Source organism: Quercus suber, unplaced genomic scaffold, assembly GCF_002906115.3.
Source record: "Quercus suber isolate HL8 unplaced genomic scaffold, Cork oak 2.0 scaffold_292, whole genome shotgun sequence".
NCBI lineage: Eukaryota > Viridiplantae > Streptophyta > Magnoliopsida > Fagales > Fagaceae > Quercus > Quercus suber.
Window position 1 is genome coordinate 640726 of NW_027069748.1, and position 141978 is coordinate 782703.

General features: G+C 32.7%; 8 protein-coding genes and 1 long non-coding RNA gene across 15 annotated transcripts; 6 read left to right on the forward strand and 3 right to left on the reverse strand.

Moving 5' to 3' along the window:
* Positions 1-12358: 12358 nt before the first annotated feature.
* On the reverse strand, positions 12359-14945 carry LOC111995879 (11S globulin seed storage protein 2). Its single transcript, XM_065782163.1, has 3 exons — positions 14750-14945; positions 13666-14392; positions 12359-12512 (listed from the first exon to the last, which is right to left on the reverse strand). The coding sequence occupies exons 1-3, from the start codon at positions 14943-14945 to the stop codon at positions 12359-12361; spliced, it is 1077 nt and encodes a 358-aa protein (XP_065638235.1).
* Positions 14946-23942: 8997 nt separating this feature from the next.
* Positions 23943-25442, forward strand: LOC111995293 (serine/threonine-protein kinase-like protein At3g51990). The gene is made up of 3 exons (XM_024027210.2): positions 23943-24173; positions 24526-24675; positions 25119-25442. The coding sequence occupies exons 1-3, from the start codon at positions 24093-24095 to the stop codon at positions 25176-25178; spliced, it is 291 nt and encodes a 96-aa protein (XP_023882978.2). The 5' UTR covers positions 23943-24092; the 3' UTR covers positions 25179-25442.
* A 2886-nt stretch (positions 25443-28328) lies between these two features.
* Positions 28329-30766, reverse strand: LOC112004557 (glycine-rich RNA-binding protein RZ1A). 2 transcript variants are annotated; one of them, XM_024036798.2, is made up of 4 exons: positions 30619-30766; positions 29483-29601; positions 28634-29178; positions 28329-28551 (listed from the first exon to the last, which is right to left on the reverse strand). In XM_024036798.2, exons 2-3 carry the CDS (start codon positions 29591-29593, stop codon positions 28654-28656), a joined length of 636 nt encoding a protein of 211 aa, XP_023892566.1. In that variant the 5' UTR covers positions 29594-29601; positions 30619-30766; the 3' UTR covers positions 28329-28551; positions 28634-28653. The 2 variants fall into 2 exon arrangements, with proteins under 2 accessions (XP_023892566.1, XP_023892565.1); XM_024036797.2 differs by having other exon boundaries at positions 29483-29604.
* A 5828-nt stretch (positions 30767-36594) lies between these two features.
* LOC111995971 (peroxidase 43) lies at positions 36595-39181 on the forward strand. The gene is made up of 4 exons (XM_024027919.2): positions 36595-36937; positions 37198-37380; positions 37502-37664; positions 38659-39181. Exons 1-4 carry the CDS (start codon positions 36722-36724, stop codon positions 39087-39089), a joined length of 993 nt encoding a protein of 330 aa, XP_023883687.1. The 5' UTR covers positions 36595-36721; the 3' UTR covers positions 39090-39181.
* Positions 39182-43338: 4157 nt separating this feature from the next.
* Positions 43339-49954, forward strand: LOC111995304 (NAC domain-containing protein JA2L-like). The gene is made up of 7 exons (XM_024027222.2): positions 43339-43410; positions 45762-45948; positions 46504-46775; positions 47276-47629; positions 48776-49135; positions 49320-49440; positions 49623-49954. The coding sequence occupies exons 1-7, from the start codon at positions 43339-43341 to the stop codon at positions 49952-49954; spliced, it is 1698 nt and encodes a 565-aa protein (XP_023882990.2).
* Positions 49955-51791: 1837 nt separating this feature from the next.
* Positions 51792-56333, forward strand: LOC111995242 (putative clathrin assembly protein At1g03050). The gene is made up of 4 exons (XM_065782185.1): positions 51792-52046; positions 52516-53150; positions 53480-53632; positions 55041-56333. The coding sequence occupies exons 2-4, from the start codon at positions 52571-52573 to the stop codon at positions 56147-56149; spliced, it is 1842 nt and encodes a 613-aa protein (XP_065638257.1). The 5' UTR covers positions 51792-52046; positions 52516-52570; the 3' UTR covers positions 56150-56333.
* A 30949-nt stretch (positions 56334-87282) lies between these two features.
* On the reverse strand, positions 87283-107592 carry LOC111995706 (phosphatidylserine decarboxylase proenzyme 3). The gene is made up of 20 exons (XM_065782179.1): positions 107481-107592; positions 105932-105956; positions 104970-105029; positions 103577-103645; positions 102812-102904; positions 102679-102729; positions 101188-101271; positions 100685-100776; positions 99856-100011; positions 99584-99668; positions 95257-95368; positions 93666-93766; positions 92391-92438; positions 92090-92236; positions 91194-91289; positions 91015-91089; positions 90826-90918; positions 90277-90363; positions 90094-90144; positions 87283-87604 (listed from the first exon to the last, which is right to left on the reverse strand). The coding sequence occupies exons 1-20, from the start codon at positions 107552-107554 to the stop codon at positions 87455-87457; spliced, it is 1749 nt and encodes a 582-aa protein (XP_065638251.1). The 5' UTR covers positions 107555-107592; the 3' UTR covers positions 87283-87454.
* Positions 107593-115277: 7685 nt separating this feature from the next.
* LOC111995666 (uncharacterized) lies at positions 115278-120420 on the forward strand. Of its 6 annotated transcripts, none has more exons than XM_065782180.1 (4): positions 115307-115571; positions 115911-115974; positions 117803-117915; positions 118898-120420. In XM_065782180.1, exons 3-4 carry the CDS (start codon positions 117893-117895, stop codon positions 120039-120041), a joined length of 1167 nt encoding a protein of 388 aa, XP_065638252.1. In that variant the 5' UTR covers positions 115307-115571; positions 115911-115974; positions 117803-117892; the 3' UTR covers positions 120042-120420. The 6 variants fall into 6 exon arrangements, 5 of the variants coding, with proteins under 5 accessions (XP_065638252.1, XP_023883355.1, XP_023883381.1 ...); XM_024027587.2 differs by having other exon boundaries at positions 115308-115571; positions 118916-120420; XR_010632496.1 differs by lacking the exons at positions 117803-117915; positions 118898-120420 and adding an exon at positions 117649-117796 and having other exon boundaries at positions 115278-115571.
* Positions 120421-129526: 9106 nt separating this feature from the next.
* Positions 129527-132726, forward strand: LOC136071184 (uncharacterized). The gene is made up of 2 exons (XR_010632497.1): positions 129527-129828; positions 131747-132726. It is a non-coding gene; the product is annotated as an uncharacterized LOC136071184 (long non-coding RNA).
* The last annotated feature ends 9252 nt before the right edge of the window (positions 132727-141978 follow it).

The following is a 141978-nucleotide window of genomic DNA, read 5'->3' on the forward strand; positions in this document are numbered from 1 at the left end:
CAACCTCTTTTTTGTTGACAACAATGATTTGTCTCTTTAAATCAAAAAATTGTATACGTAAGAAACCATCAAGGCCTGTCCTTACTCTCGTCTTTCTTGTGAATCCAAGCCTGTCCTTTTCATGGTTTGAATTAAATATATTTATTTCATGGTTTTCCTAAGAATCCTAATTCCTAAGCCTATCCTTTTCATGGTTTGAATCGAATATATTTATTTATTTCATTGTTTGAGTTAAATATGAAAACTTCTAGTGGTTAAAAAAATGTAACAAATTTTTTTATAATATAATTGTTTTAAGTTGTAGTGGACTCATGTATATTATTTTTATTTAATTTTATCTTGACATATGATGGGCTAATAACTTGACTTGTAGTGATATTTTATATAGAAGAACTAAATTTAAAGATATATCCACAATTATGTTATTTAAAATTTTAAATGATATGACATTCTATACACTATAAATCTAAGAAAAAAAAAACATTAACTATTAAATAGATTTTCTCCTAGGGGAGACAATATATACCATATCAAAAGTTATGTTGGTTTGATTAGGGAAATTAAACATTTTGGTTTTGATAATACTGGTTTACCATTTAGGGTTTATCGTTAATTTCATATATTTAAATATATAGATAAATAGTATAAATATTTATTTATTTACTTATATGCTCATTGAGTTAAAATTTTATATAAATTATTAAAAATATATATAAAATCATAAGTTCACATCTCATTTAATATGTTAATGAACTAACTAAAATGTCAAGTTATTATTAATAATAGACAATTGGTGTACTATTATTATAATAATAATAGCACAATAGCACACAATGTATTTATTTTTCCTAAATGTGTCTAAGATTATACCAATGAATAAAATGTTAACGTTTTGTAAAAAAAAAAAAGAAAAATATATATATATATATATAAAAGATGGGTTCAACTATTCAAGTTATACCTGGTGTAACTTTATAAGAGTTAACATTTTATAGACCATTGATTACTGTGGGGGAGTTTTTTGACCCTCTAATGCCATTGGTTCATGCCTTATAAGGTGCTAAGAGGAAAGAAGCCCTTCCAATGTGGAACAAAGAACAAAATTTGCCTAAAGGAGTACTCATAAGTTTTCTTAGAGCAAAAAACTCTCCCACAATTACTATTAGATCTAAAGGTCAAAAAACACCCATAGTAATGTCATTATTACTTCCTAACCAAACTAGTGGTACTCTAATGCCATTGGTTCATGCCTTATAAGGCGCTAAGAGGAAGGAAACCCTTCCAATGTGGGACAAAGAGCAAAATTTGCCTAAAGGAGTACTCATAAGTTTCCTTAGAGCAAAAAACTCCCCCCCAATTACTATTAGATCTAAAGGTCAAAAAACACTCATAGTAATGTCATTATTACTTCCTAGAAATTAGTAATTTAGGCATTAACTCTTATTATTAAAGAAAAAAAAATGTATATAGTTGCTTCCACCATTAATGCAACACCTTTACTATCACTACCACCAACATCATACCATCTTTATTTTTGTCCTCGTCATCACTCCTTTAACATGGTTGCCACCACTACAATCTATGTTGTAACCATGCCTATATAAATATTAATGATTTTTTGTGCATATAAACAATATAAAATGTTTTGGAGATTAATTTAGAGTAGATGTTGATGGAGTGTAAAAAAAATCTATAGTTATTTTTGAGAGAGAGAGAGAGAGAGAGAGGAATGGTCCGAATGGAAGTGGTAAAATAAAATAGAGAGAAAGTTTGGAAAATGATATTATCAAAATTTTAAACTCTTTATTTAAGTTATTAAATTAATACTTAAAAAACTAAAAAGATTTTTTTTAAATAATATAAGTACGTAGTTGATTGTCGAGAAAGAGAAATTCTAATGACAAATTTCTAATTTGAAAAATACTTTAAATTTCCAGTTTAGTTTAATTTTTTTGCCAAGTGAAGAATGAAGATGTCAAAGTTAATTTGAAGCCCAGATATATATCCACCACAAGAGTAGAAGTTACAATAAAACCAAAGAGCAACTGGCTAAAAATCCTTTTTCACGGTTTCTATGTATACGATTAGAGGCACCGATTTCTTCACTGAATTAATATGGCCTAAGTCACAATTGTTTTAAAGAAAGCTATCTTTATTTTGTTTATTAAAACAAAATAAAGATAGCTTGTATTAACAATTTAATCTTGAGCATTTAAACTTGAAAGATAGCTAAAAATTCTTTTTTGTGTTTTTTTTTTTATATATATATATATATATATAAAAGATGGGTTCAACTATTCAAGTTATACCTGGTGTAACTTCATAAAAGTTAACATTTTATAGACCATTGATTACTGTGGGGGAGTTTTTTGCTCTAAGAAAACTTATGAGTACTCCTTTAGGCAAATTTTGCTCTTTGTCCCACATTGGAAGGGTTTCCTTCCTCTTAGCATCTTATAAGGCATGAACCAATGGCATTAGAGGGTCAAAAAACTAGTGGTACTCTAATGCCATTGGTTCATGCCTTATAAGGTGCTAAGAGGAAAGAAGCCCTTCCAATGTGGAACAAAGAACAAAATTTGCCTAAATGAGTACTCATAAGTTTTCTTAGAGCAAAAAACTCTCCCACAATTACTATTAGATCTAAAGGTCAAAAAACACCCATAGTAATGTCATTATTACTTCATAACCAAACTAGTGGTACTCTAATGCCATTGGTTCATGTCTTATAAGGTGCTAAGAGGAAGGAAACCCTTCCAATGTGGGACAAAGAGCAAAATTTGCTTAAAGGAGTACTCATAAGTTTCCTTAGAGCAAAAAACTCCCCCACAATTACTATTAGATCTAAGGGTCAAAAAACACTCATAGTAATGTCATTATTACTTCCTAGAAATTAGTAATTTAGGCATTAACTCTTATTATTAAAGAAAAAAAAATGTATATAGTTGCTTCCACCATTAATGCAACACCTTTACTATCACTACCACCAACATCATACCATCTTTATTTTTGTCCTCGTCATCACTCCTTTAACATGGTTGCCACCACTACAATCTATGTTGTAACCATGCCTATATAAATATTAATGATTTTTTGTGCATATAAACAATATAAAATGTTTTGGAGATTAATTTAGAGTAGATGTTGATGGAGTGTAAAAAAAATCTATAGTTATTTTTGAGAGAGAGAGAGAGAGAGAGAGGAATGGTCCGAATGGAAGTGGTAAAATAAAATAGAGAGAAAGTTTGGAAAATGATATTATCAAAATTTTAAACTCTTTATTTAAGTTATTAAATTAATACTTAAAAAACTAAAAAGATTTTTTTTAAATAATATAAGTACGTAGTTGATTGTCGAGAAAGAGAAATTCTAATGACAAATTTCTAATTTGAAAAATACTTTAAATTTCCAGTTTAGTTTAATTTTTTTGCCAAGTGAAGAATGAAGATGTCAAAGTTAATTTGAAGCCCAGATATATATCCACCACAAGAGTAGAAGTTACAATAAAACCAAAGAGCAACTGGCTAAAAATCCTTTTTCACGGTTTCTATGTATACGATTAGAGGCACCGATTTCTTCACTGAATTAATATGGCCTAAGTCACAATTGTTTTAAAGAAAGCTATCTTTATTTTGTTTATTAAAACAAAATAAAGATAGCTTGTATTAACAATTTAATCTTGAGCATTTAAACTTGAAAGATAGCTAAAAATTCTTTTTTGTGTTTTTTTTTTTCCTTTTAATAATAAGAGTTAATGCCTAAATCACTAATTTCTAGGGAGTAATAATAACATTACTATGGGTGTTTTTTAACCCTTAGATCTAATAGTAATCAATGGTCTATAAAATGTGTAACTCTTGTGAAGTTACACCAAGTGTAATTTAAACCTCTCTCTCTCTCTCTCTCTCTCTCTCTCTCTCTCTCTCTCTCTCTCTCTCTCTCTCTCTCTCTCTCTCTCTCTCTCTCTCTCTCTCTCTCTCTCTCTCTCTCTCTCTCTTGTGTGTGGCAAAGCTGAACATCTAATCTTTACAAAAAATAAAAACTTTTATCATAAAAGAATAAAATGCAAACTGAGACGTGTATACAAGGGCGGCCCAACAAATTTGGAGGCTTAAGGAGATATAATTAAATGGGGCATTTTTGTTATCACTTAAATAATATTTAACTAGTATTTAATATTATAATTTTTTTTATAACAAAAATCTATTCCTTTCATTTTGTAATATGCTTTTTTTGGGGGGGGGGGGGGGGGGGGGGGGGGGAATGCTAAAGCTAACAAATTTTTACTAAAAAAATTTCAAACCATATAGAAATGAATGCAACTAATGACACCTTAAGAAGATAATAAACAAGCATTTGAATGAATTTTAGGGATATTATAAATTTTATAATATGAAGTTTACAAATATGTATCACTAATCACAAAAGATAATTAAAAAATGCATTTAATATGTTATTGATGTCCACATATCATATTAATTGTCACATTAATTTGTAAAGTTTTCAAGTAAAATAATAATACTTCTAACATTTTCTTATCTGAATTATTTATTGTGATTAGTAAAACATATATTTGTAAGGGAAAATATTAGAGATACAAATTCTTTTACAAAAACTTTTACAAACTGATGATGTGGTAAATGATTATAGATAAATAAAAAAGTGATGTTATTGGTGGGTTTAGATGAGAACTAGTAAGAAGTTGACTATAACAACAATTTGTAAAAATGTTGTAAAATAGTTTATAACTAGCAATACTCTATTTGGAAAACTCATGTATTTAAAGTTGTATTATCTCTAGCATTACTCAATTTTTTGAGATCTCTTAAAAGTAGAGGAAAAATATAAAACTAATTGTTTTTTTATATCTCTAATTTTTTTTTTTAATATATCAATTTTTTTCCCAAATTTTGGGACCTTCCTCTAGTAGGCCCCTAGGCGGTGGCCTAAGTCAGCCGTGCGTGTATACCACGTCGTTTATTGACATGGTACTTCGTTTGGTAGTATATGCCACACGTGAATCATGTTTTGTACGTGTTTTTGACATTTTGTTTACAACTATAATTTAGGGTGGCCCTTAAAATTCTGCATCTGTATAAGTAGTTATTGAAGGCCTGTCCTTTCTCTCATCTTCCATTTGAAGGCTATCTAAACTATAGGCCTGTCCTTCACGTCTCTTCCTTCTATTTTATGTCTTTGAGTTTTTACAACTCATGCCGTCTATTCCTTTGCCTCATATTTATCCTCTTAAGTTTTTGCACTTCATGCTGTTGTACACTTTTCTGGTTATAGGGACGGCGTGCTAGCCAAGGAGTTTGGTCTAAGATAGAGAAATCTGATCCTTAGAAAGTGCTAGCCTAGGAGTTAAGTCTAATATAGGAGAAGCTATTTTGCATCAAATTATACCATGGTAGAATATCAAAATTCAATAAGTATGAAACATGTTAGTAAAAAATAATTACTCTATTAACAAATGAAAAACGTGCAAGTTAGCGAGTAGTTATTTTTACACACATACCTTTCATTTATGGATTTTGATATAGATGATATGGTATCATTTGATACAAAATACTTTTTCTATATGATCCTTAAAAAGTCCATGTCACGATTAAGATTTTATTTTCTAAATTTAACTTTATAGAGTATATCACTTTATTCAAATTTTAAATGACAGAACATGCATTTTGATTTTGTAATATTTAGTGTGCCTTTGGTTAGCTCTTATAAACCGATAAAACACATCTTTTTATACTATTTGTGGGTCCCATATGGGTCAATAATGAATATTTATTTTTGCTTTGACGCTTATTGTTCAACTGGTTGTTGATTTATTTATGGAAAACTATCTAATTTTCCAATGTTTTGTAATGACCTCGAAAATGAATTTGAGAAAATTTTCTAGTGTTTGGTATACACAAAATTTTTATAACATTTCTTGTATAATTCAAAACATGCATAAACATGTGTAATATGTAAACCCAACTAATGTAATTAATATAAAAAAATAAATGAAAAATAAAAAACCAAGTATGAATTTGGTTTTCAAACTAATTAAAATTTTTGACAATAAAATTGTCATTCTTATGCTGCAATATTTTTTAAAATTTAAGTCCTTGATAAATTGTATCAATCTTGCTTCTCATAATTTGAAATAATCATAAGCTCCATTTCAATTAGTTCAAAATACCCCATAGGCCTCATAGGCTAAATAGTTTAACCTGCAAAATATTTTAGTACAAATAGGTCAAATTGTCCATATTGAAGCATCCAAATTCTAAGAAAATGCACTTACATAATCTAAATTGGCCAAAGGGGTTATCAAAGAAGTTTTACAGCCATTGTTTATACGGAACTTGCATGTCATTTTTAACATGAATGACCTAGCTTGTTTTTCATCCACATTCAAATGGTCAAATGAAGATGCAAGCATAGTATTCTCAAGCCCATCCATTTGCAAAATTTCTTCGTAACAATTACCAAATTAAATTTAGTTGATTTTCAAAAATCTTTCTTATTGCAAAAGCAACCTTACCAAGTTAATTGTGTAGACAAATCTTGGTAAACATCATCTTCAACCACATTAGCATGACTTCGTTTCTTGTGAGAACTTGTTTGATTTGAGGCCACATGCAAGGGATCAATGTCAACATCAGTTGGTTTTGAGAGTCATCCAATGGAGCATCCAAATTCTAAGAAAATGCACCTACATAATCTAAATTAGCCAAAGGGGTTATCAAAGAAGTTCTACAGCCATTGTCTATACGGAACTTGCATGTCATTTTTAACATGAATGACCTAGATTGTTTTTCATCCACATTCAAATGGTCAAATGAAGACACAAGCATAGTATTCTCAAGCCCATCCATTTGCATAATTTCTTCGTAACGATTACCAAATTAAATTTAGTTGATTTTCAGAAATCTTTTTTATTGCAAAAGCAACCTTACCAAGTTTATTGTGTAGACAAATCTTGGTAAACATCATCTTCAACCACATTAGCATGACTTCGTTTCTTGTGAGAACTTGTTTGATTTGAGGCCACATGCAAGGGATCAATGTCAACATTAGTTGGTTTTGAGAGTCATCTAATGCTTCTACACCTTTATCACGAGCTCCCTTGGAAAAACCGCTATAGCCATGTCCTTGCTCACAACAAGCCGTCTCATCAAACATCTTAATTTTCTTGTTTAGAAATTGTACGTGCATGGCTATGATGTGCCTTTTTCTTTTTTTTTCTTTTTTTTTTGAGGATGTGCCTATGTTAAGAATGGGGGAAAAAAAAAACAATTACCAAAAATAAAAAGATAAAAACTAATATGAACATCAACTTATTTTATTTTTGCTTTTAATTTTTATCTATAGTACTTTTAGCAAAAATCTAGATAAAATATTTCCAAATGAATACTTAATTTGAACTATACAATTGATTCATTTTTAATGGGAAGGATCTTAACACCTAGGGTATGCCCTAAGAAAACTGTTTGATTTCTATTATCTCGTAAAATTTGGATCCATTTGCCCAAGCATGCATGGCCTCCATGATATATATATATATATATATGGGAAAAATGCCCATACACCCCCGAACTTTAAAGTAGTGGTCATTACACCCCTTGAACTTTTATTTTGGCCAATTTACTCCTTCGACTTTACACATTTGCCAAATCACTCCCTCTGTTAGTTTGCTATCAAAATTTTAACAGAAAATACATGTGACGTGATGCTTAAAATACCATAATAAAAAAGATGAGAAGAAGAGAGAGATCAATGGTTAGAACACCATTGTGGCATCCCTACCTCCGAGGTTGGAAGTCTTTGTCCTGCCGTTTATGGTCCCACTACACCGTCCAGCTACAAATATGGATCTCCTGTTCAATAGCCACCATTTTACTGATATTTTCATTCTAAATATTTCCCATGATGCCTTAGTTTCGGGACCCTGTTTTCCTACAATGAAGCGTGGTTTACAAGGATGGAATGTTGGACTTCAATTCTTTTACCCTTCAAGCATTCTCTGGATGAATTCTTTGGGAGCAGTAATCAACAACCCCAATAGCCAAGTCCACCATCTATATTAACAATCTTTACCAACACAATAAAGAAAATTAACCAAAACGGTAAAACCAACATCTAATTCTAAATCGCAACAACATCGAATTCTTCAAAACCTAGAATTTTTATTTTCAATTAAAAACTTAAAAACAAAAAACCTCCAATTGTTTGGGTTTCTAGGAAATCCCTAGGGAGCTTTAGTGGCGCAATCCCTTATATCTAGATCCATTAGAACCTTCTTAAAATTGAAACAAACTTGTTTTAGAGATTTGAGACTTTTTTTTTGGGTGTGTCTGGTGTGGATCCATATTGTGGTTGAACGACAAGATGGTCATTCTGATCGACTGTGTCTCCCTTACTCAAAAAACAGTTTCTCCTTTGTTTCACGTGTGTCTCATGTGCATTTTCTGTTAGAGTTTTGACAGCAAATTAACAGAGGTAGTGATTTGGCAGATGTGTAAAGATGAAGGAGTAAATTGGCCAAAATAAAAGTTTAGGGGGTGTAATGACCACACTTCTAAAGTTCAGGGGGTGTATGGACATTTTTCCTTGTATATATAGAGGCTGAAATGAATATACCTTTACATTTTGATATCCTTTTGCCCAAGCATGCATGCATGGCCTCGACGATATGTATAGGCTGAAATGTACGCATCTCTATATTGCAATACCAAAGTATTGTGTGTGTTTCATTTTTTTTTTCCTTCCCTTGTTTGGGAGTTTTAATGGAGAGGATGGAAAGTTCATTTTCTTGTTTAGGTATTTAAGTGGGAGGGAATTGAATGGGTAGAAGGGAACACTCATTCATTTTTATTCTCTCAAAATCTAAAATTTTCATTCCTCTTAAAATTGGAAGGAATAAGAGGGAATGAAATTAAATTTAATGAATTTTTTACTAAAACTCCCAAAATACCCCTATATATTCAACCCTTTATATTAAAATAGGAGGTCTAATAGTAATATTATTACAAAATGATTTCATTCCATTCCCTCAATGTTACTCCCAAACAAGATTACTTACATTTCATTCATTTTTATTCCTTTCCATTCCTTTAATTTAAAACATCCAATCAAGGTTACTTAATTCTACTCCATTTTATTCTTTTCCATTCCTTTCTCTTACTTAAATACATTCTATTCCATTCATTTTCATTTCTTTATGATCATTCAATTTCATTCCTCTATGAACTCCCAAATGAAGCCTAAAATTCCTAAACTACTCTATAAATTTTAAAATTCTAACCATTCATGGATAAATGAATAATTAGGTTTTTCCACATAATTCATAACATAAACAAATACCAAATTAGTTCTAGTAAATATTTATTTAAATGTTAACGATGTGTCAAAATTAGACTACTCATGAAATAAAACAAAGTAAGAATTTTAAAAATTTTATGATGGAGTTATCCTAAAAACTTTAGAGATGCTAATCCAGCTTCTTGCTATAGATGTTTCATCACTTTATTAGATATGTTGTTTATTATATTCTGATCCTAAAACAGTATCGATGAATTTCTTTGCAATATGAAATTATAGTCGCTTCATTAGTTTTCACGTAGGGGAAAAATGGTTTTTTAATGTTGAAAAATCTAAAACTTGCTTTTCTGGAAATGTACATTGTGACTTATAGTTCGGTCTAGTTTAGATTATAAAACAGATCGATGTTTATCTATACGCAATGTATCTAAAGAGTCCAAAGAATGGGACTACATTTGTTAAACTTTGTTTGTTGAACTTATTGGCTCAACTAAGGCAGGACATGAACAGAGCTATTTGTAAATAATTTGGGCTAAGCTCATTGTTGTTAGGAAAAAATTTACTTTCAAACCAGTTTGGAGGAAAATTTTGTATGTGTACAGTTGATCATATTTGTAGCTCATAGCTGGGTCACCTAGATCACGATACCAACAAGGGCCAATATCAGTAGCTTTGGAAGGACCAGTTTTGCAAGTAAAACTTGCTAGGCATTCTAACAACAGTGGAATTATACGCGTCATTGTTTTGCCAATCCTGTACATATTTGTAGTCTGCAATGAAACATTAAGTTTTGTGGCACTATTGGGTCTGACTACTAGTGTTCATACAGTTTTTAAGACAATAGTGCTCGTTTGGGAGAGTTCATCTTTATAATAATCTTATTTGGCTTAAAAACTAATCAGTGCAAAGCATGTGCAGAAATTAAATAAGCTAAATAAACTAAAAATAATGATGTGGAAGACTCAAAGAGAAAACTATATATAGTGCTTAGAACAGCTTTCTAAGTTTTGGAGAATTAAATGACTACATAATTTTCAAAACATGTAAAAAAGAAGGGTCTGATTAATGATCAGTACTCTTAGACATTAGTTGGTGGACTATTTCATGAAAGTTTTTATACCACTTTCATGAAGAAAATAAAAGTTATTAAAAAATTGATTTTTTTTTTCTTTTCACATAAAAAAAAATTTTAAAATTTTTTTATAAACCAATAACTTCAAAGCATCTATTAACTTTTCCAAAAAAAGAAAAGAAAAAAAGATATGGTATTTCCCACAAAAGCGGATTTTAGGATTGACAAAATAAATGCACCATGACCATGACTAAATAAATGGTGTATACTAGCCTTAATGAGCTTTGACAAGCAAAACCAACTATGGTTTTGCTTGTCCAAACCGTAGAATTCCACTATTTAGGCTTATAAGACAACATGGGCTAGCTCGGTTGGTTCTTTATTGGACACTCTTGTGTCACTAATGCAATGGTAAATGAATTGGATAATGTTTCCCAATAAAAAATGATTAATAGATGTTAACCAAAATTTTAGAGAAATCATATGTACATTTTCATAGAAATAACATGATCCGTTTAATAAAACATTGAGAATATTTCAAAAGAAATTGGGCTAGGAAAAATATTAACACATATTTCAAAAATTTCATATGATCTCTCTAATCAATTAAAGCATTGTTTTAAAGGGAATCTTGTCATGTGTCTCAAAATTTTTAGGAAAAAAAAAGTTTACTTTTATTTTGAGAACATTTTGATGTGTTGTCCAAGGAAATCATAGAAGATTTTTCAATAAAATTCCTACATGTATTCTTAAAAAAAAAAAAATTGCATACATTTTTCACCTAATAAATGGCCAATTGGTTTTTTTTTTTTTTTTTTTTTATTTTTTTATTTTGCAATACCTCACTCGAAAGAAAAGAAAAAAAGATATGGTATTTCCCACAAAAGCGGATTTTAGGATTGACAAAATAAATGCACCATGACCATGACTAAATAAATGGTGTAATACTAGCCTTAATGAGCTTTGACAAGCAAAACCAACTATGGTTTTGCTTGCCCAAACCGTAGAATTCCACTATTTAGGCTTATAAGACAACATGGGCTAGCTCGGTTGGTTCTTTATTGGACACTCTTGTGTCACTAATGCAATGACAAATGAATTGGATAATATTTCCCAATAAAAAATGATTAATAGAAGTTAACCAAAATTTTAGAGAAATCATACGTACATTTTCATAGAAATAACATGATCCGTTTAATAAAACATTGAGAATATTTCAAAAGAAATTGGGCTAGGAAAAATATTAACACATATTTCAAAAATTTCATATGATCTCTCTAATCAAATAAAGCATTGTTTTAAAGGGAATCTTGTCATGTGTCTCAAAATTTTTAGGAAAAAAAAAGTTTACTTTTATTTTGAGAACATTTTGATGTGTTGCCCAAGGAAATCATAGAAGATTTTTCAATAAAATTCCTACATGTATTCTTAAAAAAAAAAAAAATGCATACATTTTTCACCTAATAAATGGCCAATTGGCTATCTTCAATCAAAATTAGGGTTTGACCATAAATATGAGAAATTCATCATTTCGAAGTCTAATCAAGGTCAACAAGCCCAATGAAACCATATTTTGGGGGTCTTTTGGCAGAATAATATTTTTGGTACGTACACCCATGTATTGCAAGAAATATTTTGAGAAAATTAATCGTACGCCAAAATGGGGTGCTGTCACCCACCAATTTGTCACCACCCCCTTATGGAATTCTGTTGAGGCAAACCCAAAAGTTTCTTTCAATATTATGAAATTTACATAACATAAAAAGAAACATTTCATATAATCCATTTGATATACAACAATATGTCTAGATTTTATCTCCGGCATGTGAAATAATATTTATTTGGTACATATACGTTTGTGATTCCATAAATGTATTTTATTTATTTATTAATATATTAGTAGTAACAACAAATATGTTGTTACTTTTATTTTACATAACTACGAAACATTATATTTAAATGACTAGGATCTAATCAATTCTCGGAAGGAATGAGGATTGAGCTCTTGTCAATTTTTGACATGAAAAGTTCCCCCCACTCGATAGAAACATTAAGGGAAGCTTCAATCACTGCAGGAGATAATGCCTCCCATACTGATTCCTTACTAGCTAAATCCTCGAGGATAGGCCTGCAGGGAAAAAATATATATTAACAATTTTTTTTTAATGTTTAAAATATTTCTGATTAATTTAAATATTAAATAAAAAAGTAATACCATTCAAGCTATATTTAAATCATAAGTTTCCTCTAAATCTATTGGGAGAAATCTTTTTCAACAAATTGCATGATGATTCATAAAATCATTCATATTCATTAAATCATATATGATTTATTAAATTATTTTAAAAAGTCTCATGCTTTATTAAATAGGTTATATAATTAAAAATACACATGAATGATCATTTAAGCCGTCACAAATTTCCTCCAAACCAAATTGAGGTAAACTATGTTGATATATATATATATATATATATATATATATAATTTTTTTTTTTTTTTTTTTTTATTTTTTTATTTTGCAATACCTCACTCGATTTAAGGTTGATTTTTTTTTTTTTTTGTGAGAAGAATTTAAGTTTGATTTTTACCAGTGAGTAATTAAATTGTAGGGAATTTCATATTCTTTAATAAAGAATCATTCTTATTCTGGTTAGATGGTAAGAAGTATATTTAAATTTAAGATAGATATGCTCAAAATTGGCTATCTTCAATCAAAATTAGGGTTTGACCATAAATATGAGAAATTCATCATTTCGAAGTCCGATCAAGGTCAACAAGCCCAGTGAAACCATATTTTTGGTCTCTTTTGGTAGAGTAATATTTTTGGTACATCCATGTATTGCATGAAATATTTTTAGAAAATTAATTAGGGGCCATAATGGGTGCTGTCACCCATTAATATGTCACCACCCCCTTATGGAATTTTGTTGAGGCAAACCCGAAAGTTTCTTTCAATATTATGAAATTAACATTACACATGAATGATCATTTAAGCCGTCACAAATTTCCTCCAAACCAAATTGAGGTAAACTATGTTGATATATATATATATATATATATAGTTTAGTTACAAAATTGGTTATTGCCGAATGTTACAATTTATTCAGTTTCTTTTTATTAGATGTGAATTTTGATAAATTCATCATTAAATTACATCTTTTTCTTATATATTCTATACTTGCAAAATTTTCAAAAAATTAAAGATCAATAGTTATATCATCAATAAATTTTATATATATATATATATATAAAGTAAAATAAAACTAATGTTTAGTGCTTACTGCTTAGTCGTAGTTATAGACACACACTCGAGTCCATCTTCGCCTGCAAGTTTGGCTACTACAAAAAACCTTGGCACAACAAGCAAGTGACCAGGCTTTACTTCGGTGTCCAAGACTTGCTTACCATTAATGCCCACAATTTGAATCTGACCGGTCCCTTTCACAACATAGATCAACTGAACAGAAAAATCAGTAGTATACGTAGGTGAACACATTGCTTTAGAATCAAGTTTAACGAGCTTAGCACTCAGCTCAGCTTGACCAAGAAAAGGAAACTCGGCTTCTGTCAATGTAGTGACTAGTCCACCATTCTTGACACTAACATCAGGCAATGCATCATCAATGTTATAGACCAATTGGTTAGCACAGTCTTCATTTGGTTTAGGCATTCTTTTTCCTTCTGGTAGCTTAATTATCATAGCCTCATTTTGGCTTTGTGCAAGCTTATTTGCATCATCTTTGTTCACATTATAAGTTCTACTAAGGAACTCTGGTGAGAAACCTCCCATGATACCTTGAGCCCCACTTAAAAGGAAGAAGGTGAATTCTTTAGAAATATAAGACTTTGTAGTTTCACCCAAGAGTACAAAAGAAAATTCAGAATCTCCATCATTGAACCACCAGGAGACTACTCCTTGTGCTACAGGTATGACATCTCCTTTCTTGAGTCTCAATACCACCTCTTCTGATTTGTCAGGGAATACCATTCCAACTATTCCACCACCTCCTGCACCAGTTAATGACAAGTAAAAAATAAAATTAACATGACTTCTTGTGATTTGTGTATAACAAAATCACAAGGGGAAAGTTATTCATTAAAAAAAATAATCACAAGGGAGAGAATCAATTTTGATACCACTTCTTCGAAAGATAAAATTTTAATTTATTTTTTAATATATATAGACAACACTTAACCCAAAAATTTAAACCATTATCACTCACATTTTTCATTTTTATTCAATATGATCTTCACTATTAATTAATAAACTATACTACTTACTTGTGAATATTCTAAATTTTTTTTTAAGTCAATTGTCCTGCAAGTGATATATAGATTTGTTAAAAATATACATATTGCACTAACCTTCAAGAATATAAGCGATTTTGGAAGAATCTGAATAGTGTGGAAAAGCAAAGCCGCGTGGCCGCAGAACAATCTTATTAGCACCAACCTTGCCCTTGCCAAGAAACGGAAATTCAGAACTTGACCAACTATAGAGTGCTCCACCATCTCCCTTGAAAACATTTTGGGCAAACCTGGGTTTCAAGTCAAATTCCATCTTTTTCTTGCACTTCAACTGAAGAAAAAAAAAAAAACCAAGCATGTTGATTAGTGTAATGTTAGTGACACTGAATATAATTTTTATGACACAGAAGATAATGTTTGCCTTCAATGAATCAATACACAGTCATTCGAAATTTGAACAAAAATAAGGGTATTCCGAGTGGCCAGGTTGGTTCCATAGCTAGATTTGATTCTTTTTGCGTATTGAATGAAAAATGAAATTTTACAAAATAAACTAAAGATTTTCACGCGCACTTATACTAATTAAGTAAAATAAAGAAAATCTGCTGCACTTAAAAAGCAAGAAATGTAAAAAATAAAGATAGCTTGGTGTTTTTTTTTTTTTTTTGGTGCGTGTTTCTTATTTTACATGTATGACTCTTGTATAACTTTAAAGAGTGATGTTATGAATATTATATATTTTATTGCATAAATTTTATAAACAGATGTGTCATAATTTTTTTAAAAGTAATTTTAACATTAATTTATTATATATTTCAAATTTACTAATTACATTTATTGTCACGTTAATTTATAAAAAGCATATTGTAAAATTTGTAGTATCATTAACATTTTCTAACCTTTATATATTGAGTTACTTTGTGTTTTTTTTTTTTTTTTTGGGGGTGACATTTGTGGTTAGTTCAATGAGGCATTTTTCATGAACTTTAACCGAATTTGATAATATATAGCACCACCTACTGGGAAATAAATAACAGGGAAAAAAAAAAAGCATACGTTCTACCTTGGAGCTTATGTTATGTGAATAGACACAAATTCAAATGAAAGATTGAAGAAGAAAATAAGAGAGAAATCTAGAAACGTGAGGGTACGTAGAATGATTTTTTTTTTCTTTGATTCTTTCTTAGTAGATGATGCTAACACTTGTCAAATCATCAAATTTCGTTAAAGTTAACTAAAATGCTTCAGTAGGCTAATATACAAAAAAAGATAAGTGACACAAAATAAAACATAAGATAGTTCTATGTTTTAAAGGTGTACCGCACGGGTTGTTGCTGTTAGAGAAGATAGTTCCATGATTTAACATGCCCAAGTAGGCTAAAAACATATTGTTCACATTATCTTGCTGCTAATCACATGATTAACTACTTATTTGTTTCTGTTGCAGCAAAGTCAAGTACGTGAAGAGATATGTTCTAATCCATGTATTAAAGAGAGCAACAAAATCCAGACGTGTAACAAACATAGTTTTATTCATAAAGAAAAAAAAAATTCAGAAGAGAAAGTGGTGGCATGCAGCGCATAAATTTTTCATACCTGTATTCAGGAGAAAACAACAGTAGCAATTTCCACTATATTGAGAGAAAGAAATTATATGAGAAACAGAACGATTGAGCACTGCATTTATAAGAGAAGTTGTAAGAGTAAAAAGTGGTCTTTGGTTGAGTGAAGTTACTGGCTTGTCGCTTTGAAATTTATTCACATGCAGTGGCAGCTCTAGAAATTTTTTTAGGATTGTTACTAAGATATTTAAATTATACAAAATTTAATACAGTGATAACATGAATATTTGTTATAATTGTGAGTCAAGTCACTAAGAAAAGCAAAATTGTTGAAGATTACAAACCAAAAATAGTATAATTGTCGTCACCATCAAATAGAACTCATAACTACAATATTTTTCTTGGTACTATTTTTTAAGGAAAAATGAAATTAGATATTATTTTTATTGAATAGGTTCATCAAACAAAAAAAATTTACCTTTTGGTTTTATAATAAGCTTTTTGTTGAATATTTTGTTCACTTGTTGTTTTTTGGTCTTGTCGGTTTATGTTTGCTGTTAGTTGGGCTAATATTGGTTGTAGTTATTTAAGCTTTAAAAAAATATGGATTAAGGATTATGTTTGGGGGTAAAATTAATTTTGGAGTAATGCTACGTCTATAATATTTTTACAATAAATCTTATGCAAAAAGCTATTATTGATGGCTAAAAAAATAATATCAGTATTAGGCCAAAATTAGAATTAGTAACAACTTATCACATTGGATTTGTTGTGAATCATGTTTTGTACGTGTTTTTGACATTTTGTTTACAGCTTTTAAATTCAGCATGTGTTTAAGTAAGTAGTTATTGAATTCTCATCTTCCATATGAAGGCTATCTAAAGGCCTGTCGTTTCTCTCATCTTCCATATGAAGACTATCTAAACTGTAGGCCTGTCCTCCACGTCTCTTCCTTCTATTTATCCTCTTGAGTTTTTACAACTCAAGCCATCTCTTCTTTTCCCTCCTATTTATCCTCTTAAGTTGTTGCACCTCATACTGTTGTACACTTATCCGGTTATAGGGACGGCGTGCTAGCCTAGGAGTTTGGTCTAAGATAGAGAAATCTGATCCTTAGAAAGTACTTGTCACGATTAAGATTTTATTTTCTAAACTAAACTTTATAGAGTTTTAGTTAAAGGTCTGTACATTGCATGGTTTTATTATAAATTTATATAATATAATAACAAAATGAATAAATTGTATTGGTGTAACAACCGTCAAATATATATATATATATATATATAAAATAATAACATCTCAATGAAAAATTATCTTCTAACACACCAATTGTGTTATAATGAGACTTGTAGTTACATGCATTGAATTTTTTACATTAGAATTTTGTATCTATTGGATCTGCAATATAAGTACTGAGTTTTGTAAGTAATTTGCAGGTTCGTCAACAATAATATTAATGAAAAGAAAAATGAAAGTTTATGCCAAAAAATCATTAAATATTGGAAGTACTTGAAAATAAATTTATTATAAAATAAATATACACAATTCAAGCAGGTGAGTTTGTAATTTGCTACCAATTCATTATGTAAAATAAATGTATGACCATATTGGTACCTTCAAATGTCCATGGCTTATATATATGGTCTGTTGCAAGATAGTTGATTCTTGAACAGTGATTTTTTTGTCTTTTCTTGGTTGAATCTACAGATCTTGCTTTTTGTAAATTCATAACCAATCTTTATTTTAATCTTGCAACTCTTGTTATTTTAGCATTATTCAATTATTTAACCCAAAAAAAAGGGCAAACGACTATAGTATAGACAACCAAACTAACAGTATGTATATTTGAAGACAAATCAAGTGCATGTAAAAAATACTCGCCTGTAGGTCAGTGGTGGTGATGGTGATGTCTCCCATGTCTTGTATATCTCTAAAATAATCAACAAATGATTTTCTAATACTTGCATGAATAAGGTTATTCTAAAACAATAAGAGAAAAATTAATTAAAATAAAATAAAATAAAATTTTATTTGAAGACATAAAAATTATTTTATTATTTTACTTTAGTGTGACATAACATGCTTTTTGAATTTGTAATATTTAGTGTGCCTTTGGTTAGCTATTATAAACTGGTTAAAACCATATTTTTATACTATGTGTGAGTCCCACGTGGGTCATGCAATAATGAAGAGCTATTTTTGCTTTGATAGCTTATTGTTCAACTGATTTTGGATTTATGTGTGGATCCCATTATTATTTTTTTGGTCAAAAAGCCATGTCCAATTAATTATTTGTGGATCCCACTCTATGATTTTTGCTCAAAATGTAAAGTCTATTTTGCTTGTTACAGGTCTCGCTCTACTTTTTTGCTACAATACTTTAATGCTTTATTTGTTTTAGTATCAACATTTTCTAGAAAATAGACCATTTTCTGAAAAATATTTTATGAAAAACTACCTAATTTTCCAATGTTTATTAATGATCTTGAAAATGAGTCTAAGAACATTTTTAGTGTTTGTTATACACAAAAGTTTTATAATATTTCTTGTATAATTCAAAACATACATAAGCATGTGTGTAATATGTAAACCCAACTAATGTAATCAATATAAAAAAAATAAAAAACCAAGTATGAATTTGGTTTTCAAACTAATTAAAATTTTTGAAAACAAAATTGTCATTCTAATGCTGCAATATTTTGTAAAATTTAAGTCCTTGATAAATTGTATCAATCATACTTCTCATAATTCAAAATAGCCATAAGCTCCATTTCAATTAGTTCAAAATGCCCCATAGGCTAAATAGTTTAATTTGCAAAATATTCCAGTACAAATAGTTTGATAAATACCAAAATGTCAAATTGTCCAAATAGAGACTTCCAAATTCTAACAAAATGCACATACATAATCAAAATTGGCCTAAGGGTTTATTAAAGAAGTTCTGCAGCCATTGTCTATACGGAACTTGCATGTCATTTTTCAACATGAATGACCTAGCTTGTTTTTCATCCACATTCAAACGGTCAAATGAAGATGCAAGCATAGTATTTTCAAGCCCATCCATCTGCATAATTTCTTCATAACGATTACCAAAACTTAGTTGATTTTCAAAAATCTTTTCTATTGCAAAAGCAACCTTACCAAGTTAATTGTGTAGACAAATCTTGGTAAACAACATCTTCAACCACAGTAGCATGACTTCGTTTCTTGTGAGAGCTTATTTGATTTGAGGCCATGTGCAAGGGGTCAATGTCAACATTAGTTGGTTTTGATCCAACAAGTGAAGGTGAGTCATCCCATGCTTCTACACCTTTATCACCAGCTCCCTTGGAAAACCCCTTGTAGCCTTGTCCTTGCCCACAACCAAAATCATCTCATCAAACATCTTAATTTTCTTGTTTAGAAATTGTGCATGGCTAGGATGTGCCTGTGTTAAGCAGGGAAAAGAAACAATTACCCAAAATAAAAAGATAAAAACTAATATGAACATCAACTTATTTTATTTTGCTTTTAATTTTTATTTACAATACTTTTAGCAAAAATATAGATAAAATATTCCCAAATGAATACTTGATTTGAACTATACAATTGATTCATTTTAAATGGGAAGGATCTTAAGACCTAGGGTATGCCCTGAGAAAACTGTCTGATTTCCATTATCTCGTAAAATCTGGATCCTTTTGCCCAAGCATGCATGGCCTCCATGATATATATAGGCTGAAATGAACATATCTTTACATTTTGATATCCTTTTGCCCAAGCATGCATGGCCTGCATGATATGTATAGGCTGAAATGAACGCATCTCTGTATTGCAATACCAAAGTATATATTGTTCTGTGTTTCAATTTTTTTTTTCTTCCCTTCAATTTTACATTGGTTGGGGGTGTGCTTTTATTTGAGTTTATATTGGTATATTAGCCGTGCAATGCATGAGAGAATTTACCAAAATAATTTTTTTAAAAAAATATAATGGGTGATAATTATATCAATTATTAATAGGTATTTATTATGATTGTTGTGGGGCTCGTGGGCCTGATAGCCTCAGCTCATCGTGTAGTAGGCCCAAGGCCGACGCCGAGGAAGACTGACCATCTAAGGCTAAGTTGGGGAAAGCCTCTTTTTTGACCCACGCCGAGGACCTCTTCGTCATCGGCATACTAAGGATAATTTTGGGAAGGGACAAGCCCAGAGCAAGCTGTCACATTCACACTTAATGCATTCACCTAACCCCTCTGGCCGCATTAATGGGGATATAACCCCTTAGCAGGGCAACGTTGATCAGAGTGAACCACTTGAGTACTGATAAGGCCTCTGATGGGACGGACGGCCAGAAGAAAGGCGAATGGATGATCAACAGATAGAAGAAGGAGATAGGAAGATGAAGACTATATAAGAAAAGCAAGTAAAGTAAGAGGGGGGGGGAAAAGAGGAGGAGAAAAGGGGCTCCTCGGCCCGTGGCCGAGGAGCATCCCCCCAGTTGTAAATAAACTCTAAGTATTTTTTAATAAAAGAGAGTTCATGCTTGGTGAACGACGGCCAACGCCTAAACCTTCAACCCACTCTCTACAAATTTATTGTTTGGGCTTGTTGGGCAGAAAACCCATTCATACTCAGGGTCAAATCCAAATTGAGTCCCTACAATTGTATTTATATATAAAATTATTTATTCTATTATTAAAGAAAATATTACAGGAAATTTTTTTAACGGAGCGTGTTAATGTATTAGGATTTTTCAAGAATTTTTATAGCATTTAAACTTATCTAATAATGCAAAAATGTGGAATTTTAAAAGTTTATGCATCAATATTTGAAAAAGCCAACAAAAAGTTAAAATATTTCAACTTTATATATAGGGTAAATTCCATTTACACCCCTTGAGATTTGAGCTAATGCCAACCAGATTCAAGACTTTTCAAAATTAACCAATTCGGTCCCTAAAGCCAATTTAGTCCCTAACACAATTGAGAAAAAATAACTAATTGTTTAGGGACTAAGTTGGCTTTAGGGACCAAACTGACTAGTTTTAAAAAGTCTTGAACCAGGTTGGTATTAGCCAAAATCTCAGGGTATGTTAGTGGAATTTACCCTTATATATATTATAAGTCATTGTGGATATCCCTTGGTATCCTTAGATGTGACATCGATATGAGACCTAACTACTTGGACTTGGACAAGTACCCACATTCATCTATATTTATATAATATCTAAAAGTTGAAGCATAGTATCTATTATTGCTATACTTCGTTGAGCCACATCAATAGTAGCCATTTAGTCAAGTTCGGTTTACTTTAGTCCATTCAATCCACTTTGGTCTAGTTTGGCTCATTCAGTTCATTTGGTCCATTTCGTCCATTTTGGTGATGCTTTGAAAGTTTATGCAGAAAGAAGAGTTATTTCATTAACAATTATGTCACATTCTTAGCATAATGTTAGAAGATTCTTCATAAAATTACATTTTTTTGCTTCCTCTTTAGGTCATTCAAGATGTATAGAAAATGAACCATTTGTAATGAGCACTAGAAATAAATTCCAACCAAACAAATATATCGCCTTATATAATAATTGGATGTAAATGGTATTATATTCACATTTACTCATTCAATTGCCATGTAAGATGAAATGGACTGATCTCATTCCCTTGTTGTGCCTAATAGCCTAATAAATTATCATTTGTCTCAAAAGCTTAAGCCGTTAAGAAATGATGGTTTTAATCATTTAACCATTATTCTAACATATCCTTCCAAGGCTCAAGTTGGGTCTATCTTCTCTTTTATTTATGTATTCTTTTGGTTGGCAGTCACTTCAAGAAATTCAAAGAAGATATAAGGGGACATATAAATTGCAATCTTGCAGTAGTGAAGGGAAAGGATATTGCAGCAATAATGACATCAACAGCTGTGCAGAATGAAATTTTTGAAACCTTCCTCCGGAAGAGGAATCACCTGCACTCCTGTCAGATCCTGAAAGTCCTTGTTGATATCCACTGTCTTGGAGAAGTGGTTTTCCACGAGCTTTTGATCACAGTGAACTAAAAGTGATAACAAATGACTTTGATGATTATAATATTGTTAGGGAAGAGGATGGCATGAAAGTTTATCATGGGTTTTTGCAAGATATACCTGTTTTAGTCAAGTGTTTCTTAAAAACTGATGAGCGGTTTTGGTCAACGCTCAAGATACTTTCCCGGGTACGCCACCGCCATATCAGGAACATTTTTGGGTATTGCTGTGCTGATGATTCTGTGTTCTTGCTCTGTGATTGCTCATGTATGGATACTGTTGAAGTGAATTTGCAATGTAAGTATACCTTCTCTTATTGAAATCTAATATAACTCACTACCCCCAAGAAGACATATTGCTGTCTTCTGATGCTTTGTATTTGCTTAATAGATTGCCTATAAGAACCTTAGTAGTTACACCATAGATGACTGAATTATTAGTCACAATGCAATGCTATACATAACAGAGTATATATAGGAATTCTATCCCTATTCTAATTCTAGTAGGACCAGGAAACTTATCCTGCAAGTATAGGTTTACCATATCATGCTTGTGCTTTAAATTCTATCATGTATAGTCCTGCTCTCCTATTGATCAGAATTCTGGCATCAAGAGTTGTAAAAAAGACTAATTGGCAAAATAAGAAGGTGGGATAATTGGCCTTGTTGGTAGGGGTAATTGTAATTGACCTTGATTGATCATATATTGATTAAAATGTTGTAGTGACAGTTATGTGTTCTTGGTAGAACTGTTTCTCAGTTCAAAGTTCAAACTAGGAGGTGATATCCTTGTCAATTTAAGACCAATATGATTGGAATAGTTTATGAATTAATGAGTAAACCATTTAGCACTTATAATTTTGCACTCTTCAATGATGTGCCCCTTTGGACATATTTTTACTGGGCATGGTAACAAGTCAGTGACTGGATGACCTATATCCTCTCTTTTGGCTGCTTATTTTCCTTCTTGGCTTCATTCTGTCCCCATAAGTTTGTGCTTCCCCACAGTATTATTCTGTTTATTCAATGCTTGTCATTTTGTTTTTCTGAACTCCACTGCTTGGCATGTTACCCTTTTAAGCTTTAGAAGTTTGTAGGTGACGATTTGGCTAAGGTTTTTGGGTGGAATCAAGGTGGTGCGTTGCTCTAGAGATAGGTGGAAGCCTGCGTTACCTTCATGAGGAGTGTATTGATGGACCTATTGTTCACCTCTCTGTCTGTTCTGCTCATGTTGTAAATACTCAAGGTAACTCTGCAATGGTAAGTACGAAGTTTAATCTTCATAAGAAATTTGGATTTTGAGATTCTCATTTGTTATCTATCTGAAGCCTACAATGCTATCAAAGTCTCCACTGAAGTGAAAGTTCTATAAATTTTTCCTACTGTTAATTTTAGGCTTCACAACTTGTTGCAGGAAGTAGAATTTCTTGTACCACAATATTTTTTTATTGTCACAATTTCTTAGATAGAAACTGAACATCTGCCTTTGACATCTATTCTAGCTAGGCAACTTCACAACTGCTAAGTGGCTTTACTGATAAAATGTCCCCAAAAGAAGATTCACCAGCTGAGTAAGAAACCCTACTTAACTTTATCTTGAATCTTGCACTGGTATGTTTTACTTCAAAGTTATTCCTTACCACTCTAAAGAAGCTATTAATAATCATAGCAAAATATAACAACAACAACAACAATAATAATAAAATAAAATAAAATAAATCATATGATGGGCATTCTTAATAAATTTAAGGCCTTAAAGTTTCATGCTTAACAATTTATTTGTGCAAGTGGCATGCTATGTTTGTGACCTATAACTAACTATAGCAGTCTGATGTTTTGAAGATCCCAAAATCTTGAGGAAGATGGGCACCGCTATGTAGATGTTCATGATTATGGGATGTTCCTCCTTGAGCTCATAACCGGAAAGAGTGCTCGTTGTTTCCAAGCCGAAGGCAAGGGTCAGCCATTGGTCAACTGGGTAAGATCTTTAGGCCAACCTACAAGTAATAAATTAACCAAATATTTTAGTAGTTTGGTGTTTATGTAGGTTTTTTCATGGAAAGTGTGAATTTAGGGAAGTCACTTTGGATAAGTTTTCTAAAAATGTATTCCTTGAATAAGAAAATCAGAATAGGCCATTGGTAATCATCCTCTATGCCTGCTAGAATTATAATACGCACTGATCTTTGTTTGCAGAAGCTAAAGATTCTATTAATGTGTCTGAATTCATGCGTGTTAAGGACCTAGCTTTTAAAACTCAAGGGCATCATTTTCTTAAATTATACTAAACACTTGTGCAACTTCATTGATTTTTTCCTCTTGCAAAACAGGCCACTCCACTTCTAAAAAATGGTTCACTTAGCGAACTGATGGATCACAGATTAACGGATACTAGTGATATGGAGGTGGTTAATCATATGGCAAATGCTGCATTGTGCTGCCTGAAGAGTGTTAAGGGTCGCAGGCTTTCTATGAGTGAGGTAAGATATATAATATATGCTTTGAACATAGTTGTTCTCAGAAAGGTCCCCATTTCCATTGGCTGCTATGTTGTTTCATTTATTTAAAAATAAATAAATAAATAATTGGAACATAGGCTTCAATGGTAACATGTTAAAATGTGCGAGATAGAGAAATTGCAATTATCCAGCAAAGAAAAAATAGAAATAGAAACATTTGCCAACATTAAGAATGCCTTGAGTTGAAAAGATAAATGAGGCATGTGTTTTACTTGTTGAAAATTTAACAGCCTTTCCACAAGTTATCGGGTTCTACAAAAGTCATATCTCATTTCACATTTAGGAGCTGTGTAATTGGTTAGTTTGGTGTCTCTATAGAAGCATGAAAACTTTTCCTCCCCTTTTGCTGGTTTTCTATGACTTCTGTCTCTATAATCCAATGCTAATTAGAGTAACTTCTGCAGGTTCTGGCTGTGGTTCGTGGTGATGAGCTTGCATTATCAAAATACGGGTTTTCAGAATAAAATCTGTAGATTGTTCTTGTTACTTGTAATTCTAAAATTATTGGTATAGAGACTTAAAATTGTACTTATTAATAAAAGAGCAGATATAATGGACTTGCTGGTTATTCCTTTGTTGGGTTTTATAATGAATTGCTCATAGGTGCATTATCACAGTTTAGTATTAACAATCTGTATATTCATTTCCAGTGGCAATGTACAACTCAAAATGCAGGTAGAGATCTCATTAAATTCAACCATTTTGAGGGGATGGTCCATTGTTGCCTATGGCTATTTCTTTTTAGAGGAAATACAATTTGTCAAGAGATTTTTTTTTTTATTATTATTTATTTAAAATTTGGTTGCTTCCGTTGCTATCACGTTTGATTGTACAAAGAAATAATTCACTTGCCTCACCTGAAATTGATCTGGAAACAACAAACATTTTTTTTTTCTTTTCGGTATATCTCTCTAACTTTCAACTAGTGTGACAATACAAAAAACGCCCACCAATAGTTTCTCTGAAATTTGCTGCTTCAAGGGATTGCAATTTTGGAGGAACCAGCAGTTGAAGCCTGCTTAAGGATTGTCTCTGTAATTCTGTTTATAACCACCTACAATTCACTTGTTTGCCAAACAGGTTAGTCCACAGACTATTGATTAGGAGGCGATCTATTATCTCAGGCCCACGACTGCAACACAGGATGCTTTTGTAACTTCTTCCAGAAGAGATTATCCTCGATACAAAGAGCAGTTTGACATAGTTATTGGTTTCATTAGTGATTTGTGTCTCATCTACTTTTTTTTAATTCGATTTTGACGTTGAAATTGAAACAATCATCGATCAATATTTATTTTTCTGGTTTAACATGAATTATATATTTATAATACTTTCCAACAAAATACAAGACATTTTCTTACATAAAATGTATATAATGTTTTGGATGCATGCAACATCGCACTAACACAAAAATTCAAAAGATCTTGATCTCTTAGGAAACCCCCCACGTGTTGTAAGTGATGCATCCAAGACACTCGATACCACTCCTACATGGAGAACTTTCTGTTTGGTCTCCTACATAGAGAACTTTTTGTTTGGTGTAGCTCATGTTTTTGAAATTCTTGTTACGCTTGCATACTCTTTATTGCACACACTTTGAATTTGTGTTTTGAAAACACAATTTCTGTCCACATGGTAGTGTTTGGTGAGCGTGTAATAAGGATTAAGGAGAGTAAGATAATCATTACTTTTTGGCTTATTCAATTTACAAACTTATTTTTTCAAGACTAATAATAAATTATTGAAATAATTAAGACACATGTTGATTTACATTTTAAAATTCTTAAAACTTTCTTATTAAAATTTTCTCTAAATCGCTTAATAATGTTGATGAGTGCATTCGGCAAGCCCCACATCCAAGAAACTTTTTTCCCTCCTTTTTTTACAATACTATCAACAAATAAAGCAAAATCAGAAAACACTCATTAAAATGCACGCACAGTACACACGACAAAACTTAAAAGCAGATCCTACAAGGCTACTACATCTATTATTTATGCATAGCTACATAGCAAACATGTACTATATAACCCAAATTTTAACATTAACAAAAGAAATTACAGTGGATAAATACAATATTTTAAAATGAGTAATGTGACTTATTTTGAGAAATTTTTAGTAGAATTGTAAATGACATAGTAGTTTCAAACCTAATAAAACTTTGAAACGAGAAGATAATCACTCAACACAACATTTATCAAACAAAATAAAATAGCGTGGAGCATCAAAGTGAAGACTGTCTTTAGTAGCACAGGTAAGAAGAGGTAAAAGTGCAAACAAAACAAGAGACCACATATGATATATCTCATAACCATCCTAACAGCGCAATCACAGAAAGATGGCAAAAAAGATTTTTTCCATCCATCTTTTTTGAAACCCAGAACACAATTTGATAAAATTAACATCCACATAAGGGGGCATGGGAATGCATAACCAATTTACTGCGTTTGACAATACCCATGCTAAGGAATGATGCAGGATAGATTTTAGTAGATATGGAGACAAATCTATTAATGAGAGAAGATAAAAAGGAACATAAGGCATACAGATATATATACATGCATGACTCAGTATGCTTGCCATAGATCAAAATTTGCAATCCTTATCCAAACAAGGCCATCATTTTATGATTCTATGGGGAAAAAAATGAAAAAATTCCACAGCATTGAAGAATGAAGTTCCTTGCTTAGAGGATTCACAAAGGACTAGGGGCAACGGCAGCATCTTCAATATAAAATTTATAAGCGAACCCACCCTCAAAGTGAAACAGAACCAATACAGGAAACCATAACTGACTTACGAACCACTATCCGTTGTGAAAGAAACAGCCATTTATCTGGATCTCACGAAACAAGAACCAAGAGAAACATAACCATTTATCTGGATCTCAAGAAACAAGAACCAAGAGATGACACGCATCTAGGAAACACAAGGGGATAACAAAAATCTTCCATCACCAAGAAGGGCATTCCAGAAGAAAGAACCATAGGAGAAAAAAAATTATGAGCAAACAGTTGCTGCATTCACCAAGAACTCCAACACAACCTGTCACGTGTTTACAAAAAATGGAACTCTCCATCAGTGCGCCATGCAGAAGATGAGTGTGGCTTATGTTGAATTAAATTGTAGATGGCCTGTTGCGGGCGAAAACACTGACAATTTAAAAACTAAAAACCATACATGTCCAATTAGCAACAAAGTAACCCAATCATGTATCCATAAAGACCATAAATAGCGAAGCACCCTGCCAAAAGGTTAATAACATTAATATAGCACATAGAATAATTTAAGAACTAGCATGCACATGTAATTAAGATAAATATATTACCCGCTTGACTCCTGTTTTTAGTAAGATACTGAAACAGGGTAGCCAAAATGGGCATTTACTTCTAAAACCGCTTCTACTTCCCAAGTGAAAAGAAGCAAACTCCCAATGACATACCCTTGAATCGATCCTCCGAACACACATCCAACCAAACAACCTTCCCATTTTGCAATTGCCTATGAGAAATGATCAATGAGGATTGGGCAGCAATTATGGTGTTTGCAATTCTATGCATGAAAGTCACAAGATATCCAGCAGCAATAATGGCATTCACAGACTACAAGACCAATTTCCAAAGTGCATGTCAAGCAAGCATAATATCCCATCGAACCAAAACATCGAAATGAGCATTTTTGGAACACAAAACAGGTGAATATTCGTGCCAATGTTTGCACTTCAAACTACTGATATACTAGATGAATCCACCAAGACAATTTTCATAAGAATGTATCCAGCAAAAGGAAACTTGGAACGCTTTAAAGACAGTAGCTGCGGCACCACCAGTTCCAAAGCTGCAATAGCAAAATGACATAATTCAGTTACAACCAAAGTAAGCGCAAAATACATGCAAAGTTCAATATATATGGTACATACCAGAATCAGAAGCAGTCACTCTATCCAGAGCGGAAACCTCCTCCGCCACCACGGCGTTCATAAGGACCTCCACGGTCACGGCTGTATCGATCTGCTCCAGAACTTGCACGACTACCAGAATCCCTGCTGCGCCCACTAGACCGATCTCCATTTCGGTCAGGACCATAACGCCCACTCCCACCGCCACCACCACCACCAGACCTATCATCCCTACCACCATACCTGCCCCCGCCTCTAGAGCCTTCACTTGGACACTCCCTAGCAAAATGGCCAGGCTTCCCACACTTAAAGCACTCCCCACCATTAGATCCACGCCCACCTCCATAGTCACGACCTCTGTCACGATCACGACCTCGGTCACGGTTGCGGTCACCATCATAATCTCTACCTGAACCTTGGTGAGGCTGAGCTTTATCAACAGTAATAGTTCGCCCATCTAATTCCATTCCATTCATTTCATCAATAGCTTCTTCCATTGCTTTCTTATCATCAAAAGTGACGAACCCAAATCCACGAGAACGCCCAGAGAACTTGTCAACAACAACCTATTATTAGAGAAAAGGTATCTTATCCATCAGAATCTCAATGATGCCCATCAAACCTCAACAGTAATTCACATATGAAAGTTGAACAGTTCAATAAGTTCTTGTTAAAACAATATAAAATCTATTTTATGATTTTAGACCAACAAACATGTCTTCTGTGGGCAAAGAAAAAAGAAGAAGAAACCATAATCAATTTGAAACATACTCATCAAAAGCAAAAGAGGATAAAACAAAATTTCATACGAGAAAAATGAATTAAAAAATAGAAATAATAAGCACACAAGCATAATAAAGGGTTCGTTACCTTTGCTTCAAGAAGCTTTCCAAACTTGTCAAATGCATCTTTTAGACCTCTATCTGATGTTGACCATGAGAGGCCACCAATAAAGCAGCGGTATTCTATCTCCTCTGACATATTTTTAACTGCTTTTTTTTTTTTTTTTCCATTTCAGATAACAAAAAATAGGCAAGTAAAGCTTAGACTGTTCAATTAGCATTAGTAATTATGCAATCTACATACATACGTAGACTGAAATTGCCTCACACAAATCATAACCAGACAGTACAACCCACTATTTCTACTTAAGCATATCAAAGAAAAAAAAAATAGTCTCTCCCAAGAGTTAAGAACAATAAGCAATAATCAGTAACTAGATTTGTACAAATAAAATAAAACATTCGCAAATCAGTACCATACTCTTCTTTTATATAACAATTCCATATCATCAAGACAAAGATACGGGCCATTCTCCTTCAGCTTCCACGGCTAACTTCAACTCTACCTAATTATAACCATATATGGTAAATGACCAATGGGCAAAACTTAGGTACAGTTCCTTGTATGCTGTACCTTCGATTCCCTGATTGAATTCAACCCCACAAAAGCATTGACCAACGCAACGAAAACAGTATTAACTTTTCCAACAACAATTAAATTCAACCATGTGGTTTATCCATCAATACAATTATATGACTAAATTCAATTGGCAAACCTAAGTTACAACACCAAAGTAACTGTACTTAAATTTTATCCACGACCCATGTCCTTACACTTCAATTTTACACAAGTTAATCAAGTTTTAAGATATTACTATCAAATCTACATCTTTGGAACTTTCAAAAAAGTTAAACAAATACAAAAAAAAAAATATATATATATATATATATTAAAAAGAAGCACCCAAAAACCCTTACAAATATGCCCAATAGAGCATAATTTTAACCTAATTAATTATCCACAAAATACCCAAAGTAATTAGAGGTTTGTGTAAACGAAACCCTAATTATCCACAGCAACAAAAGCTTCAATTTTTATTTGTTCCGAAAATAAATTAAAATCGTAAACATAAATCTCGGAAACACAATTACGAATAATAGATCCGTACCAATTACTTCGCAGACAAGTAACAAAAGAAAAGAGAAAAGGAGGAATCGGCATACCTGTAGAAACGAAGGGTTAGATCTGAAAATTCGGCGGAGAGAAAGAGAGAAAGAGAGAGAGCGGCGAAAAGCGAGTGTGTGTGCGTGTCGAAGTTGAAGTAGCGTTAACTTTGCGAAGTAGAAATATAGAATAGAATTAGGGTGTAGAAGACCTGACCTGGTCTTTTTATATTACAGCTATTACTTCTTTTTCTTTTTCATTTTTCTTTTTTGGGCTTTTGGGCTTTTAGGTGGGGTTGATTGATTACGGGCTTTATTGGGCTGATATGGATTTTGGGGTCATGACTCAAGAGTATACAAATTAAATAAGGAGAATTGGGGAATCAAGTGGGCTAAATGAGAATATAAATGGGTAAGTTCAAAAATCTTTGGGCCGTTTGCTGTTTGGTTTGTAAAATGTATTCCTACGGAAATTCATTATATTATATCCTATGAAATTTTTACCACCTACTTGGTGTGGTTTAGTAGTAAGAAACTCCTATAAGTATAACCCATCATACATGCGAGTTCGGGAAGTTATGGGTTTAAGTTGTGGCATGTCCCATTTTTACTTGGACGATCCCACACCATACAAGAGTAGGGTTTAAGTTGGTGGGGGGACAGTGAACACAAGTGCGATCTCTTTTTATCTTTAATACAAAAAAATATATTCTTTGAAATCTTTCAATTCTTGAAAATATAGAAGTCTTAAGTTTAGTTTGTTGGTGAAATTCCTGGAAGTGTGTAGCTGTAGAATACTAAAAAATTTCTATTTGTGCTTTATTTTGATTTAAATAGTTCTAAGGAGATGCGGGCATGAGAATGTTGCTGCCGTTCACGTTTTAAAAGTTTTCTTGTTTTTGTGATTCTGAGTTCATTTCTTGTGTTGTGTTTGGGAGATATTTGTAAACAGAACTTATACTCATAAAAGAAGATTGTCCAACAAGCTTTCCAATAACACCAAACTCACACGAATTAGATATCATTTAACTTAAAAGGTCAAAATTTCCAACTCTTGTATGGAAAACGAGCTACAAATCATAATATTTCTTTTAGTGTTCGTTTGGAAATAGCTTATTTAGTTGAAATTGAAAACTTTTTACTGAAAATACTGTAGATTAAACTAAAAGCTAGCTAAAATAGTACAGTGAACCCCGTAAATAGTACAAAAAAATGTAATGGGACCCATGAATAGTAGCAAAAATAAGCTAAATAGTAACAAAAATAAACTAAATAGTAAAAAAAAATTGTCTTTTTTTAGCCAATGTCAAACACAACCTTATTTTCACAACTTATTGTCTACGTTATGTTCAATATTCCTAAATGACTACTCATTTTTAGAGAAAAAAAAATATTTATGTTTTAGTCCAACATTCACTTCAATCAGGCAGTTGGATTTTCAGTCAAAATTGATTAACCCCAATCAAACTTAGTCAAATATTGTATTTTGCAATAAATTTTTTAGCCAATTTGCACCTGGAGCATTCTCATTAGGAGAGGAAAAACCTAATTTTTATCCCTTTTCTCTGCCTCTCTCTTGCACATTTTCTCCTCTCTCCACCATTGCAATTGTCTCTACTCTTAGATTGGATATGAGATCCAGTCAAGTAGATTTGGGTTGTTGCGGTGGTCGCAAATTGGTTGTGGTGGGCTAGCATTGTTGTGGTCACAAATTGGGTTGTCATGGTCGGGGTGGGTCATTGGTGGTGTTGGTGGTCATCAACGTGGTTTGGTACTAGGTCAAGGGTGGATTTGGTTTTGGATTTTGGTGGCAGCAATGGCAATAGATTTGGAAATGAGGTGGTAGTGTGTTTTTTGTTTAGTTACTATTATTGGTGCAGGTAGAAAATAGATTATTTTAATGTGATGTAATGCAAAATAAAAATTAAGACATAGAGCTTGTTAAAAGTGGGTATTTAAAATAGATAAGAAAAAAATTGTGTTTTGTTGAGCTAAAATAAAATGTACTTTTTTTGTTCGATTAACAAGTGCCCTTAGGACATTTATTAATAGACCATTTTAAGAAAGTTTTTATGCCACTTTCATGAGAAATATAAAAAGCTTTAAAAAAAATTAGTTACTTTTTTATTTTATCATAAAAATTTCTAAAAAATTTCATAAATAAATGAGAGTTTGTTAACTTTTTACCTTTTTCTTTTATCATTTCCAGATGAGAATCTTATAAAACAAAGCCATTATAGAGCATTAGCATCCAGTTTCTAGAAAATGTCTAGTTTTACTATCTCAAAATTTACTTTATCTATTATACTGTGGGATACAGAAATTTAATAAGGTAATAGCGCCACGTGTCACATCCGAGGCCGAGGAGACCGATGCATTTCCAAGGAGTCGATACCCTTGGACGGCAAGGCCAGGGAAGTAAGCCTTGGCCACGTCAATGGCATATTACCAGAGAAGGTCACATTGTAGAGGAAGAGCTTTCAAAAGGGGATTAGTCCTAACGTGTCTAAAGGGATGGTAGCTGCCACCACATTTATTGAACTCCACCAAACCCTTTGGCTGCATATATGCGGAGAAAACCTCTGAACAATGCTGTCTTGATTGCCGCAACTCACATAAGATTTGGGAAGACGTCTGATAAGACAAACACTCAAATAATGACCTACATGATCAATAAATTGAGGGTCAAGATCAGCTAAAAGAGGCTATGTAATGTAAGAGATCCTCTAGGGAGAAGGAAGAGGTTCATCTGAGAATTTGTAAAAAGAAAAAGATTATAGCACTAAAAACTATTATTATAATCAAGTCTAAGAGAAATATATCCAGGAACTACTCTCCTCGGACTTTGCCGATGAAGGATTTTTTCGCAAAAAACCTATTTTTCCTTTATTTTACTCCAATCTTTAATCCATTGTGAGCGTTGTCCAATTTAGTGAAACCTAATTTTTAGCCCACTCTCTATAAATTCTTTGTATTGGGCTATTTGGGTCTGAATCTTTTTACCTTTTGAGCATAGGATCCAAAAACCGCCTATACATATACCATATTATTTTACAATACACCCAATATCCCCACATTTATTTTACTATAGAACACATTAAAATAATATATCTATATAATAAAATAATAAAACCCAAAACCCAATAAAATATTATTTTAAAATTATACCATCTTGCTACAATAGTTTTTAAATGTATGATACTACTATAGCTCAATTGTAAATTTTTTTACAATTAGCATGCTTGGTAATACTTCCTTTTTGGGGTTTGATGCTAAAATATAGCATTTTAGGAGTTTTACATGTGCGGATGGTGATGCTCTAAATACGTAGTTGACCTTAGCCATTATACATAGTTGACTTGCTAACTTAAATTTGATTTCTCTCTATTTTTGTGCCTAAGCAAAGAAATATTTTATGAATATTGATAAGAAACAAACTATTTTACAAAAAATTTTACAAATTACTGATGTGGTGAGTGATTATTGGTAAATGAAAAAATAATATTAATAGTGAATCTAGATGAAAACTAATAAGAGGTTAGCCAAATTAACATTTTATTAAAATATTATAAAATAATTTGTGACTATAGCATTACTCATATTTTATGAGATGAATAAGGGAGCAATTTGGAACGCATTCGAGAGTAGACAGAAAAGTAGATGGATTGAAAGAGAGTAGAAACAGAAAACCATATCTCTAATTGCAGCTTGTTTGGTTTCTAATTCCCACTACACATGTCAAGGTTAACATTTAGCTGACTATTTTGTTTTTGCTTTGTTTTTTGATATTTTTGTGTGTGTTTGGGAATTCCGTTTTGCGATTCCCAGCGTTCACGTCTGCGTTTTCAACTTTTTTTTCCCCCAGCCGTGATTGTTGACTTTGGGGTGTGAATAGTGCACACACAGTAACTTTTTCAGCAACTTTTTAGTCACGAGACCCACAAACTTCACTTTTAAGCAACTATTTCATTAAAAATGGGTCCCACGGTACTTTTCACACATTTAAAAATTATTTTGCTACAGTGTTTTCAGTTTTTAGTTTTCAGCAGTATCCAAACGGACTCTTAGATAACTAGATTTCAGTTTCGTGATTGGCATCTTCCCTTTTTTACCATAGTATTCACATTGGAGTGTGCGGTGTGCACACGGAATGCACAAAATAAGGTGTGCCAATGCCAGGGACGGAGTTAGGACTTAGAGTTGGGAGGGGGGGGCAAAAGTATAAACAAATTATTTTTTGAAACTCCAAGTAAGCATTTATTTAGAAGAGAAATGCTATATTCACAATATTTTCATTACATTTTCACAATAAATCGTAAGTGATAGGTTATTATTAGTTGTTATGAGTGAGCTAAAAAGTAATTTAAGTTGTGGATTCAAATTAGAACCAATAAAAACTTACTGCATGTGATTTGTTGTAATTAAAAATGTTGTAGACGTAACACTTCTCAATTTAGAAAGTTAAGCTTTTTTTTTTTTTTAATACTTTTTTTTTGGGTGTCTTGTGTGTTGTCAAATGTGTGTGGGTGTTCATTTAGACTAGTTAGAATTGGCTTAAGAATTATTTTATTTTATTTTATTTTTTATTTGTGTCTTGCGTGGGTTTGTTTTGGGGTGTTGTTTGGGCTTAAGTTTGTTATTAATAAATTTTGTTGTTAAGCTTGTTAAATTTATTTCAAATTTTATATCAATAAAATTTATTATAGCCTTTAAAAAGATCAATAATATTGTTGAAAGGGCAATGTGCAAATTTTTTGAAACAAATTGCTAAAATTAATACACACACACACACACACACATATATATACACTAAAAAAATTTGAAAAAATTTAGGGGGGCCCACTGCCCCCCAGTCCAACTATAATTCCGTCACTGGTGCAACTATCATTGTCCAAGCCCAATATATCTAAAACTACGTACCTTAAAATAATATAAGAAATGTCTTTTAGAAGAAAAGAAAATGCGATGAGCGCCTTATTATATACACTTTCATACACCCTTAAATTGTACGTAAATCATGACTTGAAAAATAGGTGAAAATATTTTCAGGAAAGGAAAATATTTTCTAGTATTTGGTTGCATTTTAAAAATTATATTAGAAAACAATTTTCAGTGTTTGGTAATATTCTGAAAATGCTATTTTCCTACAAATTTTTCATACTTTCTCAGCCATTTTCTTAACTTCCAAACAAATTTTTTATCAGAAAATCCACCACCACCCACAGAAAATCCACCACTATCCATACAAAACCCACCACCACACAACACAGAAACCACCAAAACGCCACCACCCACACCACCACAACAACAACAACAACAAAATCAGAGATCAAAGAGATCAAGCAGATCGACGAGAAAGCAGATCGGCGATCAAGCAAATCGGCGACGATCAGACATGGTTCAAAAGGGAGAGGGAGATCAAGAAAGAGAGAGATCGGTGGCGCAAACTGAGAACTCGACAATGGGATGGCTCGACGACGTGATCTCACCACTGCGTCTGGGGTTGGGCCACTGCTCACTCTCCCTACTCTCTCTTCTTTCTCTCTCTCTTTGTTGTTCTGCTGCGTCTGTGAGTCCTTCTTTCTCTTTCTCTTTCTCTCTTTGCGTGTCTGTGAGTTCCGGAAGTGATTTGAAGGTAAAATAAAAACATAAATGTTTTTACAAGGTTAGAGGGCATATTTTATGGTCAACGGAAATGATTTTCTATTTGACCCAATTTTCCTTACACACCCAAACACCCTCAAGTGTGTAAAATGTTTTCTTGATTTTCTTTACTACTGAAACAAACACAGCCTTAATTGCATGAACTAATGTGTGTCAATGTTTGTATAAATATATATATATAACAGGTGCATGAACTAGTTTTTACCCGAAAAGAAATGATACGTGTAGACTGTAAAAAGGAAAAGCTTGATGAGCTGAGAACTTACTTAAAAGTTAAAAGAAACAAAAAAGTAAGCATAGGAAAGAGACAAAGCACATGCATATTAGTTGACACATTGCCATCATGTATCCTCAAAGCTGTCAACATCCTCAAAGCTGTCAACTTATTAAGAACCACTGAGGTTCAGGTTTCGTCTCTCACATAACTCTGAACCCCTATTATTTTTCTTCCTATATATAGCTCTCCTTTACTCGGCCCTCTTCATTTCTTAACTCATCCATGATTTTACAATCATCATTCATGGGGATTCTCTTGGTTATCATAGTAACATTTTTTATTGGGACTTGTGATGGACAACTGGCTTTTCGTTTCTACGCACAAACATGCCCAAATGCTGAGTCTATAGTTCTCTCTGTAGTTCAAGATGCCATTGCCAGAGATCCTACTATGGCTGCTGCCTTGCTTAGGCTCCACTTCCATGACTGCTTTGTTGAGGTTTCTCTCTCATACATACACACATATTCCACGTTTCCCAACAGCTTTTTACTCAAGCTTTTTAGCTTATTTATTATTTATCATTATTTTTCTTACAACAAGTTAAGAGGGAGATTCAAACCTCGGTTCAGTGCTACTGAGATAAAAAAAGTTATCCACAACTTATTTACTATATTTTAACCAATATTTAATAAATAAGATTTTAGCAAAAACTATACATATTGATTGATTGATGGAAATGATTTTGATGGCATGAATAGGGGTGTGATGGTTCGATTTTGGTCGACAATGGACTAACTTCTGAGAAACGAGCATCGCCACACCAAGGCGTTAGAGGGTTTGAAGAGATAGAGAAAGCCAAAGCAAAATTGGAAAGTGTGTGTCCAGGAGTGGTTTCTTGTGCAGACATAGTGGCTTTAGCCGCTCGAGATGCTGTAGCCTTGGTACAATTTTTTGATACAAGAATAGGGATTTCTTTAATTTTGTGAATTTTTTTCATTTTTATTTTATGCTATAGTAATTAATATGGAGTATTTAGTATAGTAATATTTATTTTGTGTGTAGGTAAATGGACCAGGATACCAAGTTTTAACAGGCAGAAGAGATGGCCGGGTTTCCAATATTGAATTGGCAGCTGCTATGCCGGATGTGAATGATTCAATTCAGCAACTTAAGGCCAAGTTTTTTGAGAAGGGACTCACAGAGAAAGACTTGGTGCTTCTTAGTGGTATGTATATATGACAGTATGAAAATTATGCCTCTCTCTCTCTCTCTCTCTCTCTCTCTCATGCAGTTCAAATGACACTATGGTTGGTGAAAACTTAAACTGATATGAACAAAGATTTTTTTTTTTCTTTCTATTTTTCTTTCTTTTCTAACTAATAACACTGAAAAAAGTTGTCTGGTAAAATAAATCTTAGGATTCTTATCCTTAATGACTGTGCTAAGGAGTAAGGACACAAATTTAAGAGTCAGTTGTAGTGCACAATTTCCCAAAAAGGGAACACCTTGTTCGTTGTTACTCTCAACAAAGGGTTGATGTGTGTATTTTTCTTGATATCTATGTTTAATATAACTTTTTGGCCGGTGTCCTAAAATACACGTGTAGGCTAAAGAGCGATAAATACTCATGATATATAATATATATTTTTCAAAAAAAAAAATTTGTCAACAATTCATTGGTTACAGCTACAGGCATAAATTCAATGTTTTTGTGTATTTTTCTTGATGTTGGGGACAAAATGACCCTAATTTTTTATAAATATATTGTATTATAAGAATGTTTTTTGGAGTTATTTATTTTACGGTTGTTAATATAATTTATTATAATTGAAACATCATGTTAACTTATAATCATCATTGATATTATTTTATTATACGATAAATTCTATTTACACTTTCTGAGATTTTAGCTACCTAAAAGTTTTCAAAACTAATCAATTTGTTCTTTAAAGCCTTTTTTTTTTTTTTTTTTTGAGCTACCTAAAGGCAATTTAATCTCTAAAACAGTTAAGAAAAAATAACTAATTGTTTATGAACTAAATTGGCTTTAGAAACCAGATTGGTTAGTTTTAAAAAGTTTTGAACCTGGTTGGTATTAGTCCAAATTTCAGAGTATGTTAGTAGAATTTAACCTTTATTATATACTAATAACAAGAAGTTAACAATCTTATTGTAATGATTATCTTGGTACTGACCCCCTTTTGTATTAAAACTTTCAGCTGCACATACAATTGGAACCACAGCGTGCTTCTTCATGAACAAACGGCTTCACAACTTTTTCCCAAATGTAGAAGGAGTCTCGTCTGATCCATCTATCAACCCTACTTTCCTTCCAGGCTTAGAGGCCAGGTGCCCTAAAGATGGAGATGTTAATGTAAGGTTGGCAATGGATGTTGGGAGTGAACAATTATTTGACATCAATATTTTGCAAAACATTAGGAACGGTTTTGCTGTGCTTGCATCAGATGCTAGGCTCAATGATGATGTGACAACCAAGAGTGTAATAGATTCCTACTTTAGTTTACCCAGTCCATTGTCTGTACAAGCTTTTGAGGTTGATTTTGCTGATTCCATCGTCAAAATGGGTCGGATTGGTGTTAAGACAGGTTTTCAGGGAGAGATTAGGCGGGTGTGTTCATCTTTTAATTGAATACTATATGTCAATCAATAAAGAAAAATGAATGTAATAGAAGGATTTTTATATGTATAAATAGCAACAATAGAAGGAATGTTTTGATTTTATATATGTGAATGTGGTTGATAATTGTTCTTTTTATGTGAGTAGCTGTACATCTTTACTATAGTGGTCCATTTGGGATTTTTTTTTCTCTCTCCAAAATAAAAAGGCTAGAAGGGCAAGGGAATCTAAACAACACTGGTTTTTTTTTTTTTTTTTCACTTATAACAAATGAGGTAAGGGATTCAAACCAATATTTTTCTTACAGTGCAAATTAAAAGTACAAGGAATTTATTCATTTGGCTAAAATTTTAAGGGTTTTTATTTTATATATATATATATATATATTGCATTTTATCTAATAAAAATAATATTTAAATAGAAATGAGAAAGGATAGAGAATAGAGAATAGAGAATTTGATATTGGCCAATGTATAAACAAATGAATTTTTAAAATTAGAAAAATTTCTTTATCTTTCAAAATTTTGCAAAAATATGAGTTTAGGGGTAGATCATTTTTAATAAATTTTTTTCATAACATATTTTATGACCGTGGAAAGTCTAGAATAACAGCAATATTCAACTATATATTTTATAATTCTTAAAGTAACAAATTTAAAAAATAAAATTGTATGAGTATAGGTTCATATGAGAATTAATAATAACTTATTAATTCAATGATAATAAAACTAAAGTTTTGTTCTCAAATTTTTTGAGGTCAGCTATTGTTCTTCAATAATTAATAATAACTTAATATTTCAATCAATATAGTCAAGAATCTTATAGCCACCCTGTAGCTCAACTAGCATATTTTCATGATATTTTCAACGGAAAAGTCTATGATTCAAATCTCATTCCTTAACCATCAAATTTATTTTTTATTTTAAAAAAAATTAACCAATATAAAATATATTGTGAAAATTATTATATATATAATATTACCCTTTTTTATGGATAGCTCATAAAAGTAAAAATTATATGAGTTTAGTTAACTCAACTAATAAAGTATGGTGTAGACATAGATCATAAAATCAAATCACATTTTTTTTATCGTAGAATAAGTCTATAAGAGATCTGGAATTAAATTTAATTTAAACCCCACCTACATTAAAAATTAATTAATAGCTGGACATGACGATAAAGAATGTAACAATTATCATAATGGAGCATTAAATGGTATCATTTCTAAGACAAAAATAAATAAATTAAAACTGCAAAAAAAATAATTAATAATTAAAGTTATGGCCACCCTATTACGTGCAAGTAGGTTTCAATAAATAAAAAGAAAGAAGATTCAGCCAAAAAAAAAAAAAAGACAAAAGGTTAGGTCAATTGGTCTTTGTCAAAGCCAACTTGAGTGGTAGTAGAGGAGATTCTGGATCTGGAATATTGCTGAAGATCGATGCCCTTTCACTACCACATCGTTGAAAAACTTGTGCTACTTTTTCCTTATCGGCTTTATATCCGTGTGGGATCAACATGCCAATATTCTACTATTTTATTTTTATCAATGTAAATGAGATTTTCTTGGATTTTCTAAAAAGTAATTAGTCTTACTTCATAAAATTTGTACTTTGTGTTCTCTTATTATTGTGTTGTGATCATTATACTCCATCACCATGTATATAATGTCAAAGCCAACTTGAGTGGTAGTAGAGGAGATTCTGGATCTGGAATATTGCTGAAGATCGATGCCCTTTCACTACCACATCGTTGAAAAACTTGTGCTACTTTTTCCTTATCGGCTTTATATCCGTGTGGGATCAACATGCCAATATTCTACTATTTTATTTTTATCAATGTAAATGAGATTTTCTTGGATTTTCTAAAAAGTAATTAGTCTTACTTCATAAAATTTGTACTTTGTGTTCTCTTATTATTGTGTTGTGATCATTATACTCCATCACCATGTATATAATATTCGTAATACTACATCAATTGAAATCGTGTTTTAAAAACATTATTTTACTTGAGATTACGAAATTCTGTTTAAAACACAATTTCTCGATTATAAGTAAAATTGTATTTTTAAAATACGATTTTGCAGGTTGTGTTTAACAAAATTGTGTAATGAGGAATAAATAATAAGATTTAACTTTAATTATTGATGATTTGAGGATTTTTTTTTTTTTTTTTTCAATTTAAATCTATTAATGTTTAGGTTACTCCAAACTCTTGTGAGTTTGATCACTAACCATCTAGATAGGTTTACCATCTAACTCTTCAAGTTTGTAAAATCATTTTTCATTAAGACAAATATGATAGGTATACCACACAATGCAAACCATATAATTAAAATCAAATAAAAGACACGTGTCACGCATGTAATTAAAATATTAAAATAAATTGGAAAATTTATATGAGAAGGTATCTTAATCCATTTGGATTAATTACTTCTACAGATATATTGCTAGTTTATATATATGAATATCACTATCTAACTATTTTTCTTGAAGAATACGTGTATATCATACTTATGGGTGAAACTTGTATTCAGTACCTTTTTGCATTTGACACACTATGATCCAGACATGTGTCCAATTTCAAATACATGTCCGCATCATAGTGTATCCAGTGCAAAAAAGCACTGGACCCAAGCTGTATCCCATACTTATAATGTCAGGATTCACAATACCAAGTGTGGGCATGATGAAGATGAATTGCCTTATTAGTCTAGTTCTTATCTACCAATCACTATTTCCAGATAATCTTTCCTTTGTAGTCCGTCATTAAATTTATTGCAAGAAATTTAATACAGAGAAATTTACTTTCCATAATTACATAAGTTTAATTTTGTTTTATCAATCATAGTAATCTCTAAAGAAAAATAAATTTTAATGCTATTTACAAAATGTTCTTAAAACCCTTTTTTCTCTCTTGAAAACTTGAAATTTATCAAAATTCCTTTCCCAAACTTTAAATCTTTCCAATATCTGTTCATTGCCTATATTCTAATCAGTGGTTAGATCAAGCAGAAGTGCGCGGAAAAAAGGTAAATTGCTCACTATAATTTGTTTTTAGAATTCAATTGCTCTTTTAGTTATTTATTTAGAAGTTCAAGAAATGGGTAATGCAGGATCTTCTTTTGCTTCATTTTGCTCAAGTTTATTGGCATAAGTTTTACATTATATGTTTTGATTTTTTATTCTTTTCATTTTTATTTATTTTTTTGGTAATATTCAGTTCCAAATGCAATTTTGACTGTGCTCCTTATAGCTTTTTTTATTTTTCTTTTTTTGAAAAAAAAAAAATCAATACAATTTTTTTTTTTTTTTAATTTATTGAAGTACAAAATACGTACTTAAAGCTTTTATGGTGGCATATTGTTCGAAATCAAGTAAGGGATCTTGGAGTCATCTCATTATAAGTGGATGATAAGATTTCCACAGAGCCCACTTCATATACTTACATGGCCACCCAATGTTCAAATTGATTATAGTTGCTTTTATTATTTTCATGTTTTGTTCGAATTAGATTAATGTGGTTTACCATGAGGGTCAACATGTTTATTATTATATATTGTAAAATATAAAACATAGCTTTAATATCATTTTGAAAATAATAGGACATAGTTATGATATAATGATAAAATATGAGAATTTATGGAGAAGAAAATAAGGGCAAAAATAAAAAGAAAAGAAAAGAACGCATGAAATTTCTGTTGTTTGATCTTAAGGGCCTACCTTCATAGCTAAAAGTTTTTACTGGTTATATTTTTGCTCTTAAGTCTTATGTTTTATAATGAACCCATTGAAGGATATACAGAGTAGCTAGGTTAAATCCTGGACTAATTCAGAGTTATAATGCTAGTACTCCAAGTATAAAAAACTTGGGTTTTGATATCTTTTACATCTCCTTTCAAACTCAAGGTGAAAACTTGGAAATAACTTGAGTTACAAAGAAGGTGAGACCATGAAGAAGCGTAATCGGATTTTATGTGGAGTAAACTAGGCAAGACCAAATTAAATGAAGTGTGGATGATAGGTTGGAACAGAATGACTGTAGCTTGAATTATTATGCGTAACTTTGGAATGTAAAATGTAATTAGGTCAGAACATGTGGGAGAGATTTGGGCATGTGGGTGACAACAGATGCCAGTGGTCATCAACATAGGATGATGATGGCTGATAACGATTGCAAGAAAATACGTTAGCAAATGAAAAGCGTAGTGGGTGGGCAAAAAAAATGATTGAGTTGATGCATCTCCATCATTGTGAGGCGCATGAGTGAGTATGGTCACATGATGAGGCATGAAACTAGTGCATCTTGGCATATGTATGCCTATATGTTGCAGGTAGGTGAAAGCTTGCGAGGGGCTCTATGTTTTTTTGTTTGCAAAGATGGAGATGCAACTATTCCCCATGTTTAGTTGTTATGCGAACAAGTAGTAGTATAGATAAGAAGGGCAACAATACAAATAGATCCATCATAAAAAGGAAGTTTTGGAGCAAGGGATGCAGTTGCTTATAAAGACAAAAGGAAGTTGATGAGGACAAACATGGTGAATGTTCGAGGAGAAAGAAATGGTTTGAAATCGATAGAAGAGCGTTAGGTTCGATGCCACTCTGAAAGCTACAGCAAACAAATCCAAATGGGCAGAATCATGTGAATATGTGATTTTGTGGATAATGATGGATTAAAAAGGAACGTGGATTATTGGTTTAGTTTTAGTGGCGGTGGTTTGCATATTTTTGGGTCAATATGGGTTTAGACGTTTAGTACGTTTGCTCTTGACACCGACTGCCTACTTAGAATTATTGTTGAGGTAGAGGGAAGAAGGTTGTAATATGAGTAGTACTAAAATTTTAAGTTTATTCATTTAGTTTTATTTCCAACATGGTCAAGTTAGAGCTCATTAAAAAATAAAATTATATGTTTAAGTTTGGTTTTTTTTTTTTATTGAACAAATCAAATTTGTTCATAAGCTACTTGTTTAATTTATTCTTTTCTCATATATAATAAAAACTAGACTAAACTTTTTTACCACTTCATAAATCTATGAATTGATTATATATATTATCAATAAACTACAAATTATAATTTGTTATCATATAGATCTATTTACAAAATTATAAAATCCAAACTCAAATCTATATTTATATATATATATATATAGAGAGAGAGAGAGAGAGAGAGAGAGAGAGAGACAAACCAATATAAACAAGTTTTTTTTTTTTTTCAATCCAAGTTCTTATTGTTCATAAACAACTTAGTTCGTTTATAGCCCTACCTATATATATCCATAACGAAAAACTCTTGAACAATTTCATCTTTATTATTATGAACTATGTGTTAGCATGAACTCTAATATAAGATTTATATACTAGTTAATCATAAACTAATCCTAAAGTTGTAGTACTTGTACTATATATTATGATTATTTTGTTTACTTTACAACTATATGGGCTAATCATGCATTATATATAGAAAAATTTGAAACTTCAAAATCATTAAACCATGAAAGTGTGTTCATATTTTCTTTGTTTGTGTATGGGGTCAAAGAAAGGATATGAAACTAGGGTAAAAGCAATAAAGAAAATATTAACGGATGCTCTAAAAACATCGATTTAAGAAGTATTTTTATAAATTTTTATGATAAAAGAAAAAAAGAAGTAATTGATTCTTTGAAATTTTTTTTATTTTTCTCATACTAATATTAACTTTTCTAAAATTATTCATTAATAATTACCCTCAAACAATAAATAAACATAAAAATTCTCTCTAATATGGAATATGAAATTGAATTGAAATACAATTTTATTCATATATTTGAGTGCAATTAATACTGGCCACGTTGCAATAAAGAGTGGCAAGCCATGACGTATGTTTTACAGTGCGTGTTAGACTATTTTAGTCAAAAATGATGTCTATGTTCATTTATTAGTTTTTAGTGCTATAATAAATAGTGGCAATTGTAGGAGAAGTTGTTGTTTTCGGTGCATATTTCTTCTCCCTTAGATGAGGGTGGACCGCACATATAAAGGAGAGGAAACATGCAATGAGAACAGGGTGAAATTTTTCCTCTGTAGGCCATTAGTCATAAATTTTGGGGAAGTAGAGACCTTTTCTTTTCTTAACCAGTTGACTTGTTTCTGTGTATTCCACTGTTAGAAATTCAAGGATGAGTAAATGATTATTCACAGTACCTGTCTTCCCCATATTAATTGAATAATTGTAGCATCTAGAAGGAAATTTTCCATCAAAAAAAAATTGTAGCACCTAGAAGAAGGATAAAATCTAGTATTTTGTTTAGCAACAAAACATTTATAACAAACAAATTTTGCTAATTTTTAACTTTTTTAAAATGTTGTTTTAATTTTAACCATCCAAAGTCCAGACAAACTGTCAGTGTTTTATTTTTTTGAAAAAAGCTCTTAAATTGTGTGGCATGCAGTTGCTAATGTGAAATTCCAAGAAAATTAAGCACTAAAATTTAAGGTGTAGTTTCCAATTTATGCATAATTATGTGTTAATATGTATAGGTCATTGAGCTTTATAAGGTCCACTCACATTGTTTTGCACTAAACACATACTTATATTGCCAGTTAACACGATCATAATTCATTGCAATAAATAATAAACGATTTGATGCTTTGTTTTTTGTTTGGTAGAAAATGATTTGATGCTTTGTTTTTCTTTCCTCAGGGGTGTACCATTCCAGCTGTTTCCAATTCGATGGAAAACACATTTCTTCCACCAGGTTTCCGTTTCCATCCAACAGATGTTGAATTATTAAATTACTATCTTAAGAGAAAAGTCACTGGAGCCCCATCCCATTTCCAAGTGATTTCGGAGTTAGACCTATACAAATATTCTCCTTGGGACCTTCCAGGTATTTGCTTGATATATGTGTGATATGAATGTTAAGAATCTTGTGATTTAGGCATTATTCGATTTTTCTTGTATAAAGAATTTGGGGTTAAATACTCTTTACTTTTGTATTGAAAAAGTAAAAAAAAAAAAATGAAGAAAAAATTTAGTAGATGTAAATAAATCAATACCTTTAATATCTAGGTCAAATGAATTTATATGAAATAAAGGGTCAAATGAATTTTAGGTACAACACTTTGTACCAATTTTTAACTGTCATATTTCATTCATTTTAAATCCAAATTAGATTAAATTTGCATTGGTTTTGAAGTCTACAATGTCTACTTTCCAATGAAATAAGCTTCACTTAAAATTTCTTTATAGTGTTGAATATGTCAATTAAGTTATAAAGCTCTTGGTAGACACAATTATATATAAATCATAATTTGATTCATTAATGAATTGGCTGGTTATCAAAAAAAAATATATAAATCATACATAAACTTAACACATGTTTTAGTTTCATTTAGCTTGGTCATGTGATAACTAATACTAATTACATTTTTATCAACTATAGGAAGAAGTCAATATCAATCTAGTGACAACGAGTGGTACTTCTTTTGTCCCCGAAACAAGAAGCACGCAAATGGTTCAAAGATAAATCGTGCTAATGAATTTGGATACTGGAAAGTTAGTGGAAGAGATAGAACTATTTCTCATGGGGAACAAAATTTGGGACTGAAGAAGATCCTTGTCTTTTACACTGGTCGGCCGCCAAGAGGTGCCCGAACAAGTTGGGTAATGCATGAATATAGACTACTTGATAAGGACCTCGATATCAATATACAGGTACCTTTTTTCCTTTTTGGAGGGTGATTCTTATTTATTTTTGAATAATTATTAAATACTTTCAAAATACAAGTGATATAATACTGTATATTGGTTTCGGTTAATGAGTGCTCTTAGAACTATTTCTTAACGAATCATTTAAAAAAAAATTAATACCACTTTTATAAGATATATTAAAAAAAAGAAACTGTTAGAAAAATCAGTTGCTTTTTTCTTTTTTCATAACAAGTTTCTAAAAATATTTTCTAAATTAATTTTTTTAGCTTTAGAGCATCCTTTGAAAAAAAATCATTCTTATATATTATTTATATTTATTGGTGCGTAGACCACGTCTTTATATTACAGAAGTATTTAATAATTTTTCCTTATTTTATGGTTCTACTTAAATAACTTTTGTACATTAGTTCAGCTTCATAGACAATCGCATTGTTTGCCAATTGTTCTGGCTATTTAGCCACTGTTTTCTGAGAATTTTTTTTGGCGTAAATCATATGATGCAGGATTTGTATGTACTCTGTAGAGTTATCTATAAGAGTGGTGTACAGAGTGGAACACCATTGAACCAGGAAAATTGGGACTCATGTCAAGATGATATGCTAAACAATGCTGCTTTTGAATCACCCCAACTTCCTGACCAGCCCCCTTCACAGCATGTGATGGCCGACGATGATCAAAATATGTCTATGGTGATGAAAAGCATGCCAGTTGACACAAACGTCTTCTCATCTTCGATAGAGGCTTTTCCCATTTTAACAGAGTCAAGTGGAGAATTTACTTTTTCCTTAGAGGGTGACAATAACTTAACAAAGGTTGAAGAAACTACTTGGCCTGTCGACAACAACAATAAAAATGAGGTTGGTATAATATCTCATAATTATAACCGACCCTAAACCGACCCTAACTAATCTATAAGAATCTATAACCAACTCCAATCCAAAATTTTAGGACGAAGGCTAGACTATTGTTGTTGTCTATGTTTGTTATAGAGTCAGTTTCTCTTGGTGTGTTTAGAGGTTTCATTTCAGCATATAAGATGAACAATTCAAAGTTTATATCTCTAAATTCTTTATGGTAAAGATTGCTTAGTGTTTATGCAATATTAAATCCAGACTATTGTTCTCTTTTCCTTGTGTGTGTGTTAAAATACTTAGGTTATGTTTGATAACAATTTTTGTTTTCTATTTTCAAAAACTTGTTTTTAGGAATATAAAGAAAAAACAATTTTTTTTATTATTTATTTTTGAAATCAAAAACATGTTTAGTTAGTTAAAATTAAAAAGATAGTTTTTTTAAAAAAAAAATAGAAAATACTAAAATATGTTGTTACTAGAATTTGAACTCTAATGCTATCTCATTAAATGAGATAGATTCATTAAATTAAATGCATATTTTCATTGACTTTTGAAAATTAGAAAATGAAAAAACAGCATTTTGCATGTTTTCAGTTTCCTTCACAAATTGAGTTTTGAGACCAGTTTTTGCTTTCCATCCATTTTGAGTTGCCAAATAAGTTTTTTAGTCTCAAAAATAAAAAATTGCTTTTGGAAACAGAAAATAAAGAGAAAAAATAGTTACCAAACATACTCTTATTATTCTCAAAAGAAAAAATAGTGGGTTAATTCCACATTAGAAAATGAGTGTGAGTTAAAGAGGTTCAAAGTCTGTACTATGTATTCAAGAATTAAGTCATTTTGGATATAAACTACTATCAATTTCTTATGAGTATTTTTTTTTTTTTTATTGGGTGGGGTGATATAAGTGCACACACATAATTTCCTAATAATATGCTTCGTAATCTAGTACATCCATCAAACAATGAACTGAAATATGCAAATCAAGGTGTTCAATTTGCAACAACAAGAACAATGGGCACTAGATATTGCATTGCTTGATGACTGACTTTCATCTTTGTTCTTATTATCTGTTGTGACTCGGTAACATCAATGATATTGCAAGTTTTACTTAAGCAAATATTTTTCCATGTTTGCCACCAATATCAGGACTTGTTCAATTTCAATCAAAGTGAATATGAAGCTCCACCAAGTTGGGATGGTTGTGATATATTCAAAGATTTGGAGGATCTTGGCTTCCTGGCAGAACTTAACAAGATTAATGGTCACTATATCTGCAATAGTCAGGCAGCAGATTGTGTTACAGATCAAATGTTGCTTGAACAGAATGAGTTCTTGAGAGCAGCAAAAGAGTCTGAAATTAACCCTAATAGGGGATTTGGTGTGCACTATTCAGAAAGATTATATGATCCAATACTTGATATTCCTATGCCTCAATCAATTGATGGGGAACCAGTGATCCTACAGGAACCACATTGGTCACATGAGACTCTTGATATGTCTTCAAAGGTACTAACTAGGTTTATGTTTGTTTGTTTGTTTGTTTATCTTTATGATTTTATGCATTGGCCCCCCTTGGGAATAAAATCTGGCTTCACCCGTGTTATACCCACGAACCATGTTACAATATAGGCTTTGGTTATAATTTTACTTATATTCTGTTGATTATCTGATTACTGCAACTTTTTACCAGCTCATGAACAACAATTTTGAAGTAACAAAAATTAATGAAGATGAAGTATTGTCTTATAACCCAGCTACTGCTCCCTGGGAACTACACAAAGAATATGAAAGCTTTTCTGTTACAGAATCTGGTAAGTGGAACTAGTATTTTCTAGTCTAAGGACACAACTTTCACAAATTCTTTCACAACAATTGAGCAGACATGTTGTGTGGTGGACCAATGTGAAAGTGATAATGCTAATATTAGTATTCTCTTTTATGGCTTTGATATATATTTATCTTTTTAATTCATAATTGTAACATGTGTTTACAGGAACACAAAGTGCCATTTATTCAAGTCTCCAATCCTTATTAGAGTCCATCCCTGCAAGCCATGCCTCAGCTGTAGAAAATCCAGTTCATAATAGTGGATGGTCCTTGGGGGTGCAATCCTTAGATAAACTATTACAAATTAATGGCTCAAGCAAGCATCCTTCACCTACTCATAATTACCAAATGCTCAATCAACCTTGGAAGAGAGCTTCACCTGGAAAGGGATATAAGTTTGTGGCTGGCCTAGTCGTGCTCTCAGGGACATCATGGTTTGTTCTTGTCTTAGTGGTTGCCAAGATTGCTCGGCTTCTATGGAAGATGATCTTTTCTTAATTGTGTCGAATTTATCGAATATCTTTCTCAAGTGCTACCATTGCTTTAAAACACAGCTAGCTAGGCACACACATTTTTTTTAATAACTATTGACATGGACATCATGGTTTGTTCTTGTCTTAGTGGTTGCCAAGATTGCCCGGCTTCTATGGAAGATGATCTTTTCTTAATTGTGTCGAATTTATCTAATATCTTTATCAGGTGCTACCATTGCTTTAAAACACAGCTAGCTAGGCACACATTTTTTTTCGTGACTATTGACATGGCAAGTTATAATTAAAGTGGTAAAAAATCATCTTCTTATTCCTCCTCCCCACACATATTGTAAACATTAAGACTTACATTTTTTATCCCTAAAAAATATATGCTAATTATTAATAAATAATTAAAATATTATAGTTGAAATTATATTATTATAATCAATTAGATAGAATGATTTCTTTTTATGATTATAAAAATTAAATTCATGAACCTTATGTTGTTTAACATTATATATAAGTTTACTATAAAATGGACTATTTAATATTTTTAATTAATTGCAAATAATCATTTGATATCTTATAAACTTGTTTACAAATTTATATAATCTAATCTCAAGTAAATATAAATATATTTTAACATTTATACAATCTACATAAAAACATATATTATTATATATATTTTAACCAAGCCTCATCCTCTCAAGCTTGTTTATAAGTACATTTTTATGTTCGAGCTCAGTTTGTTTAAATATCAAGCATAAATTTAAGCTTGAGTTGGCTGTTTTGCTAAATGAAGAAAAATAAACATGTTTTTTTTTTCCCAAATCGAGCCCAAACTATTTATAAATAACTTGGTTTTTATATTTTTTATTGTTATAAATTAAGTTTGGGTAAATTTTAAATATTTATCCTAAACTATCACTTGATTTGCAAGATCCATGAGACTTTTTGTTTTTGTTTTTCATATTTCACTTTGAGGGGCATAGGGGTGCTTGTGCAAAGCCTCATATGTGTTCATAAATAAATAAATAAATAAAATGAACTCCATATGTTTCTACGTTCTACCTCAGTTCTTTATTCTTCTCTCTTCCTCCTTCTTTTTGGATAAATTGTTTCTTTTCTTCCTCTTAAATTTTTTTTACTAAATATCTTTTTGCATGATTCTTCAGATTCACTCAAGTTTGTCACTTGAAAGTTCAAAAGGCCAACCCTACGTATATGATGTAAATTTGTTTTCCATGGAAAGTTGTACATTTACATTATAGTATTAATGAATACAAATCTTCTTTGACAAGTTTTGATTGGTAGAGTATAAAGCGGAACACATAAAATGAAATTGAGGATTTATATTCTAGCTGTAACTATTACAAATTTTTTGTGGTCACAACGAGGTTGAAAGGGTCAAAGGGTTTTGACAACAGAAAAACGTATAAATTCATTTTAAGACAAACTTTAATTACAATTTCTTAAATGCTATATCTTAAATTTTTTTTAATTGAATTCAACTACATTATTGTATTAACTAATAAACAAACTTAATCATGTGGTTTAAATTATTGAAGTTAATTGGCGATTCTAATGTATAACACTTAAAGAATTAGCCGTACCTAAAATTTGCCCTTCATTTAAAAAAAAAAAAAGAAAAAAAAAAGTAAAAAAGAGGCCTATGATTTTTAATCATTGAGTCAAACACTTTTAACTGTATCAAATATCAAAGTGCCATATGGATCATTGTCTCCCATCAAATTTCCATGTTTTCATGCTAAAATTAAGGCTTATGCATGGTCCATTGAAATAAGGAGGGTGTAATTAATCCTTGGCAATCGGAGGAACAAAGAGATGGAAAATAAGAATAGAGCATTAGACAAAAACAAAAGGAAAAGGGAGAAGAGAAGAGAGCTACGTATAGACTATAGAGATGAGAGAACAACAATCCTTTTAACAGCAGCTAGCTGCTGCCTATGGAATTTTTTCTTTTAGCTGGAAAACAAACTTTGATGTGACTGTTGTACAATTTAAGCTTGTACTACAATATAAATTCCAAAAAAAAAAAAAATTTCTCAACCATTCTAAAGATTGAGGAAGATCGTCTAAGGTGCTTTCGGAAGCAGGTAGGATATCTTCTTCTTCTTTTGGTGTCTGTGTGTTTGCAGGCTTATGTGCTGGTGGGATAGGCCATTCATTTCATTGACTTGGTGTAAAGAGATAAACAAGGGGATGTGATAATGCTTTTTTGCCTTACTAGATAGTCTAGATTAATGGTTAAGGTTTTTGTACTTATAATTACGTTAATACATCATGGTGTCATCATTAACACCTGGTATGTCACAAATATTGTAGTATTTTCTCTTTTATGCATGCTACGGATTGTACTTAATAAAAGCTAGTATAAATGTCATCTTGTTGTATATGAATGCATGAATGAATCCAATTTTACAAAATGTTTATAAATTGGTATGAAAATTAATATGATTAGTGTCACCTTAACAATATAATAAATGAATTTTTGAATTAATTTTTCATGATTTTTGATTTGCATAGCACTCAAAAACCATTATAATGAAGCTTTTGTTTTGTCAGATCAGCCTCACCAAGTGAAAAAAAAAATAACCATATTTCTGACTTATATAAATCCATGGCTCCAAGCACAATCAGAAAAGCCATAGGAGCAGTGAAGGACCAGACCAGCATAAGCCTAGCAAAAGTTGGAAGCAGTAACTCACTAGGAGACCTTGAAGTAGCCATTGTGAAGGCAACAAGACACGATGAATACCCAGCAGAAGAGAGACACATACGTGAAATACTTAGCTTAACGTGCTATTCACGTGCATATATAAGCTCTTGTGTGAACACCCTCTCTAGGCGCCTCAGCAAGACTAAGAATTGGATTGTGGCTCTTAAAACACTTATGTTGATCCAAAGGCTACTCTCTGATGGTGATCCGGCGTATGAGCAAGAAATCTTTTTCTCAACTAGGCGCGGCACGCGTCTTCTTAACTTGTCAGATTTCCGCGACATTTCACATTCAAATTCATGGGATTATTCTTCGTTTATAAGAACGTATGCATTGTATCTTGATGAAAGGCTTGAGTTTAGGATGCAAAGCCGGAGGGGAAAACGCAGTGCTTTTGCATTAGATGAAGATGATGAGGAAGCTAGCCAACATAACCAGGCACCTCCAAGAGCTACACCAGTGCGTGAGATGAAGAATGAACTTATATTTTCAAGGATGCAGCATTTGCAACAGCTTCTTGAGCGACTCTTAGCATGTCGCCCTACAGGTCTGTATTAATGTGCACCATTACAATTTTGTTATGAATGTCCACTGTATTCAAATGCATGTATGTTTGTTTACCACGTATCAGGGACGGCTCAATACATTTCGGAGCCTAAGTCCACAACTATATATAAGGGCCTTTTTTATATTTAAATATTAATAAAAAAAATTTAATTTTTAATATTATTATTATTAATTAATTAAACATTTATTTTTCTGCATCTTTTGAAATGTAAAATTAATAAATAAGTTTATGTGATAAATGAAAAGAATTAGATGAAGATGATGAGGAAGCTAGCCAACATAACCAGGCACCTCCAAGAGCTACACCAGTGCGTGAGATGAAGAATGAACTTATATTTTCAAGGATGCAGCATTTGCAACAGCTTCTTGAGCGACTCTTAGCATGTCGCCCTACAGGTCTGTATTAATGTGCACCATTACAATTTTGTTATGAATGTCCACTGTATTCAAATGCATGTATGTTTGTTTACCACGTATCAGGGACGGCTCAATACATTTCGGAGCCTAAGTCCACAACTATATATAAGGGCCTTTTTTATATTTAAATATTAATAAAAAAAATTTAATTTTTAATATTATTATTATTATTAATTAAACATTTATTTTTCTGCATCTTTTGAAATGTAAAATTAATAAATAAGTTTATGTGATAAATGAAAAGAGGTCTTTTACATTTTACTGTAATCTCATCTAGCCTAGAAGCATATCGATTTTGCTATAAAGATTAGTACACAGGTAACACAATGTATAAAAGATAGAAACTTAGAAAACTAGCTGACTAAATAAAAAAAATTATTTTGCTTTTGTACAATACATGTCAGGGAAGCCAAAACTAACTAATAAAGAACCTCTTTTTTTTTTTTTTCCTTTTTTTCTTTCTTTGCTTGTATACACATAACATGTAAAAAGAGTTAAAAGCTAAATCTAAATAAAAAGTATTGACCGCATTGAATGGATAAGCATTGAGTGCATAACAATAAGTAAGTTCTAAAGAAGTGTGATTTTTGTTTTGTCCGTAGTATTATTCTTTTCAAGAAAAATACTAAATTTTGTTGTTTAAAAATTTTGGGACAGATCTATTATTTTTTTGCTAAGTGAAAAGTCCTTAATAGAGGCAGTCTTCTTCCATTTGGAGGCCTTAGGTGATTGCATCAATTGCCTATATAGTTGAGCCGGCCCTGCCACGTATTAGGATCTTCTAGAAGTTCTTAAAATAACTGCACCATTAATTTCTCAAAATTCAAACCATTCATTTTAAAAGGTACAAATTTAATTTTGCCAAATTATCTATAATTTAAATAATTCTGAAATGATATTAGTCACTATTTGTTTAAATATTGATGACAGTTACAAGATCCAACTCACTTATTTTAAAATGAAAAGATAGGATAGGGTTCTAGAAACTCTATAATATAATAAAGTTCCCTTAAAAACTTTAGAAGATCTAATCAATGTACCACTACTAGATATGTTCATCTTTAGTGCCGTGCCAATGATATGATAGGATTAAGAGACTATTGTCTAAGCTTTTTCAATGTTTTAACTTTCCATTCATCAACGTAACTATTTTGTCAATAATTCTTTAAACAAAATAATTTTTGCAATTTTTTTATTACTAATGATATGGCTTATTGTGATTGGTGTACGTATAGTGTCAATGGAAAACCTAAATGAAAGTTATGTTACTCCAATTACAATTACTTATTTAAGTAATTGTGAAATATGTTTTGTATTGCATTACTCATACTTTGGTGCAATCAGGCACTAGTGATTATAAATATGATAATTTTCTGGATTGGACCAGGTGAAGCAAAGAACAACCGAGTTGTGATAGTGGCTCTGTACCCCATTGTGAAAGAGAGTTTCCAAATATACTATGACATAACAGAAATAATGGGTATCTTAGTAGACCGCTTCATGGAGCAAGAAGTCCAAGACTGTGTGAAGATCCACGAGATGTTTTGCCGAGTTGGCAAACAGTTTGATGAGCTCGACATGTTCTATGCCTGGAGCAAGAGCATTGGGATTGCACGCTCTTCTGAGTACCCAGAGCTTGAGAAGATTACCCGAAAGAAACTTGAGATAATGGACGAATTCATAAGAGACAAGTCAGCTTTGGAACAATGCAAAAAATCAAAGCCTCAACAAGAGGAGCAAAAGGAAGTGCCTGTGGAAGAAAATGTAGAAGATATGAATGCTATAAAGGCTCTGCCACCACCAGAGGGTTTTGTTGAAACCCCAGTTGTGGAAGAGAAAAAGGAAGTAGAACCAATAAAGAAAGAGGAAAAAGAAACTAAAATTACACAACAAGAAGGCGATTTGTTGAACTTAGGAGAAGGTACAATTACTAGTGAAGAACATGCTGATAAATTAGCCTTAGCCTTATTTGATGGGGGTGCACAACCAACAAATCAAGCACCAGCTCTTGCATGGGAAGCCTTCAATGATGAGAATGCAGACTGGGAATCAACATTGGTACAATCAGCGAGCAATCTGTCAGGGCAGAAGCCATCACTTCCAGGTGGTTTTGACATGTTATTGCTTGATGGCATGTATAAACAGTCAGAAACAAATGCAGCAAATCAGGGCCCTGGCTTTGGGGTTAGTGGAAGTGCAAGCAGTGTTGCACTTGATTCAGCTGGAAGGCCAGCAATGCTAGCATTGCCGGCACCACCAACACCCGAAGGCAGCTCAGCTATGAGTAGTAGTGCAGACCCTTTTGCAGCCTCATTGGCAGTGGCACCGCCGCCTTACGTGCAAATGTCAGATATGGAGAAGAAGCAGAAGCTGTTGGTGGATGAACAATTGATGTGGCAGCAGTATGCTAAGGATGGGATGCAAGGACAGCTTGGAATCGCAAAGATGCAGCAACACAATCCTTACAACATGGGAGGTTACACACAGAGCTATTGAAGCTTTTCTTTGTTAATTAGGCCTAAGTTATATGTGTTTTATTTTTATTTTATTTTTTTGGGTCTCCATTTTTTGCCTTTGCGGTTGCTCCCTTATTTCTCATTGAGGTTAAAGAGTTTCTTGCTCTCTGTATAAAAAACATTCGCACGTAAACAGTTGGTAGTGTAATTGGAATGCATTCAAAATAGGTTTTTTTTTTTTTTTTAAATTGAGCATTGTTATGCTGGACAAATTGCAAAATGCCTCTTTGGGTAAACTAAGCAGCGTTTTGCTCTTTTTTCAAAACTAATTAGGAAATTCTTCTCTTTTGAAACTTGATTTTCTCAAAATCGAGTTATTAAAAAAAAAAATTCTGGAGCCCTATAGCGGCGTTTTTAAAGACCTATAGTGACATTTTCATGACCTATAGTGACGTTTTGTAACTCAACTTCCAATAAATCGAGTTATAGGCAATTTTTTAAATGTTTTTTTACCTCTAACTCGATTTTATATAAATCGAGTTACAAAACGCCACTAAATGTCCTGAAAACGTCACTATAGGCTCATTAAAAACGTTGCTATAAGGTCTAAATCGATTTTAAGAAACTCGATTTTCAAAAGAGGGACATTTTCCTAATTAGTTTGAGAAAAAGGGCAAAACGCTGCTTAGTTTGCCCAAAAGAGGCATTTTGCAATTTTGTCCTTGTTATGCTAGGAGTACAATAATTTTACTTAGAAGCATTAAAATTTATCAAAAAAGTTTTTTTTTTTTAATTAAGCAATTAAGAGCTTTATTTTGTTATGCTGGCACCAATCACATAAGTTTTGTTTTTACTTTTTAGGTTGTAAAGCTTTCATAATAAAATTACTAATTTTTTTTAATTAAGCAATTAAGAATTTAAGAGCTTTGTTTTTGTATGTTGGCACCAATCACATAAGTTTTGTTTTTACTTTTTAGTTTGTAAAGCTTTCATAATAAAATTTCTAATACTTTTACCATTTTTCTTATGAATAATTGGCTCATGAGTATTCCTCCAAAATCTAAATGATGTATACTTATTTTTATTTATTTACATATATACTATTTTTTTATGCTATATGCAAGCTTAAAATCTAGCCCTCATTGCATGTCTCACTTATTTAATAAGATAGAAATTAAAATCATAGAGAAGAGAAATAAAAAATTTTATACCAGACCTTGTGAAAACGAAAGAAAACAAAAATAGGGAGAGAGAATGAGATAAAAACAAAAGGTGGGTGTACGTGCAAGTTAGATTTAAACTTATATGAGAGAGTGAATAAGCTATCTAATAGTACATCTCGATGAAAAAGCTCATGGGTGACAAAAATGCAAGCTTTGACATCATAATATCAAAAGAAGAAGAAAGTTATAGCAAGAATATAAGTGGACACAAGAAGTACGTAAAAAACCTAAAAAATGGATGAAAAACCACGGTTTGAGCAAGAAATAATCATTCTTGCTCTGTTCAGCTCTGTATATGTATGGAAAGAGGTCACTCTTGTACAATAAGGGTGTTTTTTTCTTAAAAGAGAGACCTTGTTTTCTATCTCACTATCTTATCAACTTTCCACTCTCTTCTCAAAAGATCTACTTGGGTTCTTACCCTTAAAGTCCAACTGCATGTTTCTCTTATAATCTGAGGAATATGGCTGAGTACAAAGACAGGTGTAAGTCATCATTTTCTTATTTTGGACCTTACTACAACTGGGTATTACTTGGCGATTGGAAGAGAGAAAGTACGACAACATCAGCACTGTGGCATGTAGGTAGGTGACTTTGTCACTAAATAGGGAACAGCTTTTGGCAACGAAAGGGACATCAGAAGCACTGTAGGTGATACACGTGTCCCTGAAGTGGTCTAATATGCACTCAACCAATAAGGGTGTTTCTATAGTTGCTGACCTCAGAAAGTCACTATCTCTCTTTTGTGAGTCTTGAGTACCATGTCAATGCATACCTACTTNTCAGGTAGAGATCTAAGCACCTTCCTTACAACCTTGGGTTCAGGGATGGTTTCCCCAAGATTGAAGGCTGAGTTCACTATGTCCTTTAGCTTGGTATAGAACTCATCAAACTAACTCATCCTCCTCTATCTTAATTTCTTCAAAGCTTGTAGTAAGCTTCTGAAGCTTTGAATCTTTGACAGCCTTTGTTCCTTCATAGGTTGTCTGGAGAATGGTCCAAGCCTCCTTAGCAGTTTCAGTTGAGGATATCTTCTTAAACTCCTCATTGGTGACTGCGCTAAATAGGGCATTTAACGCTCTGCTGTTGAAGTTAGCCGCCTTGATCTTTGCGTCATCCCAATCGGCCGGTTTTTCTTTTGGCTTGGTCCAGCCAATCTCTACAGCCTGCCACACCTTCTCATCTAAAGACTGCAAGAAAACGCTCATGCGTACTTTCCAGTATGCATAGTTAGTGCCATCAAATAAAGGAGTTATAATCAATGACTGTCCTCTATCCATGACAAGCAGGGGTCAATAGATTAACGCAGCAAAGATTAAACCTAATCAGAGTGTGCCTGCTCTGATACCACTTGACAGGCCACAATCTGAATGACCCCTTGTAATTAAACCAATTAATTAATTAGCCAAGTTATTAATTAATCAATTTAGCATGCAAATATGTGGAAGCACAAACAAATCACTAAATAACTAAATATGCAGCGGAAATTAAATGACACGGTGATTTGTTTACGAATGGGGAAAAACCTCGCGGCAAAAATCTCACCAGGTGATTTTCAAGTCACCACTCTCGAAACTCCACTATTATCAAATCAAGCGGTTACAAGTAAAGGAATCCCCAGTACCTTACCAACTTACAGTTGAACCCTTACCCCAATACCCAATTGGACTTGATCTGTAGCGACAATTCCTACCTTTGATGCACGGCTCCCAAGTACGTAACTAACCAATGCACAGATCCCAGTACGCGACTTCAAAGCACTAACTTAAGGAAGAAAGGTTGGCTGCAAAGTTCTTCAATTCATCCTACATGATGAAGATCAGGAAGATGCTTGGTCACAAAACCCTATGGTGCAAATACACAGCAACTTCTTCAGAGAAGATGAACTAGGTCAAGAACTTCGTCTTTTGATCACAATTTGCTTGAATAGAGATTGCTCAATGAGTTTGCAACTTGTATCACACTTGACGACTCTTAAAACAATCCTTTTATATGTTTAAGGTTTGGAGAAAAGAAGGCTCAAAAACATATTCACGGATCCCAAGAAAATCAGATCAGAAAATCTGAAATTTTAAATCTCGACAGTCAAGTTTTAATGAAATTGCACTTCAGCTTGCTTTTTCTTGGACAGACTTGATGACTTCAACACTTGACCTTGAAAACTTGTTTCTTGAAATATTAAAAACACCTAGAACTACCCAATTACAAGTAAAGTGCGTTTTGTCAAAATATTAGCCAATTTATATAAATAAGTGACATATGTTCTTAATAAGTGAAAACACATATGTCCTAACAGTTTCCTCTTCCTTTGCTCACATCGACATTCTCCCATGCCTTGGCTGGTGCATGTACTGTATAGTGAAATAAAAGAGAGCTAAGTAAGATAACGACAATTCCTTTTAAGGGACAACAAACTTGGATGTGACTTTTGTACAACCAAATTTTTTATTACAACATAAATTCAAAACCAATATCTTAACCATCCTGAAGATTGAAGGTCGTCTAAGGTGCTTTTGGAAGCAGGTAGGATATGTGATGCTTTTCTGCCTTACCAAGCTTCTTGTATTTATTTATAATATATATATATATATATATATATATATATTGTGGAGATAATATCTCCTAGGATTTGGTATAATTATTTCTATCTTCGTCTGTTTTCTTTTTTAAACCAGATAGATGTAGATAATCTCTTAGGATTTTGCTGTGATTACCTCTATCTTTTTCTTATTCATTTTAAACAAGATAGATGGAGATAATGTCTCCTAGGATTTTTCTGTGATTATTTGTATCTTCTTCTTCTTCTTTTTTGTGGAAATATCTATCGTATCTTTTAACTCTTGAATTCCAGTGTGATTCAGTTGAATTCGAATTTGAGGCTGAATAATGACGTCATCCTCAATAGACAGTATATCACCAGTATTGTATTTTCTCTTTATACTTAAAGAAAGGCTAGTATATTAATCTAATCTTTAATTAGGCCTAAGTTCTATGTGTTTGCTCTTTCTTTTTCTTTTTTTCTCTATTTTTGGGGATCCATTTTTTGTCTTTGTTGTTGCTCGCTTATTTCTCATTGAGGTTAAAGAGTATCTTACTCTCTGCATGAAAAGCATTAGCGTGTAAACATTTCGTAGGGTTATTCCTCGTCCTTCTATCACATTTTTTTAATATTTTCAGTAACATATTTAATTTATTTTTCTGGCAACTTGTAAACTCTCTTACCTCCACTATACTAATGTTAGAATGTGTTATAATAATAGCTAGATTAAGCCTTAAGCCATCATCTTTGAAACAAGCATAGTATAGAGTCTATAGACAAACAAATTTCATGTTATACTATAATAAACTACCAATTATCCTAAAAACCTAAATTGATTAAAAAATCATATGCCCTTTTTTGTTCCAATCCGAATCTATTTTTTGTTCCAATCCGAATCTATAACAAGTCAAAATTAAATTTTGCAATTTCTATTGGTTACAGTAGTTCCTTAGAGGTGAAATTTAATTAAATAATTGGTGAAACTACAATGTTGGTCCCTCAAGTTTACCCTGTATGCGCAATTGGTCCCTTAAGTTTCAAGTGAGCGCAATTAGTCCTTCAAGTTTTAAAAATTAGTTGTATTAATCTTTTTACTAACTAACGTTGGTGATGTTACTTACGTGGCTAACAGAATAATAACTTGGCAATTTTTTTAATGATGTGGAAACTAATTATTGTAACTTTTTAATTAAAAAATGTCACATCATTAAAAAAAAAATGCCAAATCATTGTTCCATTAGCCATATAAGTAACAACACTAACAGCAGTTAGTAAAAAGACTAATACAACTCATTTTTAAAATTTGAGAGACTAATTGCGATCACTTGAAACTTAAATGACCAATTGTGCATACATGATAAACTTGAGAGATTAACATTATAGTTTTGCCTATTTTTTTAGTAGGATTTATCCATGTTGTTTCCCTTTTCCTTTTTCTTTTTTTTAATTTATATTTTGAATATTAGCAGTTTTATTTCGACTAATTTATGTAAGCATGCATAGAATTATGTATATGTTTGTAACATTAATTAATATATTTTTACTAATTATTATTATTTTTTTTATTCACATTGAATTTTAACTTCTTTACCTGTAAAATAGAGACCATCATCACAACTTGATTTCCGTTGGGTATACACTAGTTAGGGTAAATTGCAAATTACACCTCTCAAATATGGAAATGTTTAAATTTTGCATCCTGAAATTTCAGAATTTGGATTTTATTACTAAATTTTAGGAGTGTTTGGATTATACTCTGACATTTGAAAATTTGGATTTTACCTTAGGGTGTAAAATCCAAACACTCCCAAACTTTAGGGAGTAAAATTCAAACAATTCTAAAATTAAGGGGAAAAATTCAAATTTTGAAACGTTAGAATGTAAAATCCAAACACCTCCAAACTTCAGAGAGTAAAATTCAAATTTTTAAACATCAGGATGTAAAATCCAAACATCCCAAAACTTTAGAAGTGTAATTTTCAATTTACTGTATTAGTTATAAGTAATCTGTCATAAATGCTTTGTGAATTTGCACAAAACCTAGGCAATTTATATTGAAGTAGCCTGTCTTTTTAGAACCATCAATCTGTAAATTTCTAAAGCAATAGGGAAAAATGCTTATACACCCCCCCGAACTTTGAAGTAGTGGCTTAAACACCCCCTGGACTTTTTTATTGACTAATTTACTCTATAAACTTTACATACTTGCCAAATCAATACATCCAGTTAGTCTACTAACAAAACTAATGGAATGGTCATGTGAGACACACAAATCAATACATCCAGTTACTTTTTTTTTTCTTTTCAAACATATTATAGTATTAATTTTACTCCATATACAATTCAATATGATCTATTATATTACTCTTTTTAATAATATATTTGTTCCTACATTCAACTAAAAAAAAAAAAAAGAATCATTTAATATTGTGTAAGTGTTAATGGGTAAACTTACTGTACCCATCTAAAATCTAAATTTTAAATTAAGAACGTTAAAAAAAAAAAAAAAAATCAACAACAACAACCAATCGCACCTCCACCGAGAAAATCCAAACCCAAAGAGAACTCTTGCTAATTTTCTTTCATTTTCTCAGCTTCCAAACTTATCTTGAGCCTCTAACCCTCATAAATCTCGCCGATTTACTTATCATTTTCTCTATTGCCTATCCTAAGCATCTTGCCCTAATTAATTCAGCTCAATACACTAATTAAGCTTGAAAATTTAAATTCCTTCAATTTTTCAACGTTTTCTCAGCAACCAAACAGAGAGAGTGAGAGAGAGAGAGGGACCTTGAACCAAGATCCTCAGTGCTGAGAAGAGAGTAAGCCGATTGGGATGGAGAAGTGAAGCATTGACCAATTCGATCACTAGACTATTACCATCACCATTGATGCCAGTGAAGGCTTGTCGAAACCCTAACCACTCTTCAATGCATCCCTCTACCTTCTGAAAATCACCACTAGTTCCTCCCTGCCATAAAAGCTATCTCTTGCAAAAAGAACACAAATTCAGATTAGAACAATCAAATCCTTCGGATCTAAAAAATCAAATGCCTCAAATTTGAGCTTCATTCATGGCTTAGTTTGGTCCCTTAGTCTATCAAGAAAGCCAAAGAAAGAGAGAAATATTAGAGGGACCAAGGGTAATTTGGTGGTTTAAAGGAGTGGGGCATTTTGGTAGTTTTACATGTTTTTTACTCTTTGTAAATATATACTAATATACATGTGTTTAATAATTTGTTAAATGGGTGAATTGGATACCCATCAAATTAAATAGATTGGGTGGGTAATGGGTAATTAATTTATATTTAAATGGATAACAAATGGGTTAAGGGGTAAAAGTGTACCCAACCCAAAATTGACCCAACCTGCCCAATTGCCACCCCTACCCACAATCAACCTCAATCCAGGCCTAACAAGTCCTAATAATATAAGGTCCTAACAACTAAACAAAATGAAATCCAATCAAGCCATCTCCCTCGTTACCAACCTAAATACCCTTATTCCACCTTCACCCAATTTACTTCCACAGTCCAATCAAGAACAACAAACCAAGCCCCCACCAAAATCAACACCGCAAATCAAATCAACAACACAACACCCAATCCAGCCACATCAGTCATGCGACCAGCTGGATACAAGTCCAATTAAGAGACGTATACTAATAAGATATGGATTGAGATTAGGTGGGTATTGCAACTGATGTAATTGCTATAAATGGCTGAGATTTAAAATTGCAAAAAACAACTTTAAATCTCAACAACTAAAAAAAAAAAAAAAAGTTAAAAAGATTAGTAAAAAAATTTTGTGAGAGGAAGGGGGGTTAATTGCATTATTGCAATTGCATCAAATCTTAATCCTATAATAGATGGCACAACAAACACTACCAAATGAAGACAAGTCTATAGCACTGACAGAGATAGTGGCAAAACACTGTGTCCTCTCCCCACTAACTCACCTGAGCTCCCACACGCCACGTGGCCCAAGGATGTTGTGTGGAGCATATCCACAATGTGACCCCCTCAACCAACAAAAGTTCGATTCAACCAACGAAAAGAACAAGCTTTTACCCAACACCATTTGGTTTCTCAACCCTAAAACTATAAGAACACACCAAGCCCAATAATTCATGATTTGAGCCTAATCAAGCACTTGCACACTGTTAAGCTGAGATTTCATATGGATAACATTTTTTGGCCTATTATAATAAGATCAAATTCTCAGTCTCGATTTCATAGTTTAAATCAAAAAACCGAAACACAAAAACACAAATGAAAGAAAAAGAAAAAGTATACAATATTTTTCCTAGTACTGCCATGTTCATTTCTTTCAAAACCATCTCTTTCTATTCTCCTCTTCCTCAATCTCAAAATGTCGACTTTCTTCCCAACTTTCAACAACTCCACCCAAGCACCAATAAGTTCCCCAACTCCCACAATGCCATCCATCCCTTCTGATCCTTCCTATAAGAAGGACATTGTCAAGATCATCCTCCTGATGGTGTTCTTGGCCATACTCTTTGTTGTGTTAGTGTCCCTTCTTTGCTTATGGGTGACACTACACATTAAGAGTTGGCCTAGGTAAGTGGGCGTCCCACCACCAGAGGTTGCCCCAGAATTTATAGATATTGCACTCACTGATGAGGATGACACCGAGGATGACGGCGAGGACGACAGTGCTGAGGAGGAGGAGGTTGAGCTTTAAGGTTGATCAGGAGACACTACAAGAAAAAAATGTTTATTAAAAAAAATCATTGCAATAACATCAAAGTTGTTGCAATAGTTGATGTGAGTTGTTGTAATAAAATTTGAAGTAATAAGTTTGTACAACAAAAAATTTCATTGCAATAATCAGTAGATATTTTAATGATAACTTTGATGCAATAATATATATGTTGTTGCAATAAAAAATTTATTTCAACGATATATTCATTGTAATAAATAATTGTTTCATATTTATTATTGCAATAGATTATAAAATAATTGATATCAAGTTATTGCAATGATATATTCATTTCATGTTTGTCGTTACAATAGATTATAAAATAATTGATATCAAATTATTACAATGATATCTTTATTGCAATAAAATATCACTTTGAAACTTTTGTTGTAATAGATTGCAAAAATAATTGATATCAAGTTATTATAATGATATCTTTATTTTAAGTTATTTCAACAAATTTTCCTAAAGTAGTACCGATAATTATAAGTTATTGCAACTAATTATTGTAAATGCGATAATTTACCACTTTTAAGTTATTATTGCAACAATTTTTAACTTGTAGATACAATATTATGTTATTTCCACTATACTAATAATGTTATATTAACATTTACTATAATAGACTTATTTTGATGGAGTGTGATTAGCTTAATTTTTTTTCAGTATTTGTTCATTTTGCATATATTTGTTAGATGTTGTTGTGTTTAGTCTTGGACTAACAAATTATATTGCCGCTGCACATGCTAGAATGTGACTCAAAGTTATCAACTTCTTTCTTCAATTTTTCATTTGCAACCATTATATTGTTCTCTAAAAGTCAATTTTGTATAAATACTATATGTCTATGTTTGACACCTTGACAGCCGTAATATTTTATTCTAAAATTAAATTCAAAATATATGATACTAATTTTAATGCCACTTTGTCAATATTGGTTATATTGATTTTTTTTATAAGATCTTTTCAATGCTAAATTTGTTTTGTATTTTGCTTTTAATCTTATCTGTACTAATCTTTATTTATTTGTTTTTAATGTGCAGAAGTTCAAAAGCTATGGTAAATAAGACTGACTTTTCATCTTGGCGGTTGTAATCGAAGATATATATTAGGATGGATCCATTGTAGCATATGCTTTTTAATTTTTATTTAGCTAAAAAAAACTAGTCTTTAATTTCAACGTAGAAAGCAAACTTGTTATCAAATGATTTGATATCCCTATATTATGATTTGTGTCTTTAATTTAAGTTGCCTTTAGAAAATGATTTGATATCCCTATATTATAGCCAGTAAAAATGGCTCATCAATTTGTAAGACTACTATCAATGAGAAACGAAATCTCCTCCATCTTTAATTTAAAACCAAAATTCTCAATCTCAAAATAGAGAAAACCACAAAACATTGATTAAATGTTGAATGATCTAAGGAATAACTCAACTATCAAATGTTTTAATTAATGGCCTATTTGGATTGAGGGGGGGAGGGGGAGGGGGAGGGGAGCAATGGGGAGTAGAGTAGAATTCTCCAAAAATTAGGCTAATTTCCAATCAACTCTACTCAACTCCCCTCCCTCCCCCTTAATCCAAATGGACCAACGATCACGAGTGGAGCAGTTTTTTGAATAACATTTATTGCTTCAAGCAATTCTGTTCTCTCTATTTCTATGAACTGTTTTTCTTTATCTTCCACTTTAATAAAGCTAGCAACCCTTTCTTTTCCCATAAACGCTGTTATTTACATTCAATAATTTGTGCTTAATACAGCTTTCAACTTTTTCTTGTGTTCTTTTGTTCATGTGTACAGTGTTAAACAATCACCTCACAATAACATTACCAAACAACTCCAAAATTTCTAAAGAAATCACCAAGCCACTAGCACCCAATTTGAGTAAATTTGATGCCTCGATAAATGATGTGTCCTCTCCACATGAAGCAAATACGACAAAAATTGGTATCTTCACATTCTTAAATACAGACTTCATTATCCCATCAACATGTTTCTCTCCACCAATATCATATATAAGAAAATCAACATCTTCAAAATTAGAAGCATTTAAAGCAACATTTGCAGTTTGTACATTCCTAGCTACCAAAGTATTAGGAGATTTACTTGATGATGATGGCATGTTGAAGGATGGTGCTTAGGTAGCATTAGGCTAGTCACATGGCTTTATTTCTCCTCAACACGCCAATGTCTTCTTGTGCCAAATTCGTTATGCTCCTAAGTGCTCTTTAAGAGGGATATGCCTGGTCTCCCAACTCAAGTTGGATCGATGAGCAGTGTATAGGGGTAGCATGTGAAGTCACCTTGACCCACATGATGCCCTAAGGTCATGGCAGAGTAGGGCCATGGTGGGCAAAGTTAGTTTCATGATGGGTGGCAGCAGATGGTGTCGACCCTATGTGGTGGTGCAAGGCATTGGTGGCTTAGTGGCTAGTTGTTTGGGTGTGGGTTGCGTGGCTTGTGTGCAAGGCAGGGCTAGGCTGCCATGAAAATGTGCAATTATATGTTGTGTGCAAGGCATAGGCTAGCGGGTGCTGGTCTAGTGCATGGATAGATGCTAGTGAGCTGATGGACAATTACTGTGTGTGTGTGTGCGCGCGCGCGCAGGCTGCATGTAGGCATGCTGGTGGGCTGTGTGGCTGATGGGGAGGGCTGAGGCATGGGCCAAGCCTCCCAAAACATGGATGGAAATGCTATGTGAGCTGCTGATTAGTGATGGAAAGAAGCCTCATGATCTGCTAAGATATGGGCTATGATATGTACTGATGTGCAATGGCAGTTACCAAGCAGTTCTTGGTGTTCCTGATGTTCTGGCCTACTGTGTAGGGGCTGAAAACATGGAGAATGAACCAAGACAGTAGCAGTTGATGGTGTCCTAAGTCAAACCCAAGTGGCAAATTAACCAAGACCTAAGCAGTTACTTGGCAATAACTAACATAGCAGTTATTTTTGTGTATATGACCATTATGTTGTTGGGGTGTCAACAACAAAATGTGTAATTGCCTTAGAGAGAATTCTGTGTATTTCTCTAGGCTTTGTAAGGGTTTTCTTTGTACTTGAGATTGAGTAATAAAGGCTAGGGGTGGTTCCCTATAAACATAGTGCGTGTTGTGTGAGTGTGTGACCCTAACAATCTATTCTAAGTGTTCCTACAGTGTGAGTGTGTGTGTGTGTGTGTGTGTGTTGTTGTCATCTAAGACAAAGTCAAGGACTTAGGACTATCACAAGTAAAAAATTTGAGTGAAAAATTGACCTTGTGACACAAAGGAAGGACTACTAATTGATTAAAATAAATGTGGTCCAGGCTAAACCGTAGAATAACAATAACAAAACCTTAGTCCTATGGTCCTATGTATCCTCCTCAATAGACTGATTAGGATTGTTTACAAACAGCATCTTAACCTACATTATTGAAAGCATTCTAATTACTCACAATGACCAACTTGAGTATTTGAGTTATATGACATCTAATTCTGCACCACTTATACTATTAACTTCTAAGCTCTTTGTCCCTCAAAAAAAAAAAAACTTCTAAGCTCTTTAATACTCAAAACTAACATGACGGAAGCCTTCAATGAATCAGAAGCACAGGTAAAGCTTTATTGAATTATCTATTGAATTAACTTTTTTGTTTTCTTAAATGAGATTCATTGCTCAAAACCATTGCTTTGAAACATGGACCAAACGTGGTTCTCAGACTAGGTTAACTAGGAACTGGCTCAAAGGCTAGTTTTCCAGTTTGGTTTTCAATCTCCTCTTTGTTTTGTTAAAAATAGTTAAAGAATCAAAAGAACAGATAAAACATTATTAAATTATCTATGTAATAAACTTTTTTTGTTTTCTTAAATGAGATTCATTGCTTAAAAACATTGTTTTGAAACCAGGATCGGACCAGGCTGTCCAAGATATTTATACTTCATTGCACATTGCGAAATATAAAACTCAAACTCATGTGACAAGTCATGACCCTAAAAGACTCACTAATGAAATACACGAGAATGCGACATTTAGATCTACAAAAGGATAGTAACAACCAAAAGAAAGGGAATTACAAGAGCTATTGCAACTAGCCACACATTCGCAACATTACATGCATTAATTAATTAATGAAAATTAATGGGAGCAATTATTCTTTTGAATTGATGTATGGACCATGTAATAGTGATTAGCATACATTATTTTTTAAGGTTATCATTAGAAAAAAGGAGGAAAAAGGCTTATGTCAATCCAAGATTATATTTAAGTATAAAAATAAATAATTTTCTTGAATAAAAAAATTATAATGATAATAACAACAACAAATTGCAATCCTAGAATAAGTCAAAATAATTACCATGGTTTTAAAATCAAACCGGACCAGCTGGATCGACCAGTTCAATCAGAAAACAGGTGTCATCTGGTCTGATAAAACCAGTCAAGACTAGGAAGCGAGTGCAAAATCGGTTTATTGACCGGTTTGGTTTTTAAAACCATAATAATTACTTAACCAAAAACACATGTGCACAAATCATATTTTTAAACATTAAATTGCAAATGATAAGTCTATCAATCTGTACCACAAGATAAAATGTCTTACTTCTGGAAACAAATTGGGGCAATCCACGATCTGACAAGCAAGATTCATTACAACATGTGAATTACATTCCTCCCCCATAGTGATATTGTTAAAATAGAAAGTAGCTAGATTATCAACAGCAGATGCACACTGGGAAAAAAAAAAGTTTAAAACTTTGGACTTGAACGAGTACTATATCTCAGAAATGAGCAATTGCACAATATGGTATGCAATTTAGATAAGAAACAGACCAACTTAACTTACATGCTATCACGTAAGGACAAAATCTATCTTACTAATGTTTGTCACAATTTTGAAGTAAATAAATACCTGCTTGGTCACACTATTTCAAACCGCAATGTTTCAAAGTACGGTTTTCCTAGGCTTCACTTTTTTCTAGGTATAGCTTTTTCAAACAACAACCCCATATTCAAAAGGTAAAAATAGGTTGTAGCAAAGTCTCTTGCTTGCCTGCTAATAACAACATAGAAGATGCCGCCCGTTTCATATCATGAAAGTCCTCAACAAAGGAAAGGGTGTATTATGCTTCTAAACTAGAGAGGGATGTGGCAAACAAGCACAAAGTGTGAGTCCCTTTAAAAGAGAACTAGTAGCAAAACCATTAGGCCAATTTCAATAGGGGCCCAGCTCTAAGACATGATTTAGACCATCAAAATCATGTTAACCCTAACAAACCTAGAGACCACAATGAAAAGGCAATAAGGAGTATTGTCGGGGTGAAAAAATTTTCCTTCCGAAAAATAAGATTTATAAGGGTTAGAGGTCTAAACTGAAACTCAACGATGGGCTTGATGCAGCCCAAAGGCTATCGGTGAAGATCCAAGGAATCCACTATATTTTATGCCTTGGGCCTAGATTAGAACTGACAAGAGTAGCCTATAAACAATCCCTACAACAGACACGTCAGCAAGATGAAAAAGCATACTGTAAGAAATAGCCCAGCAGTAAAGTGTTTCTGCAGAAAATAGCCGAGTGGTAGAGTGTTTCTACAGAAGATAACCCAGTAGTAAAGTGTTTCTGCAGAAGATAACCCAGCAGTAAAATGTCCCAGCGGTAAAATAAGACAGAACAGAATAAAACCTCAACGGTTAGCTACTTCACAAATTAAGGGAAATATCTACACTTTCAGACTCATCATCCGTTAGTTCTAGAGAAGAGCCTTCTAATACAACAATATGAGGAAAAAATTCTATAGTGACAGTTACATTATAATCATTAATAGTAAATGAATAAGTAAATATCATGAGTTCCATAATAACAAATAATGGAGAAAACTTAGTGTGAGATGAAGGGAGAGAGAGAGATCTCAGCTAGCACAGCAAGATCATTATGGTGCCAAGATATGCTCGTGAATATATAGTGAGTAATGAGTAAAGAGAATCATTTGTGAGTAGTGTGAGTAATGAATGAGTAATATAAGTAATGGGTGAAAGTGTATAGCAAAGCTGATGGAGCTTTCTGCTAGGGTAAGTAAATATTTATGAGTAGAGCTATGAGAAGTGTTTGTGAGCTAAGAGCTGGGGAACTTAATTTCTAAGCTTGAGACTGAGAACTCAGTGACTTTTCAGAGCTTAGAGAAGACTTTTTGCAGAAAGGTTAAGGAAAAATCTTGGTGTGTAGCTTAGTGAGTTAGTTGTTGAAGCATTAATGGAGAATCACATTTATAGTTGGGTTTTAGGGGGTAATTAGCAAATAATCTTTGCTAAATCTTTCTCAATCTTCAGAAAATCCTTAGAGAATCGTTCTTAGGATTTTTAGCTAAGAGTAGTAAGCTTAACTTTTAGAAGGTTCTTGCTGTTTTGGGTAATAACAGCTGGGTTTCTAGCTTAGCATTGAATATTGATTAGCCTTGGCTAATGGGATTAGAGCATGTTTTAGGCTAATGATCTTGGTTATGCTGCAACTAGAATCAGAGCTCCCTAGGACAGGTTATGTCACCCCAAGCCAGGTGTCAACCTTGGAGCCCTTGTTGGGAACTCTGCTGGGATCCCTTTGGTGCCTTCCAAACCACATTTCCCTAAATTTCCCCATTTGGGGTTCATGTGCTTGGTTCATGAACCAGAGAATACACATTTTTAATATGAAAATGAGCTGATTTTATGTCGTTTCAAAAGCTTCACTAGCTTGGCCATGGCAGCTTTGGGTTCTTGACTGAATAAGTTGAAGGAGAAAGAAGTGATAGCTGGCTGAAGCTTTCCCAGCTTCCTGTCACATCACCTTCAGCTTTATGTCACTTGAGAAATGATGGGATTTCAGCTTGTGGAGAAAGAATTCATCCCCTAGTGGACACATGTCTGTTTTCTAATCTGATTGGGCAAGTTGGGACCTGATGGGAAGGGGTTCCAACTATTCAATTGTTGCTAAAATTTGGCTGACCAGTTCACGTGTTTTCCAATTGCTGATATTTATGTATGGGCTGGCCTGACCCAACTGGGCTTTGTAGATAAACTTGCTTGGGCTTGATTAACCCTACAAAGTGAGTAGTTTTGTCATGGGTGATATTCATGGGTTTTGTAGTTAGTTGATTATGGAAAGAATAGACATAGTTCCCATAAATTTTGTGAAAGCAATATTTTTTTGAGAGATAAATAATTTATATTTCCCATAAGTGAGGGATTTTAGCATATGTAAAATAGGTGTCAAAATAATACTTTGACTTTGTAAATATGTGCCAAAATAGCATTTGAGCTTTATGAAATAGTTGTAAAATTAATAATGGTGCCAGATATTAATGTTTGAGCTTTGAGTATAAAGTAATTGTTTTTGCCAAAATAGCATTTTGGGCTTTGGAAAATAAGTGTCAAATTAGCATTTGGGCTTTATAAGATAGTTGCCAAAATAATATTTGGGTTTTATGAGATAGTGTAAAGATAGTTGTCAAGTTGGTATTTGGGCTTTGTAAAAATAGTTGCCAAATTAATATTTGGGCTTTGTGAAAATAGTGCCAAATTAGTATTTGAACTTCGTAAAGATAGTTGCCAAATTAATATTTGGACTTTGTGAAAATAGTGTCAAAGTGGTATTTGGGCTTCGTAAAGATAGTTGCTCATTGCTATGTAGTAACCGGCTTAGTAAATGATATTGTTGGGCCTTTGGCTTTGCCCACAAGGTAAATGAGCTTGGGATTTTTTTGTGGGGATAGCATAATTTTGTGACCCAATTTTGGTAGTAACATGATGAGTATTTTTGTGAAAAATTCTAGTTTGGTAATATGTGGGATATAATGGGTAATATTTGTGAGAAAGTCCAAGGCAATTTATGGGCTTGTGTATAGAGTATTTGTGAAGACCCAATAGCATAGAGAATATTTGGGTAATATGTATATGAGAATATTTATGTGGGTTTGGAATAATGTGTGGGCTCATGTGGGTATTTTTGTGAGTGGGTTAATAAAATCAATGCCTGAAAATTTGTACCTCAACAAGTATCAAAGTTGCAGCGCCTTCTTTTGACAGTCGCCTTGACCAATGGCCTTCACTGACTATTTACATGAGATGGGTCACTTCCTTGACCAACTTATCTAACAAGAGGGTTAAGTTCACCATGATATAACTCATGCAATGCAAAGTGCTAAACAGCTCCTCTTTAGGAGAAACCAACTTGCCATAACTGATTAGGTGTTTTTTAAATAAGTAAATCTCTTTAGGAGAGGCTTAAGGAAAAATACCTACCCTAACCCTATTAAGGTGAAATTCTAGATTAGTGGAATAGTCTAAGACAAGGAAACATACTCAATGCAAACTGCATGGCACAATTCAATGATGCAATGTAATTGAAGATGAGAAAATGAACTTGAAAAAGAATAGAAAAGACTTCAATATAGATGTTGTTAGAGATATATTAGCCCACTAGCATAGGCCCAAGCCTAATTCTACTTTGTGTGCAAGCCAAGTCTCTTACTTGTACTAGAAGTCTATTAGTCTAGGGTTTAGTCTACTATATACACACATGTTATGATTCATTGTAACACAGGATTTGTATTACATTATAATATATTATTAATGTAGCCTTTTAGGGTTTCCTCCGTGGATGTAGGCCGTTAGGCTAAATCACGTAACCCTCATGTGTTATTGTATTATATACTTTATGCTTTCGCTTCTGCATCCATACTAGCATATTCAACATGGTGTATCAATGCTAAGATGTCAAGAAGAAACTTGCTCTACGTGAGGTCACAACCTTAGACAAGACTATGAACTAGTCACAAAGCATCAATTCGCAAGACACCCTACAACCCTCAACACATTGAGTGACCTTCAAGTAAAACTCCACTGGAAAGATCACTTCAGCCTAAAGCTAACCCTAGCAATGAGCCAATTGACAAAGAAGAGACAAAAAACAGAGTGGCTAGAGAACCTCTTAAAAGTCTAACAGATAAAATGGAGCGACTAGAAAACAGAGAAGGCAAAGCCATTTGGGAATGTATAGAAGGCCATGCTATTTTAAGGTTGATAATTATGTGGAATACCTTGTTTTAAAAGCCCAACAGTTATCAACTTATCATGCAACTTTTTTTATAAGCCTTCTTATAACCTAATTGCAAACCCTATACTTGATCTAGCACTTCTAAACCCACCATCAACAAGTAACATATTGATGATATTTTGGATGAGCTAATTATTTCCACTAGGAATGAAGGGGTTCAATTCTGCGTAGTTCTTTGGAAGGAATGGATCACCAAAGGTTAACTATAGTAGCTACCATGACATGTTTGAGTACTTTCAGAGCTGCCAGGAGCTACACTCGAAGGAGAAAAGCCTTTCCCACCTCAGGAGAGTCGGTACAAATACTAGGTACCCATAGGACCAGATTAATGATTGATTCTGTTGGATGAGATGTTGATTGAATTTATTTGATTTTATTCTGCATTGAATTTGTTATTAGTTTTTTATTTTCTACATTTGTTGTAATTTGATTACAAGTTATACCCTGTCCATATTTGATTTAATTAAGACATCCTATTTAAAGGGTCCCATATTTCACCATTGGAATACTTGATTGAATAATAAAATTTTAGTAGAGTTTTCCAATGACGTGGTGTTGACTCTAGGCAACCTTAGGTGAAAACTCCTAGGTTTCTATTTCCTCTTAGTTTGGTACCAACTTTGTACAAATCTAGATACTAACTCCTAGATTATCTTTTCTTGTTTTTGTCTTTTTGTTCTTCTTTTACCCATTCCCCACACATGCCCTCTTCATAATTGCTTGTGCTACATTATATCATTGATTTAAGGATATAGCAATGATTTTATCATGAAATTAAAATCCCGATTTCACAAGATAAGTAGCCCCTAGTACCCTACCCAAAAATCAACTTAAATTCAAAAGAAATACCTACACACAAGCACACAAATATATATAATTTTTTTTTTTTTGTTACGTAATCAAAGTTTTATTGAATAAAGAAAATATCATGTTCACGACGGTGAATACTCTACTCCAAACAATTACAAGTAACATATATATTGCATAGAACAATTCAACGCGGGAAAGTTGACATAGTTTCCAGCAAGACCTGTAAAGAAAAGAAGTTCACATACCTTAAGGAACGCCAATATTTCAGCCAGAGGAATTGATAGTGTCATCTTAAGGGTGTGTTTGTTTGGAGGTGAAATAGGGTGGAGAGAAAACTTTGGAGAGAAAATGATAAGGAAAACTTTTTGGAGTGTGTTTGGTTAGGTGGTGAGAAAGTAAAATAAATGGTGGGGTCTGAATGTTTTCTCTCTAGGCCTACCAAAAAATTTTCTTCCCAAAATGGGGGAAGGGAGAAAATGGGTTGCTTAATGGACGAAAATGCCCATGTGCACTTACACATGGGCAATTCATTCCTTTCTTCTTCTTTTTTTCTTTTCTTGTGCTTTCCTGTGCATGTTGTCTCTTCCTCTCTTTTTTTTTTCTTTTCCTTTCCTAGACGTTGCCTTTTTTCTTTTTGTTTTTCTTTTTTCTTTTTTCTTTTTTTTCTTTTTAAATTTCCTAGGCTGCGAGTGAGATAGTTGTTCTGTTTTTCTTCTTTTTTTTTTTCTTTTTTCTTTTTCTTTTTTTTTTCTTTTTTGTTTAACTAGACATGACTTATTTTTTGGAACCTAAGTGAGTCAATATTGCTTTCACACTCAGTTTGTTGAATAAAGGTTCATTTGTATTTGAGAGCCATAGATCCTTGTTAGGGAGGGGGCTGCATTGTGATTGGAATCTGAGTGTGGCCTTAGATGTTTTGACCTACTTTTATTACATATAAAAGTTCAAAGTAGGGAAATTGACTTGATATATGATGACTTATATTATTAGATGGAATTCTTATATTAATGTAAGTTAATTGTCAAAAGAAAAGGAAGGGGGGGGGGGGGGGGAGGAATACCACCTGTACTAGTTCTAGTGTGCTATGTTAAGTATTTATGACATAAGATTAAGGTAATTTTGTGGACTATGGCTGTATCCAGTGTTTAGATAGCTTAGTTTTGAGAGAGAGAGAGAGGGATATTATGATAAAGCTACTATAATGCATAAGTTCACTGATCATCTTCAGCATGACATGTATTTTGAGTTTTATTGTCCATTCCTTTGCTCTCTCTTCAGGCAGTAGAAGGGTCTCTTAAGAGTCTGACCCTATTTCATGGAAGAGTTACTGACAAACAAACTAGAGAATACAGTGGTGGTATGAAGAGGATGCTAAGTGTAGTCATTTCGTTAATTAGGGATCCCAAAGTATGTCTTCATTTTTGTTTCAATTTACTTTGTTGCTTGATACTGTAATCCTTGGGAATTCTACAAGGTTGTTTACATGAAGTAACCAAGTACTGGATTAGATCCAACTTCAAGGAACAACTTATGGAATGTTGTGAAGAACGCAAAGCAAGATCAAACAATTATTTTAACAAGTTCTCTCTCTCCACCAAAATAAAAATATTTCTGATGTTGGATCATTTAAACAACCTGGAATTGCAGTTTTATAGGCCTGTAGATGATTAAAAAAAAAGAACTATTGCCCTCCTTGCTCTACATATGGTTCCATAAATCCATATATCTAACTTGTCTTTCTAGACAACAGCATAAAGGCTTTATTATTGATTCTAAAAATAAAAGATAAATAAATAAAGCTTTAATATTTTCCCTCATACTTTCACTATGAAGCTTGTATACATGGTTTAGCTCAAATAATGAAGAGCAGAGTTCCTATTTGACCAACTAGGATTTTTTGTTGATGGCAACTTGCAATGCATAGGAAATCCAAAAGAGGTACCTCGATAATCTAATTCATATTCATAGAGTTTTTTTTTTTTTTTTGGAAGGGAAGTGACACATAGAAGACTTTTGCATTATGATTAAGGACCACTCAATAATTATAATGCAAAAGTCTTCTTTATGTGTCACTTCACCCTCCAAAAAAAAAAAAAATCTTTATGAATATGAATTATATTATCGGGTACCTCTTTTGATTTCTATGCATTGAAGCTCCATCAACAAAAAACCTAGTCGGCACATAGGAACTCTACTCTTCCATTATTAGCTAAACCGTGTATACAAGTTCATCAATGAAATAAGAGGGAAAATATTAAAGCCCTTATTTATTTATTTTTGAGAATCAATAATAAAGTATATGTTGTTGTCTAGAAAGACAAGTGTAGATATGATGGAATTATTGAACCATATAGTAGGGCAAGAAGGGCAATAATTCTTTTTTTTTTTTTTAATCATCTACAAGGCTATAAACTACAGTTTAGGTTGTCTAAATGACCAACAAAGAAAAAAAATTGTGGAGAGAGGAACTTGTTAAAATAACTACCTATTTGCTTCCTTCTTCACAACATTCCATAAGTTGTTCCTTAAGTTAGATCTAATCCAATACTTGGTTCCTCCATGTAGACAACCTTTCAAATCCCAAGGATTACACCATAAATAAGATAAATATCCAAAAAGATATCAAGCATCAAAGTAAATTGAAACAAAATTAATACATACTTTGAGATCCCAATTAACAAAATGGCTACACTTAGCATCCTCTTCATACCCCCACGTATTCTCTAGCTTGTTTGTCAACAACTCTCCATGAAATAGGTTTGACTCTTAGAGATCTTCTACTGCTTGAAGATAAGCAAAGGAATGGACAACAAAACTCAAAACACATGTCATGCTGAAGATGACAGCAAACTAATCATTATAGTAGCTTTATCATAATACTCTCTCTCTCTCTCTCTCATAAAACTAAGCTATCTAAACACTGGACACAACACATACACAATCCACAAAATTACCTTAATCTTATGTCATAAATACTTAGCATAGCAGCTAGAATTAGCTATGTGGCATCCCCCCAACCCCTTCTTTCCTTTCCAACTTTTAGATAATTCTGAAATTCCCGTTTAAAATTTATAGCAATTATCATATATCAAGTCAATTATCCTACTTTGAGCTTTTATATGTATCATAGTAACATAGCTACTCTTCTCCATGAGCTCTCAACAAGACTATGGCTCTCTCAAATGACTCATAACACTTTCAAATTGACTCTTGTATAACTAATCAAGTCTCTAGAATGTCTCATGTCAACATTTCATCCAGCTACTACATATACAAACAATGATAGCACTCATGCTATGGCAACACCCATGCTGTGCAATCACAAATGCAGTGCCTAAGGTGGCTTTGTAAGTCCAATCATCTATCAACAGATGTTAACTACTAATATTGAAAAAGCACAAAGATGAACTAATTCCTTAACAAAAGTGAAAAAAGCAAATATTTTCCCATGAAGAGAGACATCTTGGTATCAAGTCCAATAGAATATCACATAGAAGCAAAATAATAAATGCCAAGAGTGTCCAATAATCAAATTACAGTTTAATAAAGGCTATCTACTTCTAATTAGTCAAGGTAAACTATATATTTTAATCTATCCACAACATTAAATAATCCTGGTAGGATGCAAGAAAGGTAATGCTTCAAAAGAAGCCCCTTTGAAAGCATTTTCTGCCACTCCCACCAAATAAAAACTCATATGCAAATTCCCAAACTTTATATGTCATTTGATGAGAGAAAGAACCTTGTATACTGGCCATATTGATAAAAGGGTTTGCTTGCACATTGGGACCAAGCATCCAAAGCATTCCCTTAAGGCACAGCAAGATATATCCTTGCACAGCAAGTTTTCAAGGTTTCCATCTCTTCTGCGTATATCTTTGGAGGTTGCCGCAACAATGGCATGGATTGTGTTGATTCACGAGAAATAGGTTAACCTTCTCCCTCTGGAAATGGATAAATTTAGATGTTAATATTTATGCTTATAACATTGCTATGTCACTTCATTGATGAAGATGGATTTCACAACAATTTAAGGATGTATAAGATTCACTTTCCATAACTTCTATTATTGTTACGTATTTAATTACTAAATTTTACTGCAACATAGTTCTATCAAATGGTTTGAATCTGGGAAGGGTGGGGAGTGGGAGTGGGGGAAGGAAAAAATGAAGAGAACAAATTTATAATATAAAAGATAAAGTATGTAATCATGAGATTGAATCCTCAAATAATCTGGAGTTTTTTAATATTTCAACATATTTCAATAAGATCTAAGACAATGTCTACCACACCCGCAGATAAAACACACAATCAGAATAAATTATGTTTAATGTATACAAGCTTTATGCCTGTGTACTGAGTGCTAATAAAGCTTCTTCAAAACTCTCTAATAGTGGTGGTGGGTGAGAAATTCAGGATATAGGAAAAAGAGAAAGTTACCTCTTGGTTAACATCAGCGCAATCCATCTGATCATGAAGTGTGGACTCCTTTCTTCCTAGAGAAACATCTCTATCTAGACCATATGCAACAAAAAGCACCACCAACCACCCACAAGCATTATAATCAAGAGCTCTGTCATCCCATTTTCACTATCATTTAAATCTTCCCACCGCATCCCACCCTTCAATTGAGCATATTGTGCAAACTCATATATCCCACGATGTAGAGAAAATCCTGGATATAGCTCCGCATTATCATAACCCACATTTCTGCAAAAAAAAAATTAGCCTTTAGAATGATTAGAGTTGGTGGAAAAGATTCTTGCAAAGGGTTGAAACAATGTCGACAACACTAAAAAATAATATCTAAGCTACCAAATGATTGAGTTTGATTCATAAACCAACAAATGGTTCTACATGTTTTATTGAAAAACCACACCTAGTATGTTACCCCAGTTAAACAACAAATTCAGCCTAAGGAGATATCCATATTCCTCGACTACCCTGAACATGGATGATCAAACAATTACTGCAACAGCTAAGGGTTGTATCAAGAAAAGGTTCCAACTTGCCTCCAATATTGGCCGGAAATCCATATAGATGACTAAATTAAAGCATCAAATATTTATATTATTGCAATTAATTCAATTCTTAAGAGAAACACAACTTTTTTTTTCTTAGAAGCACTAAACTACTGTGAATTTGTAATGCGTAAGCCACTCAACTCCACCACTATTTATAATAAAAGAAAGTAGCACTGCTCTTACAATTTAGTTTTGCCTAGCCTAGGGTTATGGTCATTTAATAGAACTCTGCCCCAATCGTATAATTATAATAAAAAAAATTTCATTACTTCCATACTTGAATAGGTACTTCCAAAGGTACTAAAGCATGGTTTTTTGAGGAACCCCATATGCAAATCAGAATATTTTCAGTGTAGAAGTGTTCATCAGTTCAATTGAACAAAAACATGAGCCTGGGGTTTTTTCCTATCCATTCACTGTATAATTTATATAAATATCAATGAACAAGCAGCACAGACATAAAATAAATTTTTTAAGACAATTTATTATTTGTGCAAACAAAAGTTGCCTCCAATGTACATCTTTGTATCTCCAGCCCCAACCTTAGGGAATGATTTTTGGATACCAACGAAAGAGTGACAATCTGCAAGAAAATTCCTAGATATCAAGCTTTTTTTTGTGTAAGATTAATTATCTCCTTCGCAGGGCCTTCAATAGAAATATGAGCCTTCACTTTCACATTGTGTTAAAGCCAAAAAAAATCAAGGTATATTTATGAAGCTATGAACAACATTATAGGGACTACTTTTTCACTATTACTACCACTTACTTGGAAACGAGTTACTTTCAGCAAAGATTGAAAAATAAATCTTCCTAATAACCCGTTCCAAAGACGTATATGTTTGCTATTACTGCAAGCATCAAATTTCAAACAGGACCATGTCAATGTGTGTGTTACTAATCTTTTAATTGGTAAAGTGATTTTACCCACCAGTATAGTGAACGTCAACCTGTAGCAGTCTTAACACTCGATACAACAATTTGTCTGCTTATGAAGTAAAAATTTATAAAATTAAAGTGCAACTAGTGAACCACAACACAAAACCTATCATTAAAAGTGAACGTTATAAGTTGAAACTATCTCTCAAAAGAAAAAATAAGCCACAACACAAGGTATTTATTCGGTCAACAAAACAAATAGCACACTTACATCTAAAACCCAAACAGAGAGAGCGAGAGTTTAGTAAGAGAGAGATACCAGTACTGCAAATCTGTAGGGAGCCGGCAGAGTTGTGAAGCAAACTGTGGAGTACTCGTCGCTCGTGGCTTTGCAAATTTGTGGAGTTAAGGCCTTAGGTTTTTTTTTTTTTTTTTTTTTTTTTTCTCTCTCTCTTTAGTCAGATTCTGTATATATATAGATTAGGAAGAGTCCTGATCTAAAGTCGAATCTTAAGGGAGGTTTAACGAAATCAGTGGCTTTTTATTCGTCTCAAAATTCTAAGGGGACGTGCGCATATATTTACTATGATTCGTTTTATGTTTTCCATAAAATATAAAAGCATACACCTCTATTACGTTACGTAGTGCAATTCTTATGAGACTTTGCATGCCAAACCTGCTTTATCGCCTAATGCGTTGACATGTGGCTAGATTTGAATTTCAAGCCATTAATGAGTTGGTTATCTTCGGTTAATATTTGTCACAATGTTTTTGTGTTGAGTTTTGATCTCTTTTACTACTACTTTTTTCTTTTTGGACTTCTATGTGTGGCTAAGGAGTGTTAGCCGACTTTGTCTGTGTTAGAGAGGTGTGCCTGGGTGTGTTAAAAGTTGTGGGATTTCGCTTTGAGTGTATAGGTTGTTTTGGTCAGACTGTATACACTCTCTTCGTAGTTCTGCAATTTGGTCTAAGAATCGCACCTTTGAATTAGTTCGTGCCACAAATTTGTTTGGAAGTTTTCTCTTTGGTTTGTGCGCAATTTATATTCGGTAATTTGTAAAATCTTTGTTCATTGCTTGGTTAATTAGAGAGAAATCTCTTTGATGGTGTTGTGCAAGCTGCAATCCCCTAACCTTTTTATTTGTAAGAGATAAGTATTTGGATGTTCTGAGATTTGTGCTTGTAGGAGTGACTCTATACTAAACTTATATTCTCCCAAATTTAATGTATTGAAATTTTCTTACGGTGCATGTGGATGTAGGCCATTGCGAAATCACGTAATTTTTTTGTATATTTGAGTTTTTTTTTTTTTTTTTTTGNACCTAATTTTTATTTTTTTATGAATTAGGTGATTGCTTTTTCTTTTCTTTTCTTTTTTTTTTGGTTGTTTGTTACTTTTTTTGTTTTAATTGGCCATCATTTTTTAACAAGGGTATATGAGTAAATTATACAAACTCATTTTTTCCATTCTTCCTCTTTTCCACTCCCAACCAAACAAAAATGAGAGAAATTAGGCGAAACTACACTATTGGTCCCTGAAGTTTACTTGATGTGCACAATCGGTCCCTGAAATTTCAACAGAGTGCTATTTGCCCCTCAAGTTTCAAAATTGAGAGTTATTAATCCTTTGTTAACTGCCATTAATATTATTGTCTGTGTGGCTGATGGAATAGTAATGTGGCATTTTTTAATCTGATGTGGTATTTATTTTTATTTAAAAAAAATTAGACATACTATAAACCCATAAAAGAAAATATCTAACTCAGTTCAAGTGGGCCAAATCAAACCAAAAGTCCCAACAAAATTAACGAGAACCCAACACCGTCGTCCTCCTCCTCCACGCAATGCTGCCTTCCTTCGCTAGTGACAGCATCTCCTCCCCAGAGCCTTAGCGACATCATCATCCTCCAAATCCATTTTGATTCATGGTTGTGCTCAAACTGCAAAAGAACTAAGGGCAATTGATCTAAAGGCTGTAAATTTAATTGACCTTCAACAGGGGATCTCTATGAATAAACCCTCCATCAACTACCGCCTTATCCAATATAATGAAAGTCTTCTCTGCAAAATTCACTTACAATTACAGTTGGTGCCACAAGAAATCAAAAGCAGATATCTACATAACAAGTACAATCAAAAGGAAACAAACCAACTAAATAATCTACAAAACCCATGTCCAGAACCTTAATCATCAATCGAAAATGCAACAACATATTGAGTTGGTGCACAAAAAATCATATATTGCACAACCAATATTAAAATCATGGTGCTCTATAAATTTCCTCATCAACACTCATATCACCAAAGAGTGCTTCCTATCATGTCCCAACTGCCTAGTGACAACACAAACTAGATGGGTTGGCCAAAGATGAGAGGGGAGGTGCAGAGGAATGGTTGTGCGACACTGCGAGCATGACCATGAATCAAAGTGGTTGTCAACGATGACGACGCCACTGTCGCATGGAGAAGGACAACAGTCTTGGATTCTCACTCTCTTACATTAGTTTTAGATTGATAATTTTTGTTTGATTCGGGTATTAACCCTCTTGAACCAGGTCAAACATTTGCTTTTATGCGTTTATGATATGTATAATTTTTAAAAAAATAAATAATAAATACCACCTCACTATTCCGTTAGCCACGTAAACAATAATACTAACGGAAGTTAACAAAGGATTAATAGTGCTTAGTTTTGAAACTTGAGTGACTAATAGCACTCAATCGAAACTTAAGGGACCAATTGCGCACGTCAAGTAAACTTCAAGGACCATCAATGTAGTTTCGCCGAGAAATTAAAATCTTTTCTATCCTCCCACTTTTCTATTCTCCCACCATTTTCTATTCTCCTACTTTTCACCCCTCCAACTGAACAAACCCTAAGAGCAAACATCTAGTGCATCAGAGAGTGCTCTTTCACCATATATTTCAAACACACCAAAGTCGACATAGTTTCCAACAAGGGCTGTCATTTGGTGGTGACAAACAAACAAACAAAAAATCAGCTTATCACATATAGTTTTCATCAAAAAAAAAAAAACAAAATATTTAATAACATTCGACCTATGTGCTACATAATTACTTATTACTATTAGCTCTAGACCACCAATACCAACTCTTACTAATTTCAAATATACTATGCCAGAATATCAATATGGCTAAAATTCTGAAAGCTGGATCTTTCTGTATGCTATGCAACTGGAAAAGTATTCAAAAGTTCTGTAATGAAAAAAGTTACAAAATAAAAAAAATAAAAACTTATAAAAGAGCATAAACTAATGCTATAACTGGCAACTTGTAGATCTGGTCAGTGCATGGGGTATAGCAACAGACAATGGTGCAAAGAATGATATTGGTAAACATACAAAAGGTTATGGTATCTGGAAGAGGACATTGTGACCAAAAACAAAATTTAGGAAGGATGGAATCATATCCATATTGTAATTATATAGCAAATCAAGACTCTGAACAATAGAGCAGTGAGATTTTGGTTTGATAATTAAAATATAACATGAATGATATCCAAAATTGCCTTTAACTAAAACATTACAATTTACAGCATTTTATAAAACAAAATGAACTTAATAATATATTTATTTAAGACATCTAGCACCTCTCATTCAAAAGAAATTTTAAAAATTTTAAAATGTCACATTAGTTCAACAACAGATATAACATTCTAGATGATAAATCAATCCCTTTAACATTAAATTTGTTGGCCTTAAAAGAACCGAATAGCAAAAAAAAAAAACAAACAACAACAAAACCAACGTACACTAGATCTATAGCCTTAATCAAAAAAGAAATAAGTTATCAAGTCTTCCTTTTTATTGTAAAGGTCACTGACCCAAAAACAACAAATTGTTGAGGGATAAAAGGGGGGGGGGGGTGTGGGGGATTGGTGGGTGGGTGGTAATTACATTTTAAGGGAGAGAGAAAGAGAAGAGGGTTTGAATTGAAAAAAAATTTAAAAGTTTATCGTTTAATTGGCATATGTTAATTTGAAACCCCCCCCCCCCCCAAAAAAAAACATAAGATTTAATATGTAACTTATGAATCCATAGGGTTTCAGTTGCAAACCTTCCTAAATTATACATTTAAATTGCAGTCCCTCCCACGCCCTCTAGATTCAAACCATTTGATAGAAACTATTGTTGCAGTAAAATTTTGTAATTAAATACTAACAATAATAGAAGTTATGGGAAGTGAATCTTATACATCCCTTAAATTGTTGTGAAATCCATCTTCATCAATGAAGTGGCATAGCAAAGTTATAAGCATAAATTATTAACATCTAAATTTATCCATTTCCAGAGGGAGAAGGTTAACCATATTCTCTCGTGAATCCAACACAACATGCCATTTTGTGCAACTCCAAAGATATACCAGAAGAGATGGAAACCTTGAAAAACTTGCCTGCAAGGATATATCTTGCTGTGCCTCTAGGGAATGCTTTGGATGCTTGGTCCCAAAAGTATGGCAAACCCTTTTATCAATATGCAGTATACAAGGTTCTTTTTCTCTTCAAATACATATAAAGTTTGGGAATTTGCATATGAGTTTTTATTTGGTGGGAGTAGGAGAAAATGCTTTCAAAGGGGCTTCTTTTGAAGCATTACCTTTCTTTCATCCTACCCAAAATTATTTAATGTTGTGGATAGATTAAAAATATATAGTTTACCTTGAATAATTAGGAAGTAGCGATAGCCTTTATTAAACTGTAATTTGATTATTGGACACTCTTGGCATTTACTTTATTTTGCTTCTGTGATATTTATTGGACTTGATTCCAAGATGTCTCTCTTCATAGGAAAATATTATGGTTTTTTCACTTTTGTTAAGGAATTTAATTCATTTTGTGCTTTCATTGATTAACTTTGTTGACGATGTTCTTAAAGCAACTCAGATCTTTTCAAGCGATATAAGGTCTACATGGAAAACATCTGTTGATAGATGATTGGACTTACAAAGCCAACCTTAGGCACTGTCTTGATTTGTTGTTGATAACAAACGCATATGGTGAAATATGCACCAGCATGGGTGTATGCCAAGCAGAGTAAGCTAATCATCCTCCTTTCCCTTTGCTTTAAATTTGTAAGTCTTGTGTATTTTTTATATATTTTTTGTTCCTCGGATGACAACTTCTTTGGGAAACACTAACAGGAATGGACATTTACTATTTTATGGAAGACTTAAGAACCTTAAAGGTTCTGCATTAACATAAGGAGTCAATATTGCTTTCACACTCAGTTTGTTGATGAAGGTTCATTTGTTTTGAGAGCCATAGGTCCTTGTTGAGGAGGGGTGTGCATTGTGATTGAATGATGGCTTAATGTTTTGACCACTGTTATTACATATAAAAGATTCAAAGTAGGGAAAATTGACTTGATGATATGATAATTGCTATAAATTTGAAATGGGAATTTCAGAATTTCTAAAAGTTGAAAGGAAAGAAAAGGGGGGGGGGTGGGGATGCCACGGTAGCTATTCTAGCGTGCTATGCTAAGTATTTATGACATAAGATTAAGGTAATTTTGTGGATTGTGTGATTGTCCAGTGTTTAGATAGCTTAGTTTTATGAGAGAGAGAGAGAGAGAGAAGAAGAGAGCTACTATAATGATTAGTTGCTGTCATCTTAGCATGACATGTGTTTTGAGTTTTGTTGTCCATTCCTTTGCTTATCTTTCAAGCAGTAGAAGAGTCTCTCTAAGAGTCGAACCTATTTCATGAGAGAGTTGTGACAAACAACTAGAGAATACAGTGGGGTATGAAGAGGATGCTAAGTGTAGCCATTTGTTAATTGGGAATCCAAAGTATGTATAATTTTGTTCAATTTACTTTGATGCTTGATACTTTTTTGGATATTTATCTTATTTATGGTGTAATCCTTGGGATTTAAGGTTGTCTACATGGAAAACCAAGTATGGATTAGATCCAACTTAAGGAACAACTTATGGAATGTTGTGAAGAAGGTGAAGCAAATGGAATTATTTTAACAAGTTCTCTCTCTCCACAAAAAAAAAATTTTCTTGTTGGATCATTTAGACAACCTAGAACTGTAGTTTTATAGCCTTGTAGATGATTAAAAAAAAAAGATACCTATTTTTTTTTTTTTTTTTTTGCGCTTAATTTTCTTAATTCCTATTATTTGTTTGGATAACCTTTTTTAAGCCCAAAATATTTTCACAATCAATATTGGTAATTTGAGTTTCAGTTATTTTACAACATACATAATGCACCTATGTTCATCTCAAAAAAATAAATAAATAAATAAATTCACCTATGTTTTCATTTCTCACTGCCACTGGTCAACATTTATGATAAGAGATTGAAAAACCAATGCGCTTAGTTAATCTAATCATGTATTTTAATTTGGGAATTTTTTCCCCCTCAGTAGTCATATATTATAATCTAGACTTTTTTTTTTCCCCTAAGTGATTAAGGAGGAGAGAGTAGAAGAAAGTAATCATTGGCCTGACATTACACTTACACTTATGGTTTCGTAAAAGGGTAAAAATATAATGTTTTGCTTTAAAATAGGTCAATGGCATTGGGGAAATCCAAGATCATAGACCTGGTCATTCGACCTTGGACAATGTATAGGAACTAGGAAGGCGTAATGGAGGGCAGGGGCAAAAGTTGTAATATTGGTAGATTTTTGAGTTAGTTTTAAAAGTTAAGTTTGCTTATGTGTAATTTTTTAATGCCATGTCACTATTTTGTTAGACACATGAACAAGAAAACTAACAGAAGTTAAATGAGGAACCAATAAAGCTTATTTTTTAAATTCAAGGGACCAATAGCATTGATTTCAAACTTCAAGGAACAAAAGCGCTCGGTAAATAAACTTTAGAGATCAACAGTATAATTTTGCCTAAATAATTAGTAAAGAGCCTACACTAAGTACAGATAAGATAACATAAAATGGTTTATTTGTATTAGAATTCACACAAATTAGTGCAAACAATATACATGAAATACTTATATAAAATATGGCTTTGATCTGAGTCACATAATATACAAGAACTATCCGCTTAATATAATTTACATGAAACGACCCCTCTTTGGTATCCCAAAGTATAACGTCTCAATCACCTAAATTACAACTTTCCAAATTCGGCAGCCCATTTCCTGATAGTTTCTTTGTGGAGACACCCAACGTCATTCCAACATAAACTAATGTCTCGAGTGATCTGGCGCTATTTGATAGAAGGTCCTCATCTATCTCAATCGCACCCTGCATAAAAATCCATAGATTAAGCCAAATACTTACAAAAGTTACTTATATTATATATAGCACCACCAAATTTGATCATTGGTAGAAATAGCTTTCATAAGAGCAAAAACTCTGCATCAGCAGTTTAGTTTTATGAGCAAATAGCACAAAATTTTGCTCTTTAAATACTGTGTTACAGATTTTATTTTCTAAATTTGGAAGTGTACAGAGTTTGTACACCTGTAGAATTTAATCTTAACCATGAAATTGATTTACTTCAAATAGAAGAGGTTTTCCTATGTTACAATCAAAAACCCCAGGGAAATTTTGTTACACAGTGTTAAGTATTACACTAATACACTCAAAACCTCAAAAAAAAACCTCAAAGGGGTTCCATGTTTTAGAGAAAAGGGGTTTTGTGTATTTTTCCCTATAATTTATAGACACCTAATTAAATTAGGAAATTAGATATGAAAAGGCTAAAAGTTTCCAAAAATATTCTACCATATCTAAATCAACCTTGTCCTAACAGGTAGACAAGGATTCTAATTCTCATTTTAGATCTGTACTTGACCTAGTGACATCTATTACTTTGTCAATTATTCCAAACTAATGCATCAAGCAAATCATCCAAAAAAAAAAAAAAATAAGGTGCAACATTGTTAAAAGTTACACCAAGAGTAGCTTGAGAGTTGAGCCCGACCTATATATATATATATATATAAAGTAATTGTAATTTATTAAATTTGAAAAAGTGTATACATGAAGTATACAGAGATGTAGAAAACAGAAAGAAACAAAGAAAGAAAGGCAAGCTATAGGATTAACTGAGTCTAAAAACTCCATAAGAGAAAAGGCTGAGAGAGTAAAAGAGAGCGTCGCCCATTTGAAGAGAGTTTTGAAGAAAAGAAACTTGAGATTCAGTATACACAGCTCCTTCCCCTCAAATGTCCACTGATTTATTTCTCTCCAAAGGCACCATATAGAGGCTGGCCCTACCCCCATACAGTTCCATACCTATAACACCTTTTCATTCCACTTCAAGACTCCATCAGAGCGTTGACTGAACCCAAGCAATCCCAAAGGCGTAGAAGACCAGAAATTGACATAAATTGTAGTTAAAATCAATCAAGACACCAAATACTTCATGTGAATCACATCATATTTTGGTACCAAATAACTCTTAAAATTACTTTAAAAGCTTTATAGCAAATAAATAGAATTCAATGAAGAGTGATCATTTTGTAAGTTTTTTTATCACCAAAATACCACACGGTGTACATATGATGGGTATTTTAGCGCGCAAATAAGTTTTAGATGCTGTTTAGTCTATTTTTTGTTAGTCATAATTTATAGTTACTCTTTGAAGGGGTGAATTGAAACAATTTAAAAATTCAGGTTTCAATTGAAACTATTTAAAATCTAGAGTTTAATTTAAAATTAACCCCAAACTTACAAGGGGAATTACGTAATTTTCCTAGTAAATAATTTCATTGCAGTTACAAGAGGCGAGATGCTCTCATCATAAAGTCAGCATAACTCTTCTGCTAATGTTACTTTTTTTTTTTTTTAAGTAAGCTGCTAACATTACTTGTATTAAGTGATCAGGTCAATCTAGTTCATGTGGACAATAAGAAGTAGGTGGTACACGGTACCAAATGTCCCCCCCTCCCTTCCTCCACCCTCAACTTTAGAGCTGAAGCAGAAAAGTTTCACTCTTATACATGGTGCAAGCACCAGCACTTGTAATCTATCATATGTGGAGATTAGTCATGAAGGTTCAAGCTAGATTGGCATCATTGTAATGTATAATCTACATTGCAAGTTCAGTTGATTGACTTGTAGACTTCATTAAACCAGGTTTTGCGTGTCAATATTCCAAATCGTCAACCTTCAAATTTAAACNATTGAGGGAAGTAGAATAAATTAATTACAAAAGTAATTTCTAACATTAGAAAAGTGAATGCAATATTATACATACAAAATGCGTGGCATATCAATAACTCTCTAAACTAAATATAAATGCAAGGAAAACATTACTGTCTGAAAGTTGCACCACAGCAGGGACCCATTAACTTTGTAGCAAATTCCCGGAACTAAGCCATCTAGGCCTTTGTAGCAAATTCATTAACTTTGAAAAAAATATTTACCAAATATGCAAATAAAATGGAAAATAAACATCAGTCTATAAACTAGCAAAATCAGTCCACATTGCAAGAATTCTGCATTTTCCAAGAGTTGAAAAATTAAGGAAAATACTCATTTCAGGTTTATTTATGTAAATGAACATGTACTTCAGCAAGAATTTCTTGCCCCATTTGTGTATTATATAAAAATTTAAAACAAAGAGTAAGACTAGAGAACGAGCATGATTCTAACAATGAAAAATGAATGGCGATAGCTAAATATGCCAGATGCCTTAGAAAACCGAATGTTGATCTTTTTAAAGATATAACATTAAATGAATTAGAACATTTGAGTTAATATATTAAAATCCAATCAATTAATACCTTCTCAAAAGCGCAAATAACTGTGCTTCCACCAAATGAGAAATATCCAAACTGCACATTAGAGGAATGAAATGCCAATCAGAAGCAAAGAATGCATACTTCAACATTAACAACAAAAATGAGTCATAATAACAATAGTAATAAAATAAATAGATAAAAGGCATCAATTTATGAATCAAAAACCTCATCTCCCTTCCTGACATGATCACCCTTTTCCTTTGAAAAGCTTATGCTGCCAACCATAGTTGCTCCAATTGCAACAAAAGCCACCTGTTTAAAATTTTATTCAAAAGTTCTCATGTAGTCCCCCATGATTCGCAAATGATAAAGTATTGGTCCTATCCTATAAAAAGCACAAGAAAGGGCACAACTCCTGTACATGGGATGTACACCAGAAATGCAAAGTAAACTAAAAACCTAACTTCTAAAATTTAAGAGATCTCAGAAATAAACAAAGATATAACAAAAGTCTTTTGTGCAAGTCAATAGAACAACCACAGTATTAGGCATCACCAACATTCCTCCAAAGAGAGAAAACATAAGCACCATGATTGTCTAGTGCCAAACAATGAAGAAGATGATGCCTGATGATTTAATATTTCGTGCAATAATACGTATATCAAAATAACTTGAATTGCATAGAACATTACCAGAACTGACATCTGAAGAATCAGTTTTATCATCATGTATCAAGAGACAAATTGAATAAGACAAATGATTGCACTGACAAACCTTTCCAAAATCTGCAGTCGAAATAATTGATACAACTCGCTTATTCTCAGTGAAGACATTACAATACTTGCTATTGACAGCAATGGGGTTGACCTAAGGGAAAAAAAAAACAGGTAAGAAAATCTGACGACTAACAAGAAACAAATGGCAATTCAAACAAGGATTTATAAGATTGATTTGTCAGCATACTGTATATAAGCATCCAGGTATATTTACGAACTGCTCAATGGTTCCAGAAACTGGAAAATGGAAACGATGATAATCCTGAAACAATTGATAGGTGAGGAAGTTTGAAATTTGAAATTAGACTAAATTAAGTTTTAAAACATCCACGGTACAATGTATTAAGGCAAGAGTTTGAAAAATACCTGTGGTGCCAAACGAAATATCACCAATGGTCCATCAACAAAAGCACTGGAACTTACATCTTGCCCCAACAGGCCTTGAATTGAAAACTTTCGACCCTATAAGTAACCAATAATCCTGGGGTGAACAATATTGCCCAACGCATGAGTTTAAAATGAAAATGTATTAAGAATAAGGACTTGGAATTTTGCAATTTTAAAGAACACAACATCCCAGTTTCTAGGTGATTTATATCAGAAGTAGGTTGGCCACTGTAAAATTTTTTAATATAATGTCAGCTACCACGTCATTAAAAAAATGCCGCCTCATCACTCCGTTAGCCACATACACAAGAAAATTATCGGAACTAGACGGAGAGACTAGTAGCTCATTTTTAAACTTTAGGGAATAAAGCGCTCATTCAAAACATCAGGGACTAAAATTGCTCAACATGTAAACTTTATTCTGCTAATGTTACTTTTTTTTTTTTTTAAGTAAGCTGCTAACATTACTTGTATTAAGTGATCAGGTCAATCTAGTTCATGTGGACAATAAGAAGTAGGTGGTACACGGTACCAAATGTGCCCCCCTCCCTTCCTCCACCCTCGACTTTAGAGCTGAAGCAGAAAAGTTTCACTCTTATACGTGGTGCAAGCACCAGCACTTGTAATCTATCATATGTGGAGATTAGTCATGAAGGTTCAAGCTAGATTGGCATCATTGTAATGTATAATCTACATTGCAAGTTCAGTTGATTGACTTGTAGACTTCATTAAACCAGGTTTTGCGTGTCAATATTCCAAATCGTCAACCTTCAAATTTAAACTGAAATATCTGCTACCAAATGTGAGAACAAGAAGCACTAAATGATCTTTGGAAATTTTCATGGGAAAATTCCAATAGAAAGTGCAGGAAGTACCTTAATCCAAAATCTTAGACTTTCATCAGCAGATTTAAATGCCATTAAACGGCTATCAGCTGCACATACAGCAACATCATCACGTTCCATACAGGCAATTGGCCTTGCACCAGGCTTCAACTCTCTTATGAAAAACTCATTGAAAGTCTGCATGCAAAGTTTCAAAAGCTTATGTAACTGAGAGATCAGAACAAAATCCAAGTGTGCAAATAAGGTGAAGATATTACAAGAAATAAGCAGAGGCTTTATTTGCATGCAACAATATAATGAAATTCAGTTTGTTATAAAAGTCCTGACCTACCTTGAAATGTTCCAGAGGGTATTTGACTTCTGCCAAATTGATTTGATCCTACAGCACAATAGTTAAAGCATATCATTTATAAGAGGGTGTAGCTCAATGCATGTGATCTCAGCATATGAAAAGTGCACGCTAATTCATTCAAAATTTTAGACATTACAATACAAAGGAGTCAAGAACAATAATTTTAATATCGATATAAAGAGACAGCTAAAATATGTTTAAGGACCCACATGATAAACAATCTAGAGCATTCCATCCACAACCTGATATTTCTTTTTTTGATGCAAAGAAACCATCAATAGATGAAGAAATGATATATTCTTTTTATTTTTTTGGCTGAATGAAAGAAATGATAAATCTTCCTATCACCTATAACATATTAGTATAATCCAATAAGACATGAAAAGAAACAGGATTGATATTATCTTCAGAAGTTACATATTACTCGGGAAAAAATCAATGGTCTTCAGGTATACTGACTTAACTATGTGTACATCTGATATCACCAAGAGTATAATAATTAGAATTGGTCTTGAATCTAGTAACACAACGGAATAGGGATGCACCCAAACTGACATGCGTAATCAAATCTAGCTAGAGCATAACACCTACACACACAAATGTATGAGGAAAACTCAGAATTGCACAAGACAAAAAGACATAATTTCCAATGCCAAAAATACTTCAACAGAGTGCTTGCATTGATTTGGACAACGGTACTTCTCGAATCCTCCCCACATATAGAGATACAAATCAAATTAAAATTTCAAATCTGGTACATCATATACATGCAGAGAACACACCTCAAATGTAATAATACTATCTGTTTATAAAATATATTTGGAATATTACTGCAGAAGAAAGGTTTTGGCATATGTTGTCCCTAGGGTGTGAATTGATGCATTTTTTGTTAATTTAGGGCCAGTTAGAGATGGCTTCAGCTTTCTAAAAGCTGCTGCTTGGAAAAGCAACTCTTGGACTGTTTCTTAAGAGCAGCCTAAAAAGCTCAAGCTGCTTTATAAAATCCACAAAGAGTGGAAGCACTCCTAGGTTACCAACCAGCATAGAGGTAATTTGTGATTATTAAAATCTTAAATACCCTTAGAGCAGCCTCACCTAATAGATCCTTGTTTGTGATTGAAAAAGTGTAGCTATATCATCTTTAAAATTCATTTCAGTCAAAACCAAATTATCACAATCTAAAAGTACTTTAAGAAAGTCAAATTCGGAACAAAGAATCATTAAAAATATCATTGAGTAATAAATGCTACATGCCTTAAAAGATTCAACAAACTTTGGTATATCTTTAGTAGATTCAGTTGAACTCATTCGCCTCCCCTGCTTTTCGGAGATGCTCTGTAAGAGCTCCTTTGCCCCTGTGACCAAATGGTGCAGCAACATAATTTACATACAGCAGAATCACACAATAAAAAATGAAAAAGTTATAAAATAAAATAAAAAATTAAAACCCAGAAATAACATTAGGCTAATAAACAGATGCTCCACTAGTTTTTTTTCCTCCAAGATCAATTCAATCAAGCATAAAATACAAGCCCTACAGGCAATGATTAAGTAAATACTGCAGTTTTCTATAGTTGCTCGAGTATATGCATCAAAAAGCATTCACAATAATTTTTTGTCATATTCTTAGGGAAATAACTTCACCTATGTCAGTGCTTAGTGTCGTATTTTTTGCTCATATGCTATCTCCTAATCCCAAACAAAGGAGGGCTGCAAATTTTAATCATTTCACATGAATGGATCCATACAAATACACATTGGGCAACCCATACTAGCAACATCAAGCCCCTAATGGAGTGAAAAATGGGTAAAGGTTAGCCAAGGCATTTTCTGTAAGTGATGCACTACATCGACGCCAGGGTTTAGTGAGAAATGGGAAAAAATTCTTAGACTTTGATTGATAGGTGCGAGTAAAGAAATTAGTCCAAGAGAATAAAATTTCTATAGGCACTTAGAATAGCCTTTAACAGGGAAACTAATGGAAATAGTAGATAAATGATTGGTGTGGGAGGACTTTCGTCTCAGCTCCCAATCAGGTATTATTCGCTTTGGGATGGGCAAGGATCGACCTACAACACACACTACGGTACACCCTTCCTTAGGCCAAAGGCTTATAAGGTAAGGGTGAAAGGCGTCTCTCCCCGATGTGGGATTGAGCAAATTCGTGCAGGTGGGACGTAGGTCGATCCTTACCCATCCCAAAGCGAACAATACCTGATTGGGGGCCGAGACTTGATCACACACACTACGATACACCCTTCCTTAAGCCAAAGGCTTATAAGGCAATGGTGGGAGGCATCTCTCCCTGATGTGGAATTGAGCAAATTGGTGCGGGTGAGACGTAGGTCGATCCTTGCCCATCCCAAAGCGAACAATTCCTGATTGGGGGCCGAGACGATAGTCCTCCCACAATTGGGATTTGGAAGAGGGGGGACAATGAGAATATATTTTGAGAAATTAAAGGTAGCAAAAGGATAGGATGAGAAAAGCCCAAAGTCATGGGTTTTGTGAAATTAAAGATCAACAACTGCATCAGAGAGTGATCAATACAAAATTAAGAGATCAAGGTAGTGCTTGGACTGAAAATTTGGAAGACATGGTAGACTATCACCCCCAATTTGTCAGTACTAAGGCTTAGTAGAGTTCAGTTAAGTACTTAAGTGGAAGACTATCAATAGTTATTTCATAGAATTTATTGGGCAAACTAACAGAATTATATAAATGGGTCCCTAACTGTCCAGATAAGGATTCATCGAATTCCTGAGAGAGAAGTTCAGACAATGTACATATTCTACAAGACTAAAACTTGTTTTTAGAATTGACATTTCCAGCTTTCACACAATACCTGTGTCCATTAGGCCCAACCCAAATTTTGACTGATAGATAGCTCTCATTGACAAGACAATCTTTCCATTAATTAATTCTTCCACAAGCCTCTTTGTCCTCCGATCAAATACCTAAAGCAATACACTATTAACTGACAGATAAAGTAAATGAGAATAACTATAAGTTTTGAAACTAGAGAGATGTAAAGAAATGATACCAATGGCATCATTGCTGAAAACATTCCAATATTACAAAATGATTGATACTCTTAACCATTGTTTTTCACATATTACCAACATAGCTTGATCGTGGTTATATCTGCAGAAAAACTTCCTGTATCTTGTGATGAGGTACATAATAACGTATCAAATTAAAATATAATATATATGGTTGATGAATCTAGTTGAATGGGTCTATTTTGGAGATGACTTGAGAGCCTATAACATCATTCTATACCTCTCCAGTTTTTTCTCTTTTTTTTCTTCAGAACTGTAAATTTTTTATTTACCTCTCAAATTAAAGAAACATATAAAGAAGGGTTTAATTATTTGGGGGGCAAACCATGTTCCTGTAAAGTCTCCTCAGAGATAAATAAGTTTTTTTTTTTTTTAAATTGATGAGGAGATGATATGTTCGGGTATTCTACACTATTTTGAAATAGTAATTGATCCAGACTTTCTTTCTGACATTGTTTTGATAGTGATCAGAGTTTTACTCATCTACGAAAGCTGAGATCTCTTTTATGGAATTTAAAATCCAATATTAAAATTTTTTTTTCTATCATATGATTATATTAGCAATATTGTCAATAACCTTGAGGAACTTGCATTACCCTGCAGGTAAGACCAAGGGCAGCTTCATTGATTTGGACACTGTTCTATTTGTGTTTCTTATCATTTTTTATATTTAAGATTGATGGATTATTTGTATGGTATTTTTAAAGATGGGTGATTTTAAATTAAATTTCAATAACAATCAGTAACTAAAACTTCATTTTTCAGAAGACAAACTGACAAACATGACAATGTAAGTGTAGTGCAAGACATATATTGTTAAATTTGTATTGATGCAATCGATTGTGCGTCACTGTAATCATTGTTGCCACATACATGTTAAATGTTTGAAGTTTAAACACACATACACGCACAAAGGATTTTATTTTTTATTTTTGGATAAAGCGTACAAACACAAAGGAAATTGATTCATCATACAACGCAAAAGGATGACAACTATAACTGAAGCATGGAACCATGACTACAAAGATGAAAAGCTAGAAAAGGAAACTATTTTTATAAGTTTATTAAAAAAGAGAAAGGTTCTACCCAAGAACTCGAGAAGCATAATGAGAGTACAACACTACAAGAGAATAAAAACAAGAAGTAAAAAAATCTACAAAACTAATTAGAACTCAAGGAGTCTATGAAATCCAAGAAACCCGTGACTAAAAAAGCTATAGACTGCAAAGTCCAATCAAATAAAGTCTTCAGCAGTAGATATTTCAACTCCACCTCACTCAATTTGTGGCCCTCAAAGCACCAAGCATTACGCTCTCTCCATAAACTTAAAATACCACATGACAAATAATGGGACTAACTGCCACACCCCTTGCCTCTTCTCCCATACCGTCCCTTCCAACACACAATTAAATCTCAAATTGACTTGAGCATTACCCAAGAAACATCAAAATACCTAAATATCATAGACCACATCTCCCAAGCCACAAAACAATGTAAAATTTAAATGATTTACATCCTCCCCATGACTTTTGCACATAAAGCGCCACTTCATAATAATAATACCCTGCTTCCTTTTGTTATTAATTGTCAAAACCCTTTCAGAGCCACACACCAGGAAAAGAATGCCACCCTCAGCAGAGCACAGACTTCCAAATACTCTTCCATGGGAAATCTGCCTGTCTACCCTCAGAACATGATAATAACTCTTCATTTGGAAACCTTTGTTTGGTGAAGGGAGCCACACTAACTTGCCAGCATTCCCATCCTGGACCTCTGTGACATGAAGATCTTTCAACAACTGTGCCACCACTTGAGCCATATAGCCCTCAATTTATGCTTCCAATTATCTCTTTTTACATGCAAAATCTCTTCTGAACCAAATTTAAGAAGTCCCCATCTAGAAATTTATTTCTAATAAGTAATTTAATTTAGTGATAAAAAAGACCACCTCATGTAGAAGAAATTTAGCAATCTCAATGTGAGATAAAAAGCCATCACCATCGTGCACAACAAGGGCCAACATCTCCAACAAATTCCACTTCCTAACCCCCAAATCCTCAATCAACTCCATCTTTTACCTTTCCAAATATTCCTTCAAAACCCTTGATCCACAGCTGATCACAAAACTAGAAGAGCTACTGATTAATTTGATCACCAATTCTTTATTTTCTCACCTGCAAGATTTAATATGGCCGCACCAAAGTAAATGTACAATATGATCACCAGGACTCCATACACTCATAAATCCAGTGCCATCTTCCTCTTGCATCTCATCACAGAATCTCATTCTCATCTTTTCCATTTTACCTATAACTATTTGCTTAGGCATTAATAAATTAAATAAAAGAAAGTGAAAATAATATTTATAAAAAAAAAAAAAAAACACTAGCAACTGCTAATACACTGCAGTGGCAAATATAGAGCTTTTAAGGGCACATACCTTACTGACCCCTCTTAAAATACTTAATATTCAATCTACTTTCAGCAATTCATACCATATGACCCATAGCATTCTGCTCCATCCATTAAACTTCCTACACCCAGTACATAAAGCACTAGACAGAATGCAACCTCAGAAATTCCTGACCCAAAGGAGAGGAGAGAGCATAACTTGGGATACATTAATCAAATTGGACAATAGAAAACTATCTACAGGTATTCCATGACCAATAAAAGTTCCAAATTAGATTGCCACACATCAAACCTTAGATGAGAACTTCACCCAATATGCCCCAAATATGACATCCACCTTCTATTTCTTTTTTTGATATTTTGATAGATAATTGGGTAGGGGGGATTTGAACCCTAGACGTCTCTATTGAAAACACAAGTGTCAGTTGAGCTATAAGGTTCTTGGCGACATCCACCTTCCGTTTCCAATAATCTCTCAGATATGAGCTGCACCTAGAAGGCCTATATACTCATAACAGGCAACCAATGTATCATGCCATAGAAATTTCAACTGCCACCAAATAGTTTCTTCAACTTAAACAAGCATCTCATAAACTTTCTCCAAGCCTAGCAGCAAAAATACCTGGCTTGAGAGTCCACACATTTCTGATTTTAAGTTTCCTGATGTGCATCCATCCAACCGACAAGGTTTTTTCTCAAGAACTTTTGGCTTTTTCTCCTACTGTTCCCACTGCTTGCCAATCAATTCAAGCATTAAAATAAATAGAAAGAACTAAAGAGAAAGTGTAGGGGACAAGAAAGATGGTGAAAATTTTGAGGGGGAGGGGAATTTAGCCTATAAAATAGATTGATCAACATCTGTGGCAAAGCTGCCAGGTAAAATTAGCTTGAACAAATTTTCAAGTCTAATACTTCGTCAACAAGAAATCAAGCTGTTGATTACAATGCTTACATTTTGTCCAAAGAAACCTCATTTTGTAAATGGAATATATAAAGTACCGTACCATGTCTGGCATTTGTGCTAAGATAAAAAGTTTAAGTCAGAGTGTCAGCCATTGACTACACCACAATGCAACTCCCACCTCATCACCAGCAATATCCCTAAACACCCAGGAGAATGTTGAGATTCTCACCATAACGTTTTCAGGAGGCTTCTCACCAATGTAGTTTGGTTCTCATTATTTGCAAAGCTACATGTAAGCAGTTTTTCAAATTTTCTTTGTTCACAATTCAAAATGCAGTTTCCTACTTCATTGAGTGAATATCTCTCCATTGAATGCTTCTTTGGTTCCTTGTCTGATAGATTTCATTTTTGAACAATAGTAACAACATTGATACAAGTATAACATGTGGCTTCTATAAGCATAAGCAATCATGTAAGCTAACATGTCAAAGGTTGGTCTCTTCAGGTAGATAGTTATATTCAAAGCACATTATGATGAGGAAGAAACCATTGCAGTTCAATGTATATGTGAACTTTTAGAATATGTAGTAACCATGCGAACTGCTAAGACAGGAAATTAATCACTAAGATTATCTTTTCTTGTTGCAATAAGGGTTCACAAACAAGGCAGATAAATGAGGCAATGTTGCCACAAAGAGTTTCATCTCTCAACACTTTTATAATTAACCAACTTCACTCTAATAGAGCAACCCAATGTGTATGAAGAAAAAGTAAAACCAGGAAAGAAAGCATACCACAATATGGGAAGCACTTGCTCCAGAGTTTAACCCAATGTCATATGACGAAAAATGAGCCCATTCACTTAGTTTAAACATCCACCTACAAAGATATAATTTGGTCTTGCAATTTCAACCTTGCCACAGGATTATGATAATGAACATCATACTGAAATAAAGCATAATTAGACATCCACCCCCCAGTGCTCTCCCCCTCTCTCTCCCTCTGAAAATAAAACTCAAATTTTACAGAAGGGTCAACAATGAAGAATAAATAACAAGGTTCTCACCCAGATGAAGCCTGTTTATCAGTCAAAAATCCTCCAGTCATGACCTGGTTTCCAGTTCCCTCATCAAAACAGAGGGTCAAATGAATCATAGTGTTTAGGTTATCAGAAACTTCCAGGATCTCACCACAAACAGGGCAGCAATTTATTAGTGGTTCCCTGCAATGCAAGAAATTTAGAATTTATGTCTAAGTTACAGGATAGTCAATTACCTACTAATTAAGTGTCAGATTTCATGAAGACTGCATGTTTCATACTTATGCAATGGGTAAAAATGGGAAGCTGGAGGGTGTATCAAAACCTTATAAGATCCAATATTGTGGAGGACAAAGATGAGATTGGGGTCAACAAGAAAAATTTATAAAAATATCAATAATATAAGGGGTATTTTGACAAAACACACAAAATGATTAGTTGTAATAAATGCTTTTTCTTAAACTATGTGTATTCCTCAAAACAACAATAATTATGGGAACAAGAGATTACCAATTGAACTTCAAATGACAACAAGTCAACAACCAACAATAACAAATATGAAAAGCTAGCCCTCCCTATAGTTTAGATGGGAAACTGGTCCACGTGTTATATAAGATTGAAGACAGTAGGAGAGAGAAGATAGTCACAATATCGTATCTCTTATGAAATGATGATTATTGAATAAAGAAAATCATGATCAATGACTTACATTATTAAAAATATGAAATCTACCTTGCATATCCCACATAAGAGGTAAAGGAAACAGCTTATAGACAGAGATGGAAGCTATAAGTACAGAAAAATATAAGAGCTAAAATTCATGATTCAAACTCATTCCTCCTAATTGAGTCATTACTTTTCTTGTTGAATAGCAAGTAGGTCAGCCAACTCATCCATGCTAACATCACCATCACCATTCTTGTCAGCCACTTTAAAGAGCTCCTCTTTCTAGTAAGTAAGAAAAAAAAAATTATAAGTTAGTAAGCAAGAAAATATTGTTAAGACGAATAAGATTTACAAACCAAAAAAAAACAAATATCATAAGGTAGCAATTTGAATTTGAGGACTTGGAGGACACAATAATCTAGGTCAGTTGAGTTCCCAATAAGATCTACCAAGCACTCAAGAATGAGGATTAGGATTAAAACAAATCCAAATAGTTCATTTTCTACCCCTAATTCAAGGAATTAAACAATACAAAGTATTATATTGATACATACATTCAAATGTATTGTTTTAAAATCAGCCTTCCAAATCCCAATCCAAACTCAGGAAATATAGTAAGCTCGAACTTTATAACAACAACTATAAGGAAAACATATGCAAAGAATTGCTTCCAAAAACAAATAATGTCCAAACCTTGGTAGCTGCTTGTTGATTGCCAAAAGCATTAATTAAGTCTGAAAATTCAGAGAATGAAAGCTTCCCATCTTCATTGTAGTCCTGCAAAGAGTACAAGGGATAAGAATTTGCAACGTTAACTAATCGAGAAAGCAGCAAGCTGCTCTTATATTTCCAGGCCTGATAAATATATCTACATGGTTCAGCAAGTTGGAATCTTTACATCTAAGTTTCAGGACTAGGTGTAAACTTTATGTTAATCAACAATTTTAACTGTACTTTTGACTTGATACCTAGGATATTGAGATGGTATCTATAATCTGTCTGGAGAATCAAACAGCATTGAATGAGAGAAAAGCTCGAATTCTTAAATATACAAATAAAAATGTAAAGATCATACTTTTTTTGATAGAACAGTCTATCTTACCTCTTTTTTTATAGTAGAAATATCACCATAAAATAACATCCATCTACCTCTTTTTACTCCTACAACTTGAATTAAATCACTTCTTCTCATCAATGCATTAATTGGTCTCCATTGCACATGACTAAACCATCTTAAGTGACATTCTGTGATACCCAAAATTTATTGGATATTGATTTAGTGTGTGTTGTGTGGGGGGGGTTTTGGATGCCCACGTAAGGCATATATTATGTTGATCTGGGCTTTATAAACAACTATAAGGACCCTCGATTGTGACTAGACTAGTTCTTTTGGCGTATAACACAGATGTGGATAGCGTTTTTCCTTGCATTATTAGTTATGGTATCAAAGCCAACTTAGTTCCCATGTGGGTTCAGACACACTACCCCACAAAATGGCCCTAACGAGGATGTTAGGAATTTAATTAGGAGAGTTCATGACATCCTAAATTGATAAGATATCAATTGGGTGTGGGTGTGTTATCCATCCCACATCAAGTATATACTAGGTTGATATGGACTTTATAAAAAACTATGGAGCCTCAGTTGTTATTAGACTAGTCTTTTTGAGGGATTTATAAACAACTACAAGGAGCCTCAATTGTATTAGACTAGTCCTTTGGGGTATAGGTTACACTCTCCCTCATCCTTGGCTCAATAGAAGCCACCTATACTAGTATTCCTTTGAATGGATAACTTCATCCCTTATCTTATCTGTCCTTATTTCCTCCTTTTATTTTATTTTTTTGCTAGGTAAATAAAGAGTCTATAGCTAACTCTCTCATTTGGCTACTCATTTGATAAATGTGTTGATTCTTCACACCCGAACATTTTATACCACATACTAGTATTCCTCATCGCTGTCAATCTTAGCAATAGAAATTCCAAGCTTCCCTATTCTTGAGATCACAGCATCATCCCATGAATTTCACCTTAATTTTGCTCTTTCAATGGCTTTTTGACTTTTGCATCAAAAACAAAAACAAATGAAAAGATACTTCTCGGCAACTTTAATGGCCCAGAAACACAAATGAGTTTATATGAAGATCTTATGAAATAGACACTAGAATATTATATAGAACATACCACTATAGATAAGATCCGTCTTGCAAATCTTTTCTGTGTTTCACTTGGGTCCTGTCAATTTATTCAACAAAATGTTACAAATCTTTATCAAAGAATCTACAATACACTAAAATTATTGTTACATGCGACACACCTCAACTGAACATGAAAGAGAAATGCTTCCGACCGATATGTCAGATGACGATGGATCTAACAGGTCAAACACCTCGAAGTCGGAATCTGAATCCTGCAATACAACACATTTTAGTGATATATACTCTGCAATAGTTTTGATACAAAGCATGTGAATGTGAAACAAAAGCATCAAGCAGACAACATACCCAGACCATATTTGAATGACGTGAATGATTAAAATAAAAGCAAGGATATTGAAGAATGCAGTAGAAAAGAAAAACACAATTGTAAACCTCTACATAGTAACTTTGCCTCCTCTACTTTTGCATCCCTCCACTTAAATTAAATCACTTTTTCTGTAAGGGAAACAGAAGGAAATAGCTGTAAGGAAGCTTTCGTGATGTACTCATACCCATGGTTTTAAAAACCGGTGCAGTCAAAGAACTGGTTTTGGCCCCAGTTTCTGGGTTTTGGCCAATTTTGGAGCTTTTTACCAGACCAGATTGGTGCCCGGTCCCGGTTCAACCGGTTGAACTGGCCAGTCTGGTCTGGTTTTTAAAACAGTGCTCATACCCACCTCCTTTTGTTGTAAGCCAGCATTTGACAAATGCTTGGGCGTTAATTACCTTAGACTTTGTAGTACTTAATTTTTATTTCATCTTTTTCACCAAAAACAAAATATGATGTTTCACTGATGCAGCACACTTCAGGTTCAAAGTTTTATGGAATTAATGATTGTAAATAATGAAATATGAAAGTTAGTTTAATGATGAAGGTTACTCACCCGTGTTATAAATTCAAGGAGATCAATCTCACGATATCCTACAATATTGCTGCTGGACAATCTATTGGTCTGCATAATATGGGGAAAAAATAGTGAAATGAATCACAATATACAAACATAATACCAAAACTTAAATCACTTTTTTTTAATATTTTAATATAGGAGAGGGAGGGAATGGAAGAAAGTTAAGCATCTTAAGAAAAACTATGAGTTAAGCTTTAATTATCAAAAAATGGTCAATGGTCCTTGGACCAAATAGCAACTCCTCCCCCCACTATAGGTAGAGAGGTACATTCACAAGTTTTTATCCCATGTGGGGGCCTTAGTTATATCTACATATCAAAAATATACAAAATAAAGAGAAAAAGAAAACAATACTTTAAGTCGGACTGTAATAATCAAACAACTATATCTGCAACAAACAATTATACTCATAAATTATGGGAACACCTAAAGTGTCACATGCCCATAGTAAGCATAAGAAGAGATCAACACAAGTCCAACAAAAATGTTAGAATAATGGTTAAGTAATTAAATTTATTTCTTTACCATTAGCTTCAGCTTTTAGGACAAGTGGTAATTTATCACGGTATCAAAGCAAGTGATCTTAATTTCAAATCTTGTCTACATTCTACTTCTCATTATAAACAAATATCTCACATGTTAGGCCCCACTTATAAGGGTCAATCTAGGCCCACACATTGGGATGAGTGTTAGAACAATGGTAAATTCATTAAATTCATCATTTGCAATCAAACTTAAGCTTTTGGGACATGTAGTAATTTTTCCAAAAAAAAAACTCCTATTTATAAATGCCCATCGCACTTAGACAGCAAACTGAGTGTTTAAATAGCTTAACCCTGTCCCAGACCTAGAAAATGAAACAAAATTATAAAGATGGAAGTCAATTTTATATCAAAGAAAAAATTACCTAACCTCATCATATATGAATTTGAACATGTCAACCCAAAAATATGAGAACTTGGATAATATTATGTGCTCATACACGTATCATAGCTGCAGCAAACTGTGTAACAACAAAACTACTTGGTTTATGCCATTCCCGGTTTCCCCCATGACATACAATAACACCCAATTTATGTGCAAGGCAACGATGCATCCAAATTTTATGAATACTTTGTAGGCACCATTCATCCATGTCAAGAAAAAATAAAAAAGTGTAGAATATCCCCATTCTTGTTTCACAAGGCACCGAACTTCTTCCTCTTACAGTAATTACTATAAAAACTGCATCAATAAATTAATTTCTGTTCTTCTTTTGAACTAAATTTTATAATCAGAAATTTTTCATAGACCAACTACGTCGCCCACTCCAAGGTGCATAACATTGCCACAACAAGGCATATTGTGAGATCAAAAATGTATTCCACACCTCAAACACAGAGATCCTTGCAATATGAGGTCCATTTTTCTCCAAAAGAAGTTTTTTTTCCTGCAGAAGTCATAAAAAAAGGGTAAGTTCCAATGCAGCTTGGTCATACTAAAAATCAATTGAAAAATAAAATAAAAAGGAAATTCTTCATCCCAAAAAAAAAAAAATGGATTGAATTTCCAGTATTTTGAAGAGCACACAAAATATTGCAACAGATTTTCACAATAATGATATCATCAAAGAACATTAGTTATAGCTAGACCATAGCCCTTTAAACCTTTAAAGCACAACATGTTAGCATTAAGCAAGGGACACAAATAATCAAAGATTCTCCCTACTGCTTTCTAGTGTGTGATCACTTCAAACTCTTGTATTCACTCCTAATCACTCATAAACCCATGAATGGCAAACCATTTCCCTCATTACCAATTTTGTGATGAATCCTTAAAAAGGCATAGCTTATTAAATGTTTTTTAAATACAAATGTTGCCAGAATTGATACAACTATTGTTCTAAAAGCACTGCAATATCGTCATAAACCACACGCCCACTTTCCATGACACATTTCAAAGCTAGCTTACATCTACTAAACTTGGACAAGAAAAAATATATTAAAATATATAAATAAAAGTGAACTTTTTGAGAGACTAAGAGAAAATTACACACTAGGTGCATTCAATTTTTCTAATAAGGAAATCTTACCTTCGTAATTTTATTACTTAAGTAGCCCAATTCCAAAAAAAAAATGAAAAAATACAGCGACAAGAATCTAAGGCTATCAAGTACAACCACAACAAAAGATGTATGCTACATTGCTTTGGAAAATTATTTGGGTAACATGATGGCATACCAAGTAAATTTCCACTAAAATATGCTAGGTAATGGCATGATTAAATAGAGGACAAGAAGTGGGATGCTTGGGTAATTGCTACAAAAAGATATTGTTTAGGGTATATACTCACTGAGTTCCAAACGGGCTTGTCTGTGCTGCAACACCAATACAACAAAAATAACACACATAAAAGTCAAAAACAAAGTAAAAGGTTTCTCAAACTGCAAAAAGATAATACAACTTTACATCACATTATTTTTTAACAAGTTCACAAAGATGGTAAATAATGAACACTTTTTCAATTAATAAGTAAAATATATGACTGGTGACCATTTTCTCTAATTACATTGCTATCCAAAGAGTATTACCAATTGAGATGAATGTTTCACATACCAAAACAAATAATCTTACATTATATAGGGTGAAAATACAAAAATGAATTGCAATAGATGCATCTGTGTTTGACTTACGCCTCTAGCTTACCCCAAGTATTAGAACAGGTGTATTATAGCAATAGTGCATTGTTGGCTTGCTGCCATACTAAAGAGGTAACCACACCTTCTTTCACCTAAGAATATAGTAACTAACTCCTTCCAAACCTCTCCATAAGCAAAAATATCCCCCCCTAAAGCTTCTCTAAGTATTTAGCCATTGATCCGGAAAGTGGACAGAGACTATAAAGTAAGTAATTGACTAGAAAGCATTCTTTTATGAACCATGATGCTAGCACCATTCCTAAGTGAGAGTTTCTTCCAATTTCATCAAATCAAGTTGATCTTGGTTCACTAAGCCTAGCCATGATCTAGAGTCAACTTACAAAACTTGACTGAAATTCTCCCAAAGAAGGCCGCCAAAATAAAACCAAGTACAGATACAAGGTCTCTACTCTCCACTCAATGTTTGATGATTGACAAAGCTTCAACAACCAAAAGAAAATGAATAAGTTTGCAGAAATTTCCTACAATCACTCATTTAAATCTTAATAACATAATTACTTGCTCATTATGATATCACAGAGCTTTTCTTTTCTTTTCTTTTCTTTTTTTCGGTTGGTAAGTTACGCACGTACACGACAAGTCTTGAATCCATGTCCTCACCTTCCAACTTACTCTTTTACAAAGGGAGGAAATGCCATTTGAGATAGAGCTCATTGACACAAAATTAATTTCATGTTAGGAATACATAAAGCTCTTTGCAGTTTTTACGACATGTTTGTTATGTGTGTCTGAGAGAGAGAGAGAGAGAGAGAGAGTGAGCATGTGAACTGTGTGTCTATGACATGTCAATTCTTGGTGAGCTGGGGTTTTACACACGTCAAGTCCCGAAATATGGTAACAAGATGCTCTATCCTTTCACATTCATGACGGACCCCACTAATTAAATTATGAGTTCCACCATAAAGTAAGAGAAAAAAAGTACCATGTCACCGTTCTTCAGAATTACCTAATAATTTTCCTCCATCAACTCAATTCTCTCTCTGAGTTCCAAGATTCACTTCCCTTTTTGTGTATCATTCTTTGCAATAAATTTTTTAAGTCACCCTCTAGTCTTGAGAATTCTACAGTACTGTACAAACTTTTATATGTATACCATAACTGCCTAATATTAACCTTTCATACATTATTATAAAATATATAAAAGGAAAAACAGTAAAAGAAGAGTTTTTGACAGAGCTTAACTGATCAGAAATCTCAGTACGAAAGGTCTGCTCTCCAAGAGAAACACACGCCATCCACTTGTCCTTGAATTTCATCTCCGCCTAAACCAACTCCAAAAAAAAAAAAAAAAAAAAAAAAAAACTTTAGAAGCGGAGCCATTGTTGGCATGACGACGATGACGGTGAAGATGAAGCTTATTCTTCAGCCGCGTAATACGCGATGGCTCTTCTTCTTTCTCAAGGTCTTGCTCTGAAACGCCTTTCGAGCTTCCATGTCCCATTCTCTGATCTACTTTTTCAGTGCTCTGTGTGTGCTTGTTTTCCTGTGTCTGTAACTGTTTTGTCTGAGAAGAATAGAGAATTTATGGTTGGCTGGTTTGTGTTTTTGTAACGAATGGATGGTCTTTGCGTAATCATAAATATTCAGAATATCCCCTTTCTGTCCTCATGGATAAAGTTGACTTTCTTGAGAAAGTTGAAAGCGACTTTTTAATTTTTATGGCCTTTTCTTTTTGTATCTTCCTATTTCTACATAATTCTTTTTTTTTCATTTTCTTTTTATGTGTATAGCTTTTTTGGGATAAACTATAATAGTAGCTCTCAACAATTTTATAACATTCAAAATAACGTTGTTGTTCTAATGTTGTTTAAGGGCATTCACATCAAAGACACGAAAAATGCTAAATCCTAATTTTAACTCTCATTCTTTTAAAATATCATCCACGTCATCAAGCATACTATTCTTAAAATTTTTGACACCTTTGCTACCGTGGAGTGTCATCTTTGATCCCGACACTCTACTGTAGCAAATTGCTAGAGTTTTTTTATCTTTTTCTCTCTCTCTCTCTCGCTTTCTCTTTTGTGGTGCCTCTCTCCACTACTTTCTCTCTCTCACTTGATTAAAATAAATAATATTTAAATGAAGTAATAAAAATAAAATAAAACTTTTGATATTTGGTGTATTATAAAGTGAAGTGTTAAAAGAAATAAAGTAGTATTTTGAGATGCTAAATGTTATATTTTTTAACATGTTTGATGAGAATGCTCTAAGTATTGTGAAAATACATATGAGTGAAAAAATGTTATGAAAATACGTGTTGTGTTATTTAAATAACTAAATTTGTTGTTTAAACAACACAACCAAACAGACCACAAATTATTACTACAACTTTTGTTTTTTTTTAGTCATGGAATCAGTTTTTTAACCGTGTGTAAAACAATGTGTAATAACTAATAAACACAACTTTTTTTTAAGTACTCTTTAAACTCAAAAAAAAACAAAAAAAAAAAACAAAACAAAACAAAACAAAAACAAAACAAGGTAATCCTAGCGTACACAATAATTTTATCAAAAGTGACATCATTTTAGATTATCTTCCTATTTTCCTTCTTTTTCTTTTTCTTTTTTGTAATACTATGTTTACATTTGAGGATCCCTCCCTTCAACAATTTTGTAAATGTTAGGCTACATTTGTTTCCCTTGAAATTGATTTCCAGAAATATTTGTTGCATTGACTAATGATTATCTTTTATAAACTCTCAAGTAAACTCTATTTCTTCACTAATCTTTGAGTTCTTTGGTTGATTAGGATACTAGCTCACAAATTTCATTCTAAAGGGTAAATGAAAATGAGGTTTTTTTTTTTTTTTTTTTGGTTTTACTTGCTTTAGGTAAAAAGATGAGGAGTTTTAGGATTTCATAGAACAATTTAGTAATATAACATCAAAATTTCGTCATTACTCAATTCAACATTTAAAATTCAAATTTATGTTAAATTAAAATGAGTTTTATTTATATATTCATTTTTTTTTAAATACAGAAAAAATATATATATTCATTACACCATTGAAAGTAACTCAGTATAAAGTATAATTACATGTAGTATTTCCATTAGTTGCATCAAATTCTTGTAGGCCATCTCATTCTTTCAATGTAGTTTCTTTTTTCTTTTTCCCAACAAACAGAATTCCTTGATAATTGTCATCACAAGTCATTATTGTTTGAAGCTCATCAACCTATTCATGACCTGCTTGAGTGGTCAAATAGTATTTGCTGTTGTGCACTAACTCTGACATCCACTGAGAAAAGCAATTCCACACTAACACAAGTTCATGACATTGCACTGCAAATCCTCTCCATCTTCCTTTATTTGATCTTGATCACTTCACAATATTATGAGTTTGCCACTCCCATGATGGACTCTGGTGCCACTGTAGTTCATGTTTTACATTGTCCCAAGCTGTGATGCATAAGTTAAACCAGTTATTAGCATTTTATTGATGTTGTATATGAGTTTTAGGGGGTGTATTTTATTTTTGTGTCTCCATAGTGACTTGAGTAAGCAAATCACCCTGATAAAATGATTCATCCACTCTTTTTCCAGCAACTGACATTTTTGTAGCCATTGCCAAATCCATTAATCCAAGCTTTGAAAACTCTATAATATGTCTATTCTCGGAGTAAATGGAGATCCAAAGCACACTAGCCTAGCAAATTCACATTTGAGGAATAAATGTTCAGTTTTTTCTCTTTTCTTTGCGCAGAAAGCACAAAGAAGTTGTTCTACAGACTACACTAATGGACTTATTCAATAAATCTTACTTTAATGGAAAGGAGTTGTAAAGCAGTTTCCAAAGAAAATAATAACTAACTTAAAGGAAATTTTCAGTTTCCATAGGAAATTCCAAGGTTGGTGCCCTGTGAGTTGATGATGATTTGGATCAGGTATTCAGGTGTGTGTTGTTTTTGTAAGAATAGGCTCTTCCTGCAGATAACTCACTCGTAAGTTTTTCTGATTCGTGTGTAGTCGAAGTGGCAGTGTTTATGATATGGGTTGCTGTTATCTTATCATATAGTTGGAAAACAAGCATTGCCTTCCATTGAGAAGACGGGTGATCTGTTTGGTTCAAGGAAAGAGAGGTGGAAGGGAAAAGGGGTGAGGGAAAAAGGAAATTGAAGGATTTTGTTTTCCTTCAAATCCACTATTTCCTTTCCTTCCAATTGAAATAGAGTGAAATAAAAATAAAAAATAAAATTAAGTTTTTTTTATTAGATTTTTTTTAGATAAATAAATCAAGGACAAAGTTTAAATACAAAATTTGTTGTAACCTAAGACTATAACGTTACTTAATATTTTTTTTTTTGGTGAATTTTGAAAAAACCATTATTGAATTACATTTTCTTATTATATCTATCATATTTGCAAAATTTCTATAAAATTAAAGATCAATAACTATATCATCAATAAATTTTTTAAATTGCAAGTTATTTTAGTTTAAAATTATGCATATAATATAGGCTTATAGATCATATAGTAAATAATATTCGATTGACACAAAATTTAATTAAAAAGTTATTTAATTTTAAATAATAAATGGAAACTATATCCTTCTACTTTTCCTTACTAACCAAACAACATGAATAAAAGAATATTTCTCCTTTTCTATGTTCTCTCATTCCCCTTTCTCATTTTCTTTTCCTTTTTTTTTTCCTCATATATTTTGTCAAACATAATGTTAAGAGCCCGTTTAATTGGAGTGAAAACAACATCGAACTCTTTAAATGTTAAGAGTCCTTTTGGTTGAGAAAAAAGTGAAGGGTACTCAACGATTTGATTACTAAGATAAATGGACGATGAAGCTAATCAAACATGATCACCTCGTTTGGGAGTTTATAAATAATTGAAATAGAATGAAGTAATTTTATTTAGATATTTTAAAATAAACGAATAAAATTCAAGTAATCTTATTTGAAAGTAAGATAAAAGGATTATAATGAAATTATTTTTATAACAATATTATTATTATACCCATATTTTAAAACAAAATGCCAAATGTTTAGGGATGTTTTGAGAGTTTTAGTCAAAATTTAATCAAACTTAAGTTCATTCTCTTTGATTCCTCCCAATTTTGGGGATGAAAACTTAAGGTTTTAAGGGAAGATGGAGGAACTATACTCTCATACCCTTTTTTTTTTTTTGTAGAATCCTCTCACACTTAAACTCCCAAATAATATAATAATTACGATATTCCCTTCATTAAAACTCTTAAACAAAATAATAAAATTAATATTTTATTTATATTCATCTATTTTCCTCATTCTAGATAGAGTGGAAATGACAAAATAAAAATTTTAATACATAAAGAATCATAATAAAAACAAATTCGAACCATTTAAACATTAAGAGTCCATTTGGTTTAGGTGAAAACAAGAGGGAATTTCCTCTCCAAATTGAAGAGAAAATGGGGGAAAGTGGGCTTAAGATAGGAAATTACCCATCTACCCCTCTCCCCCCTCCAACTTTTTTATTTTTTTATTTTTTTCTAGCTTAACGTCTAGGGATTTTTTTTTTTTTTTTTACTTTTTTTTTTGTTATAATTTTTTTAACGTAATATATAGGCATGAGAGTAAATTTATACAAATACTCTTTTTTATCCTCTCAATTTTATTATTAACCAAACAAATGAGTTTTTCACCCTTTCGCCCAACTAAACACATATGAGGAAAAACTACAAATTATTCATCTCCTACTTTTCTATCCTCTCACTTTTCCATTCCCTACCAAACAAGGCAGTATCTACATTAGAGACATACAAGATCTTTCCCCACCAATCGAACTTAAAAAGTGTACTTTAGTTTTGTGTTTAGTTATAGCATTTACATCAATGGGTGTATGGTAGAAAAATGTGTCAAATTTACTTTTTTTTTTTTTTCTTTTTAACTCTCTACATCAGTCTATCTAAAACATTGTAGATTTTCATTTTTGCCACAATAATTGTGTAAATATACAAATTAGAGCACTCACACCAGTGAGTCTAAAATAGAGAAAGTGGTAAAATATACACATTTTGGCCCAAAAATTGTCCACTTCAATCAGTGTATAGATGTGCAAATATACAATCTTACTACAATAACTATGCATATATCTACTATCATTGTTAATGTGTAAATGAACTTTTAATACTTTTTCACTCTCTTTGTAACAAACCTATTCATCTTCTTCCCCAATTTCCTCTTCCACTTCCCCTTTGTCTTCTTCCTTTCTTCGTACAAAACTGCCACCCTAACCTAACAATAAAACCACTATCGGCTCCAGCCTCAACCACTAGTTAAATACAAATTCCCGAAAACTAAAATTAGCAATAACTCATTATAGAACAAGCAAGAACCCATGTGAAATGAAAATCCAAAATTAACCAAAACCTAGATGAAATAAAGTCAAGACCATGGTGACGCAACATCAAGGGGGAAGGGATTGGAGGTGCCGATGGTGGGTCACTGAAATTGGGGCTTGCTTGGGTTGTTGGCAGCGATATGATGTTGGCGGTAGTAAGGTTGATCGAGTTTGAGATGCTGCTAAGAAGAATAAGAGCAATGGCAACAACTAAAAGGGACGTGAGAGGCGAGTGAGCATTGGGATGAAGAAGAAGAAGAGCAGAAATGGTGGCGATTGAGAGAGATATGATAAGTGAGAGGCGAGGATGAGAGAGAGGTGAGAGGCGAGAGTTATGATCAGAGAGAGAGAGAGAGAGAGAATAAATGAAAAAAAAATTTATTTAAAAAAAAAAATTAAGTGTATAATAGATTATTTGACATGGGTGCTTTTGAGAAGTGATTATGTAAAATATAAAAAGTGGGATACTGTGCTAAAATAGATAGAAAATTTTACAAAGACGGATGTGAATGGTCTTATCGTAGCTTCGTATTTTATTTTTAAAATATTTTTTTCTCTCACTTCTCACATCAAATTATATCTCTTCCCCCCTGATTCTCTTCCTTCTCTAACTCCTTTTAAATCTCTACAAAATGCTTTGCAAATTCATCAAACACATCCTAAATCTAGATCTCAAACTCATTAAACCCATATTGTTGTCCTAAATCTATATTTCAAGTTCATCAAACCCATGTACAAATCCATATGGATCATTAAACCCATATACAAATTCATGTGAATCATCAAAGAGGAGAAGAAGAAAAAAAAGAAGTCACCAAGATGAAAAAGTAATGGTGGTAGCAATAAAAGAAGAAGAAGCAATGACAACAACAAAAGAAGGAAGTAAAGGTTCATCTTTGTGGTGGTCATGTCAGCTTCAACCATGACCATAAAGGTCTAACCATGGTTAGGAGAGAAGAGAGCAGATAGATGAGAAAAAACGTGACAGTTAAGAAAGAAGAGAGATGAGAGAGAATATCAGAACAAATAAAGGTAAAAATGATAATAAAAAATGAATAAAAAATAATTATTTAAATAAAATTAGGTGTATAAAAAATAATTTAGTGTATGTTTTGTAAAAGTGATTGTATATAATAGAAAAAGTTAGTTTTTATACTCAAATATACAGAAAAATTTAAACAAACTAACGTAAACCATAGATCTCAAAGTTTGGTTGTTTGGATTGAGAGGAGGGAGGGGTAATAGAGAGAAAAGTAGAGTTGCCAAAAATTAGCTTATTTTCAAACAACTCTACTCTCCACTTACCCTCTCTCTTCAGTCAATTCAAACTGTCCTAGTGTGCGTTTAACATTAATGAAAGTTGTCAGTTTATTTAACTATTCAGTTTATTTTTGCTATTATTCATGGACTCCATTATATTTTTTGGTACTATTCATATCCTTCTCTAACTCCTTTTAAATCTCTACAAAATGCTTTGCAAATTCATCAAACACATCCTAAATCTAGATCTCAAACTCATTAAACCCATATTGTTGTCCTAAATCTATATTTCAAGTTCATCAAACCCATGTACAAATCCATATGGATCATTAAACCCATATACAAATTCATGTGAATCATCAAAGAGGAGAAGAAGAAAAAAAAGAAGTCACCAAGATGAAAAAGTAATGGTGGTAGCAATAAAAGAAGAAGAAGCAATGACAACAACAAAAGAAGGAAGTAAAGGTTCATCTTTGTGGTGGTCATGTCAGCTTCAACCATGACCATAAAGGTCTAACCATGGTTAGGAGAGAAGAGAGCAGATAGATGAGAAAAAACGTGACAGTTAAGAAAGAAGAGAGATGAGAGAGAATATCAGAACAAATAAAGGTAAAAATGATAATAAAAAATGAATAAAAAATAATTATTTAAATAAAATTAGGTGTATAAAAAATAATTTAGTGTATGTTTTGTAAAAGTGATTGTATATAATAGAAAAAGTTAGTTTTTATACTCAAATATACAGAAAAATTTAAACAAACTAACGTAAACCATAGATCTCAAAGTTTGGTTGTTTGGATTGAGAGGAGGGAGGGGTAATAGAGAGAAAAGTAGAGTTGCCAAAAATTAGCTTATTTTCAAACAACTCTACTCTCCACTTACCCTCTCTCTTCAGTCAATTCAAACTGTCCTAGTGTGCGTTTAACATTAATGAAAGTTGTCAGTTTATTTAACTATTCAGTTTATTTTTGCTATTATTCATGGACTCCATTATATTTTTTGGTACTATTCATGAGTCTAATTGTACTATTTCAGTTAACTTTTACTCTTATTTTTAATATTTTCTACAAAAATTTTTTAGTTTTAACAAAATATGCAAATACCATACAAACATCTAATTTATTAAAAATAAAAAAAAAATTTAGAGTTTAGTCTATTCGAATATTCCCCAACACAAAATATTTTATTCCCCAGAAAGGACCATGAAACTGGAAGGAAGGTATCCAAAAAACTGCACTCTTTCACGTCACACCACGTGAGGTACACCCATTCAAAATCGAGCGTCAGTCACACTCACACTCAACAGCGCGTGAACAACCCCTCCCATTCAAAATCTCTCTCTCTCTCTCCTTCTCTCTCTACGAGGTCACACAGAAAAGAGCGACAGACTAAAATAGTAGCGTGGAAATGACTCGACCTCAGCAACAAATCACATAACCAAATCCCTATAGTTTCTCCAAAAAAAAAAAAAAAAAATCCCTATAGTTTTTCCCCCTCTCTCTCTCTCTGAAATTTCTCAAAACTCAAAAACCCCCAAAATTGAAAGTTCAGTCCCGCTGGCGCTAATTCAAACCTCGATTTCTTCGCCCTCTAGCTTTTCGCAAACCCTAACTCTCTCTCTCTCTCTCACAAATTTTCGTCTTCGATGATCGATTCGCCACTCTGAACTGCAATTTCCGGTAACGAATTTGTTTTCTAATTATTAGGTTTTTCAAGTTTTGAAATTTTCCTTAATTTTCTTCGCTCCCAAACAGAGTCCCACTTTACTTTCACTCTTTGATTTTTTTTTTAATGAATGTTTTAAAGCTGTGGATCTGAGATGTGGATAAAAAAAGACATAGCCATGTGCTAACGAATCGTAGCTTCATGTGACGCCTATCAATTTATTGATTTTTTTTTAATTATTTAATTCACTGTTTCTTTAGCGTGTTACTTTGGCTAAGCACGTTGTTTATATTGCAAGCAAATTTGTATTAAATCTCTGAAAGACTTTGCATTGTTTTATTATCGGACGCCAGCTTTGCTCTCTCTCTCTCTCTGTGCATTCAACTCGGCAATCGATCTAGATTTTCTCGAGGCCTGGTGAGTACTTTTTGTTTTGAAAGTTTCAATTTTGATGTCATTTTTGGATTACGCAGAAGAATTTGATGCTCAGAACTATGTTATTCTATGTAATTGTGGAAATGGGTCACCTCAGAATTTTATGGGTTTTGCTTCTTTGATCAAATTTGATTACTTCTGCTCAATTTTGATATCATTTCTGGATTAGCCAGAAGAATTATGCTCAGAATTGTGTTGTTCTTTGTAATTGTGGAACTGAGTCACCTCAGAATTTAGTGGGTTTTGCTTCTTTGATCAATTTATTACTTCTGCTCATTTGATTGCTGGTTCTTACATGGTTGGATCATGGAATTCTATTCAGAACAACACTTTTTTTTTTCTTTTTGTTTATTGTTATTATTAAAATTTTTACAATTCTGATATGCCTTTGAAATTGCATTTTACCTTGGTTGATTTGTTTGGATGCTGGATAATTTGGCTTTGTTCAATGTTGATGACTTGGGGGAGCTGCTATATTTGTACTTAAATTTTTTGTGGTATTAGATTTTTCCTCCTCCTTTTATGTTACAATGCTCAAAAACAACCCAGGTTACCTTGTCTCATGGTGCTCTTCTTACTTTATCAAGTTGTCATACACTTTTAATGATTGGCATAAATTTTGGACGCTTTCTGTTATAAATCCTATATTTAGTAATTCTATGAATGAAGATGCACAAACAGGATCTCTAGGACATCCTAGAAGAGTGTTTATTAACATGTTTTCATAATTTAATCTCCTGATTGGATATTAAATTGGACTGGTCAGATTGTTGGGTAGTCAGCTGAATGTTCTTGATTTGGTAGTGGGACACGTCAATCTGGATGCAGCCATGCTGCTTTCCTTGTCCAGTCTGAGCTTGGAGTTATCCTAGACTTGGAAAATTCTTGCCGATCTGGTGGTTTAAATAGGCAATTTAAGTTTTTAAGACTTATACCTATTAATTTGTATGTCATTTGGAGAGGGAAATGTGTGTCCCTGGGATGTTGACTGGTTAACTTGCACTTTGCCAGTGTATGGATAATGTTGGTCTGCTGAATTTAGAGTGTCATGGAGTATAATTAGCAGGGAAGTGTGTGTTGCTACTATGTTGAGTGGTTGGAGCCAAGTTACACTAGTTAGTGGATTCCCGGACTTGTAAGTTGGAATTTCTAGTGGCATACTTACTAAAAATGTCATGTTTGTGTGTGTAAATAGAGAAACAGGAAACAGTTGAGGGATTTGAGTTGGTTTTTCATGTTGCCAGTAATTATATTTTGAGTTTACTATTCTATTAGTGCCTTTTCTGATTATCTTGGGCTTTATGCCTCCTTATGTCACTTATAGTCCCCTCTTATCTTCCATTAAAGGGGGGGGGGAGGGGGGGGGGGGGGGGGGGGGGGAATACAAAGCAAAGTTTTGAAAGTCTCTGTTAAACACATAGTAAATTTTTTCTTAGCACTGTGAATAACCAATACATTCTGTATAAGTATGGTTTCCACTCATCCATGTAGTTTGATGTGACAAATATTTCCTCTAGGATCCCACTCTGGTTCATAGGCTGTTTGTTCACTGTTGAAAATGGAGTAATGGACATTTATTCATGGTTTATTCATGAATTTTGCTAGGCTTAGAACTTATCAACTTCTCTTTCACCTTTATGTGAACATTAATCACAGGAATATTCTGGGTGAGCATTTCAGGCGATGCTGATATTGGAGCATTCTTTGTGCTAGATTGCAGAATTCTGTTTCAGATTTAGCAGCCTAGGAACTAGCACCTAATTTTTTTGTCTACATCCTTATTTATGGTCTTTGATGTTTGTCATGCTAGGATGGCTCTATTATATAAGGTGAAAGGAACAGTATCTGTTATGGATATTCCTAATTTGTTGTTTTTGCAACTCTTCGGCTATTTGAAAGCATGCATCCCATGGACATGCTCAGGTAAGCCCAAAGAGAGCATGTTTCTTTGGAGTGTTGTTATTCATCTGTCTAGATAATTTTCTGTTTTCCTCTGTAAATATAAACATATCTGTGCTTTGTGCTCCTCCAATAGACCACAATTTAGGATAGCTGAGTTCTGGAATTCTGGATATAGGAAATTGAATATATGTGATTTTATTTAACACATGGTTCTCCTATTGTGACTGTTTAAATTGCATGCTCCATTTGCAAATGTGCAAACAAAATATTCATTCAGGGAACTTTTTTCTTAGTAAACTTCAGAATTTCCTCTGGAATTTTTTACAATGGCATTGCTTGTTGTGTTATGCTCATCTTAATTTCATTAATTGGTTTCTAGCTTAGGAGCTGAGGATATGTCTTTAAGAAGAGAAGGATAAGAGATCTTGTCATATTTTTGCTTCTATTTAATAGTTACCTCTCGGAAATCCGTAACATTTTCTCTTTTTAAACCAACAGAACTAGTGCCAAATGATTTATCCACTCTTTAAGAGTGGAAACTTCTGTTAATTAACTTGAGGATAAGCCTGTACATAGATGTGATGATGTTAATTGAGGTGGTTTATATGACTCATGGGAAAGCTGTCGCTTTGAAATTGGGTGAGAAAGGCATGTGATTAATTAGATGAATTCACACCACAACAGTGAAGCCTTGCAAAAACCATTTTAATTTCTAATAATGCATTTTTTTATTTTATTTTAAAGATGAAGTTGCTAAAAAATAGGGTCTGATTGCAATATTTACAAAGCATTGAGAAATGAAAAGATTTTACATCGGACGTGTATGTTATATTGAGATGATTGCTGCTAGTGCATTACCATGCATGGGACAGGAATTAAAGTGCATTAATCTGTTGCATAATTTCTGTGTCTATTGTTTTCTATAAATAATTTTTAACTTTTTTTGCATATTCATTCACAAAATTTTGCTGATTGTTTTGCCACTTTTATTGTAATAAATTAGTGGCGATGTGGTTGTCAGGTATAGTTTGAAAATGGTGAAAGGTAGCAGAGGACGACGCAGGATTACATCCCGACAAGCCAGGGCAACTCCATACCCACTGCCTTCTTATAACTCAGATATGTCAATGGACATGTGCCCTAAGAAATGCTCCAAGGCTTTAGATAAAAAGGACTTGGAAGATGTGACATGTTCTGTGTGCATGGAGTGCCCTCACAATGCTGTTCTCCTCCTTTGTTCCTCACATGACAATGGTTGCCGTCCCTACATGTGTGGAACTAGCTTTCAGTTCTCCAACTGCCTTGATCAGTACAAGAATGCATATACCAAAATAGCCTCATCGAATGATGGACAGCACATGCATGGCTCTGTCGATAGTCCCGTTTTGTTACCAGATTCCAGTTGGCCCATTGAGAAGTGTGAAGTCACTGAGCTTGCTTGCCCCCTTTGCAGGGGACAGGTTAAAGGTTGGACTGTGGTTGAACCTGCACGAGAATACCTAAATGCGAAAAAGAGAAGCTGCATGCAGGACAACTGCTCATTCCTTGGAAATTACAAGGAGCTGAGAAAGCATGTGAGGGCAGAGCACCCCTCTGCACGCCCGCGTGAAGTGGATCCCATACATGAACAGAAATGGAGACGGCTTGAGCGGGAGCGAGAGCGGGATGACGTGATCAGCACAATAAGGTCAACAATGCCAGGGGCAATGGTTTTTGGAGACTATGTAATAGAAAGTAATCATAATGCTTTTGATTCAGATGAAGAGGATGGAGGTTTTGATGTAAACGCTATGGCAGAGAGGGCCGGGAGCTTTGAGGTGGGCTTTGATAGTAATCTGGTGAATGTCTTTCTTCTATTGCATGCATTTGGGCCGTCATCAGGGAATGACCATGGTAGAAGGCTGAGGCATCAGTCTGAGAGGACCTTTCATCACCATGCATCAGATCAGAATGCTGTTGGTATTCGCCACCCCTCTCCCGATGTTGGGTTGGATTCCTCTGATCTAGATGATAACAATAACAGCGATGATGATGGCTTCAGTGGTATGTCGCTGGTTAGCCGCCTCCACCGCCATGGTGGTGGAGTGTTATTAGAACGATCGGGCAGGAGACGCAGACGTAGAGATGCCACTCTGGGTCCGAGGTAGATCAAAATGGTACTGGGAAAAAGGAGGGAGGAATAGGAAAAAGTTTCATGGGTATATATATTCAGTAGGGGAAAAAAATTAGATAATAACGTAAAGAATTTGACTTCTCACATTTGCATTGTCTCACATTTCTCATTTATATTGTTGCACGGGTTGCCTGGTAGATTAACCAGGATGATGAAAGGTGGAAAGGTGGCTATTGGTCTTTCCTTGATGTGTATTTATAGATTTAATTTCCTAATAACCTTCAATCCTCCTCTTGTTTTCAATTATGATGATCTTCCTATGTGTAATTTATCCATGTAAAGTTGTGGTTCCATCTGACATTGTGTTGAATGTCATGCGATAAATTCAATTGCAAATTGAACTATTTACCTTATGTCTTGTTGATAAAGTAGCGACGACTTTATTAGCTGCCATTGTTAACTTTTGTATTTTTATTAATTTAAAAAGAAGAAGAAGAGAACTTCATTATATTGAAATGTATGACTGTATGAGATACAAGGTATATCATATGTTGCCATTATTGCCTGGTACTTAGTTAACGGCTGCTTTCTGGTTTCGTTCTCTCTTACTTTTTAGTTTTTTTAATAAAAGATTTGAATTGTGGCCTATCCCAATTCCCAAGGCAGTTGGGTGAAATTTGGCTTTCCCTGTTAAATCAGAATGTACCGTATTTTGAATCAAAAGGTAAAACTATGGTAAAATGTGAGTTTAATTCACGATTTTATGAGTTGAAATCGTGTGTTCAACTCGTGTTTCTGTGGTGCCGACCGTGCCGTGGATTAAGAGGAGAAGTCACATGTGAAGTCATGAATTAAAGAAATGTTTTCAAATCTAGTTAATTAATGAAAATAAATCTTAAGAGTCTTGGGTTAAAAGGGAACTTAATTCTGTTGCTGTTTCTCCCCTAAACCCAAATTTCTGTGGTAATGATTCTTCTTAATCTCCTATTTTGGGTTCCTGAAAGTTGGATTTGGCTTCTGTTTCTATTTAAAGAAAAGTTTGATTTGCCAAACCAAAAAAAAAAAAAAAAAACCTTCCTAGCCAAACTGCACGCTCCTAGACCCCTAGTGGTATACTGGCATCAACTATACATATTTGGGCCGCAACCCCTTAATTACCGTATCAGGCTTAAATGACATTACTGGTACTAATGGGTGTGAGTTCCTGCCCTCATGATGTGCTAGTCAACGCACATTCAGCTTACAGTAATGTTAGAATTTTCACGATTTTTATCACAAAATTAAGGTCGTAGATTGTGATGAATACAACATTATTTTCAATGAAATATTATTATTATTATTATTATTATTTGATACTGATCACAATTTATTTTATATTGTCGTCGAATTAGAAATAGAAATATTTAGGCAAGGACAAAGTCAGGATTTTGAGTTAGAGAGGGCTGGAGTATAAGTAAAAAAAATCATGAAATTTTAAATAAACATCTATTTAGTATTAACAAACTATCAACAAAGATAAATACACAAAATCATTGTTTCATAATACATTATAATGCAATTATCTCCTAATAAAGAGAGACACAAAACACCACTGTTTCTTATTGCATTAGAGCATTTGCATTAGTTTATGCAAAAATTTCTATCTATTTTAGCATAATAACCTATTTATTAAATTATATAGCTTTTCAAAATACTCCACATCAAATTATTTATTTTACATTACATTTCATCATAATATTATTTCCTTATCAATTATTATTATTATTATTATTATCTCAAATCATTTCTCTTCCTCAACCAAAAACCATTGCCCCAATCTAAATAATTTATAAAACATTCATTTGCATAGCAACAATAATTATGTAAATTTGTCCAATCAACCCAAAATACACCCACATCAGCTATGTATCATTGTACAAAAATGCATTTGTGTTATAGTAATTTGTATAAATTTACAAAAATACATTTGTGCATTGTGTTACAGTAATTGTGTAAATTTACACAATTATTATAGCACAAATGTATTTTTGCATAATAATACATAGACTGATGTGAGTGTATTTTAAGGTTAATTCGACAAATTTGGAGTTTTATGTTATTTTACAACCGATACAAATACTATTAGCCTATTACAATAAAATCAATGTAAAATTGTAAGAGAGAGCACCTAAATATAAAATTATAAAAAGTATACACCTCTCTCTAAATAAATAAATAAATATATATATATATATAACCGGGGCCCGTTGGGCCCACCTAGTTCTGTCCTGTATTTAGACATCACCCCCTTGGTGCCCAAAAAGTAGTCACTCAAACGTATAGCCCCACACCACGTATGAAAGATCACCCCAAACAAGTTTTCTGAGTCTTCTGGAATCGGTGGTTGAGTTATATATACGCGTGTGCGTGAGAGAGATCCCTCCAAAAAACTTGAAATATTATTTTGGGTAAATTGTGTTTTTACACCTAAATCATGGGATCTATTTGATTTGATTATGTAATTTTAAAGGTTAGATTTTTGGTTCTTTAATTTTTTTTTTAAATGCATCAATTTAATCATTCCCATCTATTTAGAAAAACACTTCTAGACAACAATAAGACGGTGTCACGTGTAAGGAAATAAATGAACCGCTTCTTATTCCATAACAAGCCAAGGTATCTGAAAAGAGTATTTATAAACATCTAAAATATTTATGGCTTAATTAGTTTTTATATTGCATTTTGAAACCAAGCTTGGTCACTTACTTTTTTTACCTGAGACCTACTATAGATCTCTTTAATTTTATCTCATTTTCCCATACTACTAGTAGAATAAGCAATGCTATATATGCAAGATATGTTAGTGGTCTTTCAGTATAAATAAAAGTTGTTCTTCGACACTTCTTTAATGTACTTCTTGCCAATTATGACTAGTATTTTTAGTAAAATTTTGAAGTTTCTTATATATAAAATAAAAGTATCATTTGTAAATGATTCCTAATAATAGTATTTTTTTTTTCACATATATTTATAAAAAAAAAAAAAAACAGAATTTAATATTCAATTGAACATCCCAAAGCACCTAAAATAATTTATCTAGGTAGAGGAAAAAAAAAATCATTTTTCCCTCTAAACTTATTCGATTTATGCCACATTGAAACTATATATTACAAGGACTTTAATCGGAAACATCTGCAACTATTAATTACAAGGACTTAAACTTAAATCAGAAACTTCTGCAACTATAACAAGGACTTAAAACTCAAATCAGAAACATCTGCAACTATTACAAGGACTTATTAAATCAGAAACATCTGCAACTATAGCAACCATTACCACCAAATTAAATCACTCTTATTCAATTATAGCTTAATAAGGATCAAGCAGGGACTATGATCCACTTTGAAGGACCAAAGTTGTAAAATATCCCCGACCTCAAGTCCTTTATTTTTCGCGATTTCGTTCCAAGGCGAGCATAACATGTAAGAGTTGTTGCTACCTTGCTTCCACTTCTTCAATGAGATGCTGCATTCTTCAAGGCTTGGCTGTATTAACTGGATTTTCATACCTTTGTAACGAACCCCATCTTCTTCCTTTTGTTGTAGACTCATTTGTTCATCTTCACTCAGAAACTCAGCTATCATTTGTCCTTTTGGTATTGAAAGCCGAGCAAAACGACCCAACATATCAGTTTTAGATAGTTTCTTCTGGATCACAAGCTTTACATCAGAACCATTCTTAGCCATGACTATGTTCTCGAACTCCTTATTCCTTAGGCATATCTGGTGGTGGGTCCGGACCGGCTTGCTGAGTCACACTGGGGTTCTTGGATGTGGATGGTGAATTTGAAAGGGTTCTTTTCTTGTGGTGTTTCAGCTTCTTGAATTGGGTGTGGTTGAGAGACTTGAATTGTCTCATCGGTTTGTTTCTCAAAGATGTTTCTTTGTGATATTTCTGATCAGCAACACGAGCAACCTGTAACAAGTACTCAAAGGGAGACCAACTTGGATCAATGTACACACCCTTAAATCGTGACAAGTTACCATGTTATTGGATGATGTTCCTCGTTTGAAGTTGTATGAGGAGATAAGAGGGAGGTTGTATATTGCTGTTGAAGTGATGCTGGGAAGAGGTGGGAAGATGGGGGTATCTATACATAAGAAAGTTGAGGTTGTATATTCCCTTACCATAGGCCATCAAGAAAAAAAAATTTCATTTTGGGCTACCGCATGTCCCCATCGACATTTATAACTCTTTTGTCCTGTTAACCCTTTGACATGGATGTAGAGTGTAGACTGAAGAAATAGTACATTCATACACACCCTTGAAATTGTGAGAAGTTACCATGGTATTGGATGATGTTCCTTGTTTGAAGTTGTATGATGAGATAAGAGGGAGGTTGTCTATTCCTGTTTGAACTGGTGGGAAGAAGAGGGTGGGAAAAAGGGGTATCTATATATAAGAAAGTTGAGGTTGTATATTCCCTTACCATAGGCCATCAAGAAAAAAAATTTTCATTTTGGGCTGCCACATGTCCCCATCGACATATATAACTCTTTTGTCCTGTTAACCCTTTGACATGGATGTAGACTGAAGAAATAGTACATTCAGAAAAAATAAGAAGAAATATTACAATATAAATCTATATATTTTTATCGGATGTCATATAAATCTATCTATAACTATTCTATGACTTCTGTCACCACTCAAGGCCAAAGCGCTAAAACCCTTCCATCATGATCAGCTTTTGATTTCACATTGCCCCACCAAATTCCTCCAAAATCCTTATTAGTATTTGGGTCACATTAACAGCTACCTTTAGGTTAATTTTAATACATTTTTATATAAAAATTTATTAAAATTTTTCTACATTTTTATATATAGAAAATATAAAAAGCCATAAAAAATTTAATTAATTTATCATTTTCTCATTAGTATTTCTAAAAATAATTACTAAATCAATATCGTTAGGATATTTGTTAACCTTTCTCTTAGATTTTTATTGCATGCCAATTTTTGCAAAAGCCTAAAACCCTCCCATTAGTGTTTTATTTCACATGGCTTCACCTAATTCCCCAACCCATCTTTTTAATTTTTTTTTTATCAAGTAAAATAAAGAGAATACTCTTGAAATTTGGATTAATATCAGCTAAGTCCAAGACATTTCAAAGTTGACAAATTTGGTCTCTAATCATCGTGACAGAGATTAATAAAATGAGTAACTGTTTAGAGACCAAGTTGATAATAATAGTTGTATTTTCCTGTGTTTTTTTAGATGTAATTTCCTAATAACCTTCAATCCTCCTCTTGTTTTCGATTATAATGATCTTCCAATGTGTAATTTATCCATGTAAAGTTGTGATTTCACCTAACACTCTGTTGAATGTCATGCGATAAATCAATTGCAAATTGAAGTATTTATCTTATGTCGTGTTGATAAAGTATAGCTATGCCTTTATCTGTTGCCATTGTTGACTTTTTTTTGAACTAATAAAAATGGAGGAAACTTTATTATATTGAAGTGCAATACAAGGCATACGTGTATCATGTATTGTCCCCCCACCCAACCAGATTCGTTTTTTGTTTTTTTAAAAGAAGATTTGAATTTGTGGCCCATGCATACAATTCCAAGGGTGCATACACTAATCCAAGTTGGTCTACCTTTAAGTACTTTGTTAGAGGTTGTTATTAGTGTTCTTTTCTTCCTCTTGATAAAAATAAATAAAATACGATGTCTTTTCTAAGTTTTCTTCCCTTGCGTTTCCATCAGAAGATAGCTATTGCTCTTTCCCTGTTGTGTAATTTTTAGATGTAATTTCCTAATTACCTTCAATGCTCCTGATCATTTTCAGTTATGATGATCTTCGTATGTGAAATTTATTCATGTAAGTTATTATTCCATCTGACATTGTGTTCAAATGTAATGCAATAAACCCAATTGCAAAATGAACTATTCACCTTCTGGTGTACACCATAAGGTAAATAGTTCATGTGCTGATAAAGTAGCGATGCTTTTATATTTGTTGCCATTATTATTTGTTGTCTTCTCTACTGTCAGGTTTTTGAATTCATGTGGCATTGTGGCATGTTTTTGGGTGATATGTTCATTGTGGCATGTTTCTTTTCACCAAAATTTGAATATATTGTAGTCTGAATCAATGGCTACTTGTTACCTAAAAATGCATACATGGATCTGGAAAACACTGCTATTTTAACCTGTCAAATATGAAAAAATTATGCTTTCTCACCATATTAAAAAGATTAGTGGCGGTAACAAGAATGGATTTAAGCTTTGTTCATAAGTAGATGATTAGCTGTAAGATATTATTTTAAATTCATAATATAATATGTGTTTTTTGACTTTTGTTTATTGAGCAAAGGTTGTTCAAATCATCATGTGTTTTTAAATTTATATTAAGTAATATTTATATAAGTAATTTTTCTTCAAATCCTTAAATTAAATTCATACAATCAAAGTATTAATTACACCATACATCATAGAATAAGCGTGACATGTGGATTATATAGAAACTTTTATATAAAAGCTTTTGAAATAAAATTGTAGCATGTTCTACAAAAAAAAAAAGGGCCCTGTAGCCACGTTTTCAAAACGTGGCTGTAGGATAGAAAAACGTGACTATAGTAGCTAGTAGTGTAGTACAAACAAAGTAGAGTACTCCATACACTATTTTTTGCATCATGTGCAAATTTTCTTATCAAGAAAAATTTACTTTCATTTTGTATCCAATGAAGTTCTTTTACAATAAATTATGTTCTTTTTGAGCTCCTTTCCCTCTCCTCGGAGATCAAACAATAAAGGAACTATTTTTTCAAAATCATATTGAAATTGGTAATCAGATTTTTTTTAAAAAAGATATCTTTAGTCAAATCCCAATTTGTAACTATCATATTTCTCAAAAAAAAAAAAAATTGCAACTATTATTTATATAATTATAAAATAACTTTTTTTTTCCTGGATAAAATTATACGAATATTTAATTTCAATATTTCTTCTCTAGGAACTATACAAGACTAAGGAAAATACAGAGTAATAACAATATAATTATTATTTTTTACTATAAATCTATCAACTAATTAGCTATTGCTAATTTAAAATCAAAGTTGATACTTATAGTTTGTGGTGTGTTTGTGTCGATCAGTTGATAATTATGTGTGTAATATATTTAAGAATAACAACTTACTAAAGTTGATTTTACAATAAATTTTAAAAAGAAAACAAGAATATTAAAAATTAGAAATTAATACAATAATTTACCGGGAAAAATACACCAGAACATCTGAACATGAACACTGAAAAAACCAATATCTAATATAATACATCAACTTTGTGATTCAACACTCAAGATTTTGTAAAGAAAATCCCAATTCATCTCATTTGAGTCTGTGTTGAATTTTTTTTTTTTTAAAATTTTTAAATAAAGACTTTTTTGTTTTCTCTCCCTCACTCCCTCACTCAGCATAGTGCTTCTTTGCTGCACTGCTTTTTCATGCAAATTAATTTCCAAACATATATACACGCTGGTCTTTACTCTTAAGGGAAATTGTAAAACTATACTATATATAGTTCAAATTTCACAATAAATAAAGTAGAACTTAGCAGCTTAAAAACCCAACCGCCTTAGAAACTCCTAATACAAGACGGTGAGAGTTTAATAACCGTTGGGTTGAAGAATCAAATCCCAGAAACAATGTTATAAATATTGAGATTATGGTTCCTTGAGCCTTAAGAAACACCATTTGCCCATGAAAGTAGAAACCCCTTCTTATTTTCTCTCTGTCTGTCTCTCTCTCCTGGTAATTATGGAGCATTTCAAGAGTCTTCCGTACATCGAGCCACGTTCGATTTCGTTTTCGTGCTTGTTAGAGGTTGCTAGTTTTGCTAAACAGGAATATTGCAAAGAAAGATCCATGAAGAAAAAGCCGGTGGTGTCTGTGTCTGTGAGAGAATCAACAGCATTAATGGCGAAACAAAAGCCTTTCATGGTCACGCATGAGCCTCTCGGTTCTGAAAGAAAGACTAATATGAAGCGAAGCTACCAACAAACCCAGTTCAAGAAGCTCAAAACCCATCAAGAAAAGATAATTATTTCAAGCCCATCAGAGATCAAACAAGAACCATCAACTTCCATTGATTCAAGTCGGTTTACTGTTGAGGAATTGTTATAGCCTGCTCATATTGCTTCTTGGAAAAATCACAAAGAAAGATCTATGAGAAACAAATGGTGACTTTGAGAGAATCATCAACACTGATCATGAATGAAAAGCCTGTAAAGATCTCTGAGGAGACTTTGGGTTCTGAAATGGGTTTCAAGTCTTCCACAATTCAAGAACATGATCAAAACCCATAAGAAAAACGCCTTCCAAAACGAAACCCACTATCCAAATCCAAGAATCCTAGAGTGATTAAACAAGCTGGTCCAAACCCACCACCATATATGCCTATTGAGTTCGAGAACATAATAATCAAGGCTAAGAAAGGTTCTGATGATATAAAGCTTGTGATCCAGAAGGAACTGTCCCCATCCAATATGAAGGATCAGTTTGCTAGGCTTTCATTACCAAAAGGACAAATGAGTGTTGAGTTTCTGAGCCAATTCTACAACAAAAGGAAGAAGATGGGGTTCGTTACAAAGGTATGGAAGTGCTCCTGATACAGCCAAGCCTTGAAGAATGCACCATCTCTTTGAAGAAGTGGAAGAATGGTGTACGTGTTACATGTTGAGCTCAACCTGGAACAAAGTCGCAACCAACAATGATCTCAAGGTCGGAGATATCATTCAGATTTGGACCTTCAGATCTTAACCATAGACCTGGTTTGACCCTAAATGGGAATAAGGATTTTTTTTTTTAGGTACTTACTTTGCTTGTTCCTAAGTCCAGTTTATTAATCTGCCAGTATGTATTCAAATTTCATTTTTGAATCTGATATTTGAATTTGTTCTCAAGTTAATTACAAATATTTCTAATTAATGGTGTTGATCTATGATGATAATAGTAATCATATAATATATATAACTTTGTTGATTGGCCCTTATTAAGTTATGATAGATATATAAGTTCCTTAAGTTCAGTTTGCTAATGTCTTCAAACTTCAGTTTTGATTATGACATTTTTGTTCTAAGGTTGCAAATAATTCTAATTAAGTATTGTAATAATCACCAAGTGATTTTTGGCTGTTCCTAAGTTCAGTTTAATAATCTGCTAGTCTGTATTTTTAATTTGTTCTCAGGTTAATTGCAAATATTTTGTTTTGAGTCCTAATAATCATACATACTATATATAATAGCAAAAGCCGAGAGAAAGTTGATTTCTACAATTAAGGAGGTGCTGACAAATATGATAACTACTTATCTAAAATTTAGACACATATACAACTTTTAAGTAAAACAGCTGCACGTTACAATGCATGGCCTTTCAAAACTTTGCCATGCTTGCAATTAAAAAAAGGATAAATTAAATAACCGGTTAAAAAAAACGTTGCAATTAGAAAAACCCTACCGATTTCTTTTCATCGGACTGCTTAACGTTTTCTCTCTCTAAAAAAAACAAGTGATACTGCGATACAAAGAAAGGGAAGGAGAAAAAAGAAAAGAAAAAAAGCTTGCAATCTAGCAAAGAATCGTGCAATCAAACGTTCGTCCCAAAGGTATTGAGAGAGAGGCAATGAAATCAAGAGAGAGGCTATGAAGACACGGAGAAAGAAACAGAAAAAGAGAGAGGTGATGAAGACAAGGTGAAACAAACAGAAAAAGAGAGAGGCGATCCTGGTACACGGAGAAAGAAGAGATCACCTCTTTGCCCACAAACAACGCCTCTGATGGGTTCTATTCTTTCTCTGATTTTTTTATAAGTAAATTAGATCTGTTATATGCATTCAATTTTTTCAATTTGGTTCTAGATTTGGATTAAAAAATTAGGGCTAAGGAAATCAGGTTTTAATACGTGACTATTCTTTTTTAAATTTTTTCGGTTATAGATTTTTTTCAATTCGTCTATTTTGGAATTAAATCATTCAATTTCAACAATTAACCTGTTAAAATACTATGCACACAAAGATAGAAATAGAGAGAGAGGGGCAATGAGGCCTGGAACACGGAGAAAGAAACAGAGAAAGAGGCAGAGTTCAATTTCCCCACCACCGTCCATTCCCTTTCCAGATTTAGACCACCAGATCACCGGAACCGACATTGACAACGATACATTTTTTTCTCAATTTTGTAGGTTTGGGTATAAAGTTTAGATTTGATTCGTTTTTGTTATGGGTTTTTGGATTCTCTATCAAAATGTTTGCTTTCTCAATTTTAAATATTTGTTTTTGTTTTTTTTTGTTTTTTAGATTACAGAAATTACTAAAACTATTGATTTTAGTTTGGGTACTTCTGTTTCTAATCTTAACGAAATTTTTGGGATTAAATAAGTATAGAGTTGACTGTTGTATTGATATTTATTTTAGGTTTTTTTGCCGTACGCCCATAACCAGTAAAGTTATTGTTTTTTTTCCCCCCTTTTCTTTTTCAAATCTGAAGATAAGATTGAATATGATTTAGGTTTGAGTTTTTTGGTTGAATTGCTTTACCCTCGCCAAACTTAGAACACTGGAACCATAATCACAAAGAGAAACAGTTCTTAAGGCGCACATCCAAATGAGAGAGGCTAAAAGAGTTAAGGAAAAAAAATAGTTCTAATTCTTATTTTTAAGATTTGTATATTACTTTTTTTTATGTATATTTCTTTTTTTTTTTTTTTTGTTAATGCTATTGTTCTCTTCTTTCTTTCTTCTTATTCTCTGAATTCTATTTGGTTTTTCTTTTCTTTATTCTTAATATTAACATATATATATATATATATATTTTGTCTGCAACCGTTCTATGGCAGTTTCTGTTGAAAGGTAAAACCTCAGTTGCTGTAAAATACTGTTTCAATATCAAACAGGAAAAATTTGGGGCTTTTAGAATAATGATGTAGAGATTTGAGATCTTTTAAAGTAGAGAAAGAAAAATCAAAGTCTTCACACACAGTCAGATTGCTGAAATCGTTACCTGTAATGTTCTGTTTTTAGTTCTTAAAATCTTTGAAATACTTTGGTTTGATAGGGGCACATTTGCATTAGACAAAATTTTTGAAGAACGAGTGGATTTTAATCAGAAAGTGTTGAAGCCCAACTGAAAATTTTTGGCAAAAACAAGTTTGAAGAGAAGCCAATAAGCACCACAGTTTTGAAAATTTCTAATTTGCATAAGTTCGTGATTTTTTTTTTAGCATGGCTCTTCATTAAAATTTACCTTTATACTGTTGAAAGCAACAATGTGTCCTAATTAAAAAGAAGATTTGGGTGTTTTGTCATTTGATGAGTTGCCTTGAATGTGTTTGATTATAGTTGTCAATCGGACTTGCATTAGAGTTGTGACTGAGATTTATACTACTTGGATTCAAAAGAACAAAAACAAGCCCTCTCTCAAAACTCTTTTTAAAAAACAGAGAATGCCGAGAAGAAACCTGCACTTGACCATAAATTAGGATTTGATTTATGATTATTTCAATGAATGAATTATGTAGACTGCTTAAACTATCATTTGGAATTGTCTTCCCGGTTTCAGGCTTCTTTTTTTCTTCTTCCTTGGGCAAACAATATTGAACTTCTTCTTTTCTTCGTTTGCAACTTCAACCTGATGCAAACTCAGGAGTTACCCTCAAAATCAAAGGGGTGTAATGTATGTACAACTGTTCTTGGTAATGCAGTGGCTGAAAAGCACTTCGTATCAAAAAAGGATTAATGGGAACATCCTAACAAACCTGCAAGATAGCCTGAAGGGGATATTCTGTGTAGTTGAGAGGGAATTATTAGCTGGAAAGTGGATGGATTTGGAGACTACTACCTCCGTCCTAGCTCATCAGATATGTATTGAGTACCTACTTTACAATGAGCATAAAGCATGATATTAAATCTATATCAATGAAAATGGTGTCCTCAAACACTATCTATAAAAGAAACTGAGGAAACATTAAATTTTTATAGTTATATTTTTCCAGTTTCTTTCATTCCTGTTGTAACAGAGAGATAGAGCTAAGTTAAACATGCAAAGGGTTAAACTTTATTTGAATTTTCATGTTTTATTAATAATTTTGTTGTGTATATTGCTATGAAACAAATTGGAAAGCTTGGAAAGGGTACTTTTTACATCTTTGATTCCTATGTTTTTAGTTATTTTTATTTTTTGACTTGAGTCAATTTAGCGTATTTAATTGTGTTGTCTGTCTAGATCAGTTATATATTTGCTTGAATGCATCAAAATTTTCCTTATAATGTCTATTGAATTTTGCATAAGATTTTGTATCATGACTATAATGTAGTGATGTTAAATTTGGTTCACCATTTTTTCATATTTTCAAGGTAAATTGTTAAAGCAGTAAAGCAAAATCTTGATACAGAAGTTTGATAATCTTTTACAATTTATTTCGGTATTGCGTGTAATATTACATAGGCTATTGTTCTTCTCATCATCTTTTGAGTAGTAGAGTGCATGTTGAATTGCTTAGTGGAACACTATGGTGTTTTACCCATAGGGATAGACCATATTATAATTGTTAGATAATAATGAAAAGGGTAATGATAAGTGCGAGTGATTTCTCATCTTGGTTCATATTATGTTCAGATATATAGATCTAGCAATCCAACTTTTTCTTTCCATTGCTTCTCTTCTCTTCCCTTTTTTTTAAAAGAAACATAATGATATCAAAATCTTATAACTTTATTGCTTCTAATGAAACCATTTTTACAATTATGTACAATCATATATACTCTCATCAGTCCACGTATTTCTACAATTATGCACAGGTTATCATTTTCACAACTCTTTGAAAAAATTCATATCCAAAAACAAAAAAAGAGGAGGAAAATTATAAGTGAAACTCATGATCAGATATAAAATTTCTGTTAACAAGCTTTTACAATAGATTGATTATAGTTTTTGTTTTGTTTTTGCTTTGGAATGCTCTTCAACATATATACTTGGTCATGTGTGACTTTAAATGAAGCTAAGCATTGTTGGCAATAGAAATTTAATAGCTGAACAAATGAAAACCCAAAGCAAAAGCTATTTATCTGTCTTAATTTGGGAGTGAGAACTTGGTCTTGCTGCATTACTCAATCAAGGTTTAAGGTTTGGCTACCTTTTTCCTTAATTTCCTCTTTCTTTCTTTCTTTTCTTTTTTTTTTTTCAATTTCTTGAGTTCTGTTTTGTTCTGTTTTCTTGAACTAATTATGTTATGTCGATGACTGCATGCTAAATACTTGACTACCCAATATCAGAACATAACTTGGCCTAAAACTTTTGAGGAATATGTTTTTATGTTGTAACTACTTTCATTGCCATCATTTTGACTTATGTTTGTGCTGATGTTGGTAGCATGTACAGTTGTGCTCTTTTTTCTTTTATCAAAGAAAATCTTATTATTTCATTGTTGTCCCGGAAAATTGTTGGAAAATTGGAATTGCTTTAGTTTTTTTACCATTTTTGTAGTAGCCTAATAGAAGGTTGGATTTCTCCACAAATTTTTTTCACTACAATTCAGACTAGCTCAGTGATGATATTGTGTTGGTTTTTGAGAGATTTTAGTTTGTAATGGTAAGGGTTCTATAATTGCTAATTTCAATTTTAAGCCAGTTTTATTTATCTGTAGGTTTTGGTGTTTTAGGCTGCTCTGAATAAGCATATGATTCATAAAGTGTTTCATGTTCACATAATTTTTCATATGTGCGTGCATCCACGCTTTGGTGTTAGTTTTTGAGTTTTTATTGAAAATTTTGCTTCACAACCCAACTAAGAGATAAAAAGAAGGTAGTGGGCTGATTTTATATTGATAAGTAATGGAATCTTAGGGATGTGCTTTAGCAATACATTTTGAATCAAAAGAAGGGGTCACATATGAGGTTTTACTTTCTCAGCTAACAGAGGTTATATTTATTATATGTGTCCATTAAGGGTTGATTTTCTTAATAGGTTGTAGCTTTCTTTTGAAATTTTGTTAAATACTGTTTTGTTGCATTACTCAATCAAGGTTTAAGGGTTGGCTACCTTATACCCTAATCTCCCATTTACGTTTTCCAGTTTATTGAGTTCTATTTTCTTCCATTGTTGTATTGGTTAGATTTTATTTTTTTTTAGTAGATTTTTGTTAGGTTTGCACTTTTTTTTGTTTGCCTTTATGTTTTGTCGATTACTGTAGAGTGTAGATTTATTGATGATGTTCTTCAAACTGAAATTGTGGTTTCCCTTGAATTATTTAGTGCATTCTTTAAATAGAAACAAATAGATGACAAAAATTTTGTTAAATACTGTTTTGCTGCATTACTCAATCAAGGTTTAAGGTTTGGCTACCTTTTTCCCTAATTTCCTTTCCTTTTTTTTTTTTTTTTTTTCCAATTTCTTGAATTCTGTTTTGTTTTGTTTTCTTGAACTGATTATGTTTTGTCGATGACTGCATGCTAAGGGATTACTAAATTAAAGTCTTTTTTCAGTTTATCTAAAGTCTTTAACTTCTCATTCCCAACTACTTAATGCTACAAAGGGTCATTTCACTGATAAGACCATTTATTATACTTCAATAAGAGTTACTAAATTAATTTGAAAGGTCAAATTCTGTTTTCATTTTTACATAAGTGCCTGCAGAGTGCAGAGTCACATGCTTTGGAGGTAATAATAGATGAAACTTTTTCTTTGCGTCCATTAAGGATTGATTTTCTTAATAGGTCGTAGCTTTCTTTTAAAATTTTTTGTGTTGGCTTGTAATGATTTTTCCTAAGGGAATCTTTGCCTATTTATATATATATGTACACACACACACACACACACACACACACACACATATATATTTTTTAATTATCGATTTATATTTTCTGCTTCAATTTTGGAGGTTGGGGAGTACAGTTAATTTGTAATTTTTTGTAAGTAAAATTATTGGTTTTTTATGTTAATTACTGAATTTTTGGTTCTCTTTAGAATAGCGTTTTGTTATTTCCTGTTGGCTCCTTTCATATATGGCTGTTTGAGACAATTTTGTGATGCTATCTCTAATCACCTATCTCTAATTACCTATGTTTTGTATTCTATGTTTTGTTAATAGCCATATTTGTAAGATGGATGGTTTAAAATCTGAATGTTTGGGGAATACAGTTATTTTGTGTAAGTAAAATTGTTGTATTTTTATGTTAGTTTTTGATTTTTTGCAGATTGAACTACATTTTCTCTAATCGCCTTTGTTGTTTTCTTCTTGATATTTAATTTTACTATTATTTCTCTATTGAGATATGTCTCTGATTTACTAGAATGTTTTTTTATTTTTGGGAGCATCTTACGCTTTCCTTTTGCATTAGGAATAATTTCTCATATATTTCAAAATTGTTTTATTAGACTTTGTTTCTTTTAATTTTTGTATTGCTTAGGCTATTAGGCTCAATTTATTGGCAGTTTTTTTTTTTTAAAATGTTGTTTATTTTGTTTATTCATTTGTTTTTTTTGTGTATGTCTTAGTGTTTTGGATTGAGTACTTATAGATGCTTTAATTTTATTTATTTATTTTATGAATAGAAGATTACATAATAATGGGTGAAAAGCTTCATGAATTCCATAACTTGGGTGTGTTATAATCTAATCTATCTCTTTATGTAATTTTGAAGCAAAGCCTAAAAAATTTGAGGAACTTTAGTGTAATTAATCTTGATTCTTACTGTCTTATTGAGTGCTTATGTTTAGGTGCTTTTTCAATAAAGGTATTTCAGTTAGTAATGATTTCTGCTTAGTGTAGTTGTTTTGATTTGGTTTGGTTTTGGATATAAGAATTTTTGCCTTTGCATATGCATCATGCTTCTAGAATGACCATTTCAACCTAAGAGTTTACAAACTTTTCACTCAACTTTCATCTAGAACAATTTTAGGTTTACTTATCTTTCTTCATTTATTATTGATTTTTTTCCCTTGGGTTTGTAGGTGGAAGGCGTTTCCTTAATGCAATCCAAGTCTTAGAAGATAAGGTATGACCAATGTATAGTTTTTACTTTATTGAAATCTCTTTGATTTTGTGCTTTCATAGATTGTGGTGAAAAGGTTCAAATTTGTTGAATCGGAGGGTTTTGAATCTTTTGATAAAATGATTTGCTTTGATCTTTAATTTTGCATATTTATGTAAAAATAATTGAATTGTCTATTCAATTTGTCAGGTTACAGAGAGGAATGACCATATTCATCTTGCTTAATTTTTTTCTTAATATTTTGAGTTACATTGTTTACTAAAATGGGTTTGTTAGTGGGGACTGAAAATGTTTCCAATCCTTAGATAGTCAAAAGTAGAAAACATAGACATGTTTAATGCTTGCAGCCCATTGTTATTAATCTGAGTGACATCTTTGAGAAGAGGATCCCATGAAAATTGCATTATCAAAATTTAAACCATAACTGAAATATAAAAGTTGCAGTTTATAATTTAAAGATATACATTAAACCTAAATCATAAGAGCTGGACATAAAGAAATTACATCTTCATAGACTTATGGGGCATAAACTTGGTAATAGATGTGTTACCTTATATAAATTGTGTATTCATTTATTTACATTTTGTATACAAGTGAATATTATGATGAGGAGGTTACTGGAAGAGCGCATGATCTTGTTACCTTAAATAGACAATCTATATTAGTAGTTAAATGAACAACATATTCAGTTTTATACAAGGTTGAGATTTCTCAATTATATACAAAAAATTGTAATATTCAGTTTGATTTTTATATATGGTTGAGATTTCTCACAATTAAACTAGCCTTCATTTGGGTTCTATTCAATATTTTGTTGCTTTAATACAATTGGTGTAGTAGATATTGTCATAAAAAAAAAAAAAAAAAAAAGTGAAATTGATAATTTGGTATAAATTAGTGGCACTACATTTTTGGAATCACGCTTATAGTGAAAATGTGATTTTTTTTTTTTTTTGGGCTAAGTGAATTCTGTGAGACTATTTACCACTATAGTTGATGTAATTCATAGGTTATTACTATAGGATTTGAATTTCATGATATTTGAATTATTAATTATTGTTAGTTGAAGACATTGGTACTTGCTTCTAGCAAAAACAAAGACAACTATTATCTCTCTTGGACCACCCTAAATTTATTTTGTTTATCCTTTTGGAACTTTGGAACATGCTTTAAATAATTAACTCTTCTTTTTTAGAAACAAAATAATTAACTCTTGGAGTCAAAAGAGAGAAAAAAAAATCACTTTCTTTCATTTTCTTGAGTGCATGTGTGATGAAGGAAAACATTTTTTTTTTTTGGGTCTATTTCAAATTTTGTTGAATGAGCAAGAAATTTCAAGATTAAATTTCATTGTCTCTATGTAAAACTCCTTGAATTTACGTTTCTTTCTTGCAATCTTTTTTTATTTTTTTTATTTTTTTTGTATTATCTAATTATGAAATTTTTAAAATTTCACCTATATATGGTTTGTCTTTTGTAATAAATAAAAGTATCCCACATTTTGTGCGGGTTATAAGCTAGTAATAATAATAGTCATAATGATGGTGCTTTCTTGATGATAATAATAACAAATATATATAGATTCTTCTAGCTTATCAGTGCTTTGTTTCTTTGTTTTCTGGCATGTAATCCTCTTTGATGTTGTGCTAGTAAAGAAGACCTAACCCATAATATTCACACAGAGAGAGTAAATAAAAAGCCATTAGGGTTCTTTTTTAAGGTTTTCCTATAGTAAGTGAATGGACTTAATTCCCAGATCAAGTACATGCCCTCCCTATTGAAAAGCGCATGGAGGTATCACTTGAGCTAAAGGCTCCGTACGTAGAATTATGTAATTTTAAAGGTTAGATTTTTTATTCTTTAAATTTTTTTTTAAATGAATCAATTTAATTACCCATCTACTTAGAAAAACACTTCTAGACAACAATAAGATGGTGCCACGTGTAGGACATAAATGAACCACTTCTTATTCCATAACAAGCCAAGGTATCTGAAAAGAGTATTTATAAACATCCAAAATATTTATGGCCTAATTAGTTTTTATATTGCATTTGAAACCAAGCTTGGTCTCTTTTAACATGTGAGATATGTTAATGGTCTTGCCGATTATATTGCATTTGAAACCAAGCTTGTTCCTCCACACCTCCTTAATGTACTTCTTGCCGATTATGAAAAGTTTTTTAATAAAAGTTTGAAGTATTTCTTCTATATAAAAAAAGTATCATTGGTAAATGATTCCTAATAATAGCATTTTTGTTTCACATATATTTATAATAAGAAACGGAATTCAATATTCAATTGATATCCTAAATCTCCTAAAATAGTTATTACTTATTTAGGTAGAGAAAAAATCATTTTTCACTACGAGAAAGTATATAGTGTTTCTGAAAGTCCAACTCAGCACACATGTTGTATTTTTAAGACCAATAAAAAATTAAAACATGGATTAAAAATTACAACTCAACAACTCAGGTTACTTAAAATAAAAAGACACAAATACCCTCTAAATTTTCACTATCCCGCTTCCTTTTCTTCTTTCTCCAAAAAAAAAAAAATCATCTTTCTCTCACACACAATCTCTCTGTTTCTCTCGCACTAGCACCTCCATCTTCCCCTCTCAACTCCAAACCTTGACGACTATTGCCTAGCATCGCCGGTCATCATCAATTCCGATGAGATTGACATTTGTCTCGTCGGAAAATGCCCCCTCTCTCTGTTTCTCTCGCACCACCGTAGCACACCAATCACTAGCACCTCCATCTTCCCTCTATCAACTCCAAGCCTTGTTAGCCACTACCTAGCATCGCCAGTCATTATCAATTCCGACGAGACCGACCTTTGTCTCATCGGAACACACCCAAAATTGCCTTTCTGTTGTTTCCAACCACAATGTTGAAAGTTTTCTTGCCGCTTTCAACTCCTAACTTTGCAAGAAGGGTTCTCCTCACTCTTTCTTCATTTTATTTTCTGGATTTTTCTTCTTATATATGTGCCTTTAAAAAAAATGACATATACATTCTTATGTAAAAAGGGAACTTATACTGTTTGATAAAATGCTTTGATAAAATGCTTCAATGAGGATGGATGCACTCATAATATAGTAAAAGGGTTTTTTTTTTTTTTTTTCTTTTCTTTTCTTTTCAAAAAATTGTTCTTTTGGATTATATTAAAAGTGGTTAGTATGATGTAGTTTTATAAGTAGAGAAATAAAGCTTCTTTCTTTGTTTAGTTGGTTTAATGTATTTGATGGTTGTGCTTGATTTTCAGGTATTATTTATTTGTTAGATTTTTTCTTTCTTTTTCGGCTATTCACGTTAAAGATGGTTTCTTTTAGATGCATTTAAGTTTGCAATATGTGTTGGCTTACTTGGAATTTTCACAATTTGTTTCATTCCTTGTAATAAATTTTTTTCATGGTGCAAGGATCGATGTGATGCTTTTGTTCCATTGTTTTTGCTAAAGGAATTGATTTTAATAAATATTTTCTTCTTAAGAGTCTCCTATGAGGTATTCAATCTATATTTTTGTCATTTTCCTAGTTTAGTCTTTGGTTGATTTATTATGGAAAATTATGATATTTTGATTGTTAGGTTCTAAATGTTTAGAACAATTGGCAAATCGTGAACACAAACTTGTCTAGATATAGATCTTAGAGTCTATAGGTTTTATTAGACAATACTCAAGGTGATTCAAGTCAAGATTCAAGAACATACAAGCTGCAGGAAGAAGACTTCATATTCTGCTTGGTTCGATCGATCGAAGAACAGGCTCGATCAATTGAAAATTGTATCTGCAGAATTTTAAGTTGGCTCAAACAGCAGCTTAAGCCCATTAAGGATTAGGGTTTCAGATCTACTTCTCCCATTATATAAAAGAAACCTTAAGCCATGTTTTTGAGAAAAAAGAGAAAGAGATTAGAGTGCCTCTTGTGCCTTTTTTGGTTTTAGGGTTTTGTACCCAAACCTCTCTAAAGCCTTAGTTGCTCTGAGTGTATTGTTGCTCATACTTTGCGGTTTGTGTGAATCTCTTGTGAGATCCTTGAGGAGCTTTCCTTCACATAAACTTAGGGTTTTCAAGGTAGAGATTATATCAACATCTTGATGATCAACTCAGTTGCTGCCATTGAAGCTTAAAGAAAAATAAGCACGGGTGCTTGTACTAGATTGGAGAATCCAAGAAAAAAGGAGTCTGTGGATTCAGAGCTTGCATGTGGTCGTGTCAATAAGTTCTACTGGTGGGTAGCATTAGGAAGTCAAGCGTGGGTGCTTGTAAGTCATTTTGTATGAACTTCGATTCTTTCATAGTAGATTCAGGTTTACCTTGAGGATAGCTAGGTTAAATCCTCTCCAGGTTTTTTACCGATTTGGTTTTCCTGGGTGATCATATCTTTGTGTTCTTTATATTTCCGCTACTTTATATCTTGATATGATTATTTGATTGTGTTAACCTAACTTTTCATAACTTGATTAAGTTAATCACTTGGCTAACAAACTAGGTTAATCCAATTTGTTGTATTTTAAGGGGTCTAAAAACCTAACAAGTGGTATTAGAGCGGGTAGCTCTCTGTTTGTAGATCTTTTGATCTAAGAGTTGATTCTTGACCCTTGTTGTCATGGATAATTTGAAGTGTCTTTCTGATCATGTTTCTACTCGTGCTTTTGTTGATTTTATTGATGCCTGTGAAACTCTCCGTAAGGAATTATTGGAATCTATGGAAATTGCTAAGAAATTTAAAGAAGAGTTAAAATTGGCTAATCTTGAAAAAGAGGAATTGATTTTTAGATTAGATGAATCTAATAAAAAGAATGAATTTTTGAGAAATAAAATTTCCTCTCAAAATGATAAGATGAAAAGCTTGGAACAAGAGTTGGTTGAATCTAAAGCTAAAATTGAAAATTTGACTAGCACCAAGCTTACTGATGATAACAGAAATGTTTCTGTTTCGCTTAAGCCTAAAACTGAGAAAGTTTATATCCCTCATTTCAAGAAGAATAATAAAGAAAATGCTTATTTTGCTAGGGTAGACAAAGGTAAAAGTTTTGATGTAGACGCTGAAGTTTCTAAACCTAAGTCTAAACCTACTGTTAGAGAGTATAATAAATCTATTTTTGTGCCTACTTGTCACCTTTGTGGTGTTGTTGGTCATATTAGACCAAATTGTTCTTTATTGAGGCAAAAACCAAAATCTGAGACTAGATTTGCTGTTAGGAATACTGATGTTCCTAAATTTGTTCATGTTTGTCACTTTTGTGGTGTTCGTGGTCACATTCGTCCTAATTGTCATAAATTGAAATTTAAACATTCTGTATTTCAATCTAGGATATGTGATGATATTTCTCCTGCCATAAGTCCATATAAATTGTTTCATATTCTTTTGAAAAATTTGAGCTTGTTGGCTTGTGAAAGGAATTTGCAGGATTTCAGTCTTTCTCAGAAAATTGGTGTAATCCCTCAAATACACTCTGCTTCTCATGGATTTTCACCTACAAAGCCGAAGACTCATGCTATATGGGTGAGAAAAGATTCCCCAAGGTGAGTGTTGTTGCTAACTTGTCCCTGATTTAATTCTATCAATTTTTTGTGGACATGTTTTGTTTCTGTTTTTGGTTGTTTTTTTATTTTAAAAAAAAAATCCAAAAACATTGAAAATTTTCAAAAAGACAAAAATATTTTATTTTGTGTCTAGTTTTTTTTTTTTTTTTTTTGAGGATTACATGAATTATGATATCTCTCTCTTGATTTAGAACATGCTTGACATTGTGGAGAAACTTGAATAGTTTGTGCTAAGCTATTTTTGATTTTGTGTGAGTATGTACTAGTTTGTACATGTACTCAAGGGTTAATTAAGAAATTGATATTTCTTGTTTGTGTACCCTCTATAGCTTAGTTTAGCACTGTCATGCATTGCATTTGCATTGTTCATTTAGCATAATATGTGCTTTTT

Bases quoted from the DNA above. Each gene is read 5' to 3' on its own strand.
- LOC111995879 (XM_065782163.1), bottom strand. From the start codon at position 14,945: ATGGAATTTGACTTGAAACCCAGGTTTGCCCAAAATGTTTTCAAGGGA. The intron at 14,393-14,749 runs GTTAGTGCAATA...TAACTGGTGCAG, and splicing joins AATCGCTTATATTCTTGAAG to GAGGTGGTGGAATAGTTGGA. The intron at 12,513-13,665 runs GTAAGCACTAAA...TTTTCCCTGCAG, and splicing joins TCTATAACTACGACTAAGCA to GCCTATCCTCGAGGATTTAG.
- LOC111995706 (XM_065782179.1), bottom strand. From the start codon at position 107,554: ATGAAATTCAAGGACAAGTGGATGGCGTGTGTTTCTCTTGGAGAGCAG. The intron at 100,012-100,684 runs GTAATGACTCAA...CTTGCATTGCAG, and splicing joins CTTGCTATTCAACAAGAAAA to GGAACCACTAATAAATTGCT. The intron at 90,364-90,825 runs GTTTGTCAGTGC...AATTTTAAACAG, and splicing joins CGACTGCAGATTTTGGAAAG to GTGGCTTTTGTTGCAATTGG.
- LOC112004557 (XM_024036798.2), bottom strand. From the start codon at position 29,593: ATGTCAGAGGAGATAGAATACCGCTGCTTTATTGGTGGCCTCTCATGG. The intron at 29,179-29,482 runs GTAACGAACCCT...CTCTAATAATAG, and splicing joins GAAAGCTTCTTGAAGCAAAG to GTTGTTGTTGACAAGTTCTC.
- LOC111995293 (XM_024027210.2), top strand. From the start codon at position 24,093: ATGTTCCTCCTTGAGCTCATAACCGGAAAGAGTGCTCGTTGTTTCCAA. The intron at 24,174-24,525 runs GTAAGATCTTTA...CTTGCAAAACAG, and splicing joins GTCAGCCATTGGTCAACTGG to GCCACTCCACTTCTAAAAAA. The intron at 24,676-25,118 runs GTAAGATATATA...TAACTTCTGCAG, and splicing joins GCAGGCTTTCTATGAGTGAG to GTTCTGGCTGTGGTTCGTGG.
- LOC111995971 (XM_024027919.2), top strand. From the start codon at position 36,722: ATGATTTTACAATCATCATTCATGGGGATTCTCTTGGTTATCATAGTA. The intron at 37,381-37,501 runs GTACAATTTTTT...TTTTGTGTGTAG, and splicing joins CTCGAGATGCTGTAGCCTTG to GTAAATGGACCAGGATACCA. The intron at 37,665-38,658 runs GTATGTATATAT...TAAAACTTTCAG, and splicing joins AGACTTGGTGCTTCTTAGTG to CTGCACATACAATTGGAACC.
- LOC111995242 (XM_065782185.1), top strand. From the start codon at position 52,571: ATGGCTCCAAGCACAATCAGAAAAGCCATAGGAGCAGTGAAGGACCAG. The intron at 53,151-53,479 runs TTATATTTTCAA...GTGATAAATGAA, and splicing joins GCGTGAGATGAAGAATGAAC to AAGAATTAGATGAAGATGAT. The intron at 53,633-55,040 runs GTCTGTATTAAT...GGATTGGACCAG, and splicing joins CTTAGCATGTCGCCCTACAG to GTGAAGCAAAGAACAACCGA.
- LOC111995304 (XM_024027222.2), top strand. From the start codon at position 43,339: ATGAGTGAGTATGGTCACATGATGAGGCATGAAACTAGTGCATCTTGG. The intron at 45,949-46,503 runs GTATTTGCTTGA...TATCAACTATAG, and splicing joins TTCTCCTTGGGACCTTCCAG to GAAGAAGTCAATATCAATCT. The intron at 47,630-48,775 runs GTTGGTATAATA...CACCAATATCAG, and splicing joins ACAACAACAATAAAAATGAG to GACTTGTTCAATTTCAATCA.
- LOC111995666 (XM_065782180.1), top strand. From the start codon at position 117,893: ATGCATCCCATGGACATGCTCAG. The intron at 117,916-118,897 runs GTAAGCCCAAAG...GTAATAAATTAG, and splicing joins CATCCCATGGACATGCTCAG to TGGCGATGTGGTTGTCAGGT.